At 32.8% G+C, this 132,527-nt stretch overlaps 4 protein-coding genes across 5 annotated transcripts; 3 read left to right on the top strand and 1 right to left on the bottom strand.

The window, feature by feature from the left end:
* Positions 1 to 38,733: 38,733 nt before the first annotated feature.
* Positions 38,734 to 43,191, bottom strand: LOC134695380 (zinc finger protein Xfin-like). Its single transcript, XM_063556610.1, has 2 exons — positions 42,998 to 43,191; positions 38,734 to 40,288 (listed from the first exon to the last, which is right to left on the bottom strand). Exon 2 carries the CDS (start codon positions 40,230 to 40,232, stop codon positions 38,823 to 38,825), a length of 1,410 nt encoding a protein of 469 aa, XP_063412680.1. The 5' UTR covers positions 40,233 to 40,288; positions 42,998 to 43,191; the 3' UTR covers positions 38,734 to 38,822.
* A 137-nt stretch (positions 43,192 to 43,328) lies between these two features.
* Positions 43,329 to 78,312, top strand: LOC134695379 (vacuolar protein sorting-associated protein 8 homolog). The gene is made up of 42 exons (XM_063556609.1): positions 43,329 to 43,457; positions 46,979 to 47,050; positions 47,581 to 47,720; positions 47,984 to 48,074; positions 48,655 to 48,687; positions 49,528 to 49,582; positions 51,054 to 51,178; positions 51,455 to 51,541; positions 52,336 to 52,403; positions 52,822 to 52,872; positions 53,405 to 53,507; positions 53,813 to 53,869; positions 54,632 to 54,754; positions 54,973 to 55,053; positions 56,166 to 56,249; positions 57,908 to 58,105; positions 58,786 to 58,923; positions 59,205 to 59,297; positions 59,941 to 59,987; positions 61,274 to 61,496; positions 62,094 to 62,235; positions 62,987 to 63,029; positions 63,590 to 63,662; positions 64,365 to 64,410; positions 64,842 to 64,915; positions 65,704 to 65,738; positions 66,326 to 66,392; positions 66,752 to 66,844; positions 67,670 to 67,809; positions 68,537 to 68,621; positions 69,673 to 69,771; positions 70,391 to 70,530; positions 71,291 to 71,447; positions 72,680 to 72,769; positions 73,562 to 73,622; positions 73,983 to 74,080; positions 74,355 to 74,436; positions 75,073 to 75,155; positions 75,729 to 75,976; positions 76,624 to 76,816; positions 77,154 to 77,222; positions 78,125 to 78,312. Exons 1-42 carry the CDS (start codon positions 43,398 to 43,400, stop codon positions 78,245 to 78,247), a joined length of 4,170 nt encoding a protein of 1,389 aa, XP_063412679.1. The 5' UTR covers positions 43,329 to 43,397; the 3' UTR covers positions 78,248 to 78,312.
* A 3,425-nt stretch (positions 78,313 to 81,737) lies between these two features.
* On the top strand, positions 81,738 to 89,169 carry LOC134694928 (uncharacterized). 2 transcript variants are annotated; one of them, XM_063556035.1, is made up of 7 exons: positions 81,738 to 81,930; positions 82,551 to 82,572; positions 83,347 to 83,507; positions 84,958 to 85,109; positions 85,943 to 86,068; positions 86,761 to 86,854; positions 87,619 to 89,169. In XM_063556035.1, the coding sequence occupies exons 3-7, from the start codon at positions 83,375 to 83,377 to the stop codon at positions 87,714 to 87,716; spliced, it is 603 nt and encodes a 200-aa protein (XP_063412105.1). In that variant the 5' UTR covers positions 81,738 to 81,930; positions 82,551 to 82,572; positions 83,347 to 83,374; the 3' UTR covers positions 87,717 to 89,169. The 2 variants fall into 2 exon arrangements, with proteins under 2 accessions (XP_063412105.1, XP_063412104.1); XM_063556034.1 differs by lacking the exon at positions 82,551 to 82,572.
* Positions 89,170 to 95,995: 6,826 nt separating this feature from the next.
* Positions 95,996 to 109,917, top strand: LOC134694465 (uncharacterized). The gene is made up of 5 exons (XM_063555477.1): positions 95,996 to 96,128; positions 99,233 to 99,375; positions 106,916 to 107,050; positions 108,591 to 108,684; positions 109,738 to 109,917. Exons 1-5 carry the CDS (start codon positions 95,996 to 95,998, stop codon positions 109,833 to 109,835), a joined length of 603 nt encoding a protein of 200 aa, XP_063411547.1. The 3' UTR covers positions 109,836 to 109,917.
* Positions 109,918 to 132,527: the final 22,610 nt, after the last annotated feature.

The raw sequence follows: 132,527 nt of genomic DNA on the forward strand, positions 1-132,527 counted from the left end.
AAAATATATAGCGAAAACCTACCCGAGACCGCTTAAATGAGGTTGAGACCCCCAGGGTCTTTCAATGTCCATAAAATTCAACCAAATCATTGACTCTGTATATATAAAGGTTGTATTAGATAGATTTACCAGAATAGCGTCATCTTCCATATCTACGGAGAGCTAAGATTGTCACTTTTCAGTCGGAAAATGTCAAAATTTTAGGACAAAGGGCACAGAGTAATGGTGAGAGCCCCCTGATCTCTCAATCTTTCTAATATTTGACAGACATTTAGTCAATAGGTAGATACAAACGTGACTAAAAGGAATTTGGGTACACTTCCTGTCTTCTATGTTTACGGAGCGCCCAAAGTGCCAGTTGGATATTCAAAATATATAGCGAAAACCTACCCGAGACCGCTTAAATGAGGTTGAGACCCCCAGGGTCTTTCAATGTCCATAAAATTCAACCAAATCATTGACTCTGTATATATAAAGGTTGTATTAGATAGATTTACCAGTATAGCGTCATCTTCCATATCTACGGAGAGCTAAGATTGTCACTTTTCAGTCGGAAAATGTCAAAATTTTAGGACAAAGGGCACAGAGTAATGGTGAGAGCCCCCTGATCTCTCAATCTTTCTAATATTTGACAGACATTTAGTCAATAGGTAGATACAAACGTGACTAAAAGGAATTTGGGTACACTTCCTGTCTTCTATGTTTACGGAGCGCCCAAAGTGCCAGTTGGATATTCAAAATATATAGCGAAAACCTACCCGAGACCGCTTAAATGAGGTTGAGACCCCCAGGGTCTTTCAATGTCCATAAAATTCAACCAAATCATTGACTCTGTATATATAAAGGTTGTATTAGATAGATTTACCAGTATAGCGTCATCTTCCATATCTACGGAGAGCTAAGATTGTCACTTTTCAGTCGGAAAATGTCAAAATTTTAGGACAAAGGGCACAGAGTAATGGTGAGAGCCCCCTGATCTCTCAATCTTTCTAATATTTGACAGACATTTAGTCAATAGGTAGATACAAACGTGACTAAAAGGAATTTGGGTACACTTCCTGTCTTCTATGTTTACGGAGCGCCCAAAGTGCCAGTTGGATATTCAAAATATATAGCGAAAACCTACCCGAGACCGCTTAAATGAGGTTGAGACCCCCAGGGTCTTTCAATGTTCATAAAATTCAACCAAATCATTGACTCTGTATATATAAAGGTTGTATTAGATAGATTTACCAGAATAGCGTCATCTTCCATATCTACGGAGAGCTAAGATTGTCACTTTTCAGTCGGAAAATGTCAAAATTTTAGGACAAAGGGCACAGAGTAATGGTGAGAGCCCCCTGATCTCTCAATCTTTCTAATATTTGACAGACATTTAGTCAATAGGTAGATACAAACGTGACTAAAAGGAATTTGGGTACACTTCCTGTCTTCTATGTTTACGGAGCGCCCAAAGTGCCAGTTGGATATTCAAAATATATAGCGAAAACCTACCCGAGACCGCTTAAATGAGGTTGAGACCCCCAGGGTCTTTCAATGTCCATAAAATTCAACCAAATCATTGACTCTGTATATATAAAGGTTGTATTAGATAGATTTACCAGTATAGCGTCATCTTCCATATCTACGGAGAGCTAAGATTGTCACTTTTCAGTCGGAAAATGTCAAAATTTTAGGACAAAGGGCACAGAGTAATGGTGAGAGCCCCCTGATCTCTCAATCTTTCTAATATTTGACAGACATTTAGTCAATAGGTAGATACAAACGTGACTAAAAGGAATTTGGGTACACTTCCTGTCTTCTATGTTTACGGAGCGCCCAAAGTGCCAGTTGGATATTCAAAATATATAGCGAAAACCTACCCGAGACCGCTTAAATGAGGTTGAGACCCCCAGGGTCTTTCAATGTCCATAAAATTCAACCAAATCATTGACTCTGTATATATAAAGGTTGTATTAGATAGATTTACCAGAATAGCGTCATCTTCCATATCTACGGAGAGCTAAGATTGTCACTTTTCAGTCGGAAAATGTCAAAATTTTAGGACAAAGGGCACAGAGTAATGGTGAGAGCCCCCTGATCTCTCAATCTTTCTAATATTTGACAGACATTTAGTCAATAGGTAGATACAAACGTGACTAAAAGGAATTTGGGTACACTTCCTGTCTTCTATGTTTACGGAGCGCCCAAAGTGCCAGTTGGATATTCAAAATATATAGCGAAAACCTACCCGAGACCGCTTAAATGAGGTTGAGACCCCCAGGGTCTTTCAATGTCCATAAAATTCAACCAAATCATTGACTCTGTATATATAAAGGTTGTATTAGATAGATTTACCAGTATAGCGTCATCTTCCATATCTACGGAGAGCTAAGATTGTCACTTTTCAGTCGGAAAATGTCAAAATTTTAGGACAAAGGGCACAGAGTAATGGTGAGAGCCCCCTGATCTCTCAATCTTTCTAATATTTGACAGACATTTAGTCAATAGGTAGATACAAACGTGACTAAAAGGAATTTGGGTACACTTCCTGTCTTCTATGTTTACGGAGCGCCCAAAGTGCCAGTTGGATATTCAAAATATATAGCGAAAACCTACCCGAGACCGCTTAAATGAGGTTGAGACCCCCAGGGTCTTTCAATGTCCATAAAATTCAACCAAATCATTGACTCTGTATATATAAAGGTTGTATTAGATAGATTTACCAGTATAGCGTCATCTTCCATATCTACGGAGAGCTAAGATTGTCACTTTTCAGTCGGAAAATGTCAAAATTTTAGGACAAAGGGCACAGAGTAATGGTGAGAGCCCCCTGATCTCTCAATCTTTCTAATATTTGACAGACATTTAGTCAATAGGTAGATACAAACGTGACTAAAAGGAATTTGGGTACACTTCCTGTCTTCTATGTTTACGGAGCGCCCAAAGTGCCAGTTGGATATTCAAAATATATAGCGAAAACCTACCCGAGACCGCTTAAATGAGGTTGAGACCCCCAGGGTCTTTCAATGTCCATAAAATTCAACCAAATCATTGACTCTGTATATATAAAGGTTGTATTAGATAGATTTACCAGAATAGCGTCATCTTCCATATCTACGGAGAGCTAAGATTGTCACTTTTCAGTCGGAAAATGTCAAAATTTTAGGACAAAGGGCACAGAGTAATGGTGAGAGCCCCCTGATCTCTCAATCTTTCTAATATTTGACAGACATTTAGTCAATAGGTAGATACAAACGTGACTAAAAGGAATTTGGGTACACTTCCTGTCTTCTATGTTTACGGAGCGCCCAAAGTGCCAGTTGGATATTCAAAATATATAGCGAAAACCTACCCGAGACCGCTTAAATGAGGTTGAGACCCCCAGGGTCTTTCAATGTCCATAAAATTCAACCAAATCATTGACTCTGTATATATAAAGGTTGTATTAGATAGATTTACCAGTATAGCGTCATCTTCCATATCTACGGAGAGCTAAGATTGTCACTTTTCAGTCGGAAAATGTCAAAATTTTAGGACAAAGGGCACAGAGTAATGGTGAGAGCCCCCTGATCTCTCAATCTTTCTAATATTTGACAGACATTTAGTCAATAGGTAGATACAAACGTGACTAAAAGGAATTTGGGTACACTTCCTGTCTTCTATGTTTACGGAGCGCCCAAAGTGCCAGTTGGATATTCAAAATATATAGCGAAAACCTACCCGAGACCGCTTAAATGAGGTTGAGACCCCCAGGGTCTTTCAATGTCCATAAAATTCAACCAAATCATTGACTCTGTATATATAAAGGTTGTATTAGATAGATTTACCAGAATAGCGTCATCTTCCATATCTACGGAGAGCTAAGATTGTCACTTTTCAGTCGGAAAATGTCAAAATTTTAGGACAAAGGGCACAGAGTAATGGTGAGAGCCCCCTGATCTCTCAATCTTTCTAATATTTGACAGACATTTAGTCAATAGGTAGATACAAACGTGACTAAAAGGAATTTGGGTACACTTCCTGTCTTCTATGTTTACGGAGCGCCCAAAGTGCCAGTTGGATATTCAAAATATATAGCGAAAACCTACCCGAGACCGCTTAAATGAGGTTGAGACCCCCAGGGTCTTTCAATGTCCATAAAATTCAACCAAATCATTGACTCTGTATATATAAAGGTTGTATTAGATAGATTTACCAGTATAGCGTCATCTTCCATATCTACGGAGAGCTAAGATTGTCACTTTTCAGTCGGAAAATGTCAAAATTTTAGGACAAAGGGCACAGAGTAATGGTGAGAGCCCCCTGATCTCTCAATCTTTCTAATATTTGACAGACATTTAGTCAATAGGTAGATACAAACGTGACTAAAAGGAATTTGGGTACACTTCCTGTCTTCTATGTTTACGGAGCGCCCAAAGTGCCAGTTGGATATTCAAAATATATAGCGAAAACCTACCCGAGACCGCTTAAATGAGGTTGAGACCCCCAGGGTCTTTCAATGTCCATAAAATTCAACCAAATCATTGACTCTGTATATATAAAGGTTGTATTAGATAGATTTACCAGTATAGCGTCATCTTCCATATCTACGGAGAGCTAAGATTGTCACTTTTCAGTCGGAAAATGTCAAAATTTTAGGACAAAGGGCACAGAGTAATGGTGAGAGCCCCCTGATCTCTCAATCTTTCTAATATTTGACAGACATTTAGTCAATAGGTAGATACAAACGTGACTAAAAGGAATTTGGGTACACTTCCTGTCTTCTATGTTTACGGAGCGCCCAAAGTGCCAGTTGGATATTCAAAATATATAGCGAAAACCTACCCGAGACCGCTTAAATGAGGTTGAGACCCCCAGGGTCTTTCAATGTCCATAAAATTCAACCAAATCATTGACTCTGTATATATAAAGGTTGTATTAGATAGATTTACCAGAATAGCGTCATCTTCCATATCTACGGAGAGCTAAGATTGTCACTTTTCAGTCGGAAAATGTCAAAATTTTAGGACAAAGGGCACAGAGTAATGGTGAGAGCCCCCTGATCTCTCAATCTTTCTAATATTTGACAGACATTTAGTCAATAGGTAGATACAAACGTGACTAAAAGGAATTTGGGTACACTTCCTGTCTTCTATGTTTACGGAGCGCCCAAAGTGCCAGTTGGATATTCAAAATATATAGCGAAAACCTACCCGAGACCGCTTAAATGAGGTTGAGACCCCCAGGGTCTTTCAATGTCCATAAAATTCAACCAAATCATTGACTCTGTATATATAAAGGTTGTATTAGATAGATTTACCAGTATAGCGTCATCTTCCATATCTACGGAGAGCTAAGATTGTCACTTTTCAGTCGGAAAATGTCAAAATTTTAGGACAAAGGGCACAGAGTAATGGTGAGAGCCCCCTGATCTCTCAATCTTTCTAATATTTGACAGACATTTAGTCAATAGGTAGATACAAACGTGACTAAAAGGAATTTGGGTACACTTCCTGTCTTCTATGTTTACGGAGCGCCCAAAGTGCCAGTTGGATATTCAAAATATATAGCGAAAACCTACCCGAGACCGCTTAAATGAGGTTGAGACCCCCAGGGTCTTTCAATGTCCATAAAATTCAACCAAATCATTGACTCTGTATATATAAAGGTTGTATTAGATAGATTTACCAGAATAGCGTCATCTTCCATATCTACGGAGAGCTAAGATTGTCACTTTTCAGTCGGAAAATGTCAAAATTTTAGGACAAAGGGCACAGAGTAATGGTGAGAGCCCCCTGATCTCTCAATCTTTCTAATATTTGACAGACATTTAGTCAATAGGTAGATACAAACGTGACTAAAAGGAATTTGGGTACACTTCCTGTCTTCTATGTTTACGGAGCGCCCAAAGTGCCAGTTGGATATTCAAAATATATAGCGAAAACCTACCCGAGACCGCTTAAATGAGGTTGAGACCCCCAGGGTCTTTCAATGTCCATAAAATTCAACCAAATCATTGACTCTGTATATATAAAGGTTGTATTAGATAGATTTACCAGTATAGCGTCATCTTCCATATCTACGGAGAGCTAAGATTGTCACTTTTCAGTCGGAAAATGTCAAAATTTTAGGACAAAGGGCACAGAGTAATGGTGAGAGCCCCCTGATCTCTCAATCTTTCTAATATTTGACAGACATTTAGTCAATAGGTAGATACAAACGTGACTAAAAGGAATTTGGGTACACTTCCTGTCTTCTATGTTTACGGAGCGCCCAAAGTGCCAGTTGGATATTCAAAATATATAGCGAAAACCTACCCGAGACCGCTTAAATGAGGTTGAGACCCCCAGGGTCTTTCAATGTCCATAAAATTCAACCAAATCATTGACTCTGTATATATAAAGGTTGTATTAGATAGATTTACCAGTATAGCGTCATCTTCCATATCTACGGAGAGCTAAGATTGTCACTTTTCAGTCGGAAAATGTCAAAATTTTAGGACAAAGGGCACAGAGTAATGGTGAGAGCCCCCTGATCTCTCAATCTTTCTAATATTTGACAGACATTTAGTCAATAGGTAGATACAAACGTGACTAAAAGGAATTTGGGTACACTTCCTGTCTTCTATGTTTACGGAGCGCCCAAAGTGCCAGTTGGATATTCAAAATATATAGCGAAAACCTACCCGAGACCGCTTAAATGAGGTTGAGACCCCCAGGGTCTTTCAATGTCCATAAAATTCAACCAAATCATTGACTCTGTATATATAAAGGTTGTATTAGATAGATTTACCAGAATAGCGTCATCTTCCATATCTACGGAGAGCTAAGATTGTCACTTTTCAGTCGGAAAATGTCAAAATTTTAGGACAAAGGGCACAGAGTAATGGTGAGAGCCCCCTGATCTCTCAATCTTTCTAATATTTGACAGACATTTAGTCAATAGGTAGATACAAACGTGACTAAAAGGAATTTGGGTACACTTCCTGTCTTCTATGTTTACGGAGCGCCCAAAGTGCCAGTTGGATATTCAAAATATATAGCGAAAACCTACCCGAGACCGCTTAAATGAGGTTGAGACCCCCAGGGTCTTTCAATGTCCATAAAATTCAACCAAATCATTGACTCTGTATATATAAAGGTTGTATTAGATAGATTTACCAGTATAGCGTCATCTTCCATATCTACGGAGAGCTAAGATTGTCACTTTTCAGTCGGAAAATGTCAAAATTTTAGGACAAAGGGCACAGAGTAATGGTGAGAGCCCCCTGATCTCTCAATCTTTCTAATATTTGACAGACATTTAGTCAATAGGTAGATACAAACGTGACTAAAAGGAATTTGGGTACACTTCCTGTCTTCTATGTTTACGGAGCGCCCAAAGTGCCAGTTGGATATTCAAAATATATAGCGAAAACCTACCCGAGACCGCTTAAATGAGGTTGAGACCCCCAGGGTCTTTCAATGTCCATAAAATTCAACCAAATCATTGACTCTGTATATATAAAGGTTGTATTAGATAGATTTACCAGAATAGCGTCATCTTCCATATCTACGGAGAGCTAAGATTGTCACTTTTCAGTCGGAAAATGTCAAAATTTTAGGACAAAGGGCACAGAGTAATGGTGAGAGCCCCCTGATCTCTCAATCTTTCTAATATTTGACAGACATTTAGTCAATAGGTAGATACAAACGTGACTAAAAGGAATTTGGGTACACTTCCTGTCTTCTATGTTTACGGAGCGCCCAAAGTGCCAGTTGGATATTCAAAATATATAGCGAAAACCTACCCGAGACCGCTTAAATGAGGTTGAGACCCCCAGGGTCTTTCAATGTCCATAAAATTCAACCAAATCATTGACTCTGTATATATAAAGGTTGTATTAGATAGATTTACCAGTATAGCGTCATCTTCCATATCTACGGAGAGCTAAGATTGTCACTTTTCAGTCGGAAAATGTCAAAATTTTAGGACAAAGGGCACAGAGTAATGGTGAGAGCCCCCTGATCTCTCAATCTTTCTAATATTTGACAGACATTTAGTCAATAGGTAGATACAAACGTGACTAAAAGGAATTTGGGTACACTTCCTGTCTTCTATGTTTACGGAGCGCCCAAAGTGCCAGTTGGATATTCAAAATATATAGCGAAAACCTACCCGAGACCGCTTAAATGAGGTTGAGACCCCCAGGGTCTTTCAATGTCCATAAAATTCAACCAAATCATTGACTCTGTATATATAAAGGTTGTATTAGATAGATTTACCAGTATAGCGTCATCTTCCATATCTACGGAGAGCTAAGATTGTCACTTTTCAGTCGGAAAATGTCAAAATTTTAGGACAAAGGGCACAGAGTAATGGTGAGAGCCCCCTGATCTCTCAATCTTTCTAATATTTGACAGACATTTAGTCAATAGGTAGATACAAACGTGACTAAAAGGAATTTGGGTACACTTCCTGTCTTCTATGTTTACGGAGCGCCCAAAGTGCCAGTTGGATATTCAAAATATATAGCGAAAACCTACCCGAGACCGCTTAAATGAGGTTGAGACCCCCAGGGTCTTTCAATGTCCATAAAATTCAACCAAATCATTGACTCTGTATATATAAAGGTTGTATTAGATAGATTTACCAGAATAGCGTCATCTTCCATATCTACGGAGAGCTAAGATTGTCACTTTTCAGTCGGAAAATGTCAAAATTTTAGGACAAAGGGCACAGAGTAATGGTGAGAGCCCCCTGATCTCTCAATCTTTCTAATATTTGACAGACATTTAGTCAATAGGTAGATACAAACGTGACTAAAAGGAATTTGGGTACACTTCCTGTCTTCTATGTTTACGGAGCGCCCAAAGTGCCAGTTGGATATTCAAAATATATAGCGAAAACCTACCCGAGACCGCTTAAATGAGGTTGAGACCCCCAGGGTCTTTCAATGTCCATAAAATTCAACCAAATCATTGACTCTGTATATATAAAGGTTGTATTAGATAGATTTACCAGTATAGCGTCATCTTCCATATCTACGGAGAGCTAAGATTGTCACTTTTCAGTCGGAAAATGTCAAAATTTTAGGACAAAGGGCACAGAGTAATGGTGAGAGCCCCCTGATCTCTCAATCTTTCTAATATTTGACAGACATTTAGTCAATAGGTAGATACAAACGTGACTAAAAGGAATTTGGGTACACTTCCTGTCTTCTATGTTTACGGAGCGCCCAAAGTGCCAGTTGGATATTCAAAATATATAGCGAAAACCTACCCGAGACCGCTTAAATGAGGTTGAGACCCCCAGGGTCTTTCAATGTCCATAAAATTCAACCAAATCATTGACTCTGTATATATAAAGGTTGTATTAGATAGATTTACCAGAATAGCGTCATCTTCCATATCTACGGAGAGCTAAGATTGTCACTTTTCAGTCGGAAAATGTCAAAATTTTAGGACAAAGGGCACAGAGTAATGGTGAGAGCCCCCTGATCTCTCAATCTTTCTAATATTTGACAGACATTTAGTCAATAGGTAGATACAAACGTGACTAAAAGGAATTTGGGTACACTTCCTGTCTTCTATGTTTACGGAGCGCCCAAAGTGCCAGTTGGATATTCAAAATATATAGCGAAAACCTACCCGAGACCGCTTAAATGAGGTTGAGACCCCCAGGGTCTTTCAATGTCCATAAAATTCAACCAAATCATTGACTCTGTATATATAAAGGTTGTATTAGATAGATTTACCAGTATAGCGTCATCTTCCATATCTACGGAGAGCTAAGATTGTCACTTTTCAGTCGGAAAATGTCAAAATTTTAGGACAAAGGGCACAGAGTAATGGTGAGAGCCCCCTGATCTCTCAATCTTTCTAATATTTGACAGACATTTAGTCAATAGGTAGATACAAACGTGACTAAAAGGAATTTGGGTACACTTCCTGTCTTCTATGTTTACGGAGCGCCCAAAGTGCCAGTTGGATATTCAAAATATATAGCGAAAACCTACCCGAGACCGCTTAAATGAGGTTGAGACCCCCAGGGTCTTTCAATGTCCATAAAATTCAACCAAATCATTGACTCTGTATATATAAAGGTTGTATTAGATAGATTTACCAGTATAGCGTCATCTTCCATATCTACGGAGAGCTAAGATTGTCACTTTTCAGTCGGAAAATGTCAAAATTTTAGGACAAAGGGCACAGAGTAATGGTGAGAGCCCCCTGATCTCTCAATCTTTCTAATATTTGACAGACATTTAGTCAATAGGTAGATACAAACGTGACTAAAAGGAATTTGGGTACACTTCCTGTCTTCTATGTTTACGGAGCGCCCAAAGTGCCAGTTGGATATTCAAAATATATAGCGAAAACCTACCCGAGACCGCTTAAATGAGGTTGAGACCCCCAGGGTCTTTCAATGTCCATAAAATTCAACCAAATCATTGACTCTGTATATATAAAGGTTGTATTAGATAGATTTACCAGAATAGCGTCATCTTCCATATCTACGGAGAGCTAAGATTGTCACTTTTCAGTCGGAAAATGTCAAAATTTTAGGACAAAGGGCACAGAGTAATGGTGAGAGCCCCCTGATCTCTCAATCTTTCTAATATTTGACAGACATTTAGTCAATAGGTAGATACAAACGTGACTAAAAGGAATTTGGGTACACTTCCTGTCTTCTATGTTTACGGAGCGCCCAAAGTGCCAGTTGGATATTCAAAATATATAGCGAAAACCTACCCGAGACCGCTTAAATGAGGTTGAGACCCCCAGGGTCTTTCAATGTCCATAAAATTCAACCAAATCATTGACTCTGTATATATAAAGGTTGTATTAGATAGATTTACCAGTATAGCGTCATCTTCCATATCTACGGAGAGCTAAGATTGTCACTTTTCAGTCGGAAAATGTCAAAATTTTAGGACAAAGGGCACAGAGTAATGGTGAGAGCCCCCTGATCTCTCAATCTTTCTAATATTTGACAGACATTTAGTCAATAGGTAGATACAAACGTGACTAAAAGGAATTTGGGTACACTTCCTGTCTTCTATGTTTACGGAGCGCCCAAAGTGCCAGTTGGATATTCAAAATATATAGCGAAAACCTACCCGAGACCGCTTAAATGAGGTTGAGACCCCCAGGGTCTTTCAATGTCCATAAAATTCAACCAAATCATTGACTCTGTATATATAAAGGTTGTATTAGATAGATTTACCAGAATAGCGTCATCTTCCATATCTACGGAGAGCTAAGATTGTCACTTTTCAGTCGGAAAATGTCAAAATTTTAGGACAAAGGGCACAGAGTAATGGTGAGAGCCCCCTGATCTCTCAATCTTTCTAATATTTGACAGACATTTAGTCAATAGGTAGATACAAACGTGACTAAAAGGAATTTGGGTACACTTCCTGTCTTCTATGTTTACGGAGCGCCCAAAGTGCCAGTTGGATATTCAAAATATATAGCGAAAACCTACCCGAGACCGCTTAAATGAGGTTGAGACCCCCAGGGTCTTTCAATGTCCATAAAATTCAACCAAATCATTGACTCTGTATATATAAAGGTTGTATTAGATAGATTTACCAGTATAGCGTCATCTTCCATATCTACGGAGAGCTAAGATTGTCACTTTTCAGTCGGAAAATGTCAAAATTTTAGGACAAAGGGCACAGAGTAATGGTGAGAGCCCCCTGATCTCTCAATCTTTCTAATATTTGACAGACATTTAGTCAATAGGTAGATACAAACGTGACTAAAAGGAATTTGGGTACACTTCCTGTCTTCTATGTTTACGGAGCGCCCAAAGTGCCAGTTGGATATTCAAAATATATAGCGAAAACCTACCCGAGACCGCTTAAATGAGGTTGAGACCCCCAGGGTCTTTCAATGTCCATAAAATTCAACCAAATCATTGACTCTGTATATATAAAGGTTGTATTAGATAGATTTACCAGTATAGCGTCATCTTCCATATCTACGGAGAGCTAAGATTGTCACTTTTCAGTCGGAAAATGTCAAAATTTTAGGACAAAGGGCACAGAGTAATGGTGAGAGCCCCCTGATCTCTCAATCTTTCTAATATTTGACAGACATTTAGTCAATAGGTAGATACAAACGTGACTAAAAGGAATTTGGGTACACTTCCTGTCTTCTATGTTTACGGAGCGCCCAAAGTGCCAGTTGGATATTCAAAATATATAGCGAAAACCTACCCGAGACCGCTTAAATGAGGTTGAGACCCCCAGGGTCTTTCAATGTCCATAAAATTCAACCAAATCATTGACTCTGTATATATAAAGGTTGTATTAGATAGATTTACCAGAATAGCGTCATCTTCCATATCTACGGAGAGCTAAGATTGTCACTTTTCAGTCGGAAAATGTCAAAATTTTAGGACAAAGGGCACAGAGTAATGGTGAGAGCCCCCTGATCTCTCAATCTTTCTAATATTTGACAGACATTTAGTCAATAGGTAGATACAAACGTGACTAAAAGGAATTTGGGTACACTTCCTGTCTTCTATGTTTACGGAGCGCCCAAAGTGCCAGTTGGATATTCAAAATATATAGCGAAAACCTACCCGAGACCGCTTAAATGAGGTTGAGACCCCCAGGGTCTTTCAATGTCCATAAAATTCAACCAAATCATTGACTCTGTATATATAAAGGTTGTATTAGATAGATTTACCAGTATAGCGTCATCTTCCATATCTACGGAGAGCTAAGATTGTCACTTTTCAGTCGGAAAATGTCAAAATTTTAGGACAAAGGGCACAGAGTAATGGTGAGAGCCCCCTGATCTCTCAATCTTTCTAATATTTGACAGACATTTAGTCAATAGGTAGATACAAACGTGACTAAAAGGAATTTGGGTACACTTCCTGTCTTCTATGTTTACGGAGCGCCCAAAGTGCCAGTTGGATATTCAAAATATATAGCGAAAACCTACCCGAGACCGCTTAAATGAGGTTGAGACCCCCAGGGTCTTTCAATGTCCATAAAATTCAACCAAATCATTGACTCTGTATATATAAAGGTTGTATTAGATAGATTTACCAGAATAGCGTCATCTTCCATATCTACGGAGAGCTAAGATTGTCACTTTTCAGTCGGAAAATGTCAAAATTTTAGGACAAAGGGCACAGAGTAATGGTGAGAGCCCCCTGATCTCTCAATCTTTCTAATATTTGACAGACATTTAGTCAATAGGTAGATACAAACGTGACTAAAAGGAATTTGGGTACACTTCCTGTCTTCTATGTTTACGGAGCGCCCAAAGTGCCAGTTGGATATTCAAAATATATAGCGAAAACCTACCCGAGACCGCTTAAATGAGGTTGAGACCCCCAGGGTCTTTCAATGTCCATAAAATTCAACCAAATCATTGACTCTGTATATATAAAGGTTGTATTAGATAGATTTACCAGTATAGCGTCATCTTCCATATCTACGGAGAGCTAAGATTGTCACTTTTCAGTCGGAAAATGTCAAAATTTTAGGACAAAGGGCACAGAGTAATGGTGAGAGCCCCCTGATCTCTCAATCTTTCTAATATTTGACAGACATTTAGTCAATAGGTAGATACAAACGTGACTAAAAGGAATTTGGGTACACTTCCTGTCTTCTATCACTACAAACTGCTCAGAGTCTGAATTGACCAGTTTTTGTGCTCGACCAGTAAAATCGAGCACACATTTTACTCGACTAGTCTCGACATTGTCTCGACTGGACTTAACTGTACTTAAGTGTACTCGACTAGGTCTCGACTTTACTTAATTAGTCTGAAATGGTCTTGACCAAGGCTCGACCTGTCTCGACCTGTCTTGACTAGTCTCGACTCAGTCTGAACCAGTCTCGACCTGTCTTGACTAGTCTCGACTCAGTCTGAACCAGTCTCGACCTGTCTCGACTGGTCTTGACCTTCAAATTTAGTGTTGACTGGTATAAAGAAGCCCATCTAACTAAATTAAATATTGATCTTACAAAATTCAAGCTTATTAGGTAGTTTGATTACTGGCTGTGAAATAAAAAAAAAAATTTTTTACCATAGGTAAAAATAAAATTATTATATAAATTCAGATAGGCATCTTTAAATTTTCTAATAACTTTTTCAAATCAACTTGGATTTACATCAAACTATGCACCTATCTAAGATATATATCAAGCTTACTGAATCCCATTTCATTTACTTTTTTGTTGTATAGCTATATGAAATTTAAGAATTAAAGTCATCTCTGTAAAAAAAAGCTAGGATTTGCAATTTGGACAAAATAGAGATAGGCATCTTTAATTTTTTTAATAACTTTTTCAAATCAACTTGGATTTTCATCAAACTATGCAGCTATCTTAGATATAAATCAAGCTTACTGAATCCCATTTCATTTACTTTTTTGTTGTATTGCTGTAAAATTTAAGAATTAAAGTCATTTCGGTAAAAAAAGCTAGGATTTGCAATTCAGACAAAATAGAGATAGGCATCTTTAATTTTTTTAATAACTTTTTCTAATCAACTTGGATTGTCATCAAACTATGCAGTTATCTTAGATATATATCAAGCTTACTGAATCCCATTTCATTTACTTTTGTTTTGTATATCTGTAAAATTTAAAAATTAAAGTCATCTCAGTAAAAAAAGCTAGGATTTGCAATTTGGACAAAATAGAGATAGGCATCTTTAATTTTTTTAATCACTTTTTCAAATCAACTTGGATTGTCATCAAACTATGCAGCTATCTTAGATAATATATCAAGCTTACTGAATCCCATTTCATTTACTTTTTTATTGTATTGCTGTAAAATTTAAGAATTAAAGAAATGTTGGTAAAAAAAGCTACGATTTGCAATTTCGGACAAAATAGAGATAGGCATCTTTAATTTTTTTAATAACTTTTTCAAATCAACTTGGATTGTCATCAAACTATGCACCTATCTTAGATATATATCAAGCTTACTGAATCCTATTTCATTTACTTTTTTATTGTATTGCTGTAAAATTTAAGAATTTTAAAGAAATGTTGGTAAAAAAAGCTAGGATTTGCAATTGGACAAAATAGAGATAGTACTCTTTAAATTTTCTAATAACTTTTTCAAATCAACTTGGATTTTCAAACTAGGCAGCTCTCTTAGATATATATCAAGCTTACTGAATCCCAGGTTATTTTGTTTTTTTTGGTGAATTGCTGTCAAATTTAAGAATTTAATTAATCTAGGTCAAGAAAGCTAGAATTTGCAGTTCAAACAAAATAAAGATATATAGTACACTTTAATTTTTTTAAAGTCAACTTGGATTTATTCAAACAATATAGCTACCTTGTTGATGTATTAATCTTACTGAATCCCAGGTTGTTATTTAGTTTGGTGTATTGCTGTCAAATTTAAGAATTAATTTAATCTGGGTAAAAAAGCTAGGATTTGCTGTTTTGACAAAATAGAGATAGTACACTTTAAACTTGTTAATAACTTTTTCAAATCAACTTGGATTTTATTCAAACTATATAGCTACCTTGGTGATGTATCAGTCTTACTGAAACATAGGTTGTTATTTAGTTTGGTGTATTTCTGTCAAATTGAAGAATTTAATTAGTCTAGATGTGGGTCAAAAAGCTACAATATTAGATATATATCTTTCCTCATAATTTTGGAAAAAGTATATATAAATTAGTTATATAATTCCTTTAATGTTTTATTCCTTTTGATATATATATCCTATAAATATATCAAAAAGCAAAGAAAAATTAAAGAAATTATTCAAATAGTTCTTCTGATTTGTGGTGATTTATAAGGCAATACCTTCTGCTTGGGGCAAACTTATTAAAAAATCACATCTACCAGAGAGTTTTAAATTCTAAATAACATTTATTCAAAGTTGCAACATCCTGTTAAATCTAAATTGAAGGCTTTTTTAATTCCCTTGATAAGTAATACACGAGTTTAAGAAAAGTAGGGCTTTCTTTTACCTGTAAAACTCAGGTGTACTGATGTAATTAAAACATGTATAGTGCCATGTCATTAAATTTGACAAAAAAATATTTTAAGATTTGATTAAAATAAATTTTTACTGTAACTTTAGAACACATTTCTTTTTTTAAAAGGTTTTCAAGGATTGTTATGAAAGTTCATGATATTAAATTTTTGTTTTACTACAAAAAAAAGGGGTTTATTTTGTTTAAGCTGATTTGAAAAAAATATGAAATCTTAAAAAAGACACCTTTTTTTTGTTAAAACAAAAATTTAATATTTTTATTTAAAGAAAGATATATTTCTAATATCAAAGCTTTTTGACCTACATGTGGATTAATTAAATTCTTAAATTTGACAGAAATACACCAAACTAAATAACAACTTATAGTTTAGTAAGATATTTAGCAAGAATATTGCAAAGATAGTTATAGAGTTTGATGAAAATCTAAGTTGATTTCAAAAAGTTATGAAAAAATTAAAGTGTACTATCTCTATTTTGCCAAAACTGCAAATCCTAGCTTTTTTACCTAGAATGCGTTGATTCTTAAATTTTACAGCAATACAACTAAAATCTAAATAAACTGGGATTCAAGAAGCTTGATATGTATCTAAGATAGCTGCCTAGTTTGATGACAATCCAAGTTGATTTGAAAAAGTTATTAAAAAAATTAAAGTGTACTATCTCTCTTTTGTCCGAATTGCAAATTCTAGCTTTTTTTACCAACATTACTTTAATTCTTAAATTTTACAACAGTACAACAAAAAATTAAATGAAATGAGATCCAGTAAGCTTGGTATACATCTAAGATAGCTGCATAGTTTGATAACAATCCAAGTTGATTTGAAAAAGTTATTAAAAAAATTAAAGATGCCTATCTCTATTTTGTCCAAATTGCAAATCCTAGCTTTTTTTACTGAGATGACTTTAATTCTTAAATTTTACAAATATACAAAACAAAAGTAAATGAAATGGGATTCAGTAAGCTTGGTATATATCTAAGATAGCTGCATAGTATGATGACAATCCAAGTTGATTTGAAAAAGTTATTAAAAAAATTAAAGATGCCTATCTCTATTTTGTCTGAATTGCAAATCCTAGCTTTTTTTACCGAGATGACTTTAATTCTTAAATTTTACAGCAATACAACAAAAAAGTAAATGAAATGGGATTCAGTAAGCTTGATATAAATCTAAGATAGCTGCATAGTTTGATGAAAATCCAAGTGATTTTGAAAAAGTTATTAAAAAAATTAAAGATGCCTATCTCTATTTTGTCCAAATTGCAAATCCTAGCTTTTTTTTACAGAGATGACTTTAATTCTTAAATTTCATAGCTATACAACAAAAAAGTAAATGAAATGGGATTCAGTAAGCTTGATATATATCTTAGATAGGTGCATAGTTTGATGAAAATCCAAGTTGATTTGAAAAAGTTATTAGAAAATTTAAAGATGCCTATATGAATTTAAATAATAATTTTTATTTTTACCTATTGTAAAAAAAATTTTTTTTTTTATTTCACAGCCAGTAATCAAACTACCTAATAAGCTTGAATTTTGTAAGATCAATATTTAATTTAGTTAGATGGGCTTCTTTATACCAGTCAAAACTAAATTTGAAGGTCAAGACTAGTAGAGACAGGTCGAGACTGGTTCAGACTGAGTCGAGACTAGTCGAGACAGGTCGAGACTGGTTCAGACTGAGTCGAGACTAGTCAAGACAGGTCGAGCCTTGGTCAAGACCATTTCAGACTAATTAAGTAAAGTCGAGACCTAGTCGAGTACACTTAAGTACAGTTAAGTCCAGTCGAGACAATGTCGAGACTAGTCGAGTAAAATGTGTGCTCGATTTTACTGGTCGAGCACAAAAACTGGTCAATTCAGACTCTGAGCAGTTTGTAGTGTATGTTTACGGAGCGCCCAAAGTGCCAGTTGGATATTCAAAATATATAGCGAAAACCTACCCGAGACCGCTTAAATGAGGTTGAGACCCCCAGGGTCTTTCAATGTCCATAAAATTCAACCAAATCATTGACTCTGTATATATAAAGGTTGTATTAGATAGATTTACCAGTATAGCGTCATCTTCCATATCTACGGAGAGCTAAGATTGTCACTTTTCAGTCGGAAAATGTCAAAATTTTAGGACAAAGGGCACAGAGTAATGGTGAGAGCCCCCTGATCTCTCAATCTTTCTAATATTTGACAGACATTTAGTCAATAGGTAGATACAAACGTGACTAAAAGGAATTTGGGTACACTTCCTGTCTTCTATGTTTACGGAGCGCCCAAAGTGCCAGTTGGATATTCAAAATATATAGCGAAAACCTACCCGAGACCGCTTAAATGAGGTTGAGACCCCCAGGGTCTTTCAATGTCCATAAAATTCAACCAAATCATTGACTCTGTATATATAAAGGTTGTATTAGATAGATTTACCAGAATAGCGTCATCTTCCATATCTACGGAGAGCTAAGATTGTCACTTTTCAGTCGGAAAATGTCAAAATTTTAGGACAAAGGGCACAGAGTAATGGTGAGAGCCCCCTGATCTCTCAATCTTTCTAATATTTGACAGACATTTAGTCAATAGGTAGATACAAACGTGACTAAAAGGAATTTGGGTACACTTCCTGTCTTCTATGTTTACGGAGCGCCCAAAGTGCCAGTTGGATATTCAAAATATATAGCGAAAACCTACCCGAGACCGCTTAAATGAGGTTGAGACCCCCAGGGTCTTTCAATGTCCATAAAATTCAACCAAATCATTGACTCTGTATATATAAAGGTTGTATTAGATAGATTTACCAGTATAGCGTCATCTTCCATATCTACGGAGAGCTAAGATTGTCACTTTTCAGTCGGAAAATGTCAAAATTTTAGGACAAAGGGCACAGAGTAATGGTGAGAGCCCCCTGATCTCTCAATCTTTCTAATATTTGACAGACATTTAGTCAATAGGTAGATACAAACGTGACTAAAAGGAATTTGGGTACACTTCCTGTCTTCTATGTTTACGGAGCGCCCAAAGTGCCAGTTGGATATTCAAAATATATAGCGAAAACCTACCCGAGACCGCTTAAATGAGGTTGAGACCCCCAGGGTCTTTCAATGTCCATAAAATTCAACCAAATCATTGACTCTGTATATATAAAGGTTGTATTAGATAGATTTACCAGAATAGCGTCATCTTCCATATCTACGGAGAGCTAAGATTGTCACTTTTCAGTCGGAAAATGTCAAAATTTTAGGACAAAGGGCACAGAGTAATGGTGAGAGCCCCCTGATCTCTCAATCTTTCTAATATTTGACAGACATTTAGTCAATAGGTAGATACAAACGTGACTAAAAGGAATTTGGGTACACTTCCTGTCTTCTATGTTTACGGAGCGCCCAAAGTGCCAGTTGGATATTCAAAATATATAGCGAAAACCTACCCGAGACCGCTTAAATGAGGTTGAGACCCCCAGGGTCTTTCAATGTCCATAAAATTCAACCAAATCATTGACTCTGTATATATAAAGGTTGTATTAGATAGATTTACCAGTATAGCGTCATCTTCCATATCTACGGAGAGCTAAGATTGTCACTTTTCAGTCGGAAAATGTCAAAATTTTAGGACAAAGGGCACAGAGTAATGGTGAGAGCCCCCTGATCTCTCAATCTTTCTAATATTTGACAGACATTTAGTCAATAGGTAGATACAAACGTGACTAAGAGGAATTTGGGTACACTTCCTGTCTTCTATGTTTACGGAGCGCCCAAAGTGCCAGTTGGATATTCAAAATATATAGCGAAAACCTACCCGAGACCGCTTAAATGAGGTTGAGACCCCCAGGGTCTTTCAATGTCCATAAAATTCAACCAAATCATTGACTCTGTATATATAAAGGTTGTATTAGATAGATTTACCAGAATAGCGTCATCTTCCATATCTACGGAGAGCTAAGATTGTCACTTTTCAGTCGGAAAATGTCAAAATTTTAGGACAAAGGGCACAGAGTAATGGTGAGAGCCCCCTGATCTCTCAATCTTTCTAATATTTGACAGACATTTAGTCAATAGGTAGATACAAACGTGACTAAAAGGAATTTACCAGAATAGCGTCATCTTTCATATATATGGAGGGCTTATATTGTCACTTTTCAGCTACATATTGTCAAAATTTTACATGTAGGACAAAGGACACTTTGTAAGAGTTCCCTAATCTCTCAGTCTTTCTTATATTATGCAGACATTTAGTTAATAGGTAGACAAAAAATAAAACCTTATTCTAGAACGGGGCAACTATCCCCACTTAGGGTTGTGAGAGATTAAATAAGCAGCTGCCCACCGTCTTGGCAAAGAGAGGGACCGATTGAGCTCTTCAAATTGTGAGCTATGGGATGAAAAAAAACCAGTCGTACCGGGTATGATTACCACGAATTTTATATTTTTTTAACGATAGGATCGAAAGATCAAAAACCGGGTCTAAAAGTATTGAATTGGGGATAGTGGTTTCGGGTGATCTAAATTGATTATATTTTGGATTGTTAGGATAAAGACATTGATCCAATACCTAAAAATAGCGTGAATTAGTTGTTGAAACGGCAAAGCCCTGAGAGGTATTGCAAAAATTAACCACTTCCGACGGTATTCCCGGATGAGGAAGGATCAGTCGCTTTCAGTTGTTTGAAACGAAGACCAACTTTATTTGAGCGTTGTCCCAACCATATATATGAGGATGGATATTATCAACTAGGTCAAACAGCAAAATGGGTTAATAGGGGTAAGCAGGATGTCGAAAGATCGACTGCTGCAGAACGTACAGGAAAAGATCAGAGAAGATAGGAAAGCCATTGGGGATAAAATTGAGGTACATCCACCGAAGAAAGCCTTTAAAGATGTATTTATTACCTGAAATGACCCCCATTATTGACATAGATGTGCAGACCTTCCTTGGGGTCTCTCGGATGTCAAGGGTGAAACTTATAGACGAGTGGGCATTGAAAGGATAAAAAATCAATGTGATGCTGCACTGTTAAGATTAACCCAACAGGTAAGATGGATGATGAGAACGTGGGTCACTTTCACTCGGGAAACTAGATTCTCACCTCAACCACGAACTTCGTTCAAACCCTTGAGGAGATGGATGAAAAGATCGGAGAAAAGATTGCACAGTGGACCCCTGAAAAAAGTGGGTGGACATTGATGGCAATTGTAAAACTTCAAGTCACTATTAACAAACACCGACCGCTGGGTTGGTCACAGTACATTGATTAGCCGGCGTGGATCAAAACCAAGAAGGTTGTAATCAATGTGAAAAATAACGACGAGGAGTAGTTCACGTTGGCCATACATACTTTCAGCCTTGCACCATAACGAGGTAGACCCAAAACAAGCGGATCGCCGGACAGACTTAAACAGATCTCAATCTTGTTAGCATTAAGAATATTAATAAATTTGAGAAGGCCAATTCCACCCTGGTGGCTAATGTATTTTGAATAGATGATAGTGAAGTATTTCCGCTGCGCATTTCAGACGTTGGTTAACACCGGGAGAGATAACTCAACTTACTGATGATCGAAGACTACAGGTGCTTGAACAACTTTTATAGCAAGGAAGTCCTGGAGACCAACAAAGAGTGGTGCTTCAACCACAAGGTTGTCAAGATCGAGCTGCCCAAAGAAAGGACATACCAGCTGAACTTTGTCAACAACACCCACACGATGAGAGTCCCTTTTGTAGTGTACGCGGACTTTGAGTGCTTTACCGATAAGGTAGCAATACACAGTTTCGAGTTAAGTTTCTCATAGTGCATGTTATGGCCTATGTGATTTTTTTAAATATGAAAGTTTTTGTACAATAAAATAGATTTTTAGATAATTGAAGAATAATATATAGCCTTCTTAGTGGCTTTATATCAACATTTAGATTGTTTTTAGCATTTATGTGTTTAACAGTCCATATTTTCCAATCCGTACCACCCATTGGTCCATAAATTATTGTAGTGTTTATCAACAAAGATTTATCACTCGATCTTTTCAATTCAATTTTATTAAAAAACAAGCAAAAATGCATGTGATTTTTTTTTACCTTTTGATAGATGTATGCCTATGGTTTCAGGAAACCAACGCTTAGAGGCGTTCAAACAAACGCTTAGATGCGTTCAAACCATCGCTTAGGGGGATCATGTCAACGCTATAAATAAATGACGTTTATAAAAATTACAGACACTAAGCAGTGTGAGGCGCTCGCCAGGGAGTTGCAAGAGATCAAGCGGAAGATTCAAGCCAGTAACATGCAGCATCGCCTCGAGAAGGTTGTAATCAACCGGTACCTTTCCAAGGTGTTAAACCTGTGGTTGAGGCTCGGCGAGAGGCAGCTTCAGCAATACCAAACCGATTGTATACCTTCCTGCAACAGTGACAGTCCTCCCTCCTCCACCCCCAAATTTTGCCTACCCACTACCCATTGTACCACCTCGGACCTCGAGCTCAGCAGTATTTGCAGCTCAGTAACAATCCTTCCGCCGACCACACCTTTAGATCGCGATCTGAAAACGATGGTATCTTTATCGGAAGCTTACCAGTTACTTCTGACGGCGATGATATTTTCGGGGATGCTCTGAGGTACAAAGGAACCCTTGAACTCTTGGAACTCATGATGAAAAAGAAACCAGAATCGTTTGAGCCCGAAGCTTTTAAGACCCTGTCGACTACTATATATAGTATGCAGAGATCCTGAACAGTTCCGGTGCCATGTATCGACAAGGCAATTGACCCTCTGTAGAACTCGAAGGCGATAAAAAGTTACAAGTGGACGAATATTGTGTCGCACATCTAAAGCAAGATATATGTAAGCATTGTAGCGGACTGCAAACCGTATTTCTACACTCTGACTTTTGTTTGACACTATCGCCGGTATCTCTGGTCGCATATTTACCTCCTCTGCTGCCAAGGCCTTGGAAAGTAAGACTATGAGCGCTTACATCAATGCAGCCATGATAGAAGTTGAAAGGGGGTAGCCAAATTCGTCGAACATGTCGTTGAACAAGTGACCCGCCTTCGAAAACCCAGTGTCCGACGCAGCAAGCCCAATCAACAGCTCAGTATTAAACGCAGTAAGCCCATTAACCAAACACAGTTAAACAATCTCATCTCCGGTGGCATCGCTACCTTCAACGACTTCGTCCAAAGCTATCAATAAATCCATAATGTCTGACATCCTTAAAATCACAGAAGAGTTAACCTACGATTGAATTTTTCAAAAATATTAATACCAGGTTCACGAATTCGTACCTTAAGCCGGTGCCCTACTTACCAACTCTCAAGCGGAGATCCGAATAAACATCGAAACGCAAGACCTGTTCCTCCACCCAATCGAGCGTTATCTCTTAGTAGAAGGAAGACTTCAAAATCACGACGGCACTGCATATGGAGACGTTAATCTCATTCACAATGGTATCATGTATCTCTTCAAAACTACTAGTATATGATATCGACTCTCCGGCCAGCAGATTGAACACATTAACGACCCCGGCATCGCCACCACTATGCTGGGCATGTTAACCTACCTCGACGACTTCTTCAAATCGCAGGGTCTCAACCAACTGTTGTATAAGGATTCTTCTACCGAAGCCGAGACTGAGAACACTGGATTTACAGCATGCCATGAATACATTATCACCAAGCCCACCAACAAAGGATCGTACTCGTTTGCCATTCCCCTGAAACATATTATGGGATGATTACTTTAAAATAGTGTACGGGTTCAGACATGAACTTCCACTCGTACGCTATTAAGATACAAATGCCATTCTGAGAGCTGCCGCCGTCAATAACGTGGCAAAACTCATCATGTATAAGATCTCTTGGGTCCTTCCTCGCAAAGTTTCCATATCACCCTCAAAGCTGAACGCGACTCAGCCGTCGACTTTAATGCCTGTTTTTTTTTTACAAAACAAGGTTGCCAGAGTGTTCAAGAAGACTGTAGACTTCAGAAAGAAATTCTACGACATTGAAAACCTTCTCAGTAACGGTGGTGTCAACCCCTCTGATTTTATTCACCCATAGCTGCTGTTTGTGATCGAAGTAAGTCATCGCCCGAGTGGACGTCCAGATTCGAGCGGAATTCGAGCGTAATGTTCCCGCCAACACCGAAGCCTTTGCACTTGCAATCTCTGAAGGAGTTCTCAAGTTCGAATCGGACGGTCAGAAGATGAACGTCGTGTTTTAATGTATACTAGTAAATGGACACCACACTGTTGCATTTTATTTTACCAGGTTCAACCCCCCCCCCCCCTTTCCCACTAAAATTTAAGGAATCGAATACCGTATTGGGATTCAAGCAACAGCATCCTGGTGAATAGTGGAATCATCAATGTAAGCTACGTAAACGCCACCCAACAGTCCAATATCTACAGCTTTTCAATCGCATGCAGACATACCTAACCGACCAAGACGGCGATCCTATCAATCTCAGCAGTGAACATATCACCATCCGCTTCCATCTTCGCGAGGTATGATAAAATAGTCTATCAAAATACGGTTTGAACTTGATAAAAGGTCAAGCTAATAAATTATACGGAGCAGCAAAAAAGGTTGCACGGTTGCACAAGATGTGCTTACCCTGCAACAGATTGAAAAGATCACCAAGCTCCTACGAAACGTTTCTAGTGGTATGACTATGGAAATAAGCACTACCCAATTGAAGAAAAACATTCAAAAGAAAGTGGATTCCTACCCATGTAAGCGGGAAGGGCAATGCAAGTCCTTCCTATGTTAGCGAACACAATTCTGCCAGCATGAGGTGTTGGAGCCTTAAGTTGCCTGGGTGAAATAGCCGTCAACAATGCATTTAGACCTGGAATTTACATCAAAAGGGGTGCATGTCGTGTGAGCGGTGTGAAGGTGCGTTGTAAAAGTCTGTAAATCTTCCCCCGTCAACTATGGTGCCGGTTTGTACTTGAAACAAGGTCCTCGATTATACTAGGGTTCTGCTCTGGTCCTAGAAACAAACAGTCCATTCAACAACATTCCCCTTTTGATACAATTTGTATATATATACAAAGTCAATGATTTGGTTGAATTTTATGGACATTGAAAGACTAGGGGGTTCTCAACCTCGTTTAAGCGGTCTCGGGTGGGTTTTTGCTACATAATTTGAATATCCAACTGGCACTTTGGGCGCACCGAAAACATAGAAGACTGGTAGTGTACCCACATTACTTTAGTCACGTTTGTATCTACCTATTGACTAAATGTCTGTTAAATATTAGAAAGATTGAGAGATCAGGGGGCTCTCACCATTACTCTGTGCCCTTTGTCCTAAAATTTTGACATTTTCCGACTGAAAAGTGACAATCTTAGCCCTCCGTAGATATTGAAGATGACGTTAATATCAAATATCCATCTAATACAACCTTTATATATACAGAGTCAATGATTTGGTTGAATTTTATGGACATTGAAAGACCAGGGGGGTCTCAACCTCATTTAAGCGGTCTCGGGTAGGTTTTTGCTATATAATTTGAATATCCAACTGGCACTTTGGGGGCACCGTAAACATATAAGACAGGAAGTGTACCCAAATTCCTTTTAGTCACGTTTGTATCTACTTATTGACTAAATGTCTGTAAAATATTAGAAAGATTGAGAGATGAGGGGGCTCTCAACATTACCCTGTGCCCTGTGTCCTAAAATTTTTTTTTTTTTTTGACTGAAAAGTGACAATCTTAGCCCTCCGTAGATATTGAAGATGACGTTATTATCAAATATCCATCTAATACAACCTTTATATATACAGAGTCACTGATTTGGTTGAATTTTATGGACATTGAAAGACCAGGGGGGTCTCAACCTCATTTAAGCGGTCTCGGGTAGGTTTTTGCTATATAATTTAAATATCCAACTGGCACTTTGGGCGCTCCGTAAACATAGAAGACAGGAAGTATACCCAAATTCCTTTTAGTCACGTTTGTATCTACCTATTGACTAAATGTCTGTAAAATATTAGAAAGATTGAGAGATGAGGGGGCTCTCACCATTATCCTGTGCCCTTTGTCCTAAAATTTTGACATTTTTTGGCTGAAAAGTGACAATCTTAGCCCTCCGTAAATATTGAAGATGACGTTATTCTCAAAAATCCATCTAATACAATCTTTATATATACAGAGTCAATGATTTGGTTGAATTCTATGTACATTGAAAGACCAGGGGGGTCTCAACCTCATTTAAGCGGTCTCGGGTAGGTTTTTGCTATATAATTTGAATATCCAACTGGCACTTTGGGCGCACTGTAAACATAGAAGACAAGAAGTGTGCCCAAATTCCTTTTAGTCACGTTTGTAACTACTTATTGACTAAATGTCTGTAAAATATTAGAAAGGTTAAGAGATGAGGGGGCTCTCAACATTACCCTGTGCCCTTTGTCCTAAAATTTTGACATTTTTTGACTGAAAAGTGACAATCTTAGCCCTCCGTAGATATTGAAGATGACGTTATTCTCAAAAATCCATCTAATACAACCTTTATATATACAGAGTTAATGATTTGGTTGAATTTTATGGACATTGATAGACCAGGGGGGTCTCAACCTCATTTAAGCGGTCTCGGGTAGGTTTTTGCTATATAAATTGAATATCCAACTGGCACTTTGGGCGCACCGTAAACATAGAAGACAGGAACTGTACCAACATTCCTTTAAGTCACGTTTGTATCTACCTATTGACTAAATGTCTGTAAAATATTAGAATGATTGAGGGATCAGGGGGCTCTCACCATTACCCTGTGCCCTTTGTCTAAAATTTTGACATTTTTTGACTGAAAAGTGACAATCTTAGCCTTCCGTAGATATTGAAGATGACGTTATTCTCAAAAATCCATCTAATTCAACCTTTATATATACAGAGTCAATGATTTGGTTAAATTTTATGGACATTGAAAGACCAGGGGGGTCTAAACCTCATTTAAGCGGTCTCGGGTAGCTTTTTGCTATATAATGTGAATATCCAACTGGCACTTTGGGCGCACCGTAAACATAGAAGACAGGAAGTGTACCAAAATTCCTTTTAGTCACGTTTGAATCTACCTATTGACTTAATGTCTGTAAAATATTAGAAAGATTGAGAGATACAATTTTGACATTTTTTGGCTGAAAAGTGACAATCTTAGCCCTCCGTAGATATTGAAGATAACGTTATTATCAAATATCCATCTAATACAACCTTTATATATACAGAGTAAATGATTTGGTTGAATTTTATGGACATTGAAAGACCAGGGGGGTCTCAACCTCATTTAAGCGGTCTCGGGTAGGTTTTTGCTATATAATTTGAATATCCAACTGGCACTTTGGGCGCACTGTAAGCATAGAAGACAAGAACTGTACCAAAATTCCTTTAAGACTCGTTTGTATCTACCTATTGACTAAATGTCTGTAAAATATTAGAATGATTGAGGGATCAGGGGGCTCTCACCATTACCCTGTGCCCTTTGTCTAAAATTTTGACATTTTTGGACTGAAAAATGACAATCTTAGCCCTCCGTAAATATTGAAGATGACGTTATTCTCAAAAATCCATCTAATACAATCTTTATATATACAGAGTCAATGATTTGTTTGAATTTTATGGACATTGAAATACCCTGGGGGTCTCAACCTCATTTAAGCGGTCTCGGGTAGGTTTTTGCTATATAATTTGAATATCAAACTGGCACTTTGGGCGCACCGTAAACATAGAAGACAGGAAGTGTACCCAAATTCCTTTTAGTCTCGTTTGTAACTACTTATTGACTAAATGTCTGTAAAATATTAGAAAGATTGAGGGATCAGGGGGCTTTCACCATTACCCTGTGCCCTTTGTCCTAAAATTTTGACATTTTTTGACTGAAATTTTTTTTTTTTGGCTTTCCATATATATTTCTATTTATAGTTATTAATATTTCTAGAGTTATGGGTTTTTCTTTTTGCCTTCTGAAATATTATACACAAAAGTACATCTTTGAAGTCGTTTTATTGACAAAACTCTATATTACATAAAGACAAAATATATAACATGGAAAGGGTTTACATGCAAGGACAACGCCTCGGAGAAATTACGACAGCTTAAAAAGGTCATTTAACGATTTTCTACGTATCTTATCAGTCCTTTTAACTCTGAAAATCATGCTTTTTATTTTATCAAGTATTTAATTTTCGTGTAATTTTTCACTAAATTTTGAATATCAAACTGGCTGCTAGCAGCCGGTTGGATATTGAATATCGAATAACGAATAACGAACCGGCTGCTAACTTCACATTCATGTTTTCATCATGTATATTATAACGCTCTAAAATTCCACACGTTTTAAATTTGTCTCTTATTTTAAAGTTCCAATTGTTGGCGTTTGAAAAGGCTTGACTGTCAGCCCATACAAAGACCCTTTTATTCAATCGTGCACTATCAAAATTTCGAAGTCTATTCCACTGATTTAGCACAGATTTCCATTGTTTTACTATAACCGGAGTCCAACCAATATCCCCATGTACGGCTGTATTGGGCGTATATCGTCCTACACACATAAAGAAACGAGCTGCTCGATTTTGTACGGCAGCAATACATGGGAAATGTTTTGTACCCAGATTGAAACACCATAGTTAATAACACTCCAAACCATTGTATCATATAGTTTTGTGTAACAGTTATACGGGAGTCCACCAAATGTTTTAATCTTTGCTATTACTAATCCAAGTGCTCTACTCGCAGATTTCGCAACATTACTGGCCATGCGGTTGTAATCTAAATGTTCCGTAAAAACTAATCCAAGATAGGTATATGTTTCTACTGTTGAAATTGAAAGGTCGCCACATTTAAAACAAAGCTCAGTTCTTTCAATGGAAAACGGCCTGAAATGTATAACTTTAGACTTTTCAGCGTTTACAATCATATGATTATTAGCACACCAAGAAGAAAGAATGTTTAAGAGTAATTGAAGGTCCTCAGGGGAACTAGCTAGAAGGACCATATCATCTGCGTATAACAGAATTCCAATTGTTTCTCCATCTATATTGATACCAACATCCAAAGTTTTGACTAAATTTACGAAATCGTTAATATAGAAATTGAACATCAAGGGGGATAATAAACATCCTTGTTTTAATCCGCAATTTACTGAAAACTAGTCTGTAGAAAATCCATTTACACGCACACAGCTTCGAACATCACTGTATAAAGATCGTAAAGCGTTGAACATAGTTCCGTTTATACCAAGGTCTTTCAATTTAGTGAATAAAAGTTGCCTGTTGATAGAATCATACGCTTTCTTAAAGTCTATAAACGCGGCGTGCGTAGACATTCGTTTTAATTTTCTACACTCGATGATTGAAGTCAGTGTTGAAATATGGTCAATCGTGCTACGGCCCTTACGAAAACCGTTCTGTTCGTCATTCAAAACGTTATGTTCTTCTTCCCAAAATACTAGTCGATTATTTAGAATATGGCAGTAAATTTTGTATATAACTGGTACCAATGCTATACCACGGTAATTCGTACCTGCAGCCAAGCAATACAAAGTAATTTAGTGAGGTTTTAGATACAAATCCAGTAATCATACGAACTTTTACTGTAGTTCAGTATATCTCAAATTTACAAATCTGGGCTACAACGATGGTCTTGGAAGTATATATTATTTGTACTGACGTTGTTTAGTAGCATGATTTTTTTACACACAAGCCTTCGATATTGGGCTGATTTAAGTATGACGTCCGCCATTTTGGATTTTACCGGAAATGAGACATTTTTTCAAATGCCTCCCTATCTGAAATATAAGAGTAATAGTTGAGGAAGGTCTATGCAAAATTTCATGCTTGTAGCAGGATGTGCACAATTTTTCACAAAGCCGTTGTACTATTTATACTGACGTTGTTTATCATCTTAATGAAAGAGGGACGAAAGATACCAAAGGGACAGTCAAACTCGTAAATCTAAAACAAACTGACAACGCCATGGCTAATGACTTGTCATACTATCCTTTAATTTGTCATTTTAAATGTTACTTTTACTGTTTAGTCTATTTTTGGTGATATCCATTTATTAATCTTGGCTTTCATTTTCGGTAATGTGCTTCGTGTACATGCCTTTTTTTTTAAATATTTGTTTGTTTTTATAGTGATTATCTGATTGTTTGTTTACCTATTGTGTATCTTTAGCTAGCTTAAACCAACTTTAATCACTGAACTAGTATATATTTGTGTAGGGGTCAGCTGAAGGATGCCTGCGGGTGCGGGAATTTTTCGTTACATTGAAGACCTATTGGTGACCTTATGCTGTTGTTTTTTTCTATTGTCGGGTTGTTGTCTCTTTGATACATTCTCCATTTCCATTCTCAATTTTATTTAATCCGCAATTTTCTACATAACAAAAGGACTGTTCTAAGTCAAGAATATGACAGTTGGTTGATCTTTTTATTTAGCTGTTTGATTAGTGATTTTCCCTCGGAGTTCGTTATATTTTTGTGATTTGGATAAGCAGACTAAAAATCTAGACCGAAAGTGCTGAGATATTTGGGTGTATTTTCCGAGCCATACCATTTTTTTTATTTATGTAACCAAAGTTGGTGATAGTTATTTACAAATGATTTCAATGATGATTCAGTAGGTAAGCTTGTTGTAGAGAGGTTTTCTTTGGTAGTTGATGTATTGATAGTTAAATTCAATCTTGTTCTAGAGGTTGGTTGATATGGCAGAATCATAAGGGTTTGACGTTCAGAGAGATTCTTTATTTTACTGTTTTTTGCAGGATAGCACACTCTACACGACATTTGCATTTGTGTATTTCCGTATCAAGTGATAGTGCTCTAATAGAAAACTTTCGAGTTCGATGCATTTCCGTCAAAAACTTTGGTTTGAGTGAACATCATTCGTGCGTGTAGGGGCACCGTCACATCCATTCCAATGTTGAGCGAGTGGTTGGAAAATTATAATACTATATTGCACAATTTATTTGGCAAACTAAATTCTCATAATTGACAATCAGCACTGATGCCATTAGGGAATTGTGATTAAGTTCCTACGAAACAAAATTGATTTTCAATTATATCCTGCGCAATGACGATCACTTAGACGCTTGATGAACGTTTATAGTGCAGGAATAAAGGCGTCCCCTCTATCTGGTAAATGACGTCACAAAGACGCGCCTAATTGACGAGTTTTTCCGTTAACAGATGAACTGGAAAGTGGTCTATTGACAGTAGCAGTACATAATTCTTGCTGTTTAAGATTGAAGTGATTTTTTTCAAATTTAAAAGGATTTTATTAATTTATCCATCTGAGAATTGTCCATGTGTTAATTTGTAGTACATAACATAACTTTTTTAGATTTTGAACGTAAATTGCAGGAGTTTTAAACCATACACCGTAGTTCTAATGGGGGAATTGTTGTCTACTTGCAATGTACCATCTATGATAAGTTGTTTTTCATTTGGTTCTGGTCAAGTTATTTCTAGATAAGACGTTTATTTTGAGGGGAATATGACATCATTCAATTTTTGTGTAGACCTATGCATTATCGGTGGTTTATTAAGGATAACCGGTTGTGGTTGTCGGAGTGCTTTTAGTGTACACTGTCCTGTTTGACATGCCAGCAAGCAGTAGTAGTTTCAACAGTGGATTGCCGTGTTGGTCAAACTCTAAATGTAATTCAAAATGAGAGACCCTTTTGTTTCCAAGTACACACAACTGGCTAAATACATTTACAATAAATATCAAAAGAGAAGCGAAAGATACCTTAGGGAAATTAAAGCTCAAAGCTGAATTCTAAACTGACAAAACAAAGGCAAAAAAAAAAGACCAAAGCCCTTAAATTCATTCAAAAATAACATAGAAAACAAAAGACTGAGCAACACGAAACCCTGGGTCTATCTTATGTGCTCTGGAATGGTAAGTAGATGCTGGTAAAAGACCATAAAATTGTAAAAAGTTTAAAAAAAATGGCTATTTAAAGTCCATTACCAAATAATTGATTATGTTGGACAAGATCATGTTAATGCAACATGATCATTAACCTAGCTTGATACTAGACCGACATGTCACTTGTCCATAAGTAATAGTTCACAAGAAGACATGCTTAACTACACAGACACACTAATCATATCATTCCTCCTCTAAGCCATCATGTCCCTACTCTTTCTCCTTGAATCTTAGTCATGTTGGTGTGTATGCAAGAATCAGCCTTGCCTGGTTTTGAATCCAATAACTCTCACACCAATAACCAGCCCAGAAAAAAAAAGAAAATCAATCAGTTTTTTCTCCGATGTGGCAGTCAAAGATAAATAACTCCAATTCAAATTACATTTTTTACTTCAAAGAAAACCTGTTTAATATACTTGTTCTATACATGTAACTGGTATAACATTATATGTATATAAATATAGTACACAGACAGTAATAACAGGCAGTATAATAAATAAATATCACAATGTTACATACATGTACAACATATAAATCTGTACCATTGTGAGAAAACTTGATGGGCAAATGTGATTAAATCAGGTACCTTTCCCCATATTATCACAGACAATTGACAGATCTACTGAATGCTAGATTCATCCAATTTTTCATTTCTAATGAACATTAATTTTCCTTCAACATGTTCAAAATGTATAATCAGCTATTGACATATCTTCATGTAAACTCAAAATGTGTATACAATGAAATTTTTTAATTACTACAATTTGAAGCAATAATGATTATAATGATAATGGATGGCTGCTAAATCTCCAGTGGCAAATTTCATTGACATGATTGATATGCATATCTAAGACGACCACAACATTTTAAACATTGTTAAAGGGTGGTGCTGCTCTAACTTTGAATTTTAAGCGCCACTGTTAGATTTATCTGTTGCTATCCTTGATAAAAAAAAATCTGTCAACATAATACATGGAATACAATACAATGCAATACAATATTTTTATTGTCAATCATGGACGCCCTAAAAGAGCAGTATAATTACAAGCAATTTGTTACAGTGATTATTATTAATTCTTAATGATATGCATATGACAAAATATAGAATAAAGAAAATGAGCCCAAAAGTAAAATTAAAACCACAGATATTTATATATGCATATATTGAAAATGTAAAAATGTGATTAAGCTGTTTATGGATACCATTATATATATATATATAGTGCCATAAAATTTAAATTTGGTCTATGAATGATTCACTGGGTCAGCGAATTCACATTATTTACATTTTTATCATGGAATATATAAGCATTCCTGCAATTTCAATTATAAACATGATAAACAATGATAAAAAGTTGTAGTTTAAAAATATGTTATACATGTACAGTACAGCCTGTGACATTCTCTTAGTTATGTCCACCCTCTTGCATGGTCAACATCCAATGGTGAACATTTATTGGGGTATTCAATCTTGAGATGTTGGCCATTTATTGGGGGTCATAAAACATAGGTTGATGTTTTATCTAATTATGTTACCTTTAAAAATCAATCAGGGTTAAAGTTTTCAGCTGGTATGGTACATTAATATTTACCTGTACAGGTAACTCAGGTTTCTTTTAAAATTGACATTTCACCTTTTTTTGAGATTGTAGAAAAAAATATTGTTTTAGTCTGTTAATTTATTAATTATTTTTTTTGTATTTAATCTTATATAATTTTTTTATTTGTGTATTTGTTTTTTCAGTACTTTTTGGTTTCTTATTCTTTTAATTTCTTCTTGGTAAGGATCTTGAGTAGAAATGGCAAAAAGTCAAAGATAAAGTTATTGACTAGCATTTGAAATACACAGACTTTTAATAATTTTAAGGTTTATATATATAAATGTATATAATAACATCTAACATGTCTAATACTACTCAGGAAAACTACAAGTATCATCATATGGTTTAGGAAAAAAAAAAATTTTGTTTATCTAAATTTTTTTACAAATCTTAAAACAAACAATCTCTGAAAAGAATTATTTTCCAAATTCCCACCTACTTATCATCAAATTTTGATAAATGTTCATTAAAAATGCTAATCATAATGAAAAATGTTCTTATATTTGAATAAAGTGAATCTTATGAAAATAAATCATTTAAAGAAATTGTCTTGAAACTTATTAAATATGTTTTCTTCACTTTAGTTAATTTCTTTCAAATATAAAGTGCACTTCTAAAGATGGTGACACTTTTATGGTCTATTAATTAAATAATATTTTTTTCCTAAGTGTATTATATTGTTGATAGTGCTGGACTGGCATGATACATATTCTTGGTATACATTTGCAAGGAATATTTCACTCAACCTAGGCCTTTTAGATAAAATTAATAATTCCAGGGAATAAGATGAATTAAGACTTTTAAAGTCCTTAATAAAAAATGAAATTAAAGAAAAATCTAAGAATAAAAACTTATGATTAAAACTGTAAACTTGGTTGTGTCAATAGGTAGAGAATTTTTGCTCATAATTTAAAAATAGAAAATAGTGGACAATATACATGATATAACATGTATAAAACTCCTAGAAAGGATACAATGTGTAAACTGCCACTTATCGGTCAATGAAGAACACCTATTCCTTGATTTTAAAATTAACAAAACATCTTAAGATAAATTTTTTGAAAATTCTTTTCCTTCTCATAATAATGTCGCTTATCCAGAAACAAAAGGTAAAAGAAATGCTTAACCTCTAAAACATGGATCATGTCTAAAATATCATATGACAATCAAAATATTATCAAATTTTGCTGTAGTGAATATTTCTAATATTTATATTTTATTCAATATTTAGAGAAATAATGAATTGCCTAAATTTTATTTAGCATAAGTCCTAAAAACAATCTTAAACATATATGTTAAACAATGTTGAATGCAGTCAATCAACAATAATAAAACATTTTGATTTTAAAAAAAATAATTTGAAACACCTTGTCAATAGAAAAAGGCAGGCATTGTAAATGTTTGCAGTTATATTTGAAAATGATATTCCTTTATTTTTCACTTACCCAAAAATAGACTTTAACTTTAAAAAATAACTTTAATTGAATAAAAATTATTTAAAAATGTATATTATTACAACTAATAGTCATGAGACAATTTTTTTTTATTAAGCTGTTTTTTCAACTAAATTATTAAATTAGTTATTTAATTTGACAAACACATACATATTTTACCTGAGATACCTGACCTGTAAGTTATATAATTTAACACTTCAATGCATTCAAGATTTCCCTTTATCCTTATATATATAATGCCCTACTAGTTAATGCTGATGATTTAAGTTCAACGATTGCTAATATGGATATAGCGTCTCAGGATGGTATGGACTTGTGCATAAATAACTTCACTCAGTGCTTAGCAAATGTGACAGCTCCTTTTTTCAAACAAATGCCAAAAGTAAAAGCAAAATTAAAGCAAAATTCCCAAAATCAGGGAGTACATACTGATAAACCATGGTTTGACCAGAAGTGTAAAGAGCTATATGCCAATTATTGTAAAAAATTGCATACTTTTAATGGTAAAAAAACATTTAATAGTCATATAGATTTGAACAGTGCCAAAAAAGCTTACAAGAAGTATGAATGCAAGCTCAAACGTAGTTACAAACGACAGGAAGGTTATATGTTGTGTAAACTTAAGAAAGACAATCCAAGAAAATTTTATTCATTATTTAGGAAAAAAAATCAGAGGAAATGTGATTTTAACATTACTGACTTTTTTGAATATTTCAAAGAACTTGTATCAAGTGCGCCGAATAACAATAAGAGACCTGAAGTGATTGATAATGAATGTGTTTTTGATGAACTAGATGCAGATATAACAGCTGATGAGATTATAAAGGCAATTAATGATCTTAAAATGGACAAAAGCCATGGTCCAGACTGTTTGCTGAATGAATTTTTTATTGAATACAAGGATTTTATTATACCACATGTATGTGCTATTTTTAACGCCGTATTGAATAGTGGATATTTCCCGTCATCATGGTCAGATGCTATCCTGGTACCAATTTTCAAATCTGGTGATGCTAATGATGCAGCAAACTATCGTGGCATAAGCCTTGTCAGCAATCTAGGTAAACTTTTCACCACAATTCTTAATAAAAGATTGTTAAATTGGGCAACTGTTAATGATATTTTATCTGATGCACAGTTTGGTTTTCGAAACGGGTATAGTACAGTTGATGCTGTTTTTTGTTTATACTCTGTTATTCAAAATACACTCTGTAAAAATAAAAGATTATATTGTTGCTTTGTAGACTACTTAAAAGCTTTTGATTCAATTGATCGCTTATGTTTATGGTACAAAATCTCCAGATAAGGTATTCGGGGAAGACTATTAACTGTTTTAAAATCTATGTATAATAATGTTAGAACCTGTATAAGATTCAATGGGCTAAATTCTGATTACTTTTGTAACAACCTTGGTTTAATGCAAGGGGAAGTTCTTTCTCCAATTTTATTTTCTTTCTATGTGAATGATTTTGAAAATGAATTTATTGCTAATGGCAATTGTGCCTTAGAGTTTCAAGATATAACATTATTTTTGTTAATGTATGCTGATGACATGATTTTGATGTCTGAAACAGTAGAAGGTTTACAGGAAATGTTGAATACTTTGTCAATTTACACAGAAAAATGGGGCTTGTCTGTTAATACAAAAAAAACAAAAATTGTTGTTTTCAGGAAAGGTGGAATTGTACGGCCTAATGAGACATGGGTCTATAACGGTCAAACAATGGATATTGTGGAACAATTTTGTTATTTAGGAGTATTAATAAGATATAATTGTAAATTTCTTAATACACAGAAACATTGTGCAGAACAAGGTAGAAAAGCTATGTTCAGTATGAAAAGAACTACATCATCATTATGTTTAAATGTATTTACAATGCTTAGTCTTTTTGATACTTATGTTAGTAGCATATTAATGTATGGGTGTGAAATATGGGGAGTACATAAATCTCCTATGATAGAAAAGGTCCATTTGGACTACTGCAAAATGTTATTGGGTGTCAAAAGAACGACCTCAAATGTGATGGTCTATTATGAATTAGGTAGATTTCCACTGCAGTATGAGCGTAATTATAGAATGCTTAAGTTTTGGTTCAAAATTTTAAATAGTGACAATTGTATATTAAGGTCTTGTTATAAAGAACTTGTGTTAAATTGTTCAAAATGTATGAATTGGGCAACATATGTAAAAAGATTGATATATAGTCTTGGTATGAATAATTTGTGGGATAATCAGTGGTTGTTAAATGTAGACAGCTCATATTTGCCTTTGATAAGACAGCGTTTGTTTGATCAAGCTAACCAAGAGTTACAATTTTTATTAGATTCTTCTTCAAAGTGTAGATTATATAAGTACATGTATGTTGTAACAAATGTAGTTTTGCAATTTTATTTACAGAAATGCATTCCTGTACTTTTTCGTAAATGTATATAACAAGAATTCTTTTGTCTTCACATAATCTTTGTATTGAAACTGGACGTTATGTTGGTATTAATAGAAATGAAAGAAATTGTATTTTTTGTGATTTAGGGGTAATAGAGGATGAATTTCATTTTATTCTTCAATGTAGAAGATATACTGATTTGCGAAAAAAATATATAAAAAAATATTACTGGTCTAGGCCATCAACTTTTAAATTAATAGAATTATTATCTGGTGAAAACACAAAACAGCTTTGTAACTTGGGAAAGTATATACATTTCTCTTTTAAATTAAGAAACAGTTTATTGTAATAAAAGATAGTTTGTATTGATGAAACTTCTGACGTCATCTATTGTTTATTATGCGTATTGTTTATATTGTTTGTAATATGCCATATGTATACATTGTACATGTAATTGATTATACTGATGAGCCGTAAGGCTCAAAGTTAATAAAGAATTTGAATTTGAATCCTTGACTAGCATGACTAGTTTTTGAGTAATACCTTGTGTATTAAAAAAGCAACAATAACATGAATAACAATTGACTTTAAATAATTGATGGTTTAATACAGAATTGATTGATAATGATTCAATATTAATTGTAGACTCTATTAAAAATTATAAATACAGTTTTGTAATGATTGCAGATTACATTCACATTGATCATGATGATTAAATAATAAATTTCGACTCAATAAAATGTTACCATGTGACATAACAAACATAAATCATGTATATTAACTCAATTTACTCATTTAAAATTGCAAACACTCTTTATACAGTTATATTCATAATCATATAGATATCATTGATATGGTTGAACAAGTTAGATAAGCAAATATAAACTCAATTGAGATCGTAAAAAAGAGCGAACCCTTCTTAGTTAGGATAGATATAAAGTTGCTATTATAATAAATAAACTTGATCAACACAATAAATTGATTAAATTGATAAAATATAGTAACTATTGAATAAGATTGATATGATTGTGTTGATTAAAAAAACAAATGAGACAGTTGAATAAATTGATTAACTCTTACAAATTGTATTTCCTTGCTATTGTGATAAAATGATCAACAATCAATCACAACAGAAAGGCTCGTAAATTTTGAAAACAGGACGAGATAGTACATTAAATTTATCAATTTTTAAACATTGAAGTCACTTCATATCATTGAACATATTACTATTGCAAACCAGATGAAACAGTTGATTCAATTGATCAAAATGGTCTCAATTTAATCAAAAAAGAAAGTGAATTGAGTACATACATGACATATATATACATATATATACGAGTCTAAATTGAAAACTACGTTCGAACCTGACATATATATATATATACACAATATATTTGAGTGTCAAAATCCTAACAATAATTGATTGCTCTTATTCCTATAACCATGATAACAGTATAAAATTGACTTAACAATAGTTTGCAATTTCTGTAAATTTTCTACTTAATTGGTTGTTGAATACTGTACACATGTACCCCTTTACTCCACCTATATCCCACACTCCTCCCTATTTACCAGTGGATCTAGTATCTCATCCTCCTTACTCCCCAACCCTGATGGTGAAGCTACAATAGATGTTATCTGATCAATGTGGATTTTCTGATGCATTTCATAATTGCTTAGAGATCTAAAACTTTCCTTACAAAACTCGCACTTAAATTGGAGTTTATTAGAGTGTGTATTCATATGAAATAAAACATCTGCTTTTTTACTGAACGTTTTATCACAAATATCGCACTTATAATGAAGTTCTCCATTGTATGTTCTTATGTGCCTATTTAAAGCCCTATTATCAATAAAACCCTTTTTACAAATGGGACAAATACAGAGTCTTTCCCCTTTATGTTGTTTTACATGCTTTTGCATGCTCCTGTTATCAATAAACCCTTGATCACACATGTAGCATTTAAATGGTGTTTCACCAGTGTGAATTCTTATGTGGCGCTGCAAATCATAATTATCACGGAATTTCTTCTCGCAAATGCCACAAGTGAATGGTTTTGGATCAAATGGAATCACATCTTTCTGATGCCACTTTTTGTGCCGCACTAAATTATACGAATCTCTATAGCATTTATCACATTCGTCACATTTAAATATCGGCCCCTCTGCTGTATGTGTTCTTACATGACGTTGAAGATGAGCACTACGTTTAAATTTTTTGTCACATAAAGAACATTCATAACGTCTTTCCCCCTGCTTTAGCATCTCTTCTGTTATATTCTGATACTTTTTTACTAAATCTTTTTCAGCATTTCCTTGAACATTTATTACTTGATTAACTGTTTGTAATTTTGTGTAACTTTCTCGCGATTCATTTTCAAGTTTTCTTTCAACAAACTGATTATGAATTTGGCCAACTTTAAAAATAGGCAAATCACCAACTCTTTCTTCAGAATGAACTGAAAATAAGTTACTTCCCTTGGCAGAAAAAGGGGGATGATAATCCTCTGAATTTTGATGTGTAACATCACCAGGATGTGATGTTAACATACTGGTACCATGGGGTGGATGTATAATTCCAGACTGGTATACAGTGTCAAAATTAATTCCTTGATTGTTTATAGTTTCAATTATAGCTGCTTTGAGGGATTCATTATCCCTGTCATCCAATAGACTTTTAGGTTTGTTACTACTGTCAGAGCTTTTCTTGTCGCAATAATTGCATATATAAGTCTGTCCTTCAAGAAAGGGTCTAATATTTCTAGATGAAACCCTGTCCCAAGGTAAAATTTGTGAACAAACATAACAAGCAAAGATTTTGTCACAAACTGTGCTAACACAAAAAGAGCTCTCCCTTGAATCTTCTTCAGACTGGTTTTCTAATTTCAATTCATCACCTGGTAAAATGTACATTTCATTTGTGCTATATTCCTCTGGATCATAATCGGCATCCATGTTGGAAAGTCATTAAAAAAGGCAATAAATCTTGCAAAAAAACAATTATCAGCTACCTGAAACAGAAAAAAAAGAGATTCAGAAACATTAAATCTGTCAATTATAAAGATTGATTAACACAAAAATGATAAATTTATTCATTGATATATCATGTATATTGCTTGGTGTTTAACATCACTTTCAACACATTGAGTCTATTGTGATGGCAAGTTTGTATTGGTGGCAGATGTCAGAGCAGAAAGAGAAAACTAGCAACTGTTGTTACGACAATTCAAATAGGATAGAATTAAAATGCACTACCAACATACTGTAATAAGAGTAAAACAGTGGCAAAATTTATTATTGACTTTAATTTTGAAAAATCAATCTACATAGTGTGTATATAAATTACCAAACCTATTTTATAACATCTGTTCAAGTTGTAAATGCGTTAAAACATGTATTTATTTGTATATTCAGGTTGCACTATAATAAATAGTTCCTCTCCTCTTCTGTGTTTGAACTCACAATATTTTAGATAAAGAAGATGAACCACTTCAATTACTAAGGAACGACATCAAAAGTTCAATGTAGGATAAAAAAAATAATTCACATAGTTTTTTCATTGACTCCCCCCCCCCCCCCTCTTAACTTAATTTGGGAAAAATTGATTTATTTATATATATATGTAAAATTGATTTTAAATTAACTACACTTGCAGCATTGTTAACCCCCCCACCCCCAAACTATTTGATTTAAGTTTTTTTTATCCTACATCGATCTTTTGATGTCGTCCCTAACATACACCAAATTTACAATCAAAGAATTCAATAAGTTAGTATTTAGGTGTTAGTCTGACATGTCAAGGTTACTTGAAAGTTTAATTTGCTACACATCATGCAAATTGTTTTTTTTTACATTTTAAATTGTTTAAGAAACTATTTATGTAGCATATATTTCATTAAGACTTATAACATGCAATAACATTTTTGGTACAGAAATTTATTTCACAAAACTTTTTTAGTTAAGAAATAATTCATAGGGGCTTGAAAATATTGTGATTTTACCATGGGTTGGCCCTTTATAACAAATTTATACCAGCATAAAGGGACAACCCGTGGTAAAATCACGATATAATAATTCAAGCCCCAGGATTTATTTGTATTCTTATTTGACAAATAAGGCAACTGATTTGGATAGAAGCTCTCTAAGTGAAGGCATTATATGCCTGTCCCTGAAGGTAGATTGATGGTATACCGCCATCTTGGATTGTACAATCACAGTACAAAATCGGTCTAGTTATTTGCCTATATCTGCAAATTTGGAGACAGATTTGCAATTCAATTGTTATAAGTTTTTTTCTATTTAAAGAAAACTTGTTAATTAATTGTATTATACAAAATATTTTAACAAATATCATTTTCTTTGGGTTTAAAATAAAAAAAAATCAAATGAGCCATTTAAGGGGAGATAAATCTTTTAGTAAAAATTTATACTGGGCTAATAGGGAAATTTTTTATATTTATTTGTAGCAAGAAAACAAGTTGGGTGACACCATTTTTTCTTTTTATTTTCTTAAAACATACGATGAAATCTTTCTTCTCACAATTTATTTCAAAATTCTATCTCATAGAAATTTTTTTATGCACACTAATGTGTTTTTTCATGAACAAACTAACCAAATTTTGGCAATTTTCAACGACTCATAGGGTGAAAAATAGCACGGTGACCCATACTTTTTATTAAATTTTTAAAAAGAGCATATTAAAATCTTTATTTTGGCAAATTATAAAAAAATTCTGTCTCAAAAAATATATATACTGGTGATCTACCTTAAATAAATGCTCTATTAATTTGATGTAAAAGAACGGAGAAAACTGAATAAGTCATTTAAGTGACAATATGATAATAAACTATTCACAATAGCATATTTAGATAGGTTTAGATGAATCTAAATGATAATTCATTAATTGTACTTATTTGTCTTATATGTATACAAAAAAGGGCTTAAATATACATTTTAGCATTGTTAATTTATGTTTCCTTCTTGTTGTGATTTTTGGGTTTAAAAGCATGTATTTTCCCTTAAAATGCTTATATTCTCAAAAATGTGACTTTGGTTTGCTCATTTACATGATTTATAAAAAGGCAAATGATGTGGGAGTAGGATCAGAACAGCCTTGGCAATATATTCATACTGGTAAAGGACGTCATATTTATATGTTATGCTGAAATAACTACCTCAATTGCCGAATTAACTATATATCTCTGGTGTTGGCTTAATGGCTAAGCTAGAATTAATAAATATATAGAAGGGTTGTAATGAAGTAGCCTCATAATGAATAACTGTAAAAATTCTTGCTATTCGACGTTAATGGTAATTAATTTTGCGTGCATAACCATAAAATGAAAACTTTCTTTTAGACAACATGGACAATAAAATGAAATCATAAATATTTTCCCAAAACAACAGTAATGATAATCTAATATTTGACACCTCTGATAAATCACAGTAAGGATGTTTTGACGAATCGCAGTGAAATCTCGACCCATTTGATGCGAACGGCTAACGGAAGCCTTGTACATGTATATATAACCATTGACAACTGACGGTACCCTTGTATAGGTGCTGTGACAGTGTGAGTCACTGAGTTATTACAAAATAAGTTCTTTCCAATCGACCAATGAACACATCCCAATCACTTATTCTTCAGGCAGAAACAAAACAAACATGACAAAAGGGACCAGTCCAAAACAAATTTTGATTTCTAAACATTAGTCATTACCTTGATTCTAAATAATGTATCTGTATGCAAAATGGTAAAAAACATGGGACAATATATATTTACATATTTGTATGGACCTAATTATAAGTATGTTCACATGAAAAACATATCGGAAGAGATATATTCGAGAAAGGGGAGAAAAACAAAATGCAACATTTTTTCCTAATCAAATATTCGTTTAATACTATTTTCACGATCTCTTGCAGATCATGTGGCCGTGTATTTGTAAAATGTAAGATCAGATGACAATTACTTTAAGACGTTGGTGTTTTAGCTTTCTGTTTCCTAGAACATTTCAAATACTGTGATCAATTCATTATGTGCGGAAGTGTGTCCGGGGAAGTTTTAATATTTCCAGCTTTCTACTACTTCCGGCTTTCAGATTCTCCTCCCAAAAGTTATGGACTCGGGTAGCTCAGAAAAATCTAGTCCTTCAGCACCAATAAATTTTGATATCGAGGTAATAATTATATGGCACTTGTTATGTGTGATAGTGTGAAGTTTTCATAAGTAGGTCTTAATATGCTTAATTAGATGTAGGAAGACGGTGAAAATCAAGAAAGCTTTTTTGGTCGAATACAGGATATTCTTGAACAGTACAAGTTGCCGAAAATTGATACTCTAATGGCAGAACCACCTTCAAAATTAGCGTTCAAACATCAATGTAAAAGTGCAATTCAGAAAACATGGACTAATATATTAGTGGCGGAGTCTGACAAAAAATCGACGCTGAAACATATCAATACAAAAGATTTGGCTGTTGGAAAGCCCCATCTAATATGGAAATCGTTGCGCTCAATGGTCTCTGAGGTCAAAATGGGCATTACAAAAGCCAGAATGCTTACTGGAACATTTATGACACAAGTTATCAAACACAAGTACAACATTGAACACTCAGATCAGATTTGTAAACTGTGCACAATATATTCCGAAGATCTAATGCACATCATTCTTGATTGTCCTGCCTTATTTTCAACTAGACAAATATATTACAACCGTCTCAAGTTAGAGGTTACCAATGTGATTGGTGAAAGCAAGTGGTCTGAGCTGTTTGGAAACAAAGATGCGATTCTTCTGCTAATTTTAGACTGTACAAATTTCAGCAAATATTTTAGTGTGGATCAACAAAATACTATTACAAAGTTATCAAGTGCGTTATGTCATCAACTATATTTAATGAGACTGAAACTGCTAGAAAAGACAGCGAAAGTGCCCAATAAAAAACGTGGTAGTGATAATTGTACATGAACAGTGACTCTATAAATCTGATTGCTGGAGATATTGGCAATGTAGTCTTTAAAATCTAACGTTAACTTTATAAAATTCCACTAAAGACAATTTAAATTAATTAATTATTTTTGATATGATAAATAGATAAAATTAATTGATAAAAGTGGAAAAGTGGGTCGTGTATGCATGTGTATATATAAAACATTCTGTGAGGAGAATTGGAGATATGTAGATAGTGTACATAGTGTACATAACATTCATGACAAGATATTCTTGGTGTTCCTTAAAGGAAGGCAATACAAACAGAAGAAGAAGAAGTATGATCATTTGAGTGGCTATCCCCAATGGCTATACACCTTATCGCTATTAGCCTACTCGGCCACTTGACCTTTTGACGCATACAACAATCTCTTTTCCATTGTGGCGTCAGATATTTTGTTTTATGACGTCAAAATTTTACGGGAACCTGTGTGATATCCAGTAATGGCGGGCAAATAGCGATAAGGTGTATGCCAATGAGACAACACTCCATCCAAACAAGGACATATGTTAGTTATACGTCCTTGATCCAAATAACAATTTATAAAAGTAAACCAATATAGGTCATTGTTTGGCCTTCAGCACAGAGCCTTCCCACACCGAAAACAATAAGCTACAGTGTATAACATGGTATAAAGGGCCCTAAAATTACTAACTAGTGTAAAACCATTCAAACGTCTAATCTATTTAAAAACAAGAAACGAGAAACACTTATAAATTATGTAAACAAACGACAACTACTGTACATCAGATTCCTGCAAACATTTGCAGCGGGATTAAAGGTTTTAATGGTACCGAACCTTCTCCCTTTTTCTGAAACAATAGTATTATACTGAATATCATCACAACATAGAAAAACATACAATAAAATATTAACTGGAAGGATTAACTCAATAAAAAAACCTTAATTAACACACTTATATAATGAACAAATAAATTTGATCTGCGATACCTGATTGCAAATACATGACCAAAAATGACTGTAAACATCATTTGGTAAGAATTTTCACCATTATTCGTTATAAAAGTATATTGTACCCCCATTACCTTGATTAGGACTCTCTGACACAGTCTTCAGGATGAACTGTTAAATTTACAGGCCTGGAGCTCAATTTTAATTTTTTATTTGTTAGATTCTGTTGGCCTGTAGATATGATATGTAGAGAGCAATTTAACAAGCCTGATAGATGTGTTGATTTGTACTACACTGCATGGTCTCAAAAAAAATCCAAAATGCCAAGAAATTATAAACAGCCATATGGGTCACCTTACAGCCTGTAGATACAAATGTAAAACAATTCAAATGAGAATACTAGCTGCATAATTTATGTACAAAAATTGAATGAAAAACAAGTATGTAACCCATTAACAAATGGCAACCATTGATTTACAGGTTTCTGACTTTGGACAGGTACATATATACATACAGCAATGTACAGAATGTGGCATGTTTAAAATTTTTTAAATGTTAACTGGATCCCAACCCTCTCCTTGCCTTAACCTTGGACAGTTGTGTAACAGTAAAACATACAATGTAAGCTTAAGAACGAACTATTATATCAGTTGAAAAAGGCTTTATTCATCAGAAAGATACAAATAGAAATACATCTAACAAAATTACATTGGACATAACCAGGTATTTAGACAATTAAGAGCTACAGGAAACAAACATAAACTTAGGGAATCCCATGCATTTGCCATGTCTGCTGCTATTATGCATACCATGCAAATTCACTTAAAGTCAAAATGTCATGAATGTTGCAATAAGGAATAGAACATAATCAGAAAAGTAGATACATATACATGATGTTTCCTGGTTTATTATCAGTCATGGGACTTACTTAAACAAGTGATTTTCTAAATCACTGATTCAAGTAACATTATTTTCATAAAGGTTGAAAGTTAGAGTTGTCTTTCTTTAATAATCACCTATTTAAGTAGTACAAGTTAATCACTAGAAGAAGTAATTTAATATTAGTGTAGCTTTAAATATAGAATACTAATGATCCAGGGACTAATTATGTGTCTAAACTTATCAGAACCAACATCTGTGTTGTCTAGGATGACCAGGTCATTTCAGGTGATGACCTTGTACTGAATCTAGGATAATGACATAAAAATCACTTGTTTAAGTATCAGACCTCAGTTTCCTTCCCAAAAATCACTTCTTTAAGTATCATTCTTTTAATAACCCCCGCTAATTTCAACACCCCCAAACAGTGAAATTTTTATCGCGAACAGTAGAATTTTATTACATAATCTGAAAGATGAAACCTTGAACTTCACAGGAAAAATACTCCCACTGCTGTGAAAAATCTTTCAAGAAAGTATCAGTTCATTATGTAAAGCCATTATTATAGCATTTTTTCCAACTAAAATAGAATTTTCAGGTAAATGATAGCATCAAAGGCATAAACCTTGCTACTTAAAAGGAGCAAAAAGTTCATATTTTTTAATTTTACTAATTAAAAGATGTTATTTAAACCTATATACATGTATATATGTGTTTAAAATTTTGAAAAAAACTAAAAAATCCCAATTTGTGACAAAACCTCGAATTTGCTACTCAAATAAGTGATTTAAAAAACAATTATTTCAGTAAGACCCCTGACTGATTATTGTATATCATGTATATACATTTGTATGTAAGAAGGAGAAAACATGTTGATAGTTGAGATAAATTTTAATCATTGTTGGTTTTCTTTTTTTTAGTTTGATGATTCTGAATTTCAAGCAGATCTACCACAAGTTGAAAATCCAACTTTAGAAAGCATATTAAATGAGGTATTTATATACACAAATTATTGTGTGCATTTCATGCATTTATTAACAGGATTTTTGAAGAATGGACAAAAATGTGATATTAATCATTGCGATTACATGGATTACGGGTTAAATTATTCACATTTAAAAAAACCTTGCTATGCATGTACATGTTATACCTTTATTTTTTATATGACGTATTGTCTAGTTATTTAATAGCCTTGAACATGCATTAAATATTTGTCACTGGACATTAAGCAACCGACATTGGCTCATTGTAGATTTGGTAAGTAAATTAGAGAGTTCTTATTTGAATTCGGCTACTGTGACTTTAGTTTGAGAAAACATATTCTGTGTTTCATATTCAGCCTTCAGATTAGCCACATTCTTTCTTTATATAATTGATTTATATATTTTGAAGATGCATTGCATTGAGTGTTGGTGTGATCAGTGAATGAGACAAAACAGCAAGTGAAGATAGAGTTATATATATTGACATTCAGAATGTTTTTCTTATGGATTCTGTTTATTGTTTATTTTCTATATTTCAGCAAGAAGAGGATGAATCACTACTAGAAGAAGATGATGTGTCTGTCCCCTCCTCAGTACAGCTGTTTAAAGATGCTGGGGACACGTCTTCTTTATCAAGTCAAGACAGTTTGTTGTCAGACAGACCAAGAAAACGGGAAAAGTAAGTCACACATCGTCTTTATCAAGACAAGACAGTTTGTTGTCAGACAGACCAAGAAAACAGGAAAAGTAAGTCACAGTTTTATCTTCTTTTTCAAGTCAAGACAGTCAAGGTTTCATCTTCTTTATCAAGTCGATTATTTTGTTTAGCTCATCTGGCCCAAATGATGATCATGTAGACTTGAAATTTGTAGAATAAATCTTTCATTTGCTAAAACATTTAAAGGATTGGAGCTTTTGTAATTTTAATGTTGTATTTTTCAGACTGAGAAAGAGCATACATTATAAGATCCATGGATCTGTACTGAAGCCTAGTAAACTAAAGAGTATTTCAGCTCAATTGTTGTCAGCTGCTGTAAGTTTTTTACAGAGACAATTCTCATCACTCATACCTGCCAACCTTTCAAAGCTAGAAAGTATTTTTTAAAGTTCCACTAAGCCTAAGGGGAAACTTTGCCTAATTAATTCAGTAATTATATTCCACAATTAATTAATTAACACCTGAATGCATCGACAATATAAAATCTCCGATCTATATTTCAGAATAAGCTCAAGATTTACCTATCTGATAAAAAATTGAGATGGCGGCTGATTGGTAAACTCTTCTACACAGTCCAGTCTTTACGAAATTTTATCGTGTTAGGCTTTCAGGCTTTCACAAGCTGTATAGATCTATTACAAGGAGGACTCCAAATTATCCTGACAAAGGTTAATGGTTCTTTTGAAGTGGGGCAACTACATCTACAAATAATGGAGTTTTTATTCTACAAATAAACACTGCTTGCCATGATGTAACCAAGCACTAAAAGTGGTGTCGAATACAAACAATCACACAATCTTTATATTCCTAGATATTAAACCAATGAAATGTAGGTTATAAAACGAATAATGTGACAAATTGAAGTAAGAATTATTGCATTTACTTTCTGTTACAGGATAGAGTAGATGCTGGTATGCCAACAGCCATTGTGAGTAAATAATGAGTTATGAACGTAGATGAACTTTGTTGAAAATATAAATATATTTTTTTAATTTTTTTTAATTAGATTTACTTTGAACATGTTTGAAGATCAAATTTTGAGTGGCAGATGAAATTATAATTACATGTATTCATTTTAATTTATATACAAGTACTCTTTATCTTTTCTCCTGACTACCTTTTAAATGCTACTTCATAGCCAAGTAAAAATTTTATAAATGAATTAATAAAATTGAGAATGGAAATGGGGAATGTGTCAAAGAGACAACAACCCGACCAAAATAAAAAAACACAACAGCAGAAGGTCACCAACAGGTCTTCAATGTAGCGAGAAATTCCCGCACCCGGAGGCGTCCTTCAGCTTGCCCCTAAACAAATATATACTAGTTCAGTGATAATGAACGCCATACTAATTTCCAAATTGTACACAAGAAACTAAAATTTAAATAATACAAGACTAACAAAGGCCAGAGGCTCCTGACTTGGGACAGGCGCAAAAATGCGGCGGGGTTAAACATGTTTGTGAGATCTCAACCCTCCCCCTATACCTCTAACCAGTGTAGAACAGTAAAAGCATAACAATACATATTTTGAGGCCCTTTGTATCTTACTTAATAGCTTGCTGTTTGGTGTGAGCCAAGGCTCCATGTTGAAGGCCGTACTTTGACCTATAATGGTTTAATTTTATAAATTGTTACTTGGATGGAGAGTTGTCTCATTGGCACTCATACCTCATCTTCCTATATCTATATATTTACTTTTTGCTAATTTTGTGTACGTGTTCATGTATTGTATATGTATTTGTATTTTTAAACAATTTTTGTTACAGGTTGTATCCTCACTAATTGCGATAGGAACGTCACATGGTTTAGTCTTGGTATTTGGTAAGTTACAGGATATGATTTTGACTTGTGATATTAAACATTTTGTTTTTATTTAGAGTACAAAGGCATATTTTTGAAGTATTATGACATAGCAAAACAAAATGCAATTAGGAAGGAGAAGATACTAATTTAACAAAAAAACAAAACTTTCTAAAAAGAAAAATAACAAAAGGAAGGCAACTGTTTTCAAAACACTACACAGAAACGGGAAGCTTGAGCAACATATCTGGTTATTTTAAAGCCCATTTGAATTATAGTTCACATATGTTATGATGTTTTATGAGAACAAACTATCTATCTACTATGCTTTAGTGAGCCAAAAAAAACAAAACTGCCAACTATCAAAATGCAAAACGATAACAAAAAGAAAGGAGTAGGTCCGGTAAGGACCGATTTTGGCCTCAAATTTCAGGTTCATCTGACGAAATATTTTGACCACTTTTTAAACACTTAAGTGTCTATTTCATTTGAATCAATTAGTTTATGTGAAAGATTTGAACTGATTAAGTCATAAAATACTATCCGATTCAAGCTCAAATATGAAAAATCTACCAAATATGCTGAAAAATGTCACTTTTCAGATGGTTTTTGTCAAAAATGAAAGTGGCCGCATCCGTGTTCATCCTCAACCTTTATATATGTTATGTATTATCATAAAATACAACTTACATTTCAATATTAAGGATGAACACGAATGCGGCCACTTTCGTTTTACACGAAAACCGTCTAAAATTTAACTAAAATGTTAGAATTGTGAAGATTTCAGTAATTTAGCATGACTTTATGGTGCTGGTACCTGATATATGTGCATTGTATTGTCAAAAACAGCCCATATTTATGTAGCAGAAGCATTTTACTGTCCAATAAATAACGAAAAGTTTATATTTTAACAATTTTGTAAAACTGCTATATTTTGGGGCCAAAAAGGGGTCTTACTGGACCTACTCCTTTATTTACCATTTTGAACATTGTCTTCTGTACTTGCATTCAACTGTTATTTCTTAAACACACATTTATTGTAAACAATAAACAATCTACTTTTTTTCAAACCTGTGAATTTTAGATACATATAAATATCATTGTTCATACTTCAAAAAATTCAGGATTTTCATAATTTGAACCAGATTTCAGAAAAAAATTCTTACATAAGTTGAACTGAAGTTAAGAATGACCCTGACAATTTTCTTTTTAAAAAAATGACTAATTATCCAGAGAAAATTATGATACATTTAAAAATCAGTGTTCATTAGTATTTTAAAAATAGATTAAACAAAAACTATTCAAGTAATTGATTAATTTTAGACAGTAATCATGCCCATCCATGACACCAACCTAACAACACAAGTAAAACATACAAATTATCATATTGATTTCATAATTGACCAGTATCAATATGACATATTTTAAGAAAAGTCCCTATTGTAAGGACAAATTTAAAATATTTTAATATGTTAATTTGTTTGTGTTTCAGACCCTAAACAAGTATTGAAATGGTGTCTAGGAAGTACAGCTGTGGGGTCTCAGTATGGATCAGTATCAGCTCTAGGATTCAATAAAGATTGTACCAGGCTTCTGTGTGGCTTTGCCAAAGGACAGGTAATATAAAAAAATCTTTAAAAAATGCTTTTTAGCTGTTTAATGATGTTTGCTACTCACATACTAACTTGTACTGCCCTGAGTCAATAAAGTTATGAATAAATTTGACAGATAAAATAAAATAAATGCCATTAATATCAAATTTACCAAATAAAGAAAAAAGTCAATGTTATTACAATATACGAAAGTCAATTTCTGCCTTCAGAATCCTTCATGGACTTTTATTCATTAGGAATTTTACAAATGTCAAACATATTTCATTGTTTTTACTCTCAGATTACTATGTGGGATCTAACCACCGGCAAGTTATTAAGAACAATAGCAGACGCTCACCCACCTGGAACTGCAGTACTTCATATAAAGGTATGTCAAAATCACTGTAGGAAATAATCTGTAACAATTCTTACAGCTACCTACACGTTTGGAATTTTTGCAGGTAATGTCCTCCATTCGAAACAAAATCTATATATTTGCTACTGTTAATTTAAATAATCCCTTCGAGAAGGTTGTTCATTACAGCTTGGTAACTATAATTATGATTTGATAGAATTAATAGCTAGCTTGTCGCTATAAAGCCTTTTTTATGCTGTTGCAGTGTTAAGCAATCACACAATTAATGACTGGTTTTCTTGAACTGGTAGTGGTGGATTTGGGTTTGAACGTGAAAAGTGAGAATTTTGAATTGACAAAACAATGAAATGAAAAAAACAACAAACAAATCAAACAATCAAAAAAGTGATTACCAAGATGAGGATGCTTGACTTCCTTATTACCATGATTACAGCAAGATTTTGTTGAAACAGACAAAAACAAACCTTATTTGAGAAATTAAATTTCATATAAATTTAAAACAGTAGACCACCTGTTTGATAGATACTAATATTTTGTGAATTAACTTGAAACTATATGTTTGTTGATAAATTATTTATATCATATTTAGTTTTAACTGTTCATATTAACTTCATAAGGCCTAGGAAATAATCTATTGATATTAGGATTCATGTACCAACGAAATCCACAATGAAACTAATGCCCCTTCAAGCTTTGATGAATACACACTATTCACAGATACAATATAGTCTAGTCACTTTGTAGTGCATTTCATGTGTAAAATAATTTGATTATAACTTGTAATGGTGTGTATTTTTAATTGACAGTTTACAGACAGTTTAGTGGTAGCTGCCTGCAGCGATAGTGGTGGATCTGTGTTTGAACTGGAATTTAAGTAAGAAAATTTCCTATGAAATAGATGTTGGGGGGATGGGAAATGGACTTCCAAAGTCCACCCTAAACACACATTACAAACCAATAGACTTTATTTGAGCAAATGACCAATGTAAAAATAATAGGATGAGGCATAATAGTAATGAGACAACCTTCCATCAAACACTAAATGATGTAAAAGTTTATCTTCATAAATAAAAAATTTTCTTCATAGATAGAAATTCACACATCAATTTTAATAGAGGAAACCTGAGAGTTTCAAATCCTTCCAGATGATTTATATTTGTGTTCTTTTTTTATTGCAATGAGTTGCATAAATAAAGACTTTACCAGAAAATTAATTGGTCCAGACTATTTACCTCATTTATATTATTATCTGATCTTTGACTTGTATTTTTATTTACCCATATTTATTTCAGACGTCTTATTGGTGTCAGAACATGTGAATCTAAGTGTCTGTTTTCTGGAAGGTAAGACTTATTGTCATAGAAACATTTTTTCACTATGGTGTTGTTGCATACATTTTTAAAGGTAATGAAATTGGTTAGTGAATAACATAAAAAAAAATGTTTTATTTAATACAGGTAGTATGCTGGATTTTGATATTGTTGATAGTTCTTCGTAAATAAATATAAATAAATACATTAACATATACATTATAAATATAATATGTCACAAATATTGACAGCAGAGCTTCCAAAACAATGAATAGGACAGAGTCTCCCTTTATCATGTTTTTACGCCCCACCTACGATAGTAGAGGGGCATTATGTTTTCTGGTCTGTGCGTCCGTTCCTCCGTCCGTTCTTTTGTCTGTCTGTCCAGTTTCAGGTTAAAGTTTTTGGTCGAGGTATTTTATGATGTGATCTTTCTAATTTTAATGTCAAATTAGAGTTCTGACCCCAATTTAACAGTCCAGTGAACATAGAAAATGATAGTTCAAGTGGGGCTTCCGTGTTCTGGAGACACATTCTTGTTATTTATTTTTTGATTTATTTTCAGTCGTGGTGAAGTCTGTGTTATAGAACCACTCCATATGAATGTTACCATTAAAGATCATCCCATGCAGGATGTACAACTAGTGGCCATGGCTTCCTTATCCAAGGTTTGTAAAATTGGTATTATGTTATAAAGGGTTTTGATTGTTGAAGACTGTATGGTGATCTATAGATGCTTACATTTGGTCTCTGGTGGAAGGAAATCAGTCGCCAAATAAAAAATATATGTGTGGTTCCAGTTACATACTTTTCAAAAATAGGTTTGGAAGGTCCGCAATTTTATTTTATTTTTTTTTAAATTGTCAAAATCCAGAAAAAAAATTGTGTGCTTACTGGAAGTTTGCCATTTTACATGTATTTTGTCTTTGGATCATAGTTTCTGTAATCAAGAGTTGTCTTTCTTGTTTTGTAGATCCTCTTGGTGATAATTCGTCCTCAGCTGAAGGTCATCTTCACTCACCCATTAAAGGTAAGACTTATTGATTTCAGGTAATAAATTGCTTTAAAGAGTAAATAAAGTGGACATGAATTTAAAAAGTATGACACTGAATTATTGCATCATTGCAAATAAGTGCAATTTTGAATTCATCAAATAATTTCAAATTTTTAGGTCAATAACGATAATAATTGATTATGTATGTGCAACAGATTTTATTCATGTTATTCTAAAAAAAAATCGTCATGAATAAGGAAACCAGTTTTCTGTTTGTATTTTTTTTAAACATTTGATCACAGTTAGCCATGTTTACAGATGTCTAAATTACTCCCTCACAAAATGAAAGACTTAAGGACTTAATTCAGATCTTATTTCTGAAATTTCAGTGAAATATTTACTTATTCCTAAACTTGACCATCTTACACTACATACTACAGTATTTAATTAATCTTACAGGCAGAGAAAGATAGACAAGCCTTTATTGAATTGACAAAATCAGCACATGCAGGACATTATCAAAACTGATGTACAAAATGTTATTTTTTAAGTGTAAGAAATGCATCAAAATATTCTTCAAATCTTAATCTAATTTACTGAAAATAAAAGCGAGAAAAAATATAAAGAAAAAAAATCAAAATTGTAGTCTATTGTTGTCCTTTTCTGTCAGACATATTGTATAACAAGAAATAAAACATCACATTGATATCTTTTGTTCTCTTGTATTGTTTGGTTCCTGTCTACAGGTTTTCCTGAATACATTGTATCCTTTAATTTCTATCCTTTAATCAATTTCAGGGCAGTCCTGGAACATTACCCCTTCTAGCCTGGCAGTTTGTTGTGATTCAGGTGTCCGAGAAAGACAGAGTCATTGATCCTGTCTTGGCTTTTGCAAGAGAATCTACAATATACTTTTATCAAGTAACTATAAGTACTACCATATAGTCAAATTATAAACTAGAAAACTTAATTATATAGCCAGCTTTATTTAACTATTGATTTCAAATGAATTTTTCTTCATAGTTAATTGTACTAAAGATTTTTATTTAAATGTTTTAAGTTTGAATTTGCTGTTCTCTTGACTAAAGTATTCAGACTTGAGCTCAGAGATCAACTCTTTTAATACTTGTACTTTTTAGGTGATTTGTCAGAATGCAGCTGAAATAAAATGTACTGGTTTACAGAAAATACAGCTACAATATAACTTACTCAACATTACCGTAAGTTAATAATTTCAAGGACACTAGACTCAAAAAGTATTATGCTAGATTTCATATATAAAAAAAGAAGATGTGGTATGATTGCCAATATGTCAACTTAGACAAGAGACCAAATGACCCAGAAATTAACAACTATAGGTCACTGAACGGCCTTCAACAATAAGCCCATACCACATAGTTGGCTCTAAAAGGCTCAAAATGACAAACGGGAAAAATAACTGCATAAATAATGTGCAAAAAAACAAACAAAAAACAGATATGTAATACAGCAACAAAAGACCACTGAATTACAGGCTCCTGACTTGGGACAGACATACACATAGATACAGATCCAGAATGGTTCACAACACTTGGTTCGATCAGGTTTAATTTAGACCAAAAGTTTAAAAAGTAAAAAATATCAGATGTTTGGCAACATGAAAACCATGTATTTACAAAATAAATAAAATCTTCAATGGTCAAATTACCTTACAATGTCTTTGACTGGCCATTAATAGTTCCCCTGACAATGAACTTATCACAAGCTGTAACCACTTATGGTTAGTAAGATACATTTGGTAAGCAGTGGTATGAGCATTTGCATACATATCTGAAGATGCTTTTGTCACAAGATCCATGGTCTATTGACTTAGTAAAGGGTTGCCATTTTAATTTCAACTTTTGTTTTAAAAATATCAAAATTACATACAGGTCTAAATACATATTTCTGTGCCAACAGTTTATCAACTTATGACGCTAACTGTATTTATAATGTACAAATGTTCTCCTATAATTCTCTAATGCTATCAAAACTACAACTAATAAAATTGAGAATGGAAATGGGGAATGTGTCAAAGAGACAACAAATCGACCATAGAAATAACAACAGCAGAAGGTTACTAACAGGTCTTCCATGTAGCGAGAAATTCCCTCACCAGAGGCGTCCTTCAGCTGGCTCCTAAACAAATATATACTAGTTCAGTGATAACGAACACCACACTAATTTCCAAATTGTACACAAGAAACTAAAATTAAAATAATACAAGACTAACAAAGGTCAGAGGCTCCTGACTAGAGACAGGCGCAAAAATGTAGCAGGGTTAAACATTTAACTTGTGTCTTTTTCCTTATAGTGGATGAATCCAAGAACACTTGTTGCCATGGATACCAAAGAAAAGATACATGTTATAGATGTCAGATCTGAAGAAGAGTTAGAGGTTAGTTTTTGCATACAAAATGAAAAGAAATTTTTTTACCAAAATATTTCTGTCAAAGTTAAAAATATGAATGAAAACTGTACCTGACAATTGACAGTCAATGTCTAATAAGCTACGGGATAAATATCAGATACAATGATAACCTTAACATAAGAAGTGGTAAGTAACAGTTATTATTATACCCCCGCTACCCCCGCTTTAAAAAAGGGGGGGTATACTGTTTTACCTCTGTCTGTCCATCAGTCCGTCCGTCAGTCCGTCCGTCCAACAGTCCGTCAGTCAGTCCGTCCCATGAATATTTTTTCGTCGCATTTTTCTCAGGAACTACAATACAAGGATTTCTGAAATTTGGTTTCAGGGTTTATCTAAGTCAGCTATACTGTGTGATGCGTTTTCAGATTGATCACTTGACAACTTCCTGTTTACCGAACACTTGTATGATTTTACACATGATAGCCAAGTTGAAAATTTTCGTCACAGTTTTCTCAGGAACTACAATACAAGGATTTCTGAAATTTGGTTTCAGGATTTATATAAGTCAGCTATACCGTGTGATGCGTTTTTAGATTCATCACTCAACAACTTCCTGTTAACCGAACACTTGTATATTTTTACACTATTTATTTTTTCGTCGCATTTTTCTCAGGAACTACAATACAAGGATTTCGGAAATTTGGTTTCAGGGTTTATCTAAGTCAGCTATACCGTGTGATGCGTTTTCAGATTGATCACTTGACAACTTCCTGTTTACCGAACAATTGTATGATTTTACACATGATAGCCAAGTTGAAAATTTTCGTCACAGTTTTCTCAGGAACTACAATACAAGGATTTCTGAAATTTGGTTTCAGGATTTATATAAGTCAGCTATACCGTGTGATGCGTTTTCAGATTCATCACTTGACAACTTCCTTTTTTGAACACTTGCATATTTTTACTCTATTTATATTATCCACTTGCGGCGGGGGTATCATTAGTGAGCAGTAGCTCGCAGTTTCACTTGTTATTTCAGATGAGAAGTACTATGAATGAAATAAGATGTGGGATATATATATGTACTGAGACATCTACAGTAATCCAACATCACTAATGCCAAAAGGCATTGAACGAGCTACAAACATACTAAGACCATACCTCCCTTGAAAACAAATAAGCACTGTTGAAGTCAATGTTCTGTTCGAATTGTGACTGTTAAAGTCGAGTTTGTGAGTCCAACGAACCCCCCTTTGGAAATTCCTGGCTACGGGCCTGCTAGGAGACAGGTTTCTTTTCAATATATCAAACTTAAAATGTTCCTGATTCACAAACTCACTGTTGTAAATTAGACAGTCTTTCAATCTTTTGAGCTGACCATATGTCTGTCAGGGGACGAAATCAGTTTCTGTATATATTCCTGGATTTATAGTTCACTAAGTCATTACAATAACTGTAAATTCAGATATGTTTGCGTGCATTATAAATTATTATTGCAATTTTTGAAGAACAATAAAAAATTGGAGAATAATTATTTTGATTGCTAGAAAAGCTGCATACAGATAAATTTATCAGATAACAGATTGACAGTTCATTATTCTATACTCACCCATGCACTCCCATTATTGGCACTGATAAAAACCTTCTTATCATTTCTAAATTTATATTTACTACATTTTTAACAGGTGATAGATGTATCAGAAGTTATGTTGGTCTACAACACAAGCCACTTCAAATCTCTAGCCACTGGTGGCAATGTCAGTCAAGCCTTGGCCTTTGCTGGAGAGAAAGCATGTTACCAGACCATTGTCAGCCATAATGGGCAATTGTTTATACTGGGTACTAAAACAGTTCATCTATATACACTGAGGTCATGGCGAGAGGTCAGTAGAAACATTCTTCAATATATTTTAAGATTCATCTTATTAATGTTAATACTGATAGACAGGTTTACACTATTAATAATATATTTCTAATTTTCATTTTGTTGAAAGATAACAAAATTGACTGCAGTCGTTATAATACCATTTGTTGCAAGTACTTGAGTAAGAAGCTGTATGGTATTAGCCCTTTTCAGATCTGTTGGATGCTTAATTTCTTGTTTGCTGATATTTGAATTTTTTTAACAAAATTAGTAGTTTCAGTTCACTTGTATCCAGTATTACTAAAAAACATAACTTAATGTATGGTCAGCCTGACAAAGATTTGTAAAATTTGTTTGGGTCTTTCAGGCAATTTCTTGACTTTGATTTTTTCAATATGATGAATGAACTGTTTCATACTTTTAATAAATGTAGGAGAATGCTTAGAGCCAAGGCTCCGTGTTGAAGGCCGTACTTTAACCTATAATGGTTTACTTTTTAAATTGTTATTTGGATGGAGAGTTGTCTCATTGGCACTCACACCACATCTTCCTATATCTATTAGTATGAAAATACTTGTAACTTCCTGCACATTTCGTTTACAATTTCAGTATTCTAAAGAGAGAACAAAATCAGACCTTGTTTTTTTTGTAAATTCATACTGTTCAAACTTAGAAGTGTCTACTTTCTTGGTTTTACAGAGAATAGATGTGCTAGCTAAACAGAATAAATACCAAGATGCTCTGGCCTTGGCTCTTTCATTCTATGAGGGCAATGCTAAAGCAGTTGTTGGACTGACTGGTTCATCTGCTAAGAGGAAACAGATTGTTGCTGATCTGGTAAGTGTTTTAAAGGAAATTTATACAGCAAATTACTGATAGATTATTGGTACTTGTAACAGGTAAATTATAATCTATTGTGATTTCTGGAATCATGCATACAAATAATGAAATAAAAAATTAGAAGCAAATTTTCATTTTTTCATAAATCTTTATCCTCTCACAAATTTTACAATAATGATAATTGTGCAAAAAATTATCTTTCTTTGAACTTAAGATAAAAAATATGGGAGAATCATTAGCATTTAATCACAAATCTTGTCAATCCTGTTTTCTTTCAGATGTTGGACATGCTGTTTGACTATGTTGATCTGTCTATGACTACTTTATGTCCAGAAAAAGGCAAGATGGAGGAGCTAGAGGAGTACTATATGGTAAGAGCTATTCTAGTGGTAAATTTGTGGGGGAATAGACACCACTCATATTATACTCAATCACCCATAGTTTTATAGCCAACTGTTACTGAATTGTATTTGGTTCCAACCCTATTGCCAACATTCAAAAACATCATGGTGGCTAACCCTCCCAATACATTAGTTACTAAATTTGTCCAAGTTTCAATATTTCTTTTTGGCATGACAGGCATTTTGCCAAAAAAAATGTTTTTTTTTTAATAAGATCTAATATGTATTTATATAGGTAAATCAAAGGTTCCATTTGTATTTATTAAAGCATTATGAAGATTTTACAAATAAAAGGACCTGTGGGGTATATGTCTAGAAGACATCAATTTAATGACACAAAGCAAAGAAACCAAAGGGCAATAAAGTCAAAATAAATAAACAGGTCATTAAAGTTTGCAACATTTATAGGCCCTTATTGGATTTTAGATAACTATTTCAAGCATTGCTTTATATGCTTTAACTTTTGACAGCGTGAAATTACATGTTACTCCCTATATAGGAGACCCTGATTCAGAACGCAGAGGAAAAATACAAAAATATCAAATCATAGTAAAATATTATGAATATGGTACATCAAAACTTAACTTCTCATTTTATCCTTTTATCATTTCAGACAATAGTCCCAGTTTGTGTAGATCATTGTCTGTATCTAAACAGAACGTAAGTTTGATAGATATAGTCCCAGTTTGTGTAGATTATTGTCTGTATCTAAACAGAACGTAAGTTTGATAGATATAGTCCCAGTTTGTGTAGATTATTGTCTGTATCTAAACAGAACGTAAGTTTGATAGATATAGTCCCAGTTTGTGTAGATCATTGTCTGTATCTAAACAGAACGTAAGTTTGATAGATATAGTCCCAGTTTGTGTAGATCATTATCTGTATCTAAACAGAACGTAAGTTTGATAGATATAGTCCCAGTTTGTGTAGATCATTGTCTGTATCTAAACAGAACGTAAGTTTGATAGATATAGTCCCAGTTTGTGTAGATCATTATCTGTATCTAAACAGAACGTAAGTTTGATAGATATAGTCCCAGTTTGTGTAGATCATTGTCTGTATCTAAACAGAACGTAAGTTTGATAGATATAGTCCCAGTTTGTGTAGATCATTGTCTGTATCCAAACAGAACGTAAGTTTGATAGATATAGTCCCAGTTTGTGTAGATCATTGTCTGTATCTAAACAGAACGTAAGTTTGATAGATATAGTCCCAGTTTGTGTAGATCATTGTCTGTATCTAAACAGAACATAAGTTTGATAGATATAGTCCCAGTTTGTGTAGATCATTGTCTGTATCTAAACAGAACGTAAGTTTGATAGATATAGTCCCAGTTTGTGTAGATCATTGTCTGTATCTAAACAGAACGTAAGTTTGATAGATATAGTCCCAGTTTGTGTAGATCATTGTCTGTATCTAAACAGAACGTAAGTTTGATGGATATACTAAGATGAGACAACTCTCCATCCAATTCACAATTTGGAAATATAAATAATGATAGGTTTAAGTACAGCCTCCAACATGGAGCCTTTGCTTACACCAGACAGCAAGCTATAAAGGGCACCAAAATGTCTATTGTAAAACCATTCAAACAGGAATTGTATTATTATAATCATTGCAAGTTTGATAAGAACAGGAAGTTAGGTATATATGTATCAAAGAGACAGCTTCTCACCAATACTATAAAATCAGAGTAGCCATTTCAACAAAAAGATCAATGAAGGCACCTTGTGTAGCAAAACCTAAATCACATAGAGTTGAGATTTAACAGACCTTATGTATGTGTTGTCTATTGCATCCTCATTTTGCAAAACATGTAATTAGCTCCCAATGAATCTATGAAAATTGTTATTGTTTTTAAAAGTTTTATGATTTGATTTTACTTTACAAACATTTGAAAATTTCCATATTTCTAAATCATGTTGAATTTTTCTGGTTTTTAACAGAGATATCCTGTTTGGGAGAATCTATGAGCGATTTAGTGAAGATATGATTGCTATGGGAACGTTCTTAGAATGTCTTGAGCCGTATATCCTTGGAGATAAGCTCATGTCGATTCCTCCGTCTGTTATGAAGGATTTTGTAGACCATTACCAGAGTCGTGAGATGTTAGAGAGTGTAGAGGCCTGTATAGTTCATCTAGAAGTCACTAGTTTAGATATTCATCAGGTATGTCAATGTCAAAAAATATTAATGGTTAAATAGTTTTGTCTGCATCGTTGGTTCTTTTAGATGATTTAGCTATAAAATAAAAAAAACATTTGGTGTACGTTTTCGAGACTAAAACCCAACAAAATAAGAAAACAGGAAAAAACATCTAGACATTATCCTATGTGATATACTCTATACCAACAAAAGTCTCGACATGTTATGAAAATTGCATTAAACTTATATACTGTTAAAAATGGATAAAAAACAAAAAATCTCAAGAATAGCCAAAGATACTGAATACAATAATGCCAATTACTGCAACAGATCAACCACCAGCAACTGAATTCTCCAGAAAAGACAAACATTATAAATAACATTGTCAAGATAGTCTGACTCAATACAAGCACACAATCTAATACACAAAATGTATACGATTTGATATTATTGCAGGAATTAAACCATTGTTTAGATCTTTCGACCAATGACCTTCAGTTTCTCTAAATATCTTTCTTACCTACATGGTAGATAAGTCAATAATTATTTACACATTTGAACAATAAATTTTATAATTAGAAAAATGCATGAGGACTTAAATTGTTCTGTTAATTTTGATAGGTTGTATCATTATGTTGGAGCCATGGTCTATATGATGCTATAATTTATGTGTACAACCAAGGAATGAGGGATTTTACCACACCATTAGAAGAATTACTTACTGTTCTCAGGTCTGCTGTTGATACTGGGAAACAGCTCACAGGTATTAACACTAGGTTTATACTGCAAAGAAAACACTTTCTGTTGTCTTGTTTTGTAGGGCTATTCCATTAAAATATATGCGGGAGGTTAGAAAGTGAAGTTTAATTATTAGATGTTGGTCATGGTTTTTTTTCTGTATGTATCTATAACAAATATGCAAAATTGTCTAAAAAATGCTTCTTAGTTGGAAAGATATTTTGAAAGTCCCTTCCTACCCTCCCCAATACATTTAAATGGAGTTGTAACATAGGGATACTACGATTATGATATCATATTATATAAAGATAAGGAGATGTGGTATGATTGTCAATGAGACAGCTATGCACCAAAGTTCACATGAAGTAGATGTAAGCAATTATAGGCAACATACAGCCTTCAACAATGATAAACCCATACCATATAGTCAGCTATTAAAAGCCTGACACGAAAAATGTGGAACAATTTAATTGACAAAACTAATAGCCTTATTTATAACATAACAACTATGACAGACACCAACCAATGGCAACCACTGACCTACAGGCTAGGCTCAATGTGAGAATGTATTTATATAGGGTCACTCTATCTCCACAATTAAAAACTTGTTTAGGGATGAAATTTTTGTTTTAACCTTTCTAAACACTGAAGATTTCACTATCATAAATGCATGCTGAGTTCCAAGAAAGTTCAAACTGTAAGAAATGAATATTTTTGGGGTTAAAGTTATAAGGATATTGTTGATAAATAAAATATGCTATCTTCTTTTTTTCTAGATAATCAGATAAAACTAGGAAATAAACTGTTGGTGTATATAAGGTTTGTAGTTAATGGTATCAGTTAATAGTACAATGTAGTATGATAGTGTTGTTTTATTTCTCTTATAATTTTATTTATTTTAGAACAATAGACAAGTTTCATGAAATACATATGAAATAACAAATAAAATGTAAGACAAGTTCATTTTAAAGAAAAACAAGGATGAAAAAAGGCAAACTGGACAAACCCAACCCATTATTTAGATATGAATAAAAACTTTTCTTTTAATGTGAATACTTATATCTTTATTTGGATCTTGAATGCTGTTTTATTTGTTTGTTTGCCAAAAATATATAAAAAATATGTTGATATATAAAATTTGTAAATACCACCTTATGGCAGAATTTACTCTGTAAACATAAAGATTTTAGAGGCAAAAAAAAGGCTCTGCATTGAAGACTGTACCTTAACCTATAATCGTTTACTTTAAAAATTGTGACATGGATGGAGAGTTGTCTCATTGGAACTCATACCACATCTTCTTAAATCTATGTAGGTCTAATGTGAATTTTTTTCATATGGTTTATATTTGATGAGTATTCATTTAATTGTATTTTCAGTTGTTGTTTAGCAGGAAGAGCCTACCCATTAGGAGATATACCAGAAGACCTTGTATCAGATGTCAAAAATAATGTAAGAATATGTTTCAAAAGACATTTAACACAATTATCAATGAGTAGATTTGATGAACATTTCTATTTAATTTTGGGATACTTGGTGTTATTCTAACACAAAATGTTCAGTTATTCATTATACCCCCGCTTTAAAAAAGGGGGGGGTATACTGTTTTACCTCTGTCTGTCCGTCCGTCCGTCAGTCCGTCCCATGAAACTTTCGTCACATTTTTCTCAGGAACTACACATCCACCCTTTCTGTAATTTGATATCAACATTTATATATGTCAGCCATACCGTGTGATGCGTTTTCAGATTCATCACTTGACAACTTCCTGTTTACCAAACACTTGTATGATTTTACACATGATAGCCAAGTTGAAAATTTTTGTCACATTTTTCTCAGGAACTACAATACAAAGATTTCTGAAATTTGGTTTCAGGATTTATATAAGTCAGCTATATCGTGTGATGCGTTTTCAGATTCATCACTTGACAACTTCCTGTTTTTTGTATTAAGACAATAAGAATTGTTGAAAGGGTCCACCAGATCTCTGCTTTTAAAATTTTGACATTTTTCAAACTGTCAAGGTTGATTGGCACTTGATCTACTTAATGATGTTTTTCAGCCAACAGGATTGTCAAATAGGATTTTTCTAATTATGAAAGTCAAGATATACTTAAATATTTTATTGTAATCAATGCTAATTCTTTTTTACAGATGTTTCATTGCATAACAAGTTTACATTCCAAGAATCACACTTCAGGTACAGCTGTTTTATTGATACTTAAATTGTTCCTTATTAAAGGTTAACACTAGTTTATAGAGGGGAATAAAAAGACAATTCTTTTGAAATTTGTCAAGCAAATCTGAGGCTTACACATTGATAGAATTAATAATGTTACCTCATTGACAATTATTTAACATCTTTTATTTTAAACAAAATTCTGTAATCTTTATTACCTCATTGACGTTTATTCCACATCTTTTATATGATTATTTTTTTCTGTAATCTTAAATGAGACAAGGTATTAGGCATTGTTAAAGGAAAAACGAATTGAACAATAGCAAACAAAGTATTATGATAGAATTAGATTTTATATTGATAGAGTTAGAATTTTTTGTTAGATTAGTGGGGCTAGTTTTCCTTTTAGACTTGATATAAAATCATTATTAATTTTTTTTTTTCTGTTTTAGAAGAACCCATCTATCCTCATTTAAGAACATTATTACAGTTTGACACAAGAGAATTTTTAAACGTGTTAGCTTTGGTAAGTTTTTGTTTGTTAGCATTACATTTATCTTCTCGTTGTATTAAGCAGTATCATATTTTACTGAGAGGGGGCTTTTGTGGTTGCTGAGTGGTCTATGTAGTCCAACTACTATATCACTAGATATAGGAAGATGCTGTGTTAGTGCCAATGAGACAATTTTCCATCCAAAAAACAAATTAAAAAAAAAAAAAAAAGTAAATCATTATAGGTCAGTGTACGGCCTTCAACATGGAGCCTAATGGCTCACACCAAACAATAAGCTATAAAGGGCCCCCAAATTACAAGTGTAAAACCATTCAAACCGGGAAACCAACGGTCTAATCTATATTAAAAAAAGACAAACGACAAACATGTATAAATAACATAAACAAACGACAACTACTGTACATCAGATTCCTGACTTAGGACAGGTGCAAACTAGGCTATTGACAAGGATTCCTGACTTAGGACAGGTACAAACTAGGCTATTGACAATGTGGTTGTAGATTTGAATCCCACATGGAGCAGGTGCACTTGATCTTCAATCTTAATCGTCTTGAATGTTAGATTTCCTACTGATGGTTGATGATTCTAGCTATCTATAGGTATTCTGACTCCCTTCACTAACTGACAGCCACCAAATAGCATAATAGTGTTGAAAGTGGTGCTAAACACCAATCACTTGATCAATCAATCTTACTGTGATAACTGTTAGTTCACTAAATCAGCTCTGACACTTTAAACAGAGCTAAAAGGTATACATAAATTGAAAACTCATATATAAAATTATGTTTATATTTTTACAGGCTTTTGAGGAAGAGGAGTTCAATACAGAGGAAGGGTGAGTTCTTTTGATAATAATCTTATTTAATATCTTACAAAGACACTGAAAATTAAACCAGATCTTATCAACAGGGAAGAAAGTTTGAAAGTGGTATTTTTTTAACAAGAAAGATGTTTAAAGTTGTACTTTAACTAGTAACTGATATATATATATTATTAAATTCTACAACTGCAACAAGTGTGATATGATATTCATCCACTCAAGACAGTTAAATTACCAAATTTAAACATTAGGTTTTCTATGAGATTTAGTGGTGGACCATTTCTCTAACGATTTTTAAACGAAATGCAAACAATCATAATCCTTTTTTCTTAATGAACTGCAAGAAGATTTGTTCTTTCTATGTGACAAAATCAGACATGTTAACTAATTCATGACCTCAAAAGCGAAATTTTAACGGAAAGCACGAACACTAGACGTCATATTCAATTTTGACTAATTACAACCTGAGATCAAACAAACCACATGCTGATAAAACAAAAATAATCAACAGTTGAGGAAAATTATAAATGTAGTAAAAATTAGAGAAACTAACACATTATGAATGATCGAAGTATTTATTCACAGATCTTTTATTTTTTCAGAATAATGAAAAGACAGAGAGTTGTAGATATATTACTTCAGGTGATGGTAGAAAATGTGGGTTTTACTGTAAGTGTAAAAAAGATTTTATATAATTTTAATATGTAGCAAAGACATGTCTTTTTCAAAATACCATTTGAAGTAAAACTTAAGCCCTTAAAAATAGGGCAATTTATGCTAAAATGTGTAATTATTTTCCATTGTGAAAATTCACATTCAAACTAATATTTAGTATCACCATTATATTGTTTTAGTACCGTAGATGTTATGCTCATTGTTGAAGAAAATTGAGAAAAAAGTATGAAGTTTGTTATCTTTCTAAATAAAACAAATGGTCAATCTTATTGAGGCATTGTATTTATATCCTGCCAAAGCAATGATTTTTTTAATAGTTTGAAATCTAGGATTAATTATTATTTTTGTTTTAGCCTACACAAGTTGGAATTTTGTTCACCTTTCTTGCTCGACAAATGGCCAGGCATGAGAATACCATCCAAGTCAAGAAAGTATTGTTTGAACAGGTAAGTTAATTATTAATTTTTGCATCATCGTGATTTAAGAAATAATTCTTTCATGCCATGCTCTATGCTCATTTTTACATGGGTAGGCATTATATTTGTTAATATCTTAATACCGAGCATTAGCGAGCATAGAGCATATAGAATTAGTTTGATTCTAATAGGAATATTTTAAACTTTTGTATTTCGAAACAGACCTATAGTAGACGCTCGAAATGTCACCATTTTGATTTGACGTTACAGGAAATCAAAAGTTTATCAATAAAAAAAGAACAGAAAAATATAAACTTACTTTAAGAATGTTTTTATTTAATTTTGTAGCGAGCAACACCAACAAAAATGTCCATTTTGATCTCTGGTCTGGCGTTGTTTAAAATTCATCTGACGTTGCAATTTCAATTGTGACGTCAATCACTTGCAGTCCATGTTCTATTCGAATTAGAACACGGCTTTGTACCCAAAGCTAAAGAAGAACATCATATTAGAATTTTGCACAAGTGATACCACCATGTAATATTAATAATTGGTAAAGTCTAGTGCTATCCTTGATCAATATGGGCTATTCCATTTACAATGTACATGGAAGGGTAGGAAGGGACTTTCAAACTATCCCTACTACTAAAATCCATTTTTTAGATAATTTTGCATAATAGTAATAGACTCATACTGAAAAAAGACCCATGACCCACATTCAGTAATTAAACTTCATTTCCTACCCTTCCACTTACATATTAATGGAATAACTCTAACAACTAAATACAATTTTAAGTGGGTTAACCAAATTCTATGTAAAGATAATTTTTTTATTTTTAAGTTTGTATATTTCAGGTACTTGAGTTCCTTTCTAACCCAGATGATGAATCTAGACATGAGGAGAGACAACAGGCATTAATGGAATTACTGAGGGCAGGTGGACTAATTCAGATTGATGAAGAACGACTATTGTACCTAGTGGAAAATGCTAAATTGTAAGATATATATATGCGTTTACTTTTCTACATTGGCTAGAGGTAAAGGAGGAAGGTTGAGATCTCATAATCATGTTTAACCCAGCCGCATTTTTGCGCCTGTCCTAAGCCTCTGGTTTAGTCTTGTATTATTTTAATTTTAGTTTCTTGTGTACAATTTGGAAATTAGTATGGTGTTCATTATCACTGAACTAGTATATATTTGTTTAGTGGCCAGCTGAAGGGCACATCCGTTGGGGGAATTTTTGGTTACATTGAAGACCTGTTGGTGACCTTCTGCTGTTGTTTTTTCTATGGTCGGGTTGTTGTCTCTTTGATACATTCCCCAGTTCCATTTTTATCATATTGAACAAATTTGTTCTTTTCATGGAAGTGATCTTTATAGTGGAAAAATGTAATCCTTTAAAAAATACTGATGTTTAAAATAATATTGCAATGAAATTGCTTGCAAAATAGAATCTGACAGTAAAAATATTTAGAATACCTTGCAAAAAAATGCTTGCCATAAAAACAGCCGGATTTTTTGTGTTGTTTAATATGATAATGTAACGAAATTTCTTGTTTTTTTGCAAAATAGAAGCAGTAAAAATATTAAGAATACCATGTTTGACGTAAAAACAGCCTGATTTTTTGTAGAGATAACAACAGATTATTTAAAAAAAATCAATTTTCCATAATGTTTACTACATTTATAAGAACAATAATATTATGTTTATTATATTTCCAGCTACCGTGTATGTGAAATGTTATATGAGAAGAGACGACAATATGATAAAATTTTATCCTGCTATCTGAGAGATTATGCTAGGAAGGTAAACACTTTCATTATATATTTTCATTTATAAGATAATTTGACAGGAGAGTACATGCTTGAGTTTGAATCTCTTACTTAGGGTTTTTATCGAGCCTGCAACTTTTGTTGCAGAAAGCACAACATAAAGATAGTGATCCAGCAATAGCGATGTTAGCTAACTTCTTAAAAGCCTTATATTTTATAAGGTAGAAGACCTGGATGCTTCATACTTTGTAAATAGATGCCTCATGTTAAGGAGTTTTCGTCAGTGACATGTCCAAACAGACAGTTTTCACGTGACCTCATTTCATGGATCAGTGAACAAGGTTAAGTTTTGGTGGTCAAGTCCATATCTCAGATACTATAAGCAATAGGTCTAGTGTTCACTCTTGTTACAATAAAGTTTGAGCCTAAACTTGTCTTGGATTTTGAATATAAAATTTATTACTATGAAGTTTATGTGCTTCTGTATCAAAATAATTGAAAGTCATATGAAAATTTAAAAAAAAAGTGATGTCTCAATGAAGAAGAAGTAACTTTAGCTGACTGCAGGGTCTCTAACAATGAACAAAAACCATATATTGTAAACCAACTTATTTTCACAAGCGATTTATTTTCGCGACTTAGGCAAGTAGAACAATATTGCGAATATAAATCGTTGCGAATATGTCAATCTTTGATCTTTCCTTAAAAAACTTCCTCAAGTAAATCAGATAATCGCGAAATTAAAAAGCCTAGAAGTGGTCAAGAAAGGGTAATACGTGAAATAAAGTGTTTTGGGAAAAAAAGTTGGTTTACAGTACTCTATATATAATAAGATATAAAAGGAAATGAAATGACAAGTGTAAAAAAATTCAAACAAGAAAATCAATGGACATTTTTTTTAACAAAACAATAAAGAAAAAACAAAATTTGACCTATAATGGTTTACTTTTATAAATTATGACTTGGATGGAGAGTTGTCTCATTGCAACTTCTACCACATCTTCTTATATCTATTTATGGCATGACATGTTTAGATTATTTAACAATGTTAACAAATTTATACTGTTTATTGTTATCCTTTTCAGTACCATGCTTTCAGTTATATAACCAGTATATTAAACAGTGACAAATATTCCAGCACTGAGAAAGAGGCTCTGAAGGAGGAAGCTTTGAGAAATCTACAGGTAAACTTTTAAAAAAATCACAGAAATGTTTAATTTAACATTGAACTGATAATTAGAACAGATATACCTATAACTTAGCATTGGGTTCAGATTCACTCTGCAGGATAATAAATTCAGAAAAAGGTTTTCACAAAAACGATGTCAGAGAGGGTGAAAAGGGAAATCATTGTCTACCTGGTATACTGTCAACCAAATATTTTCTCGGTTTTCATCAGAATTAAAAGAAAGTGAATTTAGATCTTCACAAAAATTTTAAACTTGGATCTTTTTTAGTCAAATGACATTATTGATCAAGTAGTTTTGAAAATTGTGTAATTAAATTGCAATGATTTGAGCAAGAAATGGCTAAAATGCAAAATAAATTATCTGGTTGATTTACAGTATTAACATGGTGGAATATGAACAAAATGAAATCAACCAACCTCTTCATTAAATAAAAAAATGCAATCAACCAACCTCTTCATTAAATAAAAAAATGCAATCAACCAACCTCTTCATTAAATAAAAAAATGCAAAATGCTAAAACAAAATTGAAAAGATGTTTCTGATAGTAGCATAAACTAGGATGGTGTAGTATACTATCCACACCAAGATCTCATGATTCAGATTTTATTTTCAGGAATTGGTTTCCATAGATTGTAAACAAGCAGCTCAAATGGTGATTGGTTGTTTTGCTAGTAACCTTGGTGACATATGTAAACAACTAGAGGACACACCTCAGATATTGTTTGAATTTTTACAGGGTGTCATGTCATGCAAGTAAGATATCAACTCAGGCCTCATCATTCATTTTTATGCCCCACCTACGATAGTAGGGGGCATTATGTTTTCTGGTCTGTGGCTCTGTTCATTCGGTCATTCGTTTTTTTAAAGCCAAATTAGACTTTTGACCCAATTTCACGGTCCATTGAACATGGAAAATGATAGTGCCAGTGGCGCATCCGTGTACTTTGGACGCATTCTTGTTCACACAAAAAATTCTGAATTTACAGTATGAAGCTCAAAATGTGACTTTCTTGTTTATTTTGTGAAAAAATTACGTAAAAAAAAAGTTGAACTTCACAACAGCAATGAATAGTGGCTCTTCAGTTACAGACTGGTAGAAAATGGAATCTTTCCCTTCAAAAAGTATTTGTCAACATCCATTGAAAATTATCATTATAAAAGAATAACATTAGAATATGGTGATTATTGAACAAAGGTCACAAATGTAAGATTATATTGCAATTGAATAAAATACAGCAAACAAATCATTTAAAAAACTTTTTGAACTCATGTCACAGTAACTTTCACAAAAATTTAAATATCATATTTTTTTTATATCTACAACAATAACCTTTTATCTTGCAATTTCTAAAATATTTGCAAAGTTTAAATTTTTTGTGAAAAAATATCAGATTTATATCTTAAGCTCATATCTTATTTTGAAGGGGAGATAACTGTGATTTCTTGTTTAATGATTCCGATATTGTTTATCAATTCTACAATTCTACATTTATAGTGTTTGACATTTTGACAGGGATACAGGAAGTAGTGCAATACACCAAGATCGTGGCATCAACATAGAACCACAGGTGTTTGAGCTATACATAAGTTTAATGTGTCAGTTTAAACCCAATGAAGTCCTGAATTACATCAAGATGAATGAAGGTTACAGGCTAGAACAAACATTACAGGTAGGCAATGTTGATATTTAAGGTGGTACCTAACACTACAGGGAGATAACTCTGTAAAGTCAGCTAAACGTTTTAATTACGTTGTGTTGTTAAGGGAATATTAAGCTTCTCAATGATAAAAATAAGTGCTTGTCAAACTGCTATATAACCAGTGTAATATATCTGATAAAACTGTTGGTTCATTTTTATGCCCCACCTACAATAGTAGAGGGGCATTATGTTTTCTGGTCTGTGCCTCTGTTTGTTAGTCCCGCTTCAGGTTAAAGTTTTTGGTTGAGGCAGTTTTTGATGAAGTTGAAGTCCAATCAATTTGAAACTTTGTACACATGTTCCCTATGATATGATCTTTCTAATTTTAATGTCAAATTAAAGTTTTGACCCCCAATTTCATGGTCCACTAAACAAAGAATAAGATAGTGTGAAGCTCAGGTTAAAGTTTTTGGTCAAGGTAGTTTTTGATGAAGTTGAAGTCCAATCAACTTGAAACTTAGTACACATGTCAACTATGATATGATCTTTCTAATTTTAATGCCAAATTAAAGTATTGACCCCAATTTCACGGTCCAGTGAACATGTAAAATAATAGTGCGAGTGGGGCATCCGTGTACTATGGACACATTCTTGTTTTTGAATTTTTTATATTTTTGTCAAAGGGTCAAAGTAAAGACTTTGTTAAAATTTTAAGAAAATTAAACGAGCCAAATCAATTTTAGATAAAGTGTTGGGTACCACCTTAATTCGAAATGAACAATTTAGATTAAACGTGGTGATGATTAGCATGGTTCAAATTAATTACTTTCTTGCACTCAAGGTGACCATGCAAACTCAAGTATTACTGTAGATTAAGAAAACTTTTTACAACTTGTTTGTTATCAGTATCTCAGATGTCAAAAATAGAAAAACAACAAAAAATATCTTATATATAAAAAAGATATCACAAGTACTGAGAGTAATCTAAAATATCTGTATTTTAAAATATACTTAAGTCTTCTTCCAAAATACTGTAAACCAGCTAAATTTCGTGAGCAATTTATTTTTCGCGACTTTCGCGAGTAGAAAAATAATAACTTGGATCTTTCCCTATCAAACTACATTATTAAGTAGATAAGAAAATCACGAAATTAAATCGCCACGAAGTTGACTAGCTGGGTATAAACGCGAAATAAAGTATCAGCGAAAATAAGTTGGTTTACAGTATATTGTCATTAATGATTTTATCTTTTGATTGGTAGATATGCAGAAAATATAAACTGTCTGAAGCGACTGCCTTTCTACTGGAGAAAGCTGGAGACATACAGGGAGCTTTTGGTATTATATTACAGGTATGATTAATTAACTTCATATTATATAGTGAATAGTTTGCTACTAAAAGGTAGTGAATGTAAACTTTACAGAAAGTAATTTATGTTCTATCTATAATCAAAATTATACTCTCCTTTGGAAATGTAGCTCATTTTTACTTTTACAAATTTTCAGTTTTAAAAATGATATTAAAATTTGACAGTTGTGCTCTGACGTTAATTTATTTTCAACATGTGTGTATGATTATTCCTTTAGTATCTTTCTTCTCTTTTACTGTGTCCAGTTCAGAAATATTTCTTTAAATTCTCATATTTGATTTATAACCATGTAAAACATTTATTCAAATTATAAAAAGTTTAAAGTGAACAATTTACAGGATATGGGCTTGATAACATTTAGCTTGGTTTCCTGTGTATATTAATCATGATATCATCTAATTAACTATCAAGTTGACTTCTGAAGACCTCCAATATACGTATAAGCAATATTAACATAAATATAGATATAAATAGAAAGTGAAATAGGGCATTTGGATTTGTATAGGTCTGTTTAATTTCTTATTATAGATTAAACATATATATGTTGATGATAATTATTGCCTATATAAAAAATATCATACTTTAGATTTTTTTTATCTCATAGCTAGTGCTCCTTTAGTTTAAAGCTTAGAACAAAATTCAAAACTTGTGAATTCAAACAAATTGTCAAACACAGCATCCACATATTTTAAGAAGTTTTCAATTCAAACAAGACCAGCTTTAAATACATGACACTTTTTTTGTAATAAAACTAGTTTTAATTTTTTATTTTAGAAATTACAGGCCAAGTTAAAATTATTTGTTGATGTCATGCAAGGTGGAAATACAGATAAAGGTAATTATCAAATGATAATTCTTTAATAGCTAATCAAAATGTTAAAAAATAATAAGTAGAATTTCAAAAAATTGAACATAATCTAATATCTGCTTAGATCTTTCTAAATTCTTGTATGTTTTCATTTATTGAGTGTTAATGTAAGTTTTAAGTAGCAGTTATATTAAGGGTAGATTAGGTGAATGGCAATTATTTTCACATTTACTGTAACAAAAGGTTAATACTGTCATTATTTTTTGAAAGAATTTTACATTTTTGTAAAATGGGTGTCATGGAAAAAATTCAAGCATTGAATTTTTTGTGAGAAAAAAAATATCATAAAAAATTCTCAGTGCAGCCTAAAATGTTTGTTTATTTCAGATCTGAATGTTTTGTTCCTTGAGATTGATACTCTTGCTATCGTCATCATACAACTGTGTCAAAGGAATTCTGGGAAAATGGATGAGGCCAGCAGAGAGGTAATTATGATGTTGTACATTATATATGAAAATCATTTTGTGATATTAAATTACCATTTGCAACATGAAGAACCCTTGGAGCAACTATTTGAGGGGTCCCTAGGTGGCCTGTTGAAAGGCTAAATTTTCATACCCTTGTTTTCCAAATTTCCTCGACCTTTATCCCAGATGGCCTCTATTAAAAAAGGATTTATTAATTGTACTTATTTTTTATTTTGTTCTTGTTCTGAACATGCTTGAAATATTTGCCACTGGATTTACCTATTTATTTTAGGCACTATGGTTTCCATTGTTAGAGACAGTCATGACACCACAGAGAAAGTTAAAGGATATAGACAATAAAGATGTACTAGATGGTAAATATATTGTTATCTTGAAGCTTGAAAACAATTTGATTTCTTCCTGTTTCACTTTACTTTGAAATTTGTACAATTCTCATTGTACAATGAAAAGTTTAAAATTTGTACAACACTCAATATATTGGCTTCAATATTTAATGAAAGGGTTTGCTGTTTTACTAGAGATTACATTTATTGTGAAAAATGAGTGTTTAATATTTAAGGAATGACTGTAATATTTTTTCTGTCTATGAAGAAATAACATAGAAAATGTGGTGCACACTGTATAACCCATGTAGCAGGTTATTTAACAGTGTGCACCACATTTTTTATGTTATTTCGAATAGACAGAAAAAATATTACAGTCATTTCTTATAATTTAATTCTTACTTCCATTTTAAACCGTAGAAAACCATGAAAAAATGTTTGACGTCACGCTCACATGACTGATTTATGTCTATGGGCTCATAACAAAATAATGTCAGCCAATCAGGAGACGTGTTACATCCAAAATTAAATTATTAAACAATTATAGATACAACACAATGACTACAACAACAAAAAATGTTCCTATACCTTATATAATGCAGGTCTTGACCTTCTTAGTGATATTTTATAAATTGTATAAAAAGAAGAATTTTCTATTTTTTGCAGACTTCAATAAGCTGACTCACCACATATTAAACAGCATGATGGGTTATATAGCCTTACCAGCTATTCTACAGAAAATAATGCAAGTATGTACATAAAGATTATTAAAAAAGTTTATTTGAATTCAAAAATGTAATAGTATTACTGGGTTGACAGCATTTTTCACATTTTATGGTAGTTTAAGTATGCTCTTTAAATTCAAAGCAGTAGTGCACACATTTTTCTCTTGGTAAACGTTATACTTTTTATTTTTTTGAATGAAAATAATCTAATTCTCATATTAAATTTGATATAAAAAAGATCTGGAATATTGAAATCCACTCAATCTAATCCAGAATTTATTTAATTTTCCAATAAATATTAAGTTATATTTTATAAGCAAGAGAAATTACAGGCTTTATTGCACTTTTCTTTTCTTTTTATGTGGTGTTAAGATGGGAGTGTTAATATACTTAATGAAAGATTAAAATTAGAGTTCAGTTAAAATTTGTGTTAGATTTCATGAATTTGAAATTTTTAACTAATTTTTAATCTTAAAACTTTTTACTCAAGCAACTTTTGTGAATTCATTACATGCAAGTATTGTTTACATGATTTTATTGTGCATGTGTTATAGTATAAAAAAGTTAGTCTGAAGTTTTACTTAAATTCTTTTCAAGGACCCAGCATACAACACTGGGAAATTTGGAGAAGTACGAGAACTTATATTAGGCATGCTTGAGACTTATAACTATGAACAGACCTTGATGAAAACATGTAAAAACTTACTGAACCATGACATACATGTCCATCTGAAGAGTTTAACCAGTGCTGCGGTCAGAGGATACATTCCAAGGGGAGATAACTGTAATCTGTGTAATAAAATGTTTATAAATCAGAATGAAACGGATTCTGTGGTTGTTTTCAGGTAATAGCTAGTTTATATCAGATTATTGTCCATTTGCTTAGAAAAATGTGACAGATATTACACTTAGACAAAACAATTGTTTATCTTTATTAATAAGAAGACGTGGTAAGGTGACCAATGAGACAACTCCCCTCAAGAGACAAATTTATACTGAAGTTATCAACTATATCTATGGGTCACTGTATGGCTTTCAACAATGATTAAAACAAAGGTGTAGGCAGCTGTAATAGGCAAACGACATATGTTAAACAATTCAAATGAGAAACAATATTGGCCTGATTTATGTGAAAACTAATAACCTAAGGACAGGCACTAACAGAATGTGGCATGTTAAACAAGTTTGTTGGTACCAATCCCTTCCGATAATCAGTGACCGTGGTTCAACAGGACAAAGAAGGACAAACTATTAAAAGCAACAAAACTAAAAACAACTTGTGAGAAACAAAAAAAAAGTTCAGTCAGTTGTTTATTTGGGAGGAGGCTGGAGTGCCAAGAGTATCAAATACCCTCGACAGAAAACAAACATTTTCACAACTCTTTTTCTAGCTGTGCATATTGTTACATTAAAATTTCAAATAAAATTAAGATTTTAAAAGTTAAATTATGATATAAGATAAATTAACATTTTTCATATTTTGATTTTGCAGGTGTGGACATAGTTATCATTTACCATGTTTGAGGTCGGTCGGATCAGTCCATGTAATGGATGGGGAGGAAATGTGGGCGTGTTACTTGTGTAGTCATTCTAAAAGGGGGCGTATCCAAAGTACAAGGTTCCATAGGTCATTATCTAATGCTAATCAGGCAGCACTACAACAAACTAAAGAAAAATCTAAAGAGGTTTGTACTGTTTTATCTATTATAACATGTCTGAAAATATTGGCAGTAAAACATGAAAGCTGTGTGTCATCTGTCATCAAATATTTCCTCATAAGACAATGATTTCAAAATACAAAATAGTGCTGAAAGCCAAAAATCAAGCTATCCATCAAAGTTAGATAAACTCTCACAGTCAACATGTATTCCTAAATATTACTTTCAGTATAATTATTAAGACTTTTTAATTATTTTAAAGAACAGACATCAAAATGTTTATGCTTTTATCAGTTTGATACATTTGTTGGTCTGTCAATCATATGAAATTTTAGATTTTTAATATATTTTTGGTATTTTGTAGATGACACTAGATTCACAACATATTCAAGCCATTGATGCTGTAAGGAAAGCCATGAAAACACCATCTAGAGTAAGTATTGGCCGTTCCTCAAGGTGGCACAAAATACTACAGGGAGATAACTCTGTAAAAATCAGCTGAATACTCTGAATATGTTTTATTGTAAAAGGTAATATAAATCTCCTCAATGGTCAAAATTAGTGTTTGTCAAATTGCTATATATCTAAGGAAATTTTTGAGATAATGTGTCTGGTTCAATTTTTTTTTTTATTTTTTAATTTTGTTAAACAATGTTAAAGGGTCAAAATAAATATTTTATCAAAAAAAATTGAAAAATTAAAGATCCAAATTAATTTTCGTCAAGGTGCTTGGAACTACCTTGAAGTGTAAAATGAATGGAAGATAACTATTAAGGAAACCTTTAAATCATTTAAAATATTCCCTGGGGATGATTTTACATGATTGGAAGATCATGATCAAATACAAAAAAAATCATTAAAAGTTTGGTTATAGACAGGTTCATTATTGACATCATGAAATTTAAACTGCAGAAATGAGAAATTTGTTGCATTATTCGAATTTGTTTTAGTTGTTAATTAAAATGAGATTAAAGTTTGTTGAAATTTAGAATATCAGTTTTTGATTTTTTTACAAGGGTTTTTAATCTCCATGTTTTTATGCTGTGCCATTGATTTGAATGTGATAGGGATGAAACAATTTAATAACATTAAAATTATTGCTTATTTTCACTAAAGTGAGAGGTTTAGCTAGCAGTAGAACCAGGTTTAATCGACCATTTTCTACATAAGAAAGACCTGTAGGCATGAACCAAGTATATGACAGTTGTAATTCGTAAATGTTTAGTGTGTTTGGTTTTAATTTTTCCATTTGATTTTTTAGGGACTTTCCATTTTGAATATTCTTTGGAGTTTGGTATTTTTGTTATTTCACTTTTAATGCATTTTCATTTGCAGATGGCCATTCTTACAGAGTTATCCAGATCAGACACTCGTTCAGTTAGAGGCTCATCAGGAATATTTCATCAAGAAAACTTTCAGCTCAGACTGGCACCTCCCATTGCCCCAACCAACTCTTGATTGAATGTGTGCCATAGTAAAAACAGCTGTGATATGTTTTAGCCACATGATTGACTAATTGTAAATTAACAAATGTTTGTGTGTTGTGAACACTGCCAACAATATGTTAAATTAAGACTGTGATAATAATTTTATTGTTGTGCGTCCAAGACAGAAACTGTTGCATACGTTATCAATACAAATATATTTTTTTAAAGAGGGGTCCATATACTCTTTTTCAAGGTAATAGTTAAAACAGTGCAAAAAAACATCTTTTTCAGATATGATACAATTTCAAATTTGCTAAAAAGTAACATTTTACATTAAAAAGTCATTACTTGTAACTGTATTGTATGCCCTTTTGAATGGTGTACTGATGTTTTGAAAAATACTTTGGAATAGTGTGTGCAATGTGTAAAAACAAAAACATATATATATGTATAGGATTTATATGTGTGTAATAATAAAATTGTTAAAAAGTCAAGTGTAACTGAGAAAATTATCATTTGATACATTGATAGTAATCAATTGATTTTTCTTTGGTACATATGTACCAATTTTCATATATTAAGGAATTTTTGTTTATGGATATTGATTTAGCAGTTTTGCCAAAGTTTTCATAAAAAAAACAAATTATTTGTAATTCATTGAATATTTGAATTTGGTTTTCACCTGTACCAACCAAATACATGAAAATTGGGTATTTAAAAGAAATCAATGAATCAACAATAACACAAGAAAAGTAAAATTATTGTATGAATTGTTTATGTAAAGGGAATGTGCAATTTATAAGAATTGAAAATGTGTGATTGCAATTTTCCAATGGTATATCCATATGGTATAGTCTGGGAACAGCAAGCATACGTTTTGTTAGATATGAGTTATGTTTGTCAAATAAATGACTTTTATATATTTTTTTTGTTGTCCTTGTAATGACCAATTTCCAATCTGACTTGCATATGCCAGTTCCATGTTTGCAGTGTTAAAATTGTCTTAATAGTGGATACAAATGACTTTACTCTTTCATTATGATTAGCTCTTAGAAATATAGATACCTGTTGCTAAAAATGATCTCCATTTCATCCATAAAAATTTCTGTCTATTACAAATATGCCAATGAAAACTGAAAAAAATGAAGTCTTACGCATCAATATTATAAATAAACAAATTATTTTGGAAAGACGTTTGTATGTTTTTAATTTTTAGATATTAGTACATTTTGCATTTTTCATATTGATCAAAACATTATACTTCTTTGTAAAATCATATAGAAACATTGAATATGTGCTGAAATCAAAACCATTAGCAGTATTTGCATATCATTTCACATGTTTTAGTTTAGAAATTATATATTTTGCTCAAAAGTTTCTACATCTCATCTTGATCTAGTGACTCAAGAAGGGTTGTTGGTTTAGGATTTATACTGTTCACACAATCAGTTATATCTGGTAAAAGGTACCATTCACCTCAAGGGTTTACTGTTTGATAATTTTCTAGTGATTGTCTTCCTTTTTCCATTCAACTCAAAAGGCAGAACATAATTATTATATTAATTCTTTTGTTTTATTCCCCATTTATAGGCATTATGTTTTCTGGTCTGTGCATCCTTTCGTTCCTCCCTCTGTCTGTCCGGCATCATGTTAAAATTTTTGGTCAAGGTAGTCTTTGATGGAGTCCAATCAACTTGAAACTTAGTACACATTGTCTGTATGATATGATCTTTTCTAATTTTAATGCCAAATCAGACATTTTACCCCATTTTAAGGTCCACTAAACATAGAAAATGATAGTGCGTATAGGGCCATCGTGTACTATGGACATATTCTGGTTTATTTCTTGTCACTTATTTATGTTTAGGAAATATTTGACAATTTATATTAAACAAGAAACAATCAACCTTATCTTATATTTTGTGGACATAACAAATCCATATACTATCAGTATATGTGATTTATTAAACCTTAAAACTTGATCAAATGTAAAACCCCATCACTCAAAACTAACAGTAAATGAATACACACCTTTAAAAGACAATAATGGATGACCTAAGATTTGATGGAAGGTAGAATGGGTCCCACTACACTTCTTGTAGGGATTGTGTTATTTCTGGCCAATAAATAAACTCATCATATATATACATCAAACTAAAATGTTTGTACTCTAAACATGCGTTTTTTCAACAAAACGATTCTTCAATGACGCTCTAACCAAGGCCAAATAAATAGAATATTAAAGAGCATTGTGGAATAAGAATAAGTTGCATGTAGAATGGCATAGTTGAGGAAAAAAAGAACAGGAGTTTGACATGTGAAACATATCAATGACGCATACAACGTACAACAAAATCATTAATGATGTTTCAACAAACTTCTAATTGATTATTTAAATCTCATCTATGGAACTACAGGTTCAATAGCTTCTTGATGATGTAAGGAACCCCCTTTAAGTAAAACATGTTTAGAAACGAAAACATTGGAATACCGTGCCAGCTGCGTATCAGCTTGAAGATATAATAATCCGTATGCAGACACGAGTCAGATTTTGCTTAAATGGACTGAACATTTAAATATCCTGTCTGCTGTAAAGTTTAGTTCGTAAACTACCTCCATTGTCAAATCGGGGTACACAGGGTGCAAATGTATAATATATTGTAGTTTATTGGGATAAATGTGATCAACTGAGCCAATAATCACTTATAAACTTTGAAATATTACTTCAAACAGGACAACCAGTAGCGGATCAAGAGGGGGGAGGGTTTGGGGGTTAGAACCCCCCTTTTTTAAATGGCTGGATCCGCCACTGACAATAACTATATATAAGATAGAACAAGGCCAACGTAAATCACAAATTGAGAGACATGATTTAATTACGACAACAAATACTTTACCCTGCTAAAAACTCAATTGTTCGAATTATTTTTCCGGGGTCACACCGAGGCCTTCAAATTTGCTATTTTATGTTTCTCCTCCAGATACATTGTATTTAAAAGTATAAACAAAACGTTAAATGCCTATCGATTAATTTTCTTAGCCCGTATATTGAGAAATATTTGCCCCTGCACATTGAATAATTACCAATTTCCAAGCCGCCAGTTTACAATTTTATTTGCTTCTTGTGAAGATAAATCACGTAAACAATTTGAAAAGAGGTAAAATTTGTTGTATCCCAAATTTCGGATTTTGATTGTTATATTCTTTTTACTGCAATCACATCAAACCGAGTCACTATATCGTAGTCACAGCCCTAAATTTAAATAGACCTTACAAAAGTCAATACTGTATAAAAGGATTAAATACAAAATATATTTTTTATTAAATATTTCCCTATTTGTTTCTTTCTTATCGTTTAACTTTCTAGTAACATTTCTACTATAATTAAACCATCGGCAATGTGTAGGTTTAGATTTACCCAAAACAAAACAAAAAGTCTAAATATAAACTTACAAGTATAAAAAATCAATTGTACTTATGACAAATGTACCGGAAAAACATTGACAATATACCTAAGTTTCATGACTAATACACTGATAATTGTAACAGGAAAATAAATACATTCAGTTTCACATAAATAGGTTATGCCTTATGAAAATATATGAATACATATATATCAGATGTCAAATTGATGTGTAGGAAATTGAAGACGGAAAATACACTGTTTTCTATCAAATACCTTTTTACCATGTGTGTCGATGGCAAAACGTTTAAGTAAGTATAATTAAATAATTAATTTAGTTATAATTGTACGGACTGATAGTATTTCATTCATATATATATTTTGTACCATGACCATTTAGAGAATATATCTAGGTCATCCAAAAATAAATACAGAAATATGTTTTATAATATATAACAGCACTTGGTATCACGTGTACGATGCATTTGTGTACAATTATGTAGAAACAAAATTCTCTTTGATCATGGTGATTAAAAGCACAACAGAAATTCACTTTATCAATATAAATGTGTTAAAATGAATTAATACTGCTATATTTATAAATTACCAGAACTGTTTACAAAACTTTCAAATGTTCGAAGTTTTGAGAATTTATACCTACAAAATGCATTACCTTAAATGTATTTTGAAAAAAAAAGTTCGGAATGTTTAGCCCTTGTTACATTTTCACTTCGAATTTTATTTTGCCTTTTATACTTTTCATTCGAGTGTCACTGATGCTCCGTTTGAAGAAGAAACGTGCGTCTGGAGTAAACAATTATCAGCCTGGTATTTTTCATGAGTATTTTAATCAACAGTTCATTATAGATATTAAATTGAAACATAAATCAGGGAGTGGATGTAGTAGTTATGTTTCATATTTATTTTTCAGGTTTATTGCATAATATTTTCTAGTAAATATATTATATTACCTAAGCTCACATTTTATGTCTCTTATATAAATTGATACCGCACATAACCCTTGCGATGCATTTGAAGAACTTGATCGTTTCTGCCTCAATTTCTCAAGTGCTTGTATCAATTCATTTGTAATGTACTGTCTTTACTACGTTTATAGCTGCTCTTTTAAAATGAGATGAAAGGAAATGTCAAATGTGTTCTTAGCGTCTAATATTTGATTCATGTATTAGTATATTAACATGCTTAATCTCTCTAAGAAAAGTTGCAAACAGAAGTAAGACATAGTCATATAGAGAATGATCGGTCTACACATGGTATATGGACAAAATTTGACACATGAATTTTAATTAAAAAAATTTGATATTTATACATTTTGTTTTGTTTTGTTATATAAGAGACAAATAATGCGAGATGTAAAACAAATTGATACTCAACCACTCGTCTCTGTTTTCGACAGAACAAGTACGCTGATTTGCATATTTTAAACGTAAACTATATTTACCAAATTAGTAATTACAATGTGTTATCTATAAACATGACCTGTGATACTGAAACAGGAGGTTCTGATACAACAACACGCGTATAATTAACAGGACATTACTGAATATGTCAAGTATCAATATACAGTATTTATACACTCATGCATACTATATAAGATTTATCGTTGTTATTTATTAACATGAACATAAAAGGTTATAATTTATAACAATGATTTAAGCTTTTTTTAATGCTATATATATATGTTTATAAATGTATGTCCCTTTCAGCTAATAAATAGTAATGTAAGCCATTAAAATGAATGGAAACCTATTACCTGTGATCAAAGTGAAGGTGGTAGTTGTTGGAGATGCAGCGGTAGGGAAAACGTCACTGGCTGTGAGATTTACAGACAATTCATTCATTCAACATTATAAACAGACAGTTGGCGGTAAGTTAAAAGGTTCTTGATTGTAGACATTAGACCAAAATTATTATTATTGTTATCATCATTTGTTTTTATTATTTGAATTATCTTATACACGTTTGGTTGGATCTCATCAACATCAGTATTATTTACTGCATATTCATTTGCCAAAATTATTTAAATGAGTAAACACTTTTGAAATCATTGTTGTTTTTATAACTTATACGAAAAACATTTACGGAAGTATAAAGTTGGAAAATACATAATTAAAACTTAAAAAAAAGTGTATTATATTGTAAGGAAATAGTCTTCTGATTCCTAGAAAGTTTCCTGATTTTTGGCATCCAATTACTGAACATAATGAAATGGCCAGTTATATTTGACACCCCGGAAAAATTACCTCTTCAAGTGAACTAACATTATAGACAAAGATTTAGTAGAGATTACCGATGATATTGAGAGACAATAAAAATGAACATGATAAACAATTATAAAACCGTTCTCTCATTTGTATGGTCGGTTATTGAAGGGTCCGACGTGAAAAATGTGAAACATTTATATTGCGGAAATCAACAATCGAACTAGTAATAAAACAATTGTATAAAAAAACAAATATGACAGATCCGAACCAAAGCTTACCACTTAACTTCAGGCTCTTTACTTGAAACATTAATCTATTTAATAGTATGTTGTTACCTATCGGATCACTAGCTAAAACAGTACAGAATCCAATTAGATCTCTTTAAAGGCAGGCGAAACTCCTAGATTCAGCACTAACTGATAAGTTATGGCAATAGTCGTTAAACATTTTGACGCATAACAGCCGAAATATTTAAATGATTCACAAATGAAACCCTTCTGAGTTCACTATTTGCCTTAACATTATTCTAGTATAATTTCCAAGTTTGCGAACTTGAAATGATAATTATGTTGTATCAGTTTAGTTGTGTCCATATTCAAGTACTGCTTACAGGGCAGCTGGAAACCAGGAGAACCCGTTCCGGGGGTCATAAAATATAAATAGAACGTCAGTCTGCATGGCGCCCTCGACACACCTAGTTTTTGTGTAATACGATCGGTAACAAATTTTGGAAAACATTAACATATACATATATCAAAATAAAATAAAATTACAGCCGAACAAATAAACACCACGATTACTATATTTACCACGCATGATAAAAAATATACCTCTAATATTGATGTACTCTCTCTCTCTCTCTATTTCTCTCTCTCTCTCTCTCTCTCTCTCTCTCTCTCTCTCTCTCTCTCTCTCTCATGCATGGTTTATCTTTTCAATCTCATCCCATCTCCGCATGTGAATTTTAAAGCTAAGATCAAGAAAAAGTATTAAATTGCACTTAAGTATTGCATATTGTGATGTTGTCTTGTTCATAATAACAGCTAAATGATCATGTATATATGCGAATAATGACTACACCTCTTTGTATTTACTCTTTTTTTTTTAATTCAGCGAGTTTTTGCAGTCGCGCTTTAGACTTTAAAGACAAAACTGTTGTGTTTAATATTTGGGATACTGCTGGACAAGAAAGATTCCGAAGTTTAGTTCCTATGTATCTTCGAGATGCAGGAATAGCATTGGCTGTATATGATATAAGTAGTCATGTAAGTATACTTTAAAAATCATATGAGAATCAATTTTCTTGATAACATTTCCAACTTTCCTGGAACGGCACTTTTGATTGCTTTTATCGTGTCAATATTGAATCAGTTTCTGTTTATCATAAACCAAAACATAAGCGATTTAAGTGTACATGATACTTATCTATAGAAATATCAGTCTTTCAATCCTGGAAAATTATTTGTCTCCAAATCAAACTTTAAATTATCTAATCTGTTAATGGCGTGCTTAGAGGAAATAATATTCACCAGGAAAACGCAAACCTAAGCTTGAAAATACAAATACACGACGAACGTATAGCAAGCACAATCTTTAACAGATTAAAAAATATTATCTTATTAAAAATTTGCACTTTGTAATTACATGAATTTTTTGTTCGTATAAAGTATATTCCGAAGAGATTGTACAAATGCCAGTCCTTGTAGACAAGAAGACAATTTTAAGCCAGATATATATCTGTTGTTGTACACTTGATAAGCCTGTGATGGGTAACAATATGTCAATTGGACAATTAAAGTCAAGAAAATAGCAGAGGGACCAACAGAACAATGGTAAAGATATATATATATATATATATGTAATAAAACGATAAGAGAATACTCATTACATTCCATAATATGCTTTCGATAATCCCGTACAAACAACGTTAGTTCCAAAAATGATATCAGATGTCCTAAAATGGTAACCAAATTACGTTCTACACGTTTCATCTAACGTTGTCGAAAGACTTATAAAAAGTATGAACAGCGGTAGGCCAATTTTTCAATATTTGTATTGTTATTTGTTAGAACAAACAATATTGCACAATATTATTCAGAAATCCTTTGAGAATATTGAGAGTTGGCTGTTACAGCTACAACAGTATGGACCTAGGGATTTGAAATGTGCATTAATTGGAAATAAAATTGACTTAGACGACGACCTGAGGGAGGTTCCAACACAGGTAAGATAAGACGTCACTACTTTTGTTTTACTTAGGTTCTTTTGCCTCTCTCTAAAATTTTGTGTTGCATACAAAATAAATAATGTTTATCTCCGACTATTTTGACTATTCTGCTCATCTATCAATACCGACAAACCAAAGACTTTCCCCCGTATCTTAAGTATTCTTATAGGAGCAACACCCCGCTACTACGTAATGATAGAAAACACCATTAGTACATAATGGTGGAGACCCGATTAATAAACCAACATAACCACCGTTAATATTCAAAAGATTTTGCCAGGACAAGCACAAAATTCCGTTCAAACCTTTGTATCACGCGCATACTGTTTCTAAAGGGCCAAAAAAGCGTTTATCACTTGGCACCCGAGTCAATTGTCAGTTCTCTAATACTGGTGGACCACATTTAATCAAATATGAATACAATCATCATGGCAACTAAAATGACAGAAATGGCTGAATATAGATCAAATGGATAAAAAGCAAGTTTTGTCTGCTAGTTTTTTTTTCTACAAAAGCGGAAATGTTGAAATTTTTAGCACTACTTATTCTCGAATTATGACTTAATTGTTAGAGAATCAAAGCCATTTCAAAACCGATGACAACTAATTAAGTAATCAGGTCCTCCCATGCCCTTTTCAGTAACTTCCGTCGAATTTACTGAACTGAAACGATAATTTTTCATTTTTTAGGAAGGACAACTACTTGCAGAGGGCCACGGCTTGTATTTTGAAGAGACATCTGCCAAATCAGGCGACGGGATAGACAAAGTGTTTAATGATATTGGTATGTATGAATTGATATAGATGGCAGATCATAAAACCGTCAAAAAGCAAGTCATACATTAACTTCAAAACGTATAAAACATTAGAGAATTATTATAAACTAGTGAAGTACATATATCATCACTATAGGAGAAAACGCCCACAATAGTACGGTCAAGAAAAATGATGATTTCTGTAATTAAATAAATTGCAATGAAATTGTAGTAATTGAAGAAAGGGTTTTATTTTGTGGTACTGATATTTAAGATGGGATCCATATAATCAAATGAGAGATTTGTGAAATTACTCCACACAACCTAGGAATGAGATTAATAATGATAAAAAATCTTAAATGGGGGATCCATTAATATATAGGGGGTATACATATTGAAACGGATGTGGCATGATTGCTAAGGACACAAGTTTAAATTAAAGATCAAGTTACAATGAAATAAGTAACTATTGATCACAGTACATCATTCAATAATGAGAAAAGCCCGTCTAGAATATTCCGCTAAAACATGTTCTGAAATGTCAAATGTAAATGAGAAAACTAACGGCCTAGTTTATATAGAAAATAAAGAATGAAAAACAAATCTGTTACACAACAAGATACGACAACCACTGAATCACAGGCTCTTAACTTTGGACAGAAACGTACAGACTGTGGCCGGGTTAAACTAGTTTTTAGGCGCCAATCAATAGCATAATTAGGACTATGGTGTCACAGTACAACATAAGAAAAAAACATGTATTACCTATATACCTATATTTATTTTTATTTAGGTAATGCATTAGTTGAAAGATGTAAGAAAGAGAAACGATCATCTACTGTGTCTATATGTGATTCATACGTCCACCGGAAGAAGAAGACATGCTGCTGATATAAAAAGAATTAATTATATTGTCTATTGTAAGGTTGTTTGTTTCTTTGAGATGGAATTACTGACCGCCTAATGTTGTATGATGAAATTTGTTTTGAGTTGCATGTTGTGTGGTTCACTGCATTTATGTATAGAAGAGTTAAATTTAAGCAGGTGTTTTAGCTATGTGCAATATTTGTAAAATCAGAAAATCAGGAAATGTCGGTTTCTACCTTTATTGGTAATATATTCATCTTTATCTTTTGTAATTAAAAAAAGAAAACAAATGTTTGTCTCATGTTATGCAATCAAACCTGTGTTTCCAATATTTACATTCCATGTGTTGATATAATCGCATCACACAAATGTTATCAACAGAGATGTGTTAACAACGCAAAATATGTTCCAGCATGGCAATGAAGAACAACTGAACTTATAATGTATTTCAGTCAACGAATTATAAATGATGTTGATGAATCTGTGCATAATGTACAGGCTATGATGGATGTATTTGTTTACTGTCAAACACATTTGTTTTTATATTATAACATTAAATGACTGTAGACTATTGTACTATTTAGTCAGTATGCAATTCAACAGGTACATCGAATTAATTAGAATATTTACATTGAATTTTAATTTAAAAGAATTGTATCATTATTTGTTATATGTTGTATCCAACTCCAACCTTTAGACATGGCCAGTAATTTGTTTTTCATCGAGATGAGGAGATGACTTTATGACATAAATAGTATGCCGTAATTAAGATTTATCTTGTTTTTATATCTTTCAAACTGTACAGATTTTAGCATATTGCTGCATGTAACTTACAAGTTTTCTGATAATATAACTTACATGGTTCGCTATTGAACCCATACGAATCCATAGAGGGTCAGATAAATCCATAGGGGCCGAATCCACTATGAAATGTACTACCCCCTTACGGTCTTATTTGGGGTCACCAAGTGACGGCGGTTTATCACCCACAACGTAATAATTTATCCGCGGTGCGATAAGACAAAATATTTATCAGTGTCATATTTTAAAACAAAACGATCAACTTAAAGTTTATTTCAGTTTTCTTAAAACACTATATATAAACGCATTTTCAAAGATCTTGCAGTGAACACAACAGTTAATGTAAAAAAAAAGGTTTAGGGATATTAGAATAAAAGAAAAACAAAGAGAACACAAGGCATATTCATAGAAATTATAATTCACAAATAAGATAATCTGATTAAATGAATTATAGGGTTCATTATACATGTTAAATGAGTAAACATAATAAAAAGTAAATCTTTGCAAACAGAATACTGTTGATACCGATATTTATCATATCATTAAAACTGTTTGGAAAATAATAACATACTTTATTTCATATCACGGTTCCCGTGTGGTATAGGCACCATTTATTGAGGGAAATACACTATTGATTTGTAATAAAATTGAGTATGGGACATACTCATTATACCTACCAATTGTTAGTTCTTTTTTTCAACGACAAGGTATAATTTATTGCTGACGGGTAGATAAATATCTTTCAGGTAAAATCAAAGTTCTTATCCAGCTAACTTTGCATTACCAAAATGTTGTTAAATCCTTGATTGTTTCCCTACACAATGATTTGATTGTGTACACGTTGGTAGTTTGAGAAATTTTGCAAATTATTACTGTGTGTTCACGACAAACTATCTACAATTCTTCAAAAATCTGAACAACATAGTTGAATCGTTAAATTCAATTTTAGATTTTGAATGGATCAGACTTCACGGCGTTTATTTTCCTTTCGGCAATCTAGATTATTATGGCATATTGGTTTAAAAAGCCGTGTAAAGAACATAAACATGCACGAAAACTGTCGAAAACAGGGAGTAATTTGTGGTTTGTGAATCACAAGATGTTACGCAAAATCCACATTCCTATAATTTTAGTTTGATCTTTCCAAAACTCCGTTTTTTGGAAAATGGAAATCGGCTAATGCAGTCCATTAGGATAAACAATAAAGAAAAACATTGCAATCATCAAACACTCCATGATTTTGCAAGAATACATTTCCCATCAGATGGTGTCAAAATAAACAGAATTAAACTAATTTGGGTAACATTTAATTTAAATAGTTCCCTACCATCAAAACTGTGTTTTCGTTGGTTACTATGCAAAATATCCATTGCAATGTGAATCGTGTTCATTGTTGGAAGCAATATAGTGCCATATAATTGTTACAAACTTAATGTCGTTTGGTCTCTGGTGGAAATTTATTTCATTGACAAAAATGGACCTGTTGTGAATTTTAGTTAATTATCAATCTATATTATTCTGTTAAACGGGAGATAATCCAATTTGGAAAAAAAACGCTAAGTAACATCTTCCTTAAAATATAACATATATGGCTACATCACAGAGATTTACCATTATTGTATGGTTTCGGCCTGATTACGAGTATGTATTCTTTCAGCATTCATAATTACTTTTATTTAATTTTCAATTTTATAGGAAACTTCATCTGGCTTCAAGTTTCTCACATGAATGTGTTCCAACAGTCTAATTAGTTTTAACTTTAAATCATGCTATAAATATGACGCAATCTAACTAAATTATTTGAAGTTTGGTGAGTGTGTTTGTATCATTTTGTTATTGAAATAGGAATTCAACAGAACTAGATAAGTGTGTCTCTTATATCTAGACTTGCATGTAGGTATCGTTCACGAGGGTCGATTGTGAACAAACCTGACATTAACAAAAATGTCCAGCCTCCTGAATGTGAACTTTCTATTTCTATCTAAAAATTTTACATTAATTTAGTGAATGGCATATATACTTCTAAGTTGATACGGCATTGCAGAGCTATCATCTTCTATAATTATTTCCTTGATAAAGGATTGCTGCTTATAATAAAGATTTTAAACAAAGAGTCCAAAGTGGCGAAGTTGAAATCATCCGTTCTAAAATTTTACATTTGTAATACTAGTTGGTTGATCAATTTGTAATATGTCTGTTCCTGACTATATGAGTATTTGGACAATAAGCGTATGGTCATGACCATAAAGGTATATATTCATATGGTCCGACATACGCGTATGGTCGGGGTAGTTAACACTCTGTTACAGTTTACAGTGATACATACTTATAACCTCTTCATATGGGTAATTTATTATTATATTTTAATAAAACGATTAGCTAATTAATAATTTGAAGTTTCACACAGTAAGTTTTATTTACTTGTCAAAACTATAATAAACACATGTTATACCGATGATCATTACCGATGGTCATTACCGATTTGTTATTACGAGTGATTAGCAATAGTTCAGTATTATCGTTATTTTACTTTTCAGTTGAATGAGTAAGCCATTCTCAATGTTTTGTGGAGCGTTTGTCTGACTTTTTATTCTTATTTCGTATATTTTGCTTTACTAGAAAACGTTTTCCTAAGTATTACTTTTATAAACATATAATTTAATTTTTGATGTAACGCGTCTTCTGATTGGTTGACGTTATTTTGTTATGAGCCCATAGACATAATTTAGTCATGTAACCGTAACGCCATCAACGGTTTTTCAAGGTTTCCTACGGTTAAAAATGGAATTTAGAATGAAATTTTATTAAATGATTGTAATATTTTTTTCTGTCTATTCGAAATAACATAAATAATGTCGTGCACACTGTTTAAATTCTCCCTCGCCATGATCGTCCGAATTTAAAACATTTCTTTACTAAATCCTTGGTATAATAAATAAAACAAAACTCTAGATATAGGTTTAGTTGCTCGCAGTAACTTCGTTTCTTTTTCTAGTAAGCAATGTTTAATAATATAATAAACCAACGAATCATAAATACAAACACATTTGTCCAATACATTTAAATGGACTGAAATTAAACAATTCATAATCATATTATATGTACACATTCTTATGACACAATAAACTGCAAAAACTGTCGTAGTAACTGTAACCGAGTACTTTTGATAAATGACACCCGCAAATCATTTATATAATATAACGGGACCTCACCTTTTAAACCACCAAAGTATTTTACCCATCTAGTATATTTATAACCAAAACAAGAACTTGTTAAGCTGGGATCACACATTCACGATTTTTACTACCGTCCTCGACAGGACCATTCCCGATTAAAATTTATCAAAATTCTGATCAAGATCCTGTGAATCGTGGATTGAAATTCAAACTTAAATCAAAATTTGTAAAAAAAAATAATTTGATCACGACAACAATCAGATAGTGTTCAGGAAACGACGATATTCAACCGTGTCTTAGCGAATTAGTCCTGATTATCCCGTTCTGAATCCGCTTCTAACCCGATTTGTATTTTTCGCCAGGTAAAATTCGACCGAGAATGTCACGACTTCGTTCCGACTCTACCGAACGTAATCCGACAGAGATCAGACAGTGACCAGACAGTGAACCGACGCTGACGGAAGATATCTGTATGAAAACTGTCGGCAAATTCGGGATGATCAGGTACTGTCGGAATGTAATCCTATCACGGTCCGCTCTATCGCATTGCAAACGGCTTTGTCTGGTCTCAGTCGTATTGTATTCTGCCATTGTCGGGACTCTGACGTGGGTATCATTGATTAATTTCGTATTAATAACGTGACTGTTTCGGAACGGTTTCGGCAAAAAACGGTTCGCAATCGACAAGATCTGGATGCAATCTTGACTCAATCGGCAGAAAAACAACTATGAAAAAACACTCCAGATCATTCCCGTTCCACAAGACACAGTCCAGAATGCACAAGACATTGTTTGGAATTCGATCCGATACAGCAGAATCTGTCACGACATAGCCACGATTGTAAACCGACTGACAAAATCGGCTGAGTTGTCCCGAATGTTACGGGACGCACCTAACTGTCGGGGTGCTTTGCCGAGCTATTCGGACCCTTCCCGACCCGAAAGAATCTGTTACGAACTAAAACGACTGCGTTCAGACAATGATAGGATATTCCAGATAATTGAGGATACTAATCCGACTTTTTCACTTTCGTGTCGTATTGCTGTCTGATCTCAAACGGGAGCAATAATCGGCAATGTGTGAACCCCTGCATTATACAACTACTCGTACTAACCAACCTTGAACTTATAAATAGTATCACAGGGGAAAAGCCCCAAGTCTCAACGAAAAGAAATTTAATAAATAACCCGCTACGCGCGTTATTCAGTGTGCACCATTTTTTATATTATAGACAGAATAAATATTACAGTCATTCCTTAAATATTAGTGAAAGGTAAATGCAATCATTTTTTAAGCAGTAAACAATTAAAATAAAGCACAATTTTGAAATCGCTCCAATTGTTTCCCCGGATGCTTGTTAATGTTATCTGTACTCTGGTTTCGAGTCAGAATTTTATTTAAAATCTTTAAAACTGAATACGAACAAAACAAAAACGCCAGGCGAACATTTCGGAAGTCTAGATTAGTACAAACAACACAATTGTTGATTAAACATAAAATAAAAAAGAATATATTTTGATAGAATAACCAAAATATAAGTAGAAAACAAATATGAGTTGACTTGAGGGAGCATAAGAATGTAATATGAATATCTTTCAAAGATTCATGCCTTAAATTTATTGCGCAAAGCCTTTAAGGTCATAAACATAATGAAATAATTATGGTATTTTGAAAGCTTCCGAAGCGCGTTTCTGGATTGATCACTATCGGGAAGGCAATCAAAATTCGAAAGTCAATGTATATAGGTATACTCGATTACACTAGGTGCTCAATTTAACAAAAGGGAAATAACAAAAACATCTAAACTTATTTACAGACTTCAACTTAGTAATTTTATAAAGAAGTGTATATGATTACGTTTGAAATTATCAGGTATGTTAGTATTCTTGTATGAAATTCGAGACACATCATTTTTTCTTCTCATGATTAACTAGTTTGCGTCCTTTTCGAAATCACATGTGCATGTCAAACGTACCGGAAATATAAGCACTATTTACGTTACGTTTACATGGTATTGATAACAGGAAGAGAAACAATTCCTTTACTCAGTTTGATATATAGAGTTGGAAAGTGTTAACTGTTAAAATTAAAAGACGGAAACTCTTATATAGTTATACATTATATGTGTTTTTCTACTGGAAACTTTTTTCACGTAAGTTTTATTGGTGTTTGGCTTCAATTCTCAATTTTATGATAATTATTTTTTGGCAGGCCATAATGGTGTCACTTTTGTTACAAAAAAACACAATAGTTTGCATGCATTCAAACAATTTCTGAATTGTATACTGCTTATTGGCTATATTGCATCTTGTTAAAAATTACACTCATTCATTGACATTAATCTTATTATTGTCCAAACGGGAATTTATATAAAAAAAAGATCAACAAGTTGCCTGAATAAAACAATTAGAAAACGTAAACGTGATATGCTGTTTGGTTTAAATATGAGTTTATACATTAATTTTAAAGGCGTTTATGTCACTGAAAGACATTATACAGTAGTTACTCTTTAAGGTATAGAGTATTTCGTCAAACAGGAACATAAATAAAGGCATTATTCGGGTTGTTTACATGACAAAGTTTACAGAGGAGAACCGAATGATGTGTTTTTGACTACAATTACTGCGACAATTATAGATTTGAAAAATTATTTGACGTGATATAATTTTTTGGGCTTTTAAAAAGAATACAATTCAATTTGCTATATTTTTAAATGATGTACATTGCTTTATTAAAATAACGACCCGTTTTCTTGGGATAAGCATTGCTCATGTTGCTTCATCTTTAGTTTTGTTTATAATAATTGTTGTGTCAAGTTTTGTTTGTGTTTCCCAATGGGTTCCTCTTACAGTTGATATGTGTTCCTCGGTTTTATTATGTAATTCGGATTTGTTTTTTTCTCAATCGATAATGACTTTCGAACTATGTACTATTGCTTTTGATTAAGTTGTTTTTTTAACTGATATATTGTGAAAAGAAAATCACATGAGAATCAGGCAAAAATGAAATGAACACTTCAGTATAGGAAATTATCACCGGAAATATATCCTCTTAATTTCATGAAAATCAAATATTTACTTTTAGAACATGCAATGGGAATAATCCTGCCTGATCTAAAGTCGGTCGGCTGATATTAAACGTACAATTGTAGAAAAGGCATTCAACGAACACCACGTAAATTAGTATCCAACGAATAAACACAACTTTCACAGTATACTTATTTTCCTTCTTTGAGTATGAATAAAAAAATACCATAAATAATTGTTATTGGGTTCTGCTCCGGCCAAATTATTCTTGATACGTTTATCTGATTTAAACTCTTAGCGGAGTTTCCAGTCTTTCTTAAAATGTTAAAATTTATTGAATATATTTGTATATAGTAGCGAAGAATGTATCAATTTCACAAATCAGATGAGTGCAAAATGTTGACATAATTATTGATCAATACACAACTTGTTATGAAAACTCAAGTGGTCAAGTAGTGTGATAGAAAATACAGTTTTACACTTAATTATTTTTTGCGTTCAAGCTTTCTGATATTTACTTTCCGAAATTTTTATCAATATTAAGTTCGATAACATACTATATGATTAAATAACAATAAGTAGTCGCCCTATGTCCCCCTTGGGACGAAGTGGATTAAGTCAAGTAAGTCAAGTAGTGACTACTACACAAAAGGAGAAACTGAAGTATGTTTTTGAATGTGCCATTCAATTTATCTTCCTTTAAAACCAGTGAGAACTTTTCAGTGATAATACATAAGATAAAAAAAGACTAAAGAATAAAAGATTTTGACATCTGATAATAGCTGTGAAAAAAACACTTATTATAAATGTAGGCAAATATATTCAAATTTTCGTTTTCAAAAACGGTAGTTGCAATCGTTCCAGTATACTCTTGTCGAATAAACGAGTTAAAGGAAAACAGTATGACTATACGCACTTTTTACAAGAGAGTGGGAAATATAGTAGACCTATCAGTTTTTAAGTTAAGACCTTTTTTAATCATGTGTTATTTGGGAAGATTAAACTCGATAATGAGACGACTAGTTACAGTTTTGTTACACCACTTACTTAACCAGGGGTTTCTGGTTTTAAGTCACGATGATTGTGTTAAATGTTTCGTGCATCTATCAACTGTGATTGCGTATTTTTACGAAAGCAACATTATATTAATTTTGTTTTAAATTAATATGCACATGATGGGTTATGATTTCTTTTGACGCCAATTATAAAGCATAAGGATAAGCATATTATAACAAAAAAGAATCATGCTGATAATTGTTTCTTTTAGTTTCCGAAGTGTAAAGTCAGTGAGTCATTGAAATGAATGACAAAGCATTATCTATGATCAAAGTAAATGTGGTTGTTGTTGGAGATGCAGGGGTAGGAAAATCGTCACTGGTTCTCAGATTTACAAAAAATGATTTCCCTGGCTATAGTAGTTATATGCTTGGATGTAAGTGCATTAACTTAGTATGGTAACTTTGGGTAGGAGTGTTGGATATTCATTTAATAAATGTGGTTTGATTGCCGACTAGATAACTTTCCATTACAGTCCACAGAAAAATAGTTCAATCCAGGTGGTACCGATGAATTATCTTGAGATCTGGATATCCTCCATTTGCACTGATTATCATAAACAACTACCCATTGATGAAAAAGAACAAGGATGGTTACATCCAGGGTTTCCGCTGGCGGTCGCCATTTTCGCAATTTGCGAAAAAATAATAATTGTGGCGATTAAAATTCGTCATTGGCGAAAGAATTTGGCGAAAGAAATATATAAAACGATTTATTTTCAGCCATCTTGTTTATTTACTTTTTACGGATTTCTCTGACTTTACCGATCAGACTCGGAATTCACCTTGAACTCGTTAAGATTTTGACAGAAAATCAATAATCAGCTGATTGCATTCAATGCAATGACTACACCTTACACGAGGGATCAATGCCAAGTGATAAGATGCTTCATTTTGTTGTAAAAAACAATTCTTATTTGGGCGGTGAGGGAGGGGGGGGTGCTGGAAAAAAAGGAAAATTTTATAAGAAATATATATTTGTGTTACTTGGCGAAAAAAAAAATAAAGTGGCGAAAAATATATTGTTTTGGCGAAAGAGGTGGCGAAAAAAATAATTGACCCAGGGGAAACCCTGGTTACATCTATAGGTCTTTTTTGTAATTTCATATCGTACATAACATGCATTTAAGGTGGTATGGGAGTCTTAAATAAAAATGATAGAATTTGTTCATACTTTGCCAAAACGTAGTATCTATTAATATATATTGAAAAATGTAATAAAAATGATAGGTCACCGCGCATTTTTTCAAGCTACAGGAAGTGACAAAATGACAAATTGTGTATGTGTTCCAGACCGTATGAGTATTTGGACCGTATGCTTACGGTCCGGACCGTATGCGTATACTCGTACGGTCCGACCATACGCGTACGGTCGGACCGTACGAGTATACTCATACGGTCTAGTACGAGCTGGACCATACCGGTATTTGGACCGTATGGGTATATTTTATACAAACATTTATCAACAAACTTTTATTGAGTTTTACAAATTAACATTTAACAATTTATTACAATTAGATAAATAAAGTAAACTAGTGAACCATCAATTGAATTGAATAATTCTGAAATTAATTGTCTATCGAAATCCTGTTTTGGCACTCTCGGCCTGGGTGACACTTGTTGCCACAAGGAACGTCTGATTTCTTACATTTGCATGTTCCTTTACATTTGCATCTCTTACTTGAAAGAGAAAAACTTGCTTGTTTTGCGGCGGCATGCAAGGAAATTCCGCTTGTACTCCAATGTTCAGTTTCAATTTTCCTTGTCAAAAGTTCAATATCACCAATATCAGATGAGATCAAGATGAGTTCAAAATACCAAATTTGCATGATAGCTTGTACAAACTTGCATCTTTTCCGATGATATCATCAACCCTACATAATAATCTGGGAAGATCTCCCGATGCCCTATCAACATTATAAATTCTACATAATCTAATAACTTCAATTCAGTGAGCAATATTCAATTTCGTGTACATGTATTTCTGACATGCTAAATACATGAGATTAACGGATTAAATTAACGCGACTTTTTTTAATAATTAAAATATTATGTTTTTATTCCAATTACTATTCTAAATTTTATATTAATTCGATATTTCACTTATGTTGACCTGTAATATACATTCGTATCTGAGGAACTTGATCTACTTCTTAAAATCAGTCAGACCGTACGCGTACGGTCTGGAACATATGGATTGTACAGGAAAAGGCACCATTTTGTGATTAGAAACTAAACAAAACGATAGCATTGTTAAATACTTAAGGAAAATATAGCTTTCAGACAATGCTTTGAGAATATCAAAAGAAAAGATAGGGACACCGTACGTTTTCCCCGCTAAAATACAAAATAGGAAAATTCCATGTAGAATCCTTCAGAAAATGCACTATTTTAGAGTTACCGATTAAAATAAAAAAACTAAAATAATTAATATTTGCTGAAATATTAATATTTATAAGTTATATTCTTATAAATTAGTTCTTTTAAATGAAAATTCACATTAAATATCTGCATTCCTGCATTAAATTTTGCTAACTTAATAGAAAATCTAGACCTTTGGTTCTCTGTTTTTTACAATCCAAGATGGAGGAAGACACCCATACCACCTTCAATAACAAATGAATTCGAAGGACAAAATGTGAAAAAAATCCAATGAGACTATACCAGAAAAATAAAAGTACTACACCGCTGTTCGAAATTTAGGAATTGATTGGGAAAAAGCAAATTCGGGTTACAAACTAAAACTGAAATACATCAAACATAAGAGGAGAACAACGACACACAAAAGATGACGAAACATTATTGAAGACTTCAGCCAACGATAATCATTTCGCTGCTGACTCCTGGTTTGGAATGCATATATACAAAGTGATAGATACCAAGCTGATACACTTGATAACTCATTACCTAAACTGGAATATCATCTTAAAAACTTGTGTATAACTTCTGTATTTAAACAAATATAGTATATTTTAATTCATCCACTTATGTTTTTTTCGTGTGAGTTATAGTTTGTATATTAAAATCGAAATGATATCAAGTTTGAAGACAATCTTATAAAAAAAAGGACGAAAAAAAAAGTCAGACCAATGATAGAAAAATCGGTAACAGTAACAGTATCATTTTTGAAATTGTATCAACTGTTGTGCTGAATTACGAAACAATCATTTTGGATAAGCTACAAGTTACATCTTAACGAAATGTTATTGTCAATTGTATGTATACACCAATGCACAGAGATCTGACCAGGGGCAAACGTAAGGATTGACCAGGTCAAATGAATCAAAAATCAAACATATTAAACTATCACAACAAGCTACCTATTGTTGAAAGCACACAAAAATAACCAATTTAATAACACTTATATATTGCGTTGACTATTCAAATGATCGGTATAGCTGATGAATTGGCATGAATACATTTTATTTCAGTTCAAGTATACATTTATCTATGTGTTCTGTTATTTCCTTTTTCTATCAAGTATTTCCGAGCAGACGAATTTTAGGTTGTAAAGAAAAATCTGTTGCGTTTACCATTTCGGAAATTGCTGGATCAGAAAGTTTCCAAAGTTTGTTTTATCGAGATGCAGGAATCGCATTGATTTTATATGATATTTGTAGCCATGTAAGTACCTTTTAATCAATAGAAATATATATCTATTTTCCTACACTATTGTTTTTTGAACATTGGCGGTTTTGAAGGCTTACGTAATTGATTTAATATGGGATTACAATATAAAGGCGTGACATTTCTGTAAGTTTATTGTATATCATTAAAGTAATGCCGTGACGTCAACATATTCATTATGTGTAAATTCTTTTTCTAGAATCAACGCACCTTAAACCTGACACCTAATTATGTTCAATTGTGTCCTACCCGGCAAAGCATATGTGCACTCCATAGTATCTAATATTCGGTACGGTGACGTGCAATTACAGAAAAAAGTAGAATTTCTGTTCATCGTGTAATATTTTCAACACCTGTTCTAGATTAAAGGATAAATATAAGAAGAAAAAAAAAAGAAACGCACATCAAACTACTGAATTGAGCAAACCTTGTCTCGAATTTGTTGAATTTCTTTTAAAATGTTGCACATTGTCTGGAAAGAAAAAGGTCGAAAAGAAAAATATAAACACAGAGATTGCGCAATATTCTGTGCATGAGACGAATCAAATGTCAAAATAAAAGAATCCTGTTTCATCAATGTTGTGTACTACATAAGAGCATGGTCTTTATTCAGTAGAGGACTTGGTCTTGTTTTGTTTAAAAACCAAACATTTATAAAAATCTAAGCTAAAGCGGATCTAAACATTGTTTGTCGGAAGAATTCATTATGTGAGTCATAAAAATGGTATTGCAAATAAACCTATCGTGTTCAAATATATTTTGAGCAGCAGCTTTGTTAAAAATACATTACACATGTTTTAAAAGCTTTACATTTACACGATTGAATTTATCTTCGAACTACAAATACAAGTTTGAATAGAAATAATTACTTTAAAGCATGTACGTACATTAATTCCTTCTGATACTTTTTTTGTTGTTGTAATGATGTAAATATTAGATATGGGATCTAATGGTGTTATCATTTCAAATTATCAAATGATAAAAGCTAGTATGCTTCTCTATGTTTACAATATATCCATTTTCATTTAATTATGCATTCATTCATTCATTGACGGACAGTAAGAGATAGACGTTTTGACGGTTTTCAAATGAAAATGATTATTTTTCAAATATTAATGTTAGTATAAAAAAAAGAAAATGTTGCTTGTTTGCCAAATGAGACATCTCTCTACAAAAGACCAAAATGACACAGAAATTAACAGCTATAGGTCACCGTACGAACTTCAACAATTAGCACAGCTTAAACCGCATAGTCAGATATAAAAAGGTTCGTAAAAAATCAAACTAAAAAACTAAAGGCCTAATTTATTTACCAAAAATAAACGAAAAACAAGTATTCAACACATTAACAACGACAGCCCCTTTTGGAAATAATTCTATCATGCTCTATGATGATTTTGAATAGGTGAAATTAGGAATTACACGTACCTACTAAACATTTCAGTAAATACCTGTAATTACTAGCCAATTTAGGTATTACATGTATTTACTAGTTGTTTCAGTGATTACCGTTAATTACTGATTTTTTACACTATTTACTAACTTGATATTTATGTTTTGAAATTAAAAACATAACTTAAGATTCCAAATAAGAAAGTAAAGGGGTAGGGATTTTAAGGGAGTTTACTTGAGGATGTAGTAATATAAGGAACATCAAAAGTGCATACTCTGTAGTGTTTGTGAATTGAAACTGGAAAATGGTTGTTTTATAGGTCATGAAACTCCATAAATATATGCATGCAAGACAATGATATCAACCCAAAATTGATTTTCATAATTTTTTTAAACGAAAACTCAATCATGCACTGTGGTTTTAAACTTTAAAATAACTTTCTCCAAATATATTGGATTTATATCAAACTTGGACAGAAGATAGAAGTTTAAAATTAAGATAATATCCGAAAGTAAAGATTGTAAAAAAAATCCTTTTTTCCCTATATTACTTATAAACATGATAAATGGACTCGTTTTTTCCCAGTTAACATTACATTATGGACTTTCCAAATTGATTTTCCTCTGAGTTCAGTATTTTTGTGATTTTACTTTTTACACACACTCTGCAGTTAAAGTTTGTAAAACATTAGATTGTATAAACCATCCTGGATTTTTACCCAATTTTGACAGAAGCTTCTTATAGTACTAGTCAAAAGATACTATCTAGAGATAAATTTTAATATTTTTTCCTCATTTTTGTTGAGCCTGCGATTAACAGCAAAAGTAGCGCGACTATTTGTTCTGCAAAACCCTTACAATTTTAGTACCTTAATACATCGATAACTCATCTTCAGCTAGGGGTTGAATTGAAGTTCACATGAATACGTAGTCAATGAGGTCCAAATATTCACTTGCAAGTGCACAACTCATCAACCTTGTTTCTCAGCTAATTTAACAAAATAGAACTAGATTGGCTACTACCAGTGAATTATTATTTCACTGTATCATTTTTATTAATGATTTAACAACAAAAAAAATAATATATATTTTTTTTTTTATATCTCGAAGCTAATGCACATAACATAGATATAGGAAGATGTGGTGTGAGTGTCAATGAGACAACTCTCCATCCAAATAACAATTTAAAAAGTAAATCATTATAGGTTAAAGTACGAACTTCAACACGGAGCCTTGGCTCACACCGAACAACAAGCTATAAAGGGCCCCAAAATTACTTGTGTAAAACCATTCACACGGGAAAACCAACGGTCTAATCTATATAAACAAAACGAGAAACGAGAAACACGTATATATTACATAAACAAACGACAACTACTGTACATCAGATTCCTGATTTAGGAGAGGTGCAAAACAGTTCATTCCATTTCTTAACCTTCACAACGGTATCTGATCTTTATAAGGGAATAAGTCTAAATATTCTTCAAACTCAAAGTTTTTTTGAAAAAAGTTAAAACATAATGTTTTGGAAGAATTTTCCAATTCTGATTTTCATGTCTGCTGAAATTGGTCAAAAATTATATTTATAATGCTCAACTTTAACCATTTTGGATTAAAACTAAAGTTACTCTGATCATTTAACCAAATATTGGAAAGTCCATATTTATTCAAGATATTTTGAATACAAATCAACCCTTCAATATTTTAAGGTTACTGTTAGTATTACCATAACTTTTGATCATCTGACCATAAAACAACATTGTTTTAGCAGTCAGTAAATAGGTGTAAAAACTCATTTTAAAATTAGTAATTACTGGTAATAGCTGGGCCGTTTCAGGAATTACTTGTATTAACTAAGTGCACCGGGAAATACCTGTAATTCCTAAATTTTAGTAATTACATGTAATTTCTAATTTCACCTATTTACTGTAACATATACATGATATATGTCAATTGTGTATACTTTGAATACGCTTTGTTCAAAATTATTAACACATATATTGCCTACCTATGTTAAAATCAGGATATAATATGGCATAAAAGAACTATTTCTTTACTTGATACCAATATATTCGTCTTCAGGTGGCTCGGGACTATTCGACTGCGCATAATTTCACGCATGAATTACAAAAATATTTGTGGTAAATTCGACATAATTTTTTTTAATTATTTTGATTGTTAAGACATGTTAAATCGTTGTATTCATGAAACTAATAGAATATTTTCGATATTATCCGTATTTGTTAAAGGGTCAAAATGACATTTCACCCATTTTCACCATTTTCCTTCCAAAATTTTGGTTTTAAGGCAATTTTTTCCCCCCTTATATGTGACCTATGTTTTTTATTTTCTTATTCTTTGAAGTTATATTTCAGCTTATCATATTACAGTTTTGAACCAAGTGTCATAGAACGCTTTTTTGATATTCCAATACAAATTTGTCAATACCTCTATTTTCCCTATCATTTCATTGAAAAATGATCCCTTTTACATACCTGTTTAAGATAAAAAAAAAAAAAAAAACACTTTCTGTACAGAATAAAATAACAAAAAATACGGCACTTTTGATAGAAATTTCGAATAGGCCCACATATAGAACAATCGTAAAAATTACAATCAGACAGCTTTTAATAACAGAAAAGTTAAATAGCATATGTCACCGTACAGCAAAGCGATAAAAAAATGGTCTGGAAACAAAAAATGTAAAAAAAAAAAACAACCACCAAACGTTAAAATAAACAACCTGATTAATGTACAAAACGACACGAAAACGAAAAACAAATACTATATATATCAAGAAAAACAAACTATCGTATTTCAAGTTCATAGATTCACTACTGGCACATACAGAATAGTGAGTGTGAACGTCTTAGTGCCCTCCCCCGAAAAGGAATTTTAAGATCAAACTATAAAAATCAGTCGTTTGATAAACTCATTTTAGTACAATGCCTCTATAGTAAATGTGCGCTTGGCGGATTTGTATCGCCCAATACTGGAAAAAAATAGAATCCGATTTATGAAAACGTCCTTTTCGAAAATCCTCGATCCACTTTTGCATATTGACAATGTTGAATTTAACCAACGTGCCAAAATTGTAGAACATTATCTATGTATGAGAAACAATACACTACGAAGAGACAACAAATGATAATTAAATAAGGTACGTTGTCATTATAATAATTTTCACTTAGTTTTTTATAATATGAAGAAAGGATACAAATGATTCAGCTCTTCATCTTTTATATAAGCTTTGGATTTCAAATATTTTGATCACGAGCATCACTGAAAAGACATGTATTGTCGAAATGCGCATCTGGTGCAAGAAAATTGGTACCGTAAATTGTATTACTACCACTGGGTCGATGCCTCTGCTGGTGAACTATTAGTCCACGAGGGTATCACCAGAACAGTAGCCAGTACTTTGGTACTGGTATGAAAATACGGATTTTTTGTGTTATTAAAATTTGCTGTTTCAAAATATTAGAAGTTATTATAAATTAACGAATGTATCTCCCTCATGCAAAGCTCTGATTCCTTTCACTGATTTGGCTATACTTTGTGTACCTTTCGGATTATAGCTCTTTATCTTTTATATAAGCTTTGGATTTCAAATATTTTGGCCACGAGCATCACTGAAGAGACTTGTATTGTCGAAATGCGCATCTGGTGCAAGAAAATTGGTACCGTTAATTTTATTACTACCACTGGGTCGATGCCTCTGCTGGTGGGCTATAATTCCCCGAGGGTATCACCTGCACAGTAGCCAGTACTTCGGTACTGGCATGAAAAAACGGATTTTTTGTGTTATTAAAATTTGCTGTTACAAAATATTAGAAATTATTATAAATTAACGAATGTATCTCCCTCATGCAAAGCTCTGATTCCTTTCACTGATTTGGCTATACTTTGTGTACCTTTCGGATTATAGCTCTTTATCTTTTATATAAGCTTTGGATTTCAAATATTTTGGCCACGAGCATCACTGAAGAGACTTGTATTGTCGAAATGCGCATCTGGTGCAAGAAAATTGGTACCGTTAATTTTATTACTACCACTGGGTCGATGCCTCTGCTGGTGGGCTATAAGTCCCCGAGGGTATCACCTGCCCAGTAGCCAGTACTTCGGTACTGGCATGAAAAAACGGATTTTTTGTGTTATTAAAATTTGCTGTTACAAAATATTAGAAATTATTATAAATGAAGGAATGTATCTCCCTCATGCAAAGCTCTGATTTCTTTCTCGGTTTTGGCTATACTTTTTGGACCTTTCGGATTATAGCTCTTCATCTTTTTTATAAGCTTTGAATTTCAAATATTTTGGCCACGAGCATCATTGAAGAGAAATGTATTGTCGAAATGCGCATCTGGTGCAAAAAAATTGGTACCGTTAATTTTATTTTATGTATTCCTAACGCATTATTATTATAATTCTTTAATTTGCGCCGCATGGAAATTATCATTATAATTCTTTAATTTGCGCCGCATGGAAATTATCATTATAATTCTTTAATTTGCGCCGCATGGAAATTGTTTATATATGTCTATTTTGCATGCATATTGAATTATTTTATTATTCTGAATTATAATAAACATTTAGCATGTTTAGTAACAAACTTTTTATTTTCAAACGATCATACGGCCTCCCAATTAAAGAGAGTAGAACATTAAGATAACAAACTGGTTGTCTAGGAAAATCACTGTTCAAGTTTGAATACTAAAATTTATATAATCATGTAACAAACCTTCATTTTCGTTTTTATTTCCACGTTTAATTATCAGTTTTTCTTTACTTTAATAACTGTTGTTCTAATATAGCTGAAATTCAAACAAGTATAATGCGTTATCACATGAAAAAATAAATTTCAATCCAGCCCAGAAACTCTAGTTAAATGCCACAGTTTAATTTACGTCATGCAATTATGCCTTATTTTCCATGACAACACCGGGTCTTCTTTGCAAAATTTTGGAACTAAACGGGGCCATACACATTGTCAAACCCGACTCCTTCTAATTTGATATCACCCATTTCATTCGTGCCATGCATAGAAATGCAAATATTGAAGTGATCATATTGACTAGTCTTGCAATATCCGTGTTAATATCTTTCTTTCCATAAATTCCGTATCATTAAAACAATAAAAGAGAAATAAAAAAAATTCGAGTCAATGTTCACTTTATTCACTATTTTGATGTGCATTTTGACTTATTTCTTCTTCTTCTAGAAAGGTTGTAGAAAATATAACCTATCACAATCGAGCATAGTTTAATGTTCATGTTTATTCATCATTATCATTAAAACAACAGATGAATCAACAGAAATTACTACTTCTCTCTGTCTGTAACTAAACGCCGTACCGAATATTATATACTATTAATTCCAAACAGTTTTTGTCGAGGAAGTTAAGACACATTATAAGTTTCTATTCCCTCATGAAATTAATTTTAATAACTTACCTTTGACTTATTTTATGCTAAACTTGTATTTCTCTAACCAATTAGTTGTGAATTATTATTAATTCATCGTTGAAAATGATTACGTGGTTATTAAAACATAACTATTCCTTCTAATTAATACAAGGCTTACACATTACAAAATAGTTTTAAATATAGATCGATAGAAAAACGTTGATTCATAAAATACAAACCATTCGCTCTCCGGGCTCAGGATTTCGTTTGCAAGAATCAACGCTTATTCATTTTATCTCTTCTACATAACGTATGTTACTAAGTTCTAGAAATACAACCATAATTAAAAATCGTGAAATGTTGGTACATTACATCAAAAGTTTGATTGTTAGATCTGTAATGTTGTGTCAATTTGGGACATAAACCCATTAAGAACACAAATATGAAATCATGTCAAAACATATAACGCTAAACTAATCTTTATTCATGACAGCCTGAACTCTATGTGATATTTTAGAAGCTGTGTCCTTACGCAATCATATATAGAAGTACTGGATCCGTACTCAATAACCTGTATGAAAAACTGTATATTATAAACACAAACAAAGAAGCAACATATTTATCAAGCAAATAATTCAAACATTAGTCAGAGTCTCTGAATGGGCAACCAGTGGAATCTCTTTTTTACTTGTACCAAACTTTTTTTGTAATGACATGATGTTTATTACTTTTCAATATAGCAATCCTTTGAGAACGTAGAGAAGTGGCTGTCACAGATACAACAGTACGGACCTCAGGACTTGAAATGTGCATTGATTGGAAACAAAGTTGATTTAGACGGCAACGAGAGACATCCAAGGGAGGTTGAAACCCAAGTAAGATAACAATTAAGCTCATCATAGATACTGCTTATATTTGCGGTAGACGCGCGTTTCGTTTTCAAAAGACCCATCAGTGAGTCTCGAATCAAAAGAAGTAAAAAACACTAAATAAAGAACAAAGTTGAAGAACATTGAGCATCAAGATTTTTCCAACTGCAGCTAAGGTAATCTATTCCTGAGGTTCTAAAAGATTAGTTTATTTTTAAAAATCAAGTTATTTCATGATTAAAATCATATCAATGATAATATTAGTTCTGACTTCTTGTCTGGTGATACACTCGTGATATAAAAGCTCCACCAGCAGTGGCATCGACACAGTGGTTGTAAATAAAATCATCATAGATACCAGGATTGACACTATCATTCTTTGGAAACCAATTAGAAAGTTTGGTAAAAAATTATCAAAGATCGGACATAAAAACAGCAATCATTTGTCATGCAAGGGTAGAACACAGAATTATATACAAATAAATACTTGAAGTTTGCGCATCTTTACTGTTGATGGAAAACACATTTTGGTTTATTGATACCATTCACTTAATAAGTGCTTGTAAGATAGCTTTGTAGAAAGCGCACAAAAATGTATCGAACACACCAAATTTGCTAATCGATATTTATATTTTCTAACACTACGTTGATACTGCAGCTTACGGACTACGAGTATCCAGCTCAGAAGTCATTGCATCAGAATTGACGTAAATTTTAATATTTGCAGTTTAATCCATATAAACGTTTTGTGTGGCAAAGTATTCATTCATCTCGGCACTTTTTTATTCTGCTTTGCTCTTTTTTGTATTCAAATTTCTTTTTTGCTTATGCAACTTGTCTTTATGCCGTTATGAACAAAGAGGTAAAATGCGAAAATATGGCACGGGCAGAATTTAGACCTCTACCAGTTGTCAAAATACGAAAAACTGCCCGGGGACTTTTGATAAGAATTCTTGCCATTAAATTACAACTTCTACAATTTTATTTTTACATTTTTGCTTGCATATTATCGTAAAAATAAAAACATTTACAAAGAAACTTTTCAATGCAAGAGTGATCAGCTGGACAAGATCTACAAAACAGATATTGATTTAAATCGTCACACTAGTTAACTCACTACGACCATACCACGATTAATTCGATATATAGCAGTTGAAATCTGTTTTTCTGATGATTTGTATCCTTCCTATTTGCCGAAAGATGTGTTCTAAGTATATGATGTCACCAGACATGATAGGTTTTTTGATGATTTCACAATAGGATATTTAAAAGAAATCGAAGAAAATTTGATGGCGTAATTAAATTTTGACAAATCATTTGCCGACAACGGATAGTTCACTAATGAGGAGAACATTTTTTCACACCGATTAATAAATGCGAAAATAGCACAAAATTTTAAGAAACATACCACTCAAACAAACTAATCAGCAATGCAAAATAAAAATATTTAAGTCATGCAATTGAAGAAGAGTGTCTTTCACGGTATATGCAAATTTATCTATATAAATATATTTTGAACTAAAACAATCATTTTTCCATTTTAAAGGAAGGACAACTATTTGCAGGAGCCCACGGCTGGTATTTTGCAGAGACATCTGCTCGATCAGGGGAAGGAATAGACAAAGTATTTCAGGATATGGGTTTGTATTATTTAAACAACTGTCATATTCATGTATTCCTGACTTAGAATTGGCATTTTCTTACGCAGAAAATGATGGATTGAATCTGTTTTTTATAGGTAACTAAACCTCTCACTTGTATGACAATATTGGTGAAGTACATACATCCTCATATAGTGGAGAAAACAATGTGTAAAAGAAAATGTTGTTTTGTTTAATGAAGACAAACTACGCAAAAATAAACTTGTACAGAGTTTTTTTTATAAGGGGTTATTCTCTAATTTGATTGATTGTTTCAACTTATGAATCCTCATGTGAGTTTATTAATCAGAGCAATTAAAAATTGGATACATAGTTGCCATAATGAAAGGCTGGTACAATTAACCCATATCACTTTTTGTCGCCGAGAAAAACATCTTTATTTTTAATCGGAGTCCTTTCAAATTTAGATAACGTAAACAATGTATAAACCGTAACCAGTTGTTCTGCGTTTAAGAAAAAAAAAACAGTCATGGGGAAAACATTTTTGTTTGTTGTTGTGGTGAACCATTAGAAATTAGGATAATATTTTCATATATTTTTATAGTTATCAAAACTATGACTGGATTAGATAATTAGGGAACTCTGAATTAAAGCAGCTGCTTTTACTAATGTTCTTTACCAATGTATGTCACATTATCCCCTTCATATCTGTTAAAATATGCCTTGTCTTTAATAAAAAAAAAAACATTTGTGTGCAAATATATCCAGATAAGCACATTTCAAGGTGTGCATCGAAAGTAAGCTTGCTCCTCCAACGTACATTATATTTTAAAATTTGTTTTAGTATTGGGGTTTTGATAATGTAAGCACTATATCTTTTTTCGATATTATATCTTTAGTAGATATATCTATAGGAACAAGTGATACCAGTGCCGATGATACAACTCTCCATCCAATTAAAAAGTTATAAAAGTAAACCATTATAGGTTTATAAGTATATGTCTTTATGCACAAAAAGCATGTACATATTAAAAAATGTCACAGTGTTTGGTGTATGTATGATAATTACAATATATATTTATTTTCAACTAGGTAGTGCATTGGTCGAAAGCTATAAGAAAGAGAAAGAATCACCTACTGTGTCTTTGTGTGATTCTTACGTTTATCGGCTGAAAAAGACATGCTGCTGATTCAACTTCAAATGAAATATTATTTACAATCTATATTATTTGTTGGTTTAACATTTCTATTTTTTAGATAAACACAACTTACTTATTTGTGGCAAAAAATAAACACATTCTGATTCTCGTAAAAAAACAAATTAGGTATATACTTTTTTTTTTAAAGTTTTCATTTAAGATGTGTGAAATTATTTGAAAATTATCAATTCAAATAAAATTTTTAAAAGATTGTGGAAAGGAACATTAAGTTTTGCTGTATATTTATCAAATTCTAATAAAGGTGAATAAGTCAAGTGTCGTTTTTTTTTAAAAAGGAGTCCATATACTCGTGATCAAACACATCATTACTATCACGAAAACAAGAAAAATGGATATTTCCAAATATGTTGCAATTTGATGTCGCAAAACATAATATATTACTCTGACATATGTACAGTCTTTACCTCTTCTGTATGTCCTTAATTACCTGACGAGTTGAGCCTATAACTTTTTTTATGGAAGTTACCACCCGCTGATAGTTAACTAAGATAATAAACGTTATGTGTTGGGCTTTGTGATTATACACAATAGCAAAGTATGAGACAGAAGTCTGTTAATCCATATCATATTACGATTTTTTTTATACTGACTACTTGTTGGCAATTAAGTACAAGTTAATTCCTTTACAAAAAACTGACGAAGTTCACAATATTGATAAGCATAGATAGAGGATATGATATTTAATCATATTATACTTACAAAACCTAAAACCTACTCCCTTAATTATGCTGTTTTTAAAAAAGTTCCGGTCTAATGTTAAGGTTTTGTCCAGATATATAGCATTCAGCTATAGTCTTTTCAATTGTTCTCTGATTTCGAGTGACACCTTTATTGTTAATACTTGATATATACAATTCGTAAAGGCTTGAATTATGTCGAATGTCGGCCGGACTATTTAAAATTACTCATTTGTTGAGATTGAGATTAGAAGCCAAACATTAGTATACTAACTTAAACTAGTTTAAGTTTCAAGTAGTAGTAGTAACATTTGATGTATAACAATTTGTTAATTTCCGTCTTTCATTTCAAACAGTTGATTTTTCGTCAAATGACTTTTCAACTAAATATGCAGTTGTATGAAGGACTTGTTTCTCTTCCTGCTATCAATATCATGTATAGTCATTGTATTTCCGGTACGTTTGACATATACATTGATTTCAAATATTACGCAAAAAGAAAGGTCTCACTGGAATTCAGAGAACAAAGGAGATTAATACTTATCGTCCACAGAATCGATGGAAGTGATTTGATAACAAAATGTTTTTGATTAAGGACATGACACACTTATTTAAACAGAGGTGTCAGTTTTATAATTATTCAGATAAAAGGATGTATTTAAGTTATTTGTTTCTGCTACTTTTAGAACGTTTTCATACAATACATTACATTTCAATTTAAGAATGATGTTCAACCTTTCGTAAATATCCCACCTATACACGTTTTGAAATATATTATACAGTTTATTTCGACATACATTTTTCGGGCAAGTTTATTAGTGTAAAAATTATTTTACCGCGATATTTGAACCCTAATCCATTCGGTGTAAAAAAAAAACAATATTCTTGTCAGCATTTAGAGAGCTGATAAGGGTGATTAAAAAAATTTGACACATGCTTTTTGGTATTGTTTTAGAAAGAAATACAAGATATTTTCTTAACGTAGACCTCCAAAAGTATACATTAATTGCAATCCGTGTGTTTTAGATGAAAAAAAAACATTATGTCAGAATAATGCTGTATGTATTTTGGTCGGAAATTATTAAACAGAGCATACATTACTGAGTTAATTCCAGACAGTCACCAATGATTGGACTAACTTTAAGACAATTTCTTTTAGTTGGTTTACTTTACTTTATGTGGATATTGAGATAACGTTCGTATTCAATAACGAGTCTAAATTTTAAACATTCTTTTGTACTTGATGCAGGCTTGTTTTGTTCTGATTTATCTGAATATAAATTATTAAACGAGGATGTATTTATTTTGTGTAAATTCAATAGCTGTCATTTTTACCATCAAACAAAATATAGCATAATCTCTTTAAATTGAATTGACAATCAATAGAGCCATGAATGTGTTTTTGATATTTTTTTGACGTCGAATTTTATATGTTATTTCCTCATTTAACAGTTAGATGGGTATTTAGAATGTAATCATTTGTTAAGTGACGGGTTGCATGCATGATAAAACTTTCATCCATGTGAAAAACAAACCGTCGCAGGTTTTACCTTTTGTTATTATAAGAAGAATATCCGTCTAAGGTAGTTTTGTTGTTTTAAATTTGTATACAGTATTAGTAATTGTATTTTTATAATTTATAAAATAAGGAATTTACACTACGTTTACCAAACTAACGAATTGACACAGTTGGGAATACAATGAAACGTAAACCAAACCTGTTTATTACGACTCTACGATAAGTGTTTTTTTTAAATGTTAATTATCTCTTTTTATTTAGAATTTATCAGACATGAAAAGTGTTAACACTACTTTCGAAAACTATTAGGCTTACATTATATTTATAAAATATAACATCACCACACACCATGCCCGAATTTATAATAACATCCATCCCTGACATTTTTGACATTTTTATTGTGAATAAATTTGAAATATGACTGGGTGAAACACCTGACAATTACATTTGGTGTATGTCCAATTTGGTCCCTTCCGTTGTACTAGTTAACATATTTCCCTCCTGGAGCACATGAGATAAGCCCAGTTTTTGGTGGGGTTCGTGTTAATTATTCTTTAGTTTTCTTTCTTGTGTCTACTATTTGTCTGTTTGTCTTTTTCATTTTAGCCATGGCGTTGTCAGTTTATTTCGATACTACTTAGATTTTCCGCTTATTCTAAAAACTTGACAGTCAAAGATTGTTTGCACTTATTGCAAGTTGATGCGACTAACACTAATAAAAGGTTTAGCGCTACAAAACAAGGTGCAATCCACTATTTTTTACATTTGCAAATGCATGTACCAAGTCAGGATTATGACAGTTGTTGTCCATTCGTTTGATGTGTTTTATCATTTGATTTTGACTTTTAATTAGGGACTTTCCGTTTGGAATTTTCCTCGGAGCTCAGTATATTTGTGATTTTACTTTTTACTCACTGATCAATTAAATGCAGCAGTTGATCAAATGTCTGAGTAGTATGATCTTGTTCAAAAGACTTAGGCATGCCCAATAATTTTTTGCATGGACTTTACTTCCATGAAAATATATATTTGAAAATTTTGGATATAAATGAAAGATTGTTGTTATACACACTCAAAAAAAAAGTAGGAAATACAAAAGGTTATTCAACAATTCATTTGGACAAAGATCTCAACAAAAATCATAATAAATCTTGTGAATTTGTACTTTCTGGAGCCCAAATTCAAATTTGTACATATGCATATGAACACTTTATATGTTCTATTCAAGTTTTTGGTTTACGGAAAACAGCACAATTCATCATGGATATCCCACCCTCTGTCAGCGTCAACAATCTCTCGTTACTATGTTCTATTTTAACCGGTTGGTTGAGGTTTCACGTTAATTACTTGAAAAACAGCCCGTGCCATTGAATGAAAGTTTTTTTTTCCATCTATTGTTTCCGTATTGAAATGAATATCTTCAGCCCTTCTTGAAGAAGAACCCCACCGTCGGCAACATGGGGAACAACATACGGAACGTACACACAATCTTGACTTCGATCGAATTAATAGGAAGCGATACTTGTCAGATATCATCGGAGTTTACCGTACCAAGAACAAAATCCATAATCATTTCATGTTTCAAGAAAGTGTTATGAACTAAACTCTTGATACATTGGTTAAGCCAATCCTAAATGAAAAGGAGTAAAACTGTTTATGTCAACATAAACAATTGGCTCTACAATGGCCCATTTACGTAGTTTCTCTAGTGCTATTTCATGGATATAAACCTGGTTTCATGCAGTAACATCCAGTTATCATGAAATGAATTGCAATAAAGACGAAGACATAGGCCGAATTTATGATGGAAGATAAAATTCATCAGAAAATCGGGTATTCTTTTGCTGAAATTTGTAGAGTGCAAAGTCTTTCCTAAATCACCCTCGACAGAATGCAATACCTGTTATAGTGCGGTGACTGAAGGCAGATTTTGTTTTTTAATTTAATATCCCCACCGAACACACACCTATATAACATATCATTGGAAAAGAGAAATCGTGAACTATAATAATATGCCTGTCGTCAGAACTTGATATGGTCACATTTTGTTTTAAATTGAGGTCAAAGGTCATATGTAAAAAACTGTGAAAATGTGGGAGGGTTGCAATTTTTACATTTTTTTTCTATTCCTAAACTCTACCTAGATACAAAGGATACTGTTTTGGCTTAATTCGTGTTTGTTTTTATACATAAACCTAAATCAAATTCCTAAAACGACGTTTTATGAACTAAACTTCAAAAATCAAGTTTCAACCTATAAAATGTTTAACCTTATGAAAAATGTCTATTTCATGTAAAAAATCAAGTGTCATGCAGAACAATACTTTACAATTATTTTTTAAACTATCATATTGATTGCGGTATCAAACCAAAGCAATAGAACACTACAGTCAGATATGACCTCAAATTGAATTTGCATATACTTCAGGTATTTTTATAGACTACTCGTTGCTTTTGTGTTTTTTTTCACAATTATTACTGCTACCATAGTATTATCTGTTGCTGTGTATTTTAATCTGGTTAATATCTATTACATTATAGGTTTTGTACCTATATTCCACCTTATTTCCTTGCAACATACCACAAACTTCAAAAGTATTCCATTAAAAAAAAAGAAAATGTGACATGATTGCAAATGAGACAACTCTCCACATGAGATCAAATGAGACATTAATTAACAATTATAGGTCCCACACGGGCTTCAACAATGAGTAAAATTCATACTGCATATTCTTCAATTCCCGAAATGAATAGTGTAAAACAAACGAAAAATCTAACGGTCTGATTAATGTACAAAATAAATAAGAAACACACAAATATAGTATATATAAACAAACGACAAACACTGCATTACTGTCGTGACTTGAAAAAGACACATACAGAATGTGGCGGGGTTTAACTTTTTTAAGGGTGCGCCAAAACTCCCCTTATCTGGGGGCTGGGACCGTGTGTACCAGTGCAACAAGCTTTATACCAAATCAACCGTTATCTCCATCTTCTTCATTTTCATCAAAAAGACATGTTTTAATATTTCTACATATTTCACTCATGGCCACAGGTCTGCATCTGAAAGGTTCTGCCCAAAGCAAACACGTTATATTGAGTTTTTTACTTTACAAGTGCAGACAAGGTATTGTAGGAAGTCCGAAGACATCTGTTCCGAAAAAAAATGCCAGCTTCAAACCATCCCTATCAATTCATCCAAGATTTAACACAGGGGTTTAGGAGGGTTTGATGACATTCATATGCTTGTCTGCAAAGATGCTGGGGAAACATTATACGAGACGTACACACTAACTTTAATTCGCTCAATTTCATGGTTGGCAACACATTAGATAGCGTCGAACTTTACTTTAAGAAGCATTAAATCCATTGGCATTCAATGTTTCAACAAGGTGTTTTGAACAAAACTCATGGTACATATGTAAAGCCAAGCCTAAATGAAAAGGAGTAAAAAATTGGCAACACAAACGATTTATGCAATTTCTCTGGTGCCATTTCCTGAGAATAGTCTTGGCTGTATGCAGTTTCATCGAGTAACAATAAAATGAATTGCAATGATTACGAAGGCATTGACTGAATTAAAGAAGGAAGAGACAATTTAATTCATCTGAAGTTTGGTTTTCTTCTGTAGAGTTTCGATGTTTTTTTTAAGGATACGTGCAGCGGAATGCAATATCTGTTCGTTATTTATGTCTATTACAGTTGACATTGAGATTTTGAGGTCAGTTTTCAATTGACTAGCAGCTGACACGGCATCTCAAATAGTTATTTTGCTACTAAATATTATGCTATATTAGCTGTGTTGAAGTTGTTTTACAACTGAATTTCTATAGAAATCCATGAGTTTAGACTGCATTTTACAAGTATAATATTATAAATAAGAATCTGCCGGAAGAAATATCTATATCTATCAAAGAACGGTGTCATGAGGAATAACCATTAAATCGTTGTCAATAGCCAAAATAAAATATGTAAAAAGCAGTATCGTGATCTGAGATCACTTATTCCACGGGTTTTAATTTTGTTTTTTGTTTTTAGCAAATAATTTGTAATGCAACCAAAATGACAGTGCTTGAAGTTTAAAAGATGAACGGGAAACTATTTCAACTTTAACTTTATCTGACACGGATACACCAGTCTTATTACTCTCATCTGATTCAAACTTTAGTAGTTTTTGATCTTTCTAAAATGTTTTGTTACAACAAAATATTCACGCGCTCCAGTTGAACGACTGCATTCTAGAACGCATACAAATACCCGAAACTGAGGGACAACAGTCCGATAATTGTATATCGTCATTAAATATCTAATTAGAAGCTTCCTCGCTCTGAAAGGGGGAACAACTATGTTTACTTGTATAACTTTTGTAGCAGGAACGATGATAAGCTTCCTGCACTGAGTTTTTCAAATTAACAGCTATCGAATGATTTTGATGATCACCTCATCCAATCTTTTATTCAATGCAGATACAAAAATTGATTTCCCTATACTGGTAAATTGACTCAAAAATTTCAGTCGAGTTTTTTGGCATAATTATTAAGCACTGCATAAAATTTTATGATTTTATCCGTCAATTATTTTGATTTTACAATAAGACTTTTATGACAAAGTATTTTGATGTTTTATAAAAAAAAACAAAAAAACATAGAATATAAATAATGTATGTGGCATATTTCAGTATACTTTAATTGAAAATATGTGTATATAATAGCGAAAAATTGGGATTTAGTAATAAACTTAAATATTGTTGAACAATTTACAACCGAAACAACAAAAGCTATCATGGAAGCTGATGAAAAATGTATTCCAAATAAAATTATAACTGTTTGTAAAAATGAACCTCCATGGCTATCAAATGGTATTAAAAAAAAGATAAGGAAAAAAATAGAATCCACAAACAGGCTAAAAAATATAATAACCCATCGGATTGGGTAAAATTTAAGAAAATACAAAATGAAGTTACCAGTTTAAAAAGAAAATCAAAGGATGATTATAACAATAATTTGATTAAAAACTAGAGGCTCCAAAGAGCCTGTGTCCTTCACCTTGGTCTAAGTGAATAAATAAACAAAGGACACAGATGGATTTATGACAACATTGTGTTTTGGTGATGGGAATGTGTTTGTAGATCTTACTTTTCTAAACATTCTTGCTGTTTACAATTATCTCTATCTATAATGAACTTGGTCCAATAGATTCAGTGGAAAATTTTAGTGAAAATTTACGAATTTTATGAAAATTGTTAAAAATTGACTAAAAAGAGCAATAACTCCATAGGGGGTCGGTCAATTGACCATTTTGGTCATGTTGACTTATTTTTATGTCTTACTTTGCTGTTTATTATTGCTATTTACAGTTTTCTCTATCTATAGTAATATTCAAGATAATAACCCAAAACAGCAAGGTTTCCTTAAAATTACCAATTCAGGGTCAGTAACCTAACAACAGGTTGTCTGATTCATCTGAAAATTTCAGGGCAGAAAGATCTTGACCTGATAACCAATTTTACCGATAGTCAGATTTGCACAAAATGATTTGTTTTTTGAGTTGTAAGCCAAACACTGCATTTTACCCCTATGTTCTATTTTTACCCGTGGCGGCCATCTTGGTTGATATGCCCGGTCACCAGACACATTTTTAAACTAGAGACCCTAATGATGATTGTGGCTAAGTTTGGTTAAATTTGGTCCAGTTGTTTCGGAGGAGAAGATTTTTGTAAAAGTTTACAGACGACGGTCGCCGGACGACGGACGACGGACGCCAAGTGATGACAAAAGCTCACTTGACCCTTTGGGCCAGATGAGCTAAAAATCATGACAGTAACCAGTCCACTACTAATTGCTGGAAAACGGTTAAACGAATATCCGGATTAGAACAAACGATGCAAGTGTACCTCCATTAATTGTTAATAACAACTTAATATTTAATGAAATCAAAAAGGCAAATGAATTTAATCGATTTTTTTCTTCCCAGTCAAATATTGATGATTCAAGTGCTATGTTACCTGAAGAACTTCATCCAATTGATGATGACATTACTTATATGAAACTTACTGTTACTGAAGTTAAAGATATATTGAAAATTGTTAATCCCACAAAAGATTCTGACACAGACCTCATAAGTCCCAAATTGTTAAAAGAAGCATCTTCTGTTTTAAAGTATCCACTATTTAAGCTATTTAACTTATCGTTAAGTATGTCTATTTTTCCAGATCAATGTAAAAGAGTAAATGTTATCCCAGTTTATACAACTAGTAAATCGAATAACGTAAAAAAACTATAGACCTATTTCCTTGTTGGGTGTAATTTCAAAGTGTATGGAATGATGTGTAAAAATGTTTACAACCACTTTAAATTTTATTCGCAATAATATTTTAACGAAAAATCAGTCAGGCTTAACAAAGGGGGATTCAGTGGATAATCAATTATTTAACATTCAAATGATTTTGGGAAGGCTTTAGATAGCGGTAAAGAAATAAGGGTATATAAGCAAAGCATTTGACCGAGTCTGGCATAAGGGACTTCTATTTAAACTTCAACAAGCGAGCATATCGGGTTCTTTACTAAGGTGGTTAGAAAATCATCTTACAAAATAGTCCAGCGGGTGGTTATTAACGGTTCAAGTTCCAAATGGTTACCTGTAAATGCAGGCATCCAACAAGGGTCCATTCTAGGCCCTCTCCTCTATTTGATATTTATAAACGATATTGTTGAAAACATTCGAGATCAAATTTAGATATTCGCAGATGACACTTCATTATATATTACGACTGACAATCCAACACAAACCGCTACAATTTAATATGACGATCTAGATAAGATTTACAATTGGTTAAAAAAAATGGCTGGTGAATTTAAAAGCCCAAAAAACTGAAAGTATGATCATTTTAAAAAAGAAAATAAAATAAAACCTTTCATCCTCCATTAACATGATTAAATATGAATACAACAGAGCTACAAACAGTAAATAAAGAAAAACATATAGGTGTCCTGGAACGACCATATTGAATATATAGTTTCTAAATCTAACAAAATAATAAAAATAATGAAAAAAAGGAAAAAAAGTTCTTGATAGATTTTCACTTGAAAAAATTAACATATCATCTGTTCGCCAAATTCTTGAATATGCCGATGTCGTGTGGGACATTCAAAATCAGAATTTGATTGCTAAACTTGAACATATTCAGCTTGACGCAGTGCGTATCGTCACGGGGTGCTAAACTTACCAGTATAAACAAATGATATGTTGTAACTCGATTGGAAAAACTATATGAAAGACGACGTAATCATAGACTAATTCATTATCACAAAATTTTGAATAATACAACTCCAGAGTATTTAAGAGACTTATTGCCTGATTCTATAGGAAGTCGGCATGTTCATAATACAAGACAAAGATATAAAGTCAACACACGGACCCGTTTATATTCTGAATATTTCATCCCTGCAACAGCACAACTGTTGTATTGATAAAGTTGGTATTTTGGTCATACCGGAAACCGGAAATATAGATCAGCTGACCGCGGGAACTTGACGATTCGAATCAGTTACTTGCAAACAACCTCTGTGTCTAGGCGTATAACTTAGAACTAGAGACTTGATTGATAACCTAGTTGGTTGGATACTCCCGACTAAAAGGTAACTCATATATTCACACATTCACACATATTCGTACATTCACCATTCGTCCATTTACAACATTGGTAGTGCAGGTGTGTGCGTGTATCCATACGTACATACATACTCGTTGATGTTGTGATCAAACATTGTAATTTTTCACTATTTTTAGTAAATAAAAATTATCTTTCTAGTGAAAAGTATTTGGAATTGTGTTGATCGCGTTGCGTTCATTTGTATATGTGCCGTTGTACACATATTTTGACCGCATATGAAACACTTGTTGACGGATGCTCTGACAACAAGATACGTGTAGTTTGACGTATTTATTTTGATCATATAGAAAATATATTGTTGACAGATGCTCTGACATCAATATTTTTCTATTTCCAAATATTATTTTTTCGTGATTTTTGTTTGTTTTACGTGATTTTCGGTTTTCTTTGGTTACCATGGCTATGAATATCAACACCGCAACATATGATGATTTATTGTTGCTCGAGAACATTGGAAAGTCAAGGGCAAATGTTATTTTGCAGGAAAGAAGTAAAAAGAAAATATTGTCAATACAAGATTTAAAATTGATACCAGATATACCTGAAAATGTATGGGACAACCTTATTGATACAGGGAAAATTAATTTTGAACCAGAAGAAGGTTCGCTCAAATTTAATCAGGAAATGCAAGAATATGTCAGAAGTTTACAAGAAAATCTGCGAGATAAAGACAAACAATTACAAAGTTTTAATGCTGCAATTGAAGAACAAGGGCAAGAATTTAAGACGCAAATAACAGATTTAGAGGCACAGCATCAGAAGAACATAGCAGAAATACATACGCAACTTGAAGAAAAGCTGGTGTATATGCAGAATCAATTCAGAGACAACATGGACAAAGAAAAGCTATTTAGAGAAGAAAGGGTGCACCACTGGAATAAAAGAGAAAAGGAACTGGTTCAAAAGCATGAATTAAAAACTAATCAGATGGCACCTTCAGGGATATATGGCAAAGACCCAACATTATCTGAAATTTCAGTACCTAGTTAGACAGTATTGCTTAAGCATCAGACAATTCCTATAAAAGAAGAGGTTAAAGAGAATAAACTACCAACAAGCACTAAGAACCAGGCAACTGAAGATAGATATGTTAAAAGTTCGATAGAAGGACCGTTAACACCAAAAATGTCCACTTTTGATGGCAAAGCAGATTGGCGCCCATATTTCGCACAGTTTTGTCATATTGCCAAACGCTGTAAATGGTCAGAACAACAGAAGTTAGATAATCTAATTGTCTGCCTTCGTGATAAAGCACTTAAATTCTACAGTTCAAGACCAGTAGAGATAAAGGATAACTTTCAAGTACTATGTAAGAAGATGAATGACAGATTTGGATGGAAGGACTTACCGCACATCTTGAGGCATCAATTGCAAGAAGCTAAACAAGGATCAGACGAGTCACTGGAAGAGTTTGCAGATAAAGTTCAGGAATTAGCCACAGATGGATACCCTGAATCTCCAGACTATTTCATTCAGATTGTAGCTGTAGATGCTTTTCTTAAAGGATGCGCTGAAAAACAAGCAGCATTAGTAGCTATGGATAAAAATCCAAGTTCTTTAGATGAAGCCACACAGTATATGAAAAGTGCAATTACTAATCAGAGGTTAATAATGGGAAGCAGAAAAACAACTGATATCAAGAGAGTAACATTTGAGGACCCTGCAGAAATAAAAGAGTCTCTGTGAATCCAGAGAATATTCAAGCTGTTTCAAGTTGGCCTATCCCAAAGAACAAAAAAAGAGGTTGAATCATTTATTGGATTTGCAAATTACCATAGAGACCACATAAAACAATTTGCAGAGATGGCAGTTCCTTTACACACGCTTACTGTATCGAAGGCAGAATTTCATTGGAATTCAGAACAACAGACAGCATTTGAAGACCTTAGGCTAGCATTAATTCAAACAGCTACATTGAGTTATCCAAATCCAGATGATTTATTTATGTTAGATACAGACGCATCTAATGTTTGTATTGGCGCAGAATTAACACAGATACAAGATGGACAGGAAAAGATAATTAGTTACGCTAGCAAAGTTTTGACTCCTGCTCAGAGAAAATACTGTACCACAAGAAAGGAATCGTTAGCAATAGTGACATTTACAAGACAATTTAGGCACTATCTTCTTGGTCGATCATTTATACTAAGAACAGATCACAGTAGTCTCACTTGGTTGCTAAATTTCAAAAATATTTAGGGACAGTTGGCTCGATGGATTGAAGAGTTATCTAAATATAACATCATTTTACAACATAGACCAGGGAAAAAACATATAAACGCAGACGCCCTATCAAGAATACCTGATGAAACAGAGAACTGCTTTAACTACAAGGCTGGTATAGATATTGATTCCTTACCTTGCGGTGGTTGCAAATTTTGTCGTCGTGCTCAAGAACAATGGAAAACTTTTGAGGAGGATATAGATTATGTGACACCATTGGCTGTACGTAGAGTAAATGCAGTACCAGACTTACCTGTATGGATTGGACAAATACCTAGAGAAGAAATAAAACAATGCCAGTTACAGGATCCAGACACGTCATTACTGCTGACATGGTTACAAGAAAATTACTCGCCTTCAAGAAATGAATTACAATTGTGTAGTCCGGCTGTTAAACATTTTTGGCAATGTCAGTCCCAACTAAGAATACAAGATGGTATTTTATATTACTGGTGGGAAGATCCAATATTACCAAAATTGTTGTTAGTGGCTCCAAAAGCACTACATAAAGAATTTTTGGAGAATTGTCATAGTCGTAAATTTTCAGGACATCTTGGACAGGATAAGACTCTGGCAAGACTTAAAAAACAAGTAGTTTGGCATCATATGAGGGAGGATTGTTTGTTGTTCATCAAGACTTGCAAGATTTGCAGTATGAATAAAAAACCAAATATCAGACCAAAAGCTGAACTTGGACAGTATTTATCAGGAGTACCTATGGGTAGAGTTCACATGGATTTACTTGGACCACTTCCAGTAACCAAACAGAAAAACAAATATGTACTCATGATTGTTGATCAATTCACCAAGTGGTTAGAATGTTTTCCAATTCCTGGTCAAACTGCAGAAATAGTTGCCAAAGCAGCAGTTGATGGTTTTATCTCCAGATTTGGGTGTCCGTTGGAAGTCCATACCGACCAAGGCAAGAATGTGGATGGTAATTTAATGTGGAACCTTTGTGAGCTGTTAGAAATTTCTAAGACAAGAACCACAGCCTATCACCCAGCTTCGAATGGACAAGTAGAAAGGTATAATCGTACAGTTCTCCAAATAATTAGATGTTTTTTTAAATAAAAAACAATGTGAATGGGATGTGCACCTGCAACAATTAGTAGGAGCCATCCGTGCTACAGAGAACAGACAAACAGGATTTACACCAAACGTAATGATTGCTGGGACGTGAAGTTTTCCATCCGATAGATTTAATGTTAGGAACATCAAGAGATACTGCTAAAGACCCACCAGAGTATATTAAACAGTTAAAGGAGACATTATATGAAGTTCATGAGCTGGCAAGAGTTAATTTACAAAGAGCCCAGAAAAGACAGAAGAAGGACTATGATTTAAAAACCAACCAACAACAGTATGATATTGGTGATATAGTACTTAAGATAAACTCTGCTACCAAAGTGGGTCAGACCCCAAAGTTTAAACAACCCTGGAAAGGACCTTATATCGTCACAAAAGTAAAATCCCCAGTACTATATAAGATACAAGACAAGAAAACAGAGTCTGTGGTTCACCATGACCGACTTAAGATGTGTTACTTCACAGAACTTCCCATTTGGTTAAAAAGATTGAGAAACAATATTTTACATGACACGGACAACAATGTACCAATAGAGAATGAAGATTCAGAAGATTTGGATGATATTTATGATATTTCTGGACTATTTACTAACCCAGATCCGGTGTCGGATTCTCTGACATCGGAACCTGATACTAATTTTACACATGATTTACAGGATATCACTCTGGAGTCGGATACTCTGACCCCAGAACAGGGACATAGACCCGTTATCCAGAATATAGACGAATTGTTAGACCACGCTACTGACCTGGATCATACATTGATATATGATGTCGAAGAAAATAACGCAGAAACATCTACTGCTAGTAGGGGGAGACGGAGACGTCAGGTACCAGCTTATCTTGCAGATTACGTGCAAGACTGGGAGTTAGAATAGAGTATTCGTTGAAGTAGATTGGTAATGTATATATGTATAATCATTGGTTTATGGATTTTAATATTATTTGTATTCACTGAATGTTGGATTCATTGAATTTTTGCAGTATGGATGAAGACACAGACTTGGATTATGAAGATTATATCTCAGACAAAGATGAAACAGAACCACAAAAGACTGAAGCAAAACATATTAATGGGGCAACTTTAGTAAAGAAACGCGGCCGTAGCTGTCCTCTGTGTAAAGGCAAGTTCACACACCCTAGAAGGCACACTCTTCGTTCACATTTGCCATGGTATTTATCTCCAAGTACGGCATGCTGGAGTTGCAAACTTCAATTTGGACAAGCAAGGTTCGTACAAATACACATGATCGAAGTTCACTCCTTGGATGATGTTTGCTGTAATTACACAGAAGAACAGTATGAACAGAAGTGGGTTGAATTGGTTAATGGATACTTAAAGCAAATATCAAATGCATTTGGATTCAAAGAAGTAACACAAGCCTGTGATTATGTAAACCAAAACAAAAAATATAGAGATTTATGTCATCAATCCACCTTCCTTGATGAAGACGTATCTCCCATTCTTTCATTCAACCGTATAAACCATTTAGAACCGGATACAGCCTACATGAAACCATACCCAGCCGTCTCTCTATCTTCTCTTCTCCATTGGAAAGTACTTTCATTACATACTTTGGACTCGGGTTACCTTTATATATCTACAGAACAACGTCTCCAACTATACATACCTCCAGTTAAAATCAACTATGTGGATTCACATTTTCATTTGGAAAAATTAAGAAGGAGAGTCGGATCTTCTGACTTTCCACAATTCAACACTGATAAAGACCGGATAAAAAACTGTCTTCAATTTGGAATTTCAAATTACTGTTTCCCTAAGAAATGGCCAAACAGTTCTGAACGCGAAAAAATTAGAGAAGATAAAAGGGTAAGATTGACTTTCGGCTTACATCCTAGAACAGTAAACCATGAAAGCCCAAGAACTCTACAGATATGGCTAGAGGACTTAGAGGGATTGTTGGACTCCAAGAAAGTAGATGCGGTAGGATAATGTGGGTTAGATATAACTGACAGACCATCGTCAAAAGATTTTGAAAAACAAAAAGATATCCTGAGAAAGCAGGCAAAAATTGCACAACAGAAAAGATTACCTGTGGTCATACATTGTCGGGGAAACTATGACACATCCAACGAATGCCTTAGATGTCTCAAAGACAACTTACCTGCAGACCATCATATCCACAGACACTGCTTCAATGGATCGTATGCGGAATATATCAAATGGAAAATTGCATTTCCAGAGGTAAAATTTGGAATATCCCCTTTCCTACTCAATGAGATTAAATACCCCCAATTTAGGGAATTAGTATGCAAGATGGACCTAAGGGACCTGCTATTGAAAACAGACGCACCATACCTACCAGGAGCTGATGGAAGTACTGGTTCTCCATTGTTGGTGAAAGATTTGGCTGAAAAGATAGCCAACCTCCACAATGTCTCCACAGAGGAGGTGGCCAGGATAACAACAGATAATGCCAAGAAGTTATACAAAATAAAAGAACTGTAGATAACATATATGACTTTATGTATAGGATAGGTTTTAGTGTACAGAAGGACAGATTTTACCATTGATTGTTGGATAATTTTGTGTTGCGATATTTTTAATCTGTGGACATATGTATATAGTCTTATGGTGGAATTATATGGAGATTAGCACTCTTGCTGAAAACGGGGAGGAATGTTGTATTGATAAAGTTGGTATTTGGTCATACCGGAAACCGGAAATATAGATCAGCTGACCGCGGGAACTTGACGATTCGAATCAGTTACTTGCAAACAACCTCTGTGTCTAGACGTATAACTTAGAACTAGAGACTTGATTGATAACCTAGTTGGTTGGATACTCCCGACTAAAAGGTCACTCATATATTCACACATTCACACATATTCGTACATTCACCATTCGTCCATTTACAACACAACTATGGAACAATCTTAACTTAAACATAGGAATATTTGAATATCTATAGTACCCGAAATAGTAAAGTCCCAGTGTATTATAATATAGGACATCGTTTTGATCAAATTCTTCATGCTCGCTCAAGAATGGACTCAAGTTCATTGAATTATCACCTTTTCGTTCGTAATTTAGTAAACTTTCTAAATTGTCGTTGTGGTGATGTAGAAACAAATTATCACTTCCTGTTATCTCGTCCTTTATACACTAAAATTTAAGACATGAACTATTAGTTTATGTTTCAGTTCTTCCTGTCCAAGTTAACACAAAAACTTTGCTTTTTGGACTCAATAGTACTCTCAGATGAGCAAAATAGTCTTTTATTTAGCTTGGTGCAGAAATATATTATTAAAAGTAAGCGTTTTAACCCTTGATGTTAATGCTTCATATCTCAATAGGAACCTAAGCATTTCACACTGTATACATTACAATAATTCATGTTTATTTATTATTATTATTATTTTATTTTTCTCATTAATTTATTTTTCTTCTTCTTTCACCTTTTTCATATTCATATATTTATTACAGAGCATGCCAGTATTTATATTTATGTATTGCTCAATAAGTGTATTATTTTTGTAAACGGTGACAGATTTGTAAAAGCAAATTGCTTGTTTCTGAATCCTTAATATTATTTCATTTGTATAATATCGTTTCATGTTGATTTATCTGAATAAATATTGTTTAAACTAAGTTTAATTAACAGTATATAGTTAAAACAATATTAGGTAGTAATGACTACAACTACGAAGAAGAAATTAGAATTGTGTTAAATTTGCAATTAAAGTTAATTCTCTTTATAAAACATTGAGAACTTTGCAGATGTTTTATATACTTAATAGATGAATTAGAATACGGCACAAAATATTTTGACATTTGATAATATATATGTTTATTATACTCCTTAAGATGAGAGGTACGTAAATGAACGCCTCTTGCAGAAAACGGGAAAATCGGCGTTTGTTGCTATGGGAGTTATCTCCCGTACACCAGAAACAATATTTTCAAGATGTCGGAATATATTCCGCATCGTCGGAATAATGGTTAATTTGGTGGAAGAGTATTGAGTGCATCTCATCAGAATAAAGCTACAATTGAAGAATGTGAAATGAAATATCTTGTAACATTTAAAAAGTGTTCCTCCAATGAAAATGAAAGAAACTTGGCATGTCGTGATGGTCGAAGAGCGACTGAGTTGGGTTTACTGTCCTAGCTGACCATCTTAAAGCTTGCATATGAATTATGTTTCTACAAAACTATTTAAAGTACAAAGATTGGGTCTCGTAACTATTTTGTTTATACCTTGGGAAAACTGTCCATACATGAACTTACTATACGCCGGTAATCGGCAAAGATTAGAGACTTTAAAAATCGGGAATGTTGATATGTCACATGAAAACTAAATGTAGTAGATATATATTGATAAGCATATCATAAACACGTACATGCATTACACACGTAAACTCCCACAATAACAAATTAAAGCTTACATTATATTTTGTCATTTTATTTATTGAAATTCCATAGCAAAGCAAACTTTTTCACGGACTTACATTCAGTCTTTTTCATTCAAAGAAAAGAAATTTTCTCAAAACAACTGTCGACGTGAGTGAAAACGGCTAGGACGTATCCAATCCTCGACACACAAAAAAAAGAGGTTAATTTTAATATTTTCTAATTTGATATTCCTGTTATATTAAAAACTGTTATATAACCATTTTCTCATATAAATATACAAATACATATTTCTTCACAATGCTTTCTTTCACGTCCGCGATATGGTCTATAAATAGAATTTAAAAATGAGAGTACTAGACGTGCTATTTTAAAACAAATAATTTACAGTAAATTTTTTTTATTGAAAAGCAAAAGAGTTTAATTGCTTTCTGTGTGACATCAAATTTGTAAAATATAATGTCGGAAATTACTTCGGACGGATAAGCAAGACAAAGTGACAATAAACTTGAACGAGAATCGTAATGACTAAAGGTGATGGGGCCTTCCGCATGAACAAACGGGAACTCCGAAGTAAAACTGTCTTTCAAAATGAACGAAAATTTTAAAGAAATGAATACACGTTGCTTTTCAGTCAATTTGAATTGAATGGAACATTGTGAATTACAAGCTTTCAGCATGAAAAAGCGGGAGGGAAAAATATAGATCCCCTGATTGAACATTACGGCTTTACCGCCACTACAAAAATAAAATAATGAGCAAAGTATATATATATTATACTGAAGATATAGAAATTTCTGCTTGACTCAATCAGTTCATTTTAAATTGCGAAAAATTGCGGAATTACAGTTATTTCGATTTCAGTTGGTACTGTTTGTATACATGTGCAAATGCTGCTATACAAAATTAGAATTATAGTTTTTATTTTTGCTTTACGTGTTTCTTCTCAATTTTCGCAAAACTTGCAAAAATTCTAAAGTACGAACAGGAATATTGTTGGCATAAATTACGAGGTTCTAAAGCTGTTTGGGATTTCCAATCTCTGCAACAACTTAGACATACGTAAAAATCCCTCGAAGACGGTTCTTCAAAATCACACGCAGTTTTCTATTCAGTACATTACAGCTCACAAAATCTAGACTGGATACATTTATCTGAACGTCATATAAAGTGTGTCCAAAGTCTATGTTGAACAATTTATATTAACACATAGCTGAGTGGGGAAAAGAGCAGATTGGTATTCCGAGAAAACATTGTCAACCGCGACGAAACCGAATACCCCCCCCCCCCCCCCTCAAAAAAAAGAGAAGATAAATAAGTTGAAAAAAGTAGGTATAATATGCAACAAACTTTAAAATATTGTTTTTGTTTGTCTTTTGCCTATGATTAACATTGATCTCACATCTCCTTTCGTGTCATATTAAACACACTACTTAAGTTTGCAAATGACCAGTACGATTTAGATCGAAGTATGTGAACATGTTTATGTTGTGTTCTCGTGCCATTGAACCATAATTTTATATATTTTATATGCATGACCTCCTGCAACTATCGGAGGATTAAAAGTTAAATGTTGTGATGTTTTTATGCACACGACGTTGCGGAGGAGGCATTACTTTTAACACTTGTCCGTCTGTCCGTCCGTCGTTCCTTCCAAATTGGTTCCCGTTCTCTAACTTTAGTTTGCCTCAACCAAATGTTAGAAGACTTATACACAATGATGATTACCAAAAAAAATCACAGATCTAAAATGTAATATCACTTTATAACATCATATGCAAGCGGGCGTATCTGTGTCCCATGGACACATTTCCCCATTTACTTACCATTGTTTGTCTTTTGGTCGTTTTCCGTTTTTTCACAAGACATTATTAGTATGTTTTCGGTTGATAAGTTTCAATTTCCCGTTGCGCGGTATATTTCGCCTCCAATATTGTGAAGCAGCAAAATTGTGGTCGAATATGTGAACATTGAATGTATCTCGTCATTCGGAGAATCTATTTTAATGATATATCTTTATTTGTTTCTGTTCAATAAGTTTATAAATACATGTCCTTAAACATTGTGCTTTTAATCATTCCAGAAATATAATCACTGAAAAAACAATAATAGGTAATCAATCCTTTTTTTTCAGGCAGGATAATATGCTCTATAGCGCATTTGAATAGCCTAACAAATTAAAACGAGGCAGTCGTTGTCTTTACAATTCTGCTGAAATAGCCTTGACGTTGAGTAATTCTTTCGGCGACGTCATGATTTTCTCTCTTTTCCCGTCAACAACAAACTTTCAACGGCTGATATATGAAAAAGGAGTTCGGTAACTCCAAGAAAATTATATATCAAAAGAAAGGAAAATAACACCTTAAAATCATTTGATTTTTATAGAAAAATCGTAGGGTTGGTTTAAACTGCAGTATAACTAATGCTTTAAATTTCTTATTTTTGGTTCAAATTTGACGATATGCCTATGCACTTTATGTTGTTTCATTACCATTTTCAAATGCCTGGAAATCGGAATTAAGATGGGTGACTAACTTAAATTTTTCGATTTTTCATTATCCTTTAGTAAGTTCTACGTGCATACAATTTCTTTTTAAAATCGCAGGACAAGCCATTTACGTACCTGTTACCTTAAGGAGAGTATGAATATACAAGAACATAAATACAAAATTTTTAAAAGGAAAAAAAATATGACCACACCAATTTCATAGAGAAACCGAGAGAGTGAAACAAATAGTTGACATATTTGCTTTAAAGTTAAGACTTTTTGTCAGCCATGTGTTTTTTTCTTAAGATAAATCTCGACATTTAGATGACCTCTTACACCTCTGTCACCACTCTTACTGGAAATTGAGGTTCTGGTTTGAAATTACGTTGATTTTGTGGAATATTTCATGTATTGATAAAATCACTACAAATCAGTAAAAGTCTTAAATGGCCTATATCTGTAATTGACTGTACTGATTTTTACTCGACCAGTCTGAATTGGTCAGCAATTTATTTGATTATACTCGAATGTAGTCTTAACCATACTCAACAGCCTGAATTTGTACTTGACCTTTACTCGACCAGAAATTAACCATTGTATACGCGTTCATACGTAAACCATGCTCGACCTATTCTAAACCATCCTTCACCAAGTCTAAACCATACTCGACCTAGTCTGAGCCATACTCGACCTAGTCTGAACCATACTCGGCAAAGTCTAAACCGACCTAGACTAATTTTTTTCGTATCTATCTATTTATCTATCTATCTATCTATAGAATATCGATTTTCATCAATTTAGGAACTGTTTTTAACAACAGATACTTCCACTGGCTAGAAATTTGAACAACAATTTGAATTAAAAATATATTCAATATAGAATTGAAACCAAAATTTCACAATAAAAATAATATAACTTTAACACCATATCATCATTTTATATATATATATGACCTTTAAAATAAGAAGAAAACAAACTGATGAAGGAATCTCAAAACTGAATTATGATAAACTATTCCATCTTTCAGATATATTTTATGGGTATTGGACATGTTCATCATTAACTAAAGCCATGTCTAGATATATGGTCTCAGTTGTGTTATGTTAACCATCAGTGAACTTTATTTTTATTAAAATATATACAAAATAATATATAAGGCTAATTGATAATTTTAAATAATACACTTTTGAATTGCACATGTTAAACCAAGCAAATATTAATAGCATGATAGTAGAACTGCCATAGCAATCGATGATAACCTTTTAAAAAGAGGAAATGTCTTCCAAATTTGCAGTACAAATTTAAATAACTTTTGAACAATTAAAGTCATGGCATACAAAAAGAACTTTAATAGGCTTAATTACCTCAGTACATGTGTGCTTTACATGTTAAAAGAAGTCCTATTTTTCAAGTCATGTATTACTTGACTTGTGGATTCAAAAGGCTATGCGATTTAAGTTTCACATGATGTTGCAATTTTGAATAAATGTTATTTAGAATTTCATACTCTCTAACCAGGTATGGTCCTTTTAATGAGTTTGCCCCCAAGCAGGAGATATATATTTCATTATATATATTTATTTACGACAGGCGTATGAATTTTTGAGTTCAGGTAGCGGGCTAATTGTAATAACAATAGAGTTAGAAGTTCCGTTAGTATTTAAAGTGGTGCGTGCACGAGAAAAGTTATCGACAAGGGTGGAGACCATCTAACGAGCAGTGTATATGTTACAGTGAATATGTATAATAAGGGATTATGTAGAATCCCTGATTTTTCAGTGAATATGTAGAATCACTAAACTCATTAGTAATTATATATAATCCCTGAAAATACCAAGTGATTTTACATAATCACTGAACATTTCAATGATTATTCTAAAAATTCCCTAGTATAATTTTAGGGATTATGAATAATTTAAGGATCCTGCGTTTGATAAAAAAATATAAACAAATTATTATTTTACTTTCATATTCCTTGCCAGATAAAATAAATTTGCTTTTAAAAACATGGGTTTCAGATAAAGTTGAAGACTTCAAAATTAATAATATCAAGATTCCCATTATAGCTATAACTTTACATGCCCGATTATGTATTGTTTGTTAATTTCAAAAAGCCAGCATCAAATGTATAGTCATGTCCATTTATAAATCTACAGAACATGCTATTTGTTGTACATGTAAAACAAATGGTGAAGATTATTATGGAACATCTAATTTTTTTAATTTTTTTTTTTTTTCAAAAGAACAAGAAATTTAAACAGAACTGTGAACTTACGCATCAAAATGTATAGAAAAACTAAAGATTGACAGTTAGAACAAACTATTAGAGGAAGCTGGCATTTGGTGTAATATTCTCATAGCAATTCCACAGTGTTAACAAGGGAAGGGAGTCCAAAAAAACATAATGGTAATTGTTCTCACCAGAAGTCTGAAAAGGGATATCACCTGGCCTTAAAAAAAATGGTATCTTGCTCGAACCAGTTCGAGGTTGTTAATTTCCTTTCGGGAGGGGGGTCCCTACATATGTGTTTTTACTGAACACTTTATTTCTCTTAGATATGGGCTATACGATTTGATTCGATATGTGAAGGAAACGTCTAAAATGTGGATATGTGG

This window comes from Mytilus trossulus, chromosome 13, assembly GCF_036588685.1.
Source record: "Mytilus trossulus isolate FHL-02 chromosome 13, PNRI_Mtr1.1.1.hap1, whole genome shotgun sequence".
Lineage (NCBI taxonomy): Eukaryota > Metazoa > Mollusca > Bivalvia > Mytilida > Mytilidae > Mytilus > Mytilus trossulus.

Bases quoted from the DNA above. Each gene is read 5' to 3' on its own strand.
- LOC134695379 (XM_063556609.1), top strand. From the start codon at position 43,398: ATGGACTCGGGTAGCTCAGAAAAATCTAGTCCTTCAGCACCAATAAAT. The intron at 47,051-47,580 runs GTATTTATATAC...TCTATATTTCAG, and splicing joins TAGAAAGCATATTAAATGAG to CAAGAAGAGGATGAATCACT. The intron at 71,448-72,679 runs GTAGGCAATGTT...TTTGATTGGTAG, and splicing joins GGCTAGAACAAACATTACAG to ATATGCAGAAAATATAAACT.
- LOC134694928 (XM_063556035.1), top strand. From the start codon at position 83,375: ATGAATGGAAACCTATTACCTGTGATCAAAGTGAAGGTGGTAGTTGTT. The intron at 83,508-84,957 runs GTAAGTTAAAAG...TTTTTAATTCAG, and splicing joins TTATAAACAGACAGTTGGCG to CGAGTTTTTGCAGTCGCGCT. The intron at 85,110-85,942 runs GTAAGTATACTT...AATATTATTCAG, and splicing joins TATATGATATAAGTAGTCAT to AAATCCTTTGAGAATATTGA.
- LOC134694465 (XM_063555477.1), top strand. From the start codon at position 95,996: ATGAATGACAAAGCATTATCTATGATCAAAGTAAATGTGGTTGTTGTT. The intron at 96,129-99,232 runs GTAAGTGCATTA...TTTTCTATCAAG, and splicing joins TAGTAGTTATATGCTTGGAT to TATTTCCGAGCAGACGAATT. The intron at 107,051-108,590 runs GTAAGATAACAA...TCCATTTTAAAG, and splicing joins CAAGGGAGGTTGAAACCCAA to GAAGGACAACTATTTGCAGG.
- LOC134695380 (XM_063556610.1), bottom strand. From the start codon at position 40,232: ATGGATGCCGATTATGATCCAGAGGAATATAGCACAAATGAAATGTAC.